We start from the raw sequence: 144,179 nt of genomic DNA on the forward strand, positions 1-144,179 counted from the left end.
GAAGACAAAGCCCAGAGGCTCACCGCCCTAGGCAGCTACTGCCCCAAGGGACCCCAGAGGGCATTGGCAGACATCTGGATGTGTCTAAGCCCTTTCCAAATGACTCTACCTTTGTTATGGTCCTTTAACAATTCTATAACAGGAAGTCTCACTCTGATGCCATTCACAGAGCCCACGTAGTAAGCCTGCTTTCTAGGTGACTGGGCTGCCTAAATGAATTTCTTTGGATGCTTCAAGGCTTAAGATCCCTTCAACAGCAAACCAGCAGCCCACTCTATGCTGGAATTTACTGTCTAAGAAACAGCAAGATTACAGTGCAATTTCAAATGTTTCCAAAAATGTTAACAAATTAATATCTAGATGCTGAGTGTAAAATGCCCCCAGTGTGGCAGATGCTTTGTCATCAGACATCATGGCAAGCCGCCAATCACAGCTTCAGCTGAGACTGCTCAATACTGATGCTCTCTACCACTGCACAGCCTGACTCACCATCATATAGAAGACCCACACTGAAAAATCTGTCCTGAAATGAATGCTGGAACAGTCCTGGGAACCATTCCACCAGCACCATCGTGCATATGCACAGCTGCTGCAAAGCCTAATCGGAATTCAGAATGCTGCAAGAAGGGACCCGCCTAAGAATTCTGTAACCCGAACCTCAGTCCAGGAGCCAAACCATTTAACTCACTGGCAGTAAACAGAAAATGATATAAATTTAGAATGTCCAAGTAAGCACTGAAGTTCTTTCCTTCGTGTTTGGTTCCAAAGAGCTATTCTGGACATCATACCATTAAACGAAGCAATGTAACTGACAAGCAGCAATGGCCAAAGTGAACTCAGTTTTGGAAATGAGTGAGGTTCTCAGCTACTCTGTAGATGAGCCCTGCAGCTGCCACTCTCTGGCAAGGGACAGAATAGGTTGTGTACATGAACACACATTTGAAGGGTAACTTCAAGACTCCCTGCGTTTGGCTACTCTTGTTCACAGACTGTCAGAAATAATCTACTTGGGCCACTTAAAAAAAAAAAAAAGGAACCCACATCAGATTAAAACCTTATTCTCCAATAATTTACTCCAAGCACAAGGTATTTTCAAATAAAAAGCAATTATGTGAAATCTACCATCAGGCCACAGAAAACAGAGTAAACATTTAATGTAATTAGACAATCATGTCTGTATTTTTCTTTTGCAGTTTAAAGCAACTCACCGACTTCAAGTATTTCAGCCCTAACTTTGAGTAGCTGCAAATATGGGAAAAGGGTGTCTGCAGGTGAATTTTAATATTACAGAAAACCTCACAGAAAGAATCTGGTTCCTTAAGATAAGGCTGCAGAGGCTAACTTTCGTATCAAGGGTCTTTGCTTTAGGCTGGAATTATATCATCTTAATGATGTAAACATTCTTTTTTAAATTTCGGCTGATATAAAGTTTTGATAAGTAGTTATCAAAGTCATTGGTTAATTAAAAAATAGTAAACTAAATTTCTCCATACCAAATGTAGTTTGGTAGATTGTATCTTTCAAAACATGTGACCCAATAAAAGGAGTCCTTGAGGGTAAAAATATTGGAAACTACTGAGAAATTATTCTAAGAAAGTAATTAAGGAAAATGTAGCTGTAATACAAATTATTCTAGCTTTGCCTGTGATAAAGAGAAGCTTAAAGCAATAAGAAAGACTAGTAATAGAAGAGTTGTTGATAAATGAAGATGTACCTAAATAACAGGCATATTAATCACTAAAAGGTGCTGCAAATGCTAATTTATTCAAATGGGAAAACATGTTCAAAATATTGTGCTAACCAAAAAATAACAGATTATGAAGCAGTTTAATGAGTGTAACCTCTAACGAGGGTTTTTGTCTAGGTAGTAAGGTTGTGTGTATTTTATCATTTTCATTTTATTATAATTTCTAAATCTTCTATATTACTTTTGTAGTAAGGAAATTTTTTAAAGTTTTACTTTAAGTTCCGGAATACATGTGCAGAATGTGCAGGTTTGTTACATAGGTATACATGTGCCATGGTGGTTTGCTGCACCCATCAACCCGTCATCTAAGTTAAAAATGAATTTAAAAAATAAACATCAAGAGCAGTAGAGGAGGGAAAATAATGATGCTGAAGAACAGGTAGACTTAGGGTCATCAAAATTGCAAATAAAATAGAGTAAAATGTGGTGAAAATATGTAGTAGGTTTGAGAAAATCCAAGAGCATTTATCTGGGTACCCCATGCCTGTGCTCCTCTGATCTAGAATTTCTTCCCCACAGTCCACCTCTACTCCCATATGCTTAAAGCTTCCTCCTACTTCTCTAGCTCTGCTTTTGAAAATTCCTGTAATTTTCAGAATCACATTAAACATTTTATTATAACTTTTTAAAAGCAGCCACATTTTATTTTCCACTCAATGTTGTTCTTTTCTAGTTATTTCCCTTTTTCCCCCTTCTAGTTTGAAAACTCTTTGTACATAGAAAATATCCTTATAGCACTGTTTTTTTCTGTGTACTTTATCCCCATTTGAGTCTTGCCACAATAGGGAACATAATTAGTACAGTACCTTGCATGCAGTAGGCATTCAATAAACACCTGTCACAATTGTCCACATGACCTTTTCCGTCTTTACCAGACTGTCAATTTCTCCCTGTATAAGTCATGTCCTCCCAGTCTTTATACCTCCTCTAGTAACTTATGATAGCTTACATATGCAATCAGAACTCAATAAATGGTTAACAAAACAAGTGTTCCAATTAAGAGGTCTGATTCTGGCTTCTTCTATGTTTGCTGGACAATTCTAAGCCATTTCTGTTTCCCTTTTACTCAGGAGTTCTCAATGGGGGGCCAGCTTGACTGCCCGGGGAACACCTGGCGATGTCTTGAGATGTTTGTTGAAAGTCATGACTGGGGAGTGAGAAAACTACTACTGGCATCCAACTGCTGCTGGATAAAGACCATGGATGATGCTGAACATGCCAGAATGCACAGGGCACCCTCCCATAGCAGGAATCTAGCCCAAAACGTCAGTCGTGCTGAGGTTGAGAAACCCTGCTTTCCCTCCCGCTGTACATCTAAATGCCATCAGCACATCACACGAGTGTTTTTTTTTCTTCTCTTTTCCTGCCCCGTCACACACATACATAGCTTTTAGAGAAAGAATCTCCAGGACTAAGACTAGAAGTGTTCAAATCTATCTGGGCCCAATTTTGTCATCTATTTACTGATAGGTAAGTCCTGGCCCACCTACCTTTGAGGGCGACTGTGAGGATAAAATAGAAGAATAAATCTTCAAATCCTTTTAGAAACAGATGGAATATATTAATAAACTCTGCCAAGATACATACTGAGGGGGAAATGGGATATTTAGTACAACACGAATATCATTCCCTCATCAATAAACACATTTATTTTCTACTCTGAGTCATCCAACAAGCAGTTATTAAGCACCATCCATACAGAATAAAAAATGCTACTAGACTTTTGATGGAAAGAAATCATACAGTTTTAGAACGTGAAGGTGAAATTATAATTATTTCTGGGCTCCAGGCAACTAGAAATGTTTTCATTAAGCTGAAAAGTGCTTTCCTTATTTCTCTATATGAGCATGAACCAGGGTTGCAGAAAGTACACCTGAATTAAACCCAGAACTCATTACCATACTTATGTAATCAGACAGAAATCACTTTTGTTGAAGACTTTGCTGAAGTCTTATTCATATGAACTCTGCTTCCTTTGGTTTGGCTGCCAATATCTAAGGCTCTTGAATTCCTAATCTATACATCACATATGTTGAGAGCTCACATCCAAGGAGCTGCCCAAAGACAACACCAGAGTATTCTGAATGAAGGGGCTTCTCAGAACTTAGGAATTTAGACCTTATACAGAGTGTTTGGACATAGAAAGTCATAAACAATTGTTAGCTTGCTTGTTTGTTTTTGTTTTTTAAGTTTTAAGTTCAGGGATACATGTGCAGGTCTGTTGATAGGTAAACTTGTGTCATGGGGGTTTGTTGTTCAGTGACATTAAGTACATTCACATTGTTGTGCAATCATCTCTACCGTCCTTCTCTAGAACTCTTGTTTATTTCTTTTTTATTTTCCTATTTAACTTTTATTTTAAGTTCAAGGGTACATGTGCATGTTTGTTACATAGGTAAACTTCTGTCACTGTGGTTCGTTGTGCAGATTATTTTGTTACCCAGGTATTAAGCCTAGTACCCACAGTTATTTTTCCTGATCCTCGTCCTCCTCCCATTCTCCACCCTCTAATGGGCCTCAGTATGTACTGTTGCCCTGTGTGTGTCCATGTGTTCTTATCATTTAGCTCCCAGTATAAATGAGAACATGCAGTACTTGGTTTTCTAAGTTAGTTTGCTAAGGATAATGGCCTCCAACTCCATCTGTGTTCCTACAAAGGATATGACTTCATTCCTTTTCATGATTGTATAGTATTCCATGGTGCATATGTACCAGACTTTCTTTATTCATTCTACCATTGATGGGCATTTAGGTTGATTTCATGTCTTTGCTATTGTGAATAGTGCTGCAGCAAACATACATGTTCATGTGTCTTTATAATAGAACAATTTATATTCCTTTAGGTGTATATCCAGTAATGGGATTGTTGGGTGAAATGGTATTTTTATTTTTAGGTCTTTGAGGAATTTTTGGACTGTTTTCTACAATGGCTGAACTAATTTACACTACCACCAACAATGTATAAGCATTTCTTTTTCTCCACAACCTCCCCAGCATCTGTTATTTTTTGACTTTTTAGTAATAGCAATTTGGACTGGTGTGAGATGGTATCTCATTGTGGTTTTGATTTGCATCTATGAGCAATTGTTTTAAGACAAACCAGGTACATTAATTCTTTATTCAGTTTCTAAAGCATTGGTTTGAGATGTCTGGATGATCTAAAATACATATTATTGTGTCTCAAGGAATCTAAAACTCACTAATTCTGCTATGGCAGAACCATAATTGTATGTGCATGCTTAAGAGACTTATTTTTTACATTGTGTTCTCCAGTTTTTTTTCTCAATTTATGGCAATTTTTTTTTTGCAAATTGGGTATTGAAAATAATAGCCAGTGGGGAGCTCTGGAGGAAGAACAGCTGTTTTTAAACATCTATGAGAAAACAAAATGCCAAACACACTTATGACAATTTTGAGTCAAAAGGGTAGCTGAGTGAATTGATAGCTTTGTCATCTGTTCAATGAGTATTCATAGAATGACTTTTATGTAAATATAGCAAAAGGAAGCTAGTGAGTTACAGGGAAGGAAATAAAGAAGAGCTTGTGATGTATCTGGGAAGATACATACATGCATGAAAATGTCATCTGAGAGGCTTCCAAGATGGCCAAATAGGAACAGCTCTGGTCTGCAGCTCCCAGCGTGATTGAGCCAGAAGATGGGTGATTTCTGCATTTCCAACTGAAGTATCTGCTTCATCTCACTGGGACTGGTTGGATAGTGGGTACAGCCCACAGAGGGTGAGCCAAAGCAGAGTGGGGCATCGTCCCTCACTGGGGAAGCACAGGGGTCAGGGGATTTCCCTTTCCTAGCTAAGGGAAGCTGTGACAAACTGTACTTGGAGGAACAGTACACTCCTGCCCAAATACTGCACTTTTCCCACAGTCCTAGCAACTGGCAGACCAGGGGACTCCCTCGCGTGCCTGGCTCGGTGGGTCCCACGCTTACGGAGCCTTGCTCGCTACTAGCACAGCAGTCTGAGATCAACCTGCGAGGCTGCAGCCTGGCGGGTGGAGGGGCATCGGCCATTGCTGAGGCTTAAATAGGTAAACAAAGCGGCCAGAAAGCTCAAACTGGGCAGAGCCCACTGCAGTTCTGCAAGGCCTACTGCTTCACTAGACTCCACCTCTGTGGGCAGGGCATAGCTGAACAAAAGGCAGCAGACAACTTCTACAGACTTAAACGTCCCTGTTTGACAGCTGTGAAGAGAACAGTGGTTCTCCCAGCATGGCGTTCGAGCTCCAGTAACAGACAGACTGCCCGCCTTAAGTGAGTCTCTGACCCCCCTGTAGCCTGACTGGGAGACACCTCCTAGAGACAAGACTAGAGAAAAAAGAGTGAAAAGAAATGAACAAAGCTTCCAAGACATGCGGGAATATGTGAAAAAACCAAATCTATGTTTGATTGGTGTACCTGAAATTGATGGGGAGAATGGAACCAAGTTAGAAAACACTCTTCAAGGTGTCATGCTGTAGAACTTCCCCAACCTAGCAAGGCAGGCCAACATTCAAATTCAGGAAATACAGAGAGCACCACAAAGATGCTCCTCAAAAAGAATAACCCCAAGACACATAATTGTCAGATTCACCAAAGTTGAAGTGAAGGAAAAAATCTTAAGGGGATCCAGAGAGAAAGGTCGGGTTACCCACAAAGGGAAGCCCATCAGACTAACAGCAGATCTCTCGGAGAAACCCTACAAGCCAGAAGAGAGTGGGGACCAATATTCAACATTCTTTAAAAAAAGAATTTTCAACCAAGAATTTCATATCCAGCCAAACTAAGCTTCATAAGTGAAGAAGAAAATGTCATCTGAGATAAATCACCAGAAAATGAATGTGATATGTTTAGTGAACAGCAGAGTCAGTAATGTCTATAGGTGAGAAAAAAGATTACATGAGATTTAGAGCGACAGGAAAAAATACATAGGAAATAAAAAACTTGGCCTCGACTTGGGTGACAGGTAGACTTTGGCCGGGTGAAGAGGAAGGGAAGGAGAAATATTTTTGAGAGGAGCACTAATGAAAAAAAAAAGATGCAGAGGTAGAAATTGTTAATGCATTCAAAATAGTGATCATTAAGTTATTATGATGTCCAAGATGCTGTGATAACTTTCATGGACACAAAATTGAATTAACCATACTCTGTACCTTTATAGAGTGTGCGTCTAGTTAGAGGACACAATTATAACTACCAGTACTACAGTACAGTTTCTCCAAAGTGAGGGGCAGACTTTCCAGGAAATGTGGCAGATGATCTTTTGGTATACAGAAGAAAATAATAGATTTTCCAATTACATTGTTTTTTTAATTTTTATCATTTTAAATTTGTATATGTTTTATGTATAAAATGCAGTACTATAGTAATATGCTTACATACTTTAAAAATAAGAATACATATTTTAGTGATGAGTGCTCAAAAATATTTGCTGATAATAGGGCAAGACCAGAAACTACTGTCATGGACTAGATGTTCAGGTCGTGTCATGACTGGGTCCCTGCTATCATGTTACACATGCCACACTGGTAGTGTAAACAAATCCTCTGAGAACCAGACTCCTGACATGGGGGAACATCCACAGAGTACTGGAGGAGAGGGCGAGGAAGAAGTGATGGAGAGCAATGGATATAGGACAGAGTATGTAGTCCCTTCTAAATGGGACTACATTTAGAAGGTCATGAGTAGCTTAATTGCACAAAAGCCTACAGGTCTGATAGATTATATGTGACTACTAAACCGGGCTGCCTTTCTGACAGTGCAAAGATAAATTGTCATCTGTAGAGGAGTCATACCTCATTCAAAAATGCTGTAGAAATTGTAGCTAGATAATTAGCCTAGAAGAAGGCTGATTTTTTTTTTACAAGTTCTCTGATTCTAAACTAGGTATAAGGGTCCCACTTGTTACAGTAAGCTAAACCTTCATTATTCATATCCTTTTGAAGCTTATATCCACAAACTGTAATATTTTCTATTCAAGAAAGAAGACTTCCATTAAGAAATCCATAAGGCTGAAGTCCTGCAGCCTGTTGCTTCCAAATAAGCTACACTCTGAACAGAAGACACTGCCAAGGTTAAATCATTCCTGGTGTCTACCAAAGTCCCCTTAACTTGTCAGAGAAAAGACTACAGACACATTAATGCTCAATCTTTATACTCAATTTAGCTCTTCTCCAGTAGGAAGTCAAGTTCCTTGTTTCTCTGATTTAGCCCTGATGTGAATGCGGATGAAAATCAATTTACAAAACACTGCATCCAAGCCCAGAGGAAACACTGCTAAATACCTTTATTTTGTTACTCTGGAATATGAGAAGCACTAGAAATAAACCCTAGTGACAGAAGGAGTTCATATAGTTGGAGATGCCATTGTGTGGCAGAACATCATAGGATTACTGTAATTATGTTGCACTGATATACTACTGAATTTTAGGACACAGAAACAAATCCATGTCACTTGTGGCTGCTGTTTTGCATAGTTGCTAATGTATTAAATTTATTCTATTTATTGTGTTTTACTTTTAACCATAACCTACAAGCTCATAAGTACAATTAGAATACAGACTATCACTAAAGATTGTTGTACCAGCTACTATCCAATGAGATTCTATTGGCTGCTAGAGAAGAAAAGAAATTCCTCTTCTAAGAGAGGTAGGCTACTAATCAGCTGTGAGCTCAGTAAGCAAAATGCCAACAGAAAGAGAAAACTTCAAATTATTCTAGAAAGACCCTTTGAATTTCCATGGTCTTCCATGAAAGGACAATATTTCCCCAAATCAGTGAAATGGTAATAAATCTCTGGCCATCACTGTAACATGGCTAAAACTTTTCCACACATAAGTCTGAGAGTTCTGCTAAGACTCTTCACCATTGCACCCAATGAAAAGCACTCTGAATGTCATCAGAGTTTCCTGTAAGAATGGAAATTGTTCCAGTGGACTGATTCCATTTCTCAATGTCAAACTAGAGTGAACTAGCAAAACCACAATGGAGAAAGTGGAGAACAGCACAAGCTAGTGTTCAGAGCTGAATCAGAGATGCTTCAAATTGGTTATGTAAAATGGGACCCCATAATTAGAAAAAACATACAGCTAGAAGGGTTATTTAATGCAAATTAAACAAAGTGAATCATCTTTCAAATTTAGCTAGTTAGCATTCTCTAGACAGGAAAGCTATATACTTAAATTTTTAAAAACTAAGAAAAAAATACACACATCTCTAAATGTTCTTACCGTATTGACCCCAGAAATAAGATCTGGAAAGAGTCATTCATTCTTTCCCTCAATTTAAATATCACTTTTGCTTCATTTATCACCTATCTGAAATTTCTTGAATGTCTTTCGCTAAGTGATAACATAGGAATCCATTACTGCTTCTCAAAGAGAAGCAGACCACCCTAATACTCCACTAGAGGACTCGAAAGTTATATTTAGTCACATGTATGCTCCTCTGGAAAAGTTCTGAGTTCTGCATTAGAGCACATAATAAATAACAGGCTAGAATTTGGCATTTTTCTTAGTGAAGTTTTAATACTGTAAATTCCTTTTTCCTTCTAGCCTCAAAGCAGTTTCTTAGACGATAGGATGACAATCTAGGTTTGCGGGCTACATCTTTCTAAGCTAGTTGCACAATTACTCGCTATTTCAGAAGAGCCATAATTTATATTAACTAGGATGGAGGAACAGATGAATTGATAGATGAGAGTAGAAATGGATGAGTAAATCTGATGAGAAGCAAGACAAGTTGTGCTCTTAACCAGCAGATGAACACCCACAAACTCATTGTGTACATACCGATGATTGTAATTATTAATAATGTGTATTTAACAACAAAGAATCACTCAGTCTTCATTTTTTCTTATTAAGATAAAACTTAACCCCCACTTAAATGGAACATATCAGAATCACAGAGTGGTTTAACATTTCCAAAAATATATCCCTTAAACACCATCGTGTGGGGAATTATATTATAACTAGTTCACGGGAAAATGTAATGTCCTTTCAGCTATGGGATGATAAAAAAATATCCAATGTAGGCTATTAATAGTAAATGTGAACTGTACGTGGAATCCACGAGCTGAAAATATCTGTGGAGATAATCTAGTCTAAAGTCCCACCCAGTGCAGGAATTCCCAGTAAAACATCCTGGACAGATGGTTATCCTGTCTGTCTACACCTACCAGTGGTCAGGAAATATCTTAGAAGGCAGCTCATTCAGGGCAGAACAGTTTCAATTTTTGCAAAATTTTCTTTTTAGTGAGATGTGCTGCTTTGTAACTTGTTGGTTACCTATCAGGGTACTAAATCTGTGAAAATGTTTTTGAAGAGACCCTGGCTCATAAAATCATAGTGATTGTCACTTTCTTTCAAGTGTATTTTACCCATTAGATTATGAGGACAACAACAAAATGGGAGAGTCAAAAAAGATTCTGATATCAAAGTTATGGTGCAAAAACATTTGAAACTTTTGTAAAGCATGTTGCTGTGACATTTAACAGGGACAAATTCAAGGCTCTAACACAATTCAATACACTGATTGCATAAGAAGTGATAGAGCAAATCTGACTTGGCAGAAACATATGTAAAACTCTGCTTCTCTTTCTACTCAAATTTCAAATACTGAGGCTATACCTAATTAAAAATAATTAATGAGAAACTACATGTGAGTCAGTAGTGAGACATGGCTAAAAAAGTCTGAATAATCTTAGCTTAATGTTAATAGAAACATAATTTTCTTGAAGGAACGATGTGAGATTGCCTTTCTTTCTTTCTTTTTTTCTTTTTTTTTTTCGTCATGACCAAAACATGTCTTTGAACTCTGCCTAGAGGTCTGTCTTAGTCCGTTTTCTGTTGCTTGTAACAGAATACTTGAAACTGGGTCGTTTATAAAGGAAATAAATGTGTTTCTTACAGTTATGGAGCCTCAGAAATCCAAGTTTAAGGGGGTACTTGTGGTGAGAACCTTCTTGCTGGAGGGGACTCTAGCATCCTGAGGCAGCACCTGGTGAGGAGGCTGAGTGTGCTAACATGCTAGCTCAGGTCTCTCTTTCTCTTTTTATAAAGCTACCAGATCCCTTCCCATGATATCCCATCAATCTATCAACCCATTAATCCATGAATGAGTTAATCCATTCATGAGGTCAGAGCCCTCAAGACCCAATCACTTCTTAAAGGTCCTACCTCTCAATACTGCCATGTTGGAGATTAAGTTTCAACATGAGTTTTGGAGGAGACATTCAAGACATAGCAAGGTCTTTGGACAAACTGAAGATGTCTAAAAGTGATCAGGATAGCAAAGGATCTGAAAACCATGTCAGAAAAGAAAAGGAAACTGTGGTTAAGGAAGACTAAAGATTGTGCTATGGAAGAAGAGTTAGCCTCAGAAGCAGAGAAACAAGGACACGTGAAAATTACAGGGAGTCAGATTTCAGCTCACTACAAAAGAGGACTTTCTCAGACAGAGACAGGAAGGCTGTTTTATCAAGCATGAAACCTCCAATATTAGTGGTCCTCTATTGGATGTCCTTATGATGGAAACATGATTGAAGAAAAGCAAGCACTAAAAACAGAATCAAATGTTTATTGAATGCCTATACTTACCAGCTTAGGTGTCCAGGATTTACTGAACAGAACAGACATGAGCGCAGTGCTCACAGGTTTACTGTCTAATTAGAAAGGGGTTGAACTAAGAATCTTTAAAATTTCCTGGTAGCTTTGAGATTCTTTGATACTATTAGTCTAAATGTCCTCTATAATATTATACAGAGTTGGGAAAATGTGTCATATATGACTTCATAAAACACTTTTTGGGAGAAAACCTTTTTATTACATTAGATTCCTTTTTTTAACATTGGATTCTTAATGCAACATTTTCTGAGTGCATGTTATGTTCTGGGTACTGAGGCACCCCTGTGAAGAATAACCTACTCTAAAGGAGGTCACTATCTGTCATCTTCACCTCCCTTTCAAGCCTCATTCTCTCCACTATTTTGGTCAGTTCGGAGTCCCAGTGAAAAAGACAACTGCATAATTTATCTTCCAAATCAGGACATGTTTTGAAAGTGATAAGGGTGCTCTTAATAATTGTACCAGGACAACAGGTGTAAAAAGGGACTTTCCAGACAAATGAGGACATCTGGGCACACTATTAATACACCCTCAATCCTCTTTGAAGTTGAGTGTGCAGACTGGGCATCAATTGCTTTGTCAACCCAGCTCTTTCCACCCCCTTTTTTCTGTAGAGTGCTCCTCCCTACTTTGCCCATTCCAGAAATGTGATTCCTGGTTGCTCTTCAGCCACCACAGGTGGTACCAGACCCAATCAAGTCTGTCCCTAAGGTATTTTTAGCACTGGCTCTCCCTAACGGTAAGATATAAACTTGGGTACTGTTGGTGAGGAAGTGGTTTATGTAGAGAGAATGAAGTTAACATGAAGAAAAGAAGAGGTGAGGAGAAATTGAAAAAGAGGATCCTGGCAGGACTTGACTCTAGTTTCCATTTTCCTGATGCTTACCTGCATACCATCATTTCTGTGATTTCATTATTCAATCTTTTAATTATATGAGATATATCATATTCTTCCAATATTGCCCCCTTTTTACTTTAGCTAGTTTGAGTTGGGTTTATGGTACTTTCAATCCAAATTGCACTGACTAACCCAAGATGCAAATAAATGATTTAAGTAGAAAACATGGCTCCCAAAAAGCTTCTGTCATTTGACTGTCACCTGTAAGTTTAGCCCTATTCTAGTAATATATTTAAGTAAGTCTGGGACTTGGTGTTAATTCACCTATGCTTTTCACTGACCCCCAACCTTGAACATCTGTTTGATAAATGTGCTCTCTCCTGGTCTGAGAGCAGCCTCATCTTTGCCACCAACTTGTGTTGTTGGGCATCTTTCTTGGTCCTTGTTCCTGAGTCTCTGTTTTGGTAAGTTGTACCTATCACAGGTCCCTCCTAGGTTAGGGTCCCTCCTTGATTTTATCCATCCACAAGACTGACTCCTTCAGCTATAGATGTGGCCTTGTTACCTGCAGAGGATGCTTCTTGGTCCTTATTGTACCTGTCCTCTGTGCAGCATTAACACTGCTGCCCAGATATTCTTTCTTGTCTTTACTTCTATGACATTAATTTATTCCCATTCTCATCCTACTTTTGTAAGTACTTCTGAGTGTGTTCTCATACCACCTCTACTTTTGTCTGCTGCCAAAACATTAGTGATTTAGGAGAGTCTCCTTATTCCCTCTTTTCCTCTAAATATTCTTCCTAGATGATTTAATTGAATCTTATGACATCAACCACCAACAACAGGCTGATGACTCCCGATCGTGTTTTTCCAAGCCAGTTCTTTCTTGAGCTCTTGATTCACAAATGTCTGTTGGACAGCATCCACTGGGTGGCCATTAAGTGCCTCAAACTGAAAGCATCAAAAACTGAACTTGCCTTTTCCACAAAACTGTTCCATTTCTGATATCCTCATTTTCTTCAAATAGCATTACTATCCACACTAGCAGTTAAAACAGAAACCATTCTAGCTCCTTCCACTTCCTGGAATACAGTTCAGAAGTCACTTTGCCCTCTTAATTCTACCTCCTAATAATTATTGAAGCTGTCCCTGTCAATTCTCACTGCCAATGCCTTACTTCTTCTCCCTTCTCTTAGTTCCTTCTCCCTTTTTTCTTTAATTATTTCAAAGGTATCTTCAATGGTTTTTATTCATCCAGGCCAGCCTTCTTAAATAACTTTTCTTTGTACTACTATCATAGCATTTCTAGAATACTCTGAAATTCAAAATTCTCCAGTGACTATTGTCTACAAAGCAATGTACAAACTTCTCAGTAAGGCCTGAGAAGTAAGGCCTGAGAAGTCACTCTTGATCTGGCCTGGCCATACTCGCTAGACCTTTGTTCTAACACTCTACCAGCCAGCTGTGGAAGGGCAGCCACACTGAACAGTTGGCCTTTTTCTTAATGGCCATGCCATAGTGTCCTTCTATTTAGCTTCTTGAAGAGTATGTTTTATTCATCTTTGTCCAATGAAGATTTGACACGAAGATTTTTCAATACCTGCACTTGATGGAATCTCTGAACTGTCTGTTTGGTTACTCATCACTGTGTCTTAGCCACCCCATGGGACCTTCCACAACTCTATCATTCACAGACTGGAGGAAGGTCCCAATTGCTGTTAGTTGCCCCTGGATCACCTGTGCCCCTCATATGAAGTCCTTCAGCAAGCATTGCTCCAGAACTTTACCCAGTTTCTTGCCTACTGCAGTTGTCAGTCTAGTTTCAACCCAGCTTCTTCCTAGTGAGGTCTATGTAATGGAGAAAGGCTTGATATAGGTCCTAAGAAATGTCATGAATCCATGTCACATGATATAAGGAAAAGCAGGGGAGGGAGACTTATCTGAATGCAACTATGTGTCAGGATTTGTGCTAGAATGTCTGCATATGTTATTTGACCTAATCCTCTCAGAAACCCTGTGGAATAGACATTACAATTTCCATTTTAAAGAGTTTCAGTGAGGTTCCATAATCTACATAAGGTCACTTAGTTGTTAACTGGCAGAACAGACGATCAATCCAAGTCTGCTTGCTCTAAAGCTTATATAATTCCTACATGCCATAATTTCCTCAAGAGGGCTAGTGAATAAAATTTCACAAGTCAAATTATATTTTGATGACTTTAACCACAAAAGAGACTTATCTACTGATAAAATGTAAAACACCTAAAAATAACACAATTAGTATAATTGATCAATAACACTTCAGGATATGTGTGTTTATTTAAGGACAGGTCTGACTAGGGAGGGAGCCAGGGAAGGGACAGGAAGGAAGTGAAAGAGCACAGAAAGTTTGAGAGAGAGGAAGAAGTTGTCTCAAGGTAAGGTCAGAGGGAAACTGCAAAAGGGAAGGCCTGGAACCTAAGACAAAGGGACTTTCCCTGGAGATTTAGGTGGGGTCATCTCCTCAGGAAGATCAGAGGCTCTAAGACATCCTTTTGTATAACACAGACAGGAAGCTGAAAATTTATTTTGCCTCTAGGCAAAGAAGCTTTAAAACTTTGTTAAACCAGACATATATGGGAGGAAATATCCCAGAATGCAACTAGGTAGTTAGGATTCTGTTTTTCAATTTTCATTTATGTTCATTTTTTATCATCTTTTTAATTACACATAAATTGATTTTTTCATGGCTGTCAAGAGACTCACGTACAGCAAAGTTGGGTTCAGTATCAATTTCTATGTCTCTTTTATTAGATCAATATATCTTAGTGAAGGACAATTGATCAATATTTTAGGGGGAAAAAAAGGCTCCATTCCCCTGGCTGATTTATATCTAATGAATTACCAAAGGCCAGTCTCTGTTTTGTCTGTTGAATAAGTCCTGGGATCTTGGATCCAGCTGCCACATTGATGCCACTGGAAAATCAAATGAGTGTATTTTGGCAATCTGTAGTGTGTCTGGCATTCTCTACTTGTACCTTTCTTTCCAGGAAGCATATATGTCTGTGGATCCAGGGAACTAGGAAATAAGATATCGTGTTTGAAATCTGGTTTCTTAAGTAAGAAGTTCAGAGATTGCTCAATAAAAGCTGGTTATACAAAATTAGTTGATTTTCTTCTAAGTGGAGACTCATCTCTCTCTGTATGCCTTTGAGTAGAAGTTATGGTTATGCATCGCCTTTGCTGAAGCTTGTTCTGTCATTGGGTGAAAATCTCATTGGGTAAAATGTCATTATCCACTTATGAAACATACACATATCCACACTAAACCTAGAAGATTTCTGCAGAATTCCTTTAAACACTGTAGAAAGCATGTCAGAAAGCAAAGACTGCAGTGCTCAGCCATCCAGGTGGAGGCATACCAGCTGCCAGGACTCAACTCTGTTCTTTGCTGCACTCCACTGTCGAATGGCTATGGGAATCCAATGGTGACTTGGTCAAAGAAGAGACAATTTTATCTCACCTACTTTGTTCTGTATTTCTCTCACTCAACAAAAATTTATTAAGCTTCTTTTCTGTGGCAGGGACTTTTCCAGGCCTTGGAGATGGGAGTAAGAATAATTAGGTCCCCTGCTCTTATGGAGCTTACATTTTAGTGAGGGAGTCAGACAATAAGGAAAACAAGTAAATGAATTAACAATACAGTTACAGATTGTAATCATTGCTGTGAAGAACATAGGCAGAGTAATGGGATAGAGAGGGGTTGGGGGGAGGCAGATGTTTATTTTAGGAATATTAGTCAGGAAGACATTGCTGGGAAGATAACAAACAAACTGACCCTAATGGAGAAGAAAAAGCCAGCCACAGGAAAAGTCAGAGGTAGAGCATTCTGGTCTGGGACTGGCCAGTGCAAAGGTCCTGAGACAGGGTGCACGATGGCATGCTTTAGATATTGTGAGGAGGAAAGAAATAGTAAAGACTTCAAAACACATAAAGCAAAAAAATCAACAGAATTAAAAGGAGAAATAGGCAAATCCACAATCATAGATGGAGATTTTAGCAAATAGCAAAGTACCACTAAACGTAACCACTTAAAATTACTAGCATGTATTTGATCACAGTTTCTGTAAGGCAGATATTCTGAAACAGTTTAGCCTGGTAGTTTTGGCTCAGGGGCTCTGAATAGGTTGCCATCAAGGTGTCAGCTAGACCTGCTGTCATCTAAAGGCTTGACTGGGGTAGGAGGCTTGACTTGCACTCTCAAAGCCTCAGTTCCTCACAGGCTATGAGCAAGATGGTTACACATGGACTTCTCTTTAGGGCTGCCTGAGTGTCTTTAAGACAGGGCAATTGGTCCCTCAAAGTGAAGGACCTAAAAGACAGAGGAAGCCAAAATGCTTCTTCTACCTAGCCTTCCACTATCACTTCCGTCATAGCCTATTCTTCAGAAGCAAGTGACTAGGTCCAGCCCACACGCAAAGAGAGGAAAACAATATCAAAGAATGTGTGGCCAGTTTTAAAAACCACCCCAAACAAGTTGATTTAAACACATGGTTGTGAAACACCCTCATGGTAAGACCAAGAAAGCACTAGGAAATACTGAAGTGAAGGGAAAGAGGCCTGGAATGGAGATACAAATTTGAAAGTCACCAGCATGAATGGTGTTAAAGACTGGGAGACTGGATGAAATCATTGTATTAGTCAGGGTTCTCTAGAGGGACAGAACCAATAGGAGATATATATAGATATATATATATACACACACACACACATATATATATATATATACATACACACACACACATACATATCCTCTTATATATCTCCTATTATATATCTCCATATATGCACATATGAGCTTATTAAATATTAACTCACACAAATACAAGGTCCCACAATAGGCCATCTGCAAGCTGAGGAGCAAGAAGAACCAGTCTGCATTCCAAAAATGAAGAACTTAGAGTCTGATATTCGAGGGCAGGAAGCATCCATCACAAGAGGAAGATGTGGGCTGGGAAGCTAGGCCAGTCTAGCCCTTTCACATTTTTCTACCTTCTTTATATTCACTGGCAGCTGATTAGGTGGTGCCCACCCAGATGAAGGGTGGGTCTGCCTTCCCCAGCCCACTGACTCAAATGTGAATCTCCTTTGGCAACACCCTCACAGACACACCCAGGATCAATACTTTGTATCCTTCAATCCAATCAAGTTGACACTCAGTATTAACCATCGCAATCATCTAGGGTGAGAGAGCTTTAAAGGAAAGAAGTGCACCCAGCACTGAGCCCTGGGGCCCATTTTAATGTTTAGTGGTCTGATGAGGGAGGAAGAACCAGCAGAGAAGAGGGAGGAGGAATAGCCAATCAGGTAGGAGGAAACTAGAAACATGTGATATCATGGAAGCAGAGGGAAGAGTGCTTTACCAATAATCACTAGTACAACAAGACTCATGATCGATAGCATGTATTGAGCACTCTTTATTGTCCCATTGTTCTAAGTACTTCACATATATTAACATCTACCCTCCTATTTAATGGAGGATAGACACTTTATGATTCTCTGTTCATAGTTGGAAATTGAGACACAAAGGTGTTAACTTTTCCACAGTCTTACCTGTAATAAGTGAGGAACTGGGGAAACGAAGTGGTTGCTGAGCTAAAACAAACCATGATTAAATCTGACTATCTGCCTATTCAGTACCTATGCCTATGCAGCTAAAAGTTTTTAGACCTTCTATGTCCTTATCTTACTCAGTTCTTAACAGCATTTAGCAGAGTTCATTTATGCATCAAGCAAATATCTATTTGGCACCAAGCACTGTTCTAGTGACTGAAGATACTGTGATGAATGAAATATTTTAAAATTCCCATCCTGGCCAGTCATGGTGGCTCAGGTCTGTAATCCCAGCACTTTGGGAAGCTGAGGCAGGTGGATTACGAGGTCAGGAAATCAAGACCATCCTGGCTAACACAGTGAAACCCTGTCTCTACTAAAAATACAAAACATTAGCTGGGCGTGGTGGCATTCATGTGTCTGTAGTCCCAGCTACTTGGGAGGCTGAGGCAGGAGAATCGCTGGAACTTGGGAGGCATAGGTTGCACTGAGCCAAGATTGTGCCACTGCACTCCAGCCTGGGCAACACAGCGAGACTCTGTCTCAAAAAAAAAAAAAATCTGGTTCATCCTATGGAGCTTGCCTTCCAATGGGAGCGGCAAATCATAAGAGAAATAAATAAAAGATAAAGTATGCAAAATAATGGTAAGTGCTGTCATGAAGGGAAAAGCTGAGAGAGGGGAAAGGAAGTATGTCTGGGGGATGGGGGGTCATTTTAGACAGGCTGGTTGGAAAATGCCTAAACAGAAACTTGACATTTCAGTAAAACCTTCAAGCGAGGATGAGCCACACAGATATCTGGCGAAAAGCATTCCAGACAGAAGGAAAAATAATTGAAAAGGCCCTGAGGCAAGTATGTGCTTGGCACATGAAAGAATAGCATGGAGGCCACAGTGGTAGAAGTGGAGGAAGTGAGGAGAGACTATCTAGAGGAAAGATGGGGAACAGGTTCAGCATGGCTAGGGTTTCATAAGCACCATGTGAACTTTATGACTTTTATTCTGAATGATATGGGAAAGACGTTGGAAAGTTGCAAACAGAAGCTTTACGTGATCTGACAGGTTTTAAGTGGGTCGCTCTGGCTACTGTGTTAACAACAGACTATACAGGAAGCAAGAACAGAAGTAGAGAGACTAGTTAGGAAGCTGTTCCTCATAATCTAGGTAATACATGATGATGGTTTGGCCAGGATATTAAAAGGTGAGTTGATAAGAGTAGTTAAACTTGGCCGGGTCCAATGACTCATGCTGGGTCCAACTCCTCATTACTCATGTAATCCCAGCACTTTGCAAGGCCGAGGCGGGCGGATCACTTGAAGTCAGGAGTTCAAGGCCAGCCGGCCAACATGGCGAAACCCCTCTACTAAAAATACAAAAATTAGCTGGGTCTGGTGGCAGGCACCTGTAATCCCAGCTACTCACAAGGGAGGCTGAGTCAGGAGAATCGCTTGAACCCAGGAGGCAGAGGTTGCAGTGAGCCAAGATCATGCCATTGCGCTCCAGCCTGGGCAACAGAATGAGACTCCGTCTCAAAAAAAAAAAAAAAAGAGTGGTTGAACTCTGGAAATATTTTGAAGGTAGAGCCACAGGACTAGCCAATGAATTAGATGGAGGACATGAGAGAGAAAAAGAATGACTTTAAGAGTTTTTGTCTGTGAAACTCAATGAATGGGGTCATTTCTTGAGACAAGGAAGATTGCAGGAGAAGCAGGTTTTAGGGGAGAAAATAAAGAGAGTCGTTTTGGACATACTAAGTTTGAAATGCTTATTAAATATCCCTGTGGATAAGTTAAATAGGCATTTGGACACATAAATGAATCTGGAGTTCAGGGAAGAGGTCCAGGATATGATATGAAATTGGAAGTAATCAGAGCACATAATATGGAATTTAAAGCCATGAAGCTGGATGAGACCACCAAGACAGCAAGAGTGGAATGCAAAAGGACAAATTTCCTGTGCTGACCCCAGGACTTCTCCAGTATCTGAGGTCCGGGCAATAAAGAAGAATCAGAAAGGGAGTCCCATAGGTGCTCCCAGAGAGGTAGGTGGAAAGCTAGACAATCACGAGGTTTTGCTTGGCGGGTGAAGCAAATGTTTCAGGGAGAAGAGCATGATAAAATAAATACTCAGTAATGTCAAGTAAGAACACTGTTTGCATGGAACAACTTAGAGGCCAGTTGTCGACCTCATAAAAACCAGTTTTGGAGTGGTGGCGAGAAAGCCTGATTGGAAAGGATTCAAAAGAGAATGAGAAGAACAAAACGGGAGACATCGAGTGTAGCTTACTCTTTCAAAGCAATTTGGTATAAAGGAAGATGAGAAATGGAGTGGCAACTGGAGGAGAAATGAGGCCAAGACAAGTTTTTTGTTTTTTTTTTTTTTTTTTTTTTTGAGACAGGGTCTCACTCTGTCACCCAGGCTGGAGTGCAGTGGCACGATCTCAGCTCACTGCAACCTCCGCCTTCCTGGTTCAAGCAATTCAGGAGTTTTGTTGTCGTTATCTTTAATGGAAGAAGGGATGCATATTTGAAAGCTGCTGGGAATAATCACACAGAGGGGAAAACATTGATGATAAGAGAGAAAAGGGCAGAATTGCCAGGGCCATGTGATCGACTAGGCAAGAGAAGACGGAATTTAGTGCACAAATAAAGCAGCTGACCTCAGCCAGGCCTGTGGACACCTGAGTTAACAGGACAGAACATTGGACACAGATTCAAATAATGAGTCTATTTGCCTGTGTGCACATGTGGATGTCTCTTAGATTATTTCGGTCTTCTGTAAAACGGAAAAGTAAAATAGGAAGCGAGGTCATCAGCTACAGTAAGAATGGGAAGGTGCTGAAGGTCCAAGGAGAAAAGAGAAAGTATGAAATGGTCACAGGCTTGGAGGGTGAATAAATAAGAGAAATGGAGTCTAAGTCCCGGGCAGCATTAAGGACTTGCTAGTAGTTAACGATAACAAATTTAAAGTGAAGTCAATCAACATGTCTGTTTTTCTCCAAACCCCCTGAGCTCTACCTATACAGGTGCCAAATAGGTCTAAGAACAGTTTTCAGTATAGTAGTAGCAAAAGAAGTCAAATTGGGATGACTTTAAGAGGAAATAGGAGCTGAGGAAGTAGACAGCCCAGATTTAAACAACTGGTTCCGTAAGTTACTATAAATCACAGCTAAGAAGGTTGGGCATGGTGGCTCACACCTGTAATCCCAGCACTTTGGGAGGCCAAGGCGGGCGGACTGCTTGAGGTCAGGAGATCAAGACCTGGTCAACATGGTGAAACCCTGTCTCTACTAAAAATATAAAAATTAGCCAGGTGTGGTGGTGCATGCCGGTAGTCCCAGCTACTCGGGAGTCTGAGGCAGGAGAATCGCTTGACCTGGGGGGCAGAGGGTGCAGTAAGCCGAGACCGTGCCACTGCACTCCTGCTTGGATGACAAAGTGAGACTCCATCTTAAAAAAAAAAAAAAAAATCAGAGCTAAGAAATGACACAATATTTGGAAGGAAATGTGGGATTGGGAAATGGAAGGTATTTTTGTTAAAGATGGAAGACACTGAAGCCTGTTTGTACACTGATAGACTGATCCAGAAAAAAAAGACATTGACAACATAGAAGCAAGAGAGACTCATGGAAGGGATAAAGTCCCTCAGGAGGGGACAGGATATAGAACACAAATGTACAGGAACTGGCCTCTGACGTGCGTAGGTGGAGTAGATTTATACGGAGGATTGGCAGGAAGATCAGGTTATCTGCTCTGAGAGGTTTTTGTTTGTTTTGTTTGTTTGTTTTTGTTTTTTTGAGACGAGTTTCATTCTTGTTGTTCAGGGTGGAGTTCAATGGCGCCATCTAGGCTCACTGCAGCCTCCACTGCCCAGGTTCAAGTGATTCTGCCGCCTCAGCCTCCCAAGTAGCTGGGATTGCATGAGCACGCCTCCAGGCCTAGCTAATTTTTTTGTTTTTAGTAGAGACGGGGTTTCGCTATGTTGGCCAGGCTGGTCTCAAATTCCTGACCTCAAGTGATCTGCCCGACTCGGCCTCCCAAAGTGCTGGGATTACAGAAGGAGCCACCACACCCAGCTGAGAGCTTTTCTTTTCTTTCTTTTTTATGATTTGTTTTTCACTGACAAATTAAAAAATCACATGTATTTATTGTGTGCAACATGTTGTTTTGAAATATGTTTACATCATGAAATGTCTAAATGAAGCTAATTATATGCATTACCTCACATGTTTATGGTGAGAACACTTAAAATCTATTCTCTTAGCAATTTTTAAGAATTCAACACATTGTTATTAACTGTAGTCACCGTGTTGTACAGATCTCTTGAACTTATTTCTCCTAACTAAAATTTTTTGCCCTTTGACCAACATTTCCCCCAGCAATCCCCCATACCCCCATCACCCAGTGATCACCATTCCACTCTCTGCTTCTATGAATTCAACTTTTTTATACTCCACATCTAAGTGCAATCAGGTTGTATTTGTCTTTCTGTGCTTGGCTTATTTCACTTAACATAATGTCCTCCAGGTTTAGCCATGTTGTCCCAAATGACCAAATTTCCTTCTTTTTAAAGGCTGAATCCTATTCCATTATGTAGATATATCACATTTTCCTTAGCCATTCATCTATTGATGGACATTTAGGTGGATTCCATATCTTAGCTATTGTGAATAATGCTACAATGGACATGGGAGTGCAGATATATCTTTGACATACTGATTTCATTTTCTTTAGATATATACCCAGACTGGGATTACTGGATCCTATTTTCTTAATAATAAGACAAAGTATTCATTGAGAAGAAGAGGGGAGATGTGGCCAGTTGGAAGAGAGAGCAGATGGTGTGAAATAACTATCTGAAAGAATAGGCAAGTACACTCACTATGGAAGCACAGTAGAATTCCTGGTCATTGTCAAGTGTTCATTTGAGGTTTATTGTCCAGAATTTAAGGTTAAAGCATCAATTTAAAATTAATCAGTCTGGTTCTGTGATTTTCTTCAACAAGTAGCTACTGAGCAGGTGGAGAGTTGAGTTCACCAGGGAAACCTACAAGCCTACAGGGCTCTACCCATTTACAATATCCTATCTTTAGAACCAAGGGAGGGTGGCAGAAAGGAGAACCAGAGAGTGACACTATGTGGTATTTAGACTGCTGATCCCTTAAATGAGTTTCTATTTTAAGAGGCTGGATGTTAATAGTGCTTAATTTAATCAGCTTCTTACAGGTTAAGAAGGAAATTGAAAATCTTAGTGAGTACTGAGACAAGTTTTCATCAGAAGTTCAGACTAATGAGCTAAGAGTGTTATAGGGCAAAGGAGGATGACTTATCTATTTATTCCAAAAAGCAATTATGACCCTGCAGGACAAATTCTTTGCCCTGGACCCTGTTTACCTGGCTCTTATTAGGGTCTGCTAGTTGCTTGTATTGGGATCTTTTCTTCCCACGAGCTATCATTTCTTAGACTGGCCTGCAGAATCATCCCAGTAGCTCTGAGTTCAGTCCAGACCTTAGGACAAGGAGATTTTAGGAGCTCTTGTTCAGAATTCAGTGGATTCTAATCTCCTTACTCTGGCATACAAGCCTTTTATATAACACAGCTTCAACCTGCATTCTCAGGTTCATTTCCCACCACGACAGGCTGGTTGTAGATCCTTGATGACTTCTACCTTCAGCAATCCCCCCTCTCCACCTGTGACATCCTTCATGGCCTTGTCCACCCAGGGAGCTGTTATTGTTCCCTCCAGGCTCCTCAAATATTCACTCTTCAAGCTTTCTCTGATTCTATCCCTCCTTAGTTTTCCCATCAGCACTTAATATCTGACTCTCCAAGTACTTATCACATCACGTTGTGATTCATGTATTTGTTTACACAATGTTTCTTCAGCGACTATGTCAAACATATCTCTGCAGGCCCAGCACTTAGCACAATGCCTTGCATATAATGAGCACTTATGTTTGATAACTAACAGCATCAGATCCAATTTGCTGTGAGAAAAACAACAACTCTAGAAAAAGAGCTTCTACCTTTTTCTTAAAATAAAACCCCCAACTGATTTTAAGATCTATAGCAGTTTGGCAGTTACTATAGTGAAGCAATTAAGTTTTGGGGTTCTACTCAGAGACCTGAGCTTACATCCCAACTCTACCACTTACGAGTCAAGTACCACTTGAAGCCTCAGTTTCCTCATATGTTTAACAATGAATGTAAGAGAATGGATTTCATAAGCTTGCTATATAAAGTCTTGGAGACAGCGCATGCAACCTGCCCTCTCAGTGTTTGCAGTGCTTAGCATATAATGGGCAATCAACACTAGTTGTCATGATCACTTATTATGAACTGTAGTTCTCTGGAAGTTATATTCTTACTGATTTATCTCCGAATCTTTGTCTTGAAATCTTCACTATTTTAGTTTCTCAATAAATGCATCTCTGCCTTGCATTGCCCCTTTCCCTCCCCAACCCCCAGTTCAAACTACCACCCCAAGATGAGTGTAGGAGCCTAGCACCTGGTTAACCAACCTCACCATCTTCACTGCTGGCCTGGATCTCTCAACACTACCTTCCCAAGTTCCCTAATGTCATACTTTCTTCCTGCCTCTGCAGACACCATCATCTCTGGTGGGGTGTCCTCCTGACTCCAACTTTTCCTGGGCTTCTCTCCCCGGCGATTTGTATTCCTTAGCCTTCCCGGTTGCCTTTCCTTCCCTCCTCCGTTGAATCTACTCCCTCTCCAATATCTGCCCCACCCCCAGCTTTTCCATCTCCCTCTGGGTCTGTACTGAGTGTCAAGGTTAACCCTGTTTCCCATTTGTGGCCACTATGTACATCTTATATTTGCTGTGAACACTTTTGCTGAATCCTATCACTGCCCCCAAGAGAGTATGCTGACCTAGCTAAATTTCTTGAGATTCTTTTCCAACAAGGATCCCCAGATAATCACACATATTAGATTATACTATACTTTGTTACTTTTAACCAGAGCTATCTAAATAATCCAATCATCTCCTCCCAGCTGGAGCTCAGAAGTGAAAGAATTCTGGCTGTAGTAGATGGTAGTGAAAAAAAGCAAGGGTTTTGCCTTTTAGTCAAATGATCTTCCCAGCCAGAGCTTTAGGCCTGTGTGATATTTTGACTAGAACTCTCCACTACCAAATAATCTGGGGAAATTACGTAGATTTACAGCAGATGTAAATATGTGGAAACAAGGAGAACTCCATATTCTAAATGTTTACATGTTTCCCAAACCTCAAAGTTAGAAATGGCCTTAGTCTATTCATTTAAACTAAAGTCTCAGTCAATTGAAATGGCAAATTTAACCGAGACAGACAGACAGAAGAGAGAGAAACAGAAAGAGAGAGAGAGAGGAGAGAGAGAGAGAGGAAAAAGAGAGAGAAAGCAAAAAAAGAGAGAAAGAAAAAAAGAAAAAGAAGCAAAGCAAAGTGAAATGGGCCCAAAAGCTGCCCTGGAACTGACTTCTAGATAAACAAATTACCCTTAAATAGAGCTGCCAAAAGTCAATTAAATAGGCATTTGCTTCCATACCATCAAATGTATTAACCACTTTATCTATAAGACTATTTTTCCTTCATTTTTACTCTCATAGAATTTTGTATAAATTTGCATGGACTTGTAAGAAATCACTTCATACATAATAATTATGTCCTGATTATATAATTACATTCTATAAAGAAGACATTTCTAGACCTAAAGACCTCTATAACCTGAAATAAAATACTTGTGCTACCAAAAATGCATTTCCTGCAAAACAAAAGGGAGTTGATTATTTTTATTTCCTAAGGGGAGAAATCATAGGGCAATAAAATTATTCTATTCATCCTATTAGTAGTTAGTTAACCAGATATGGGAAAGGAGGTGAGTGCTTGGGGAGAAAAATCACTGTTTACAGCATTTTGAGTGATGGTTCCTTCAACAATCACAATTCTCTTCCTCCATGTTAAAAAAGGAGCGGAGCCGAGAGGGACTGCATTATGCTTTCTAGACTTGCAAAGGATGCCATCCAGACAATGTGGAGAAGGTTGGGGGAAAAAGAGCCCGGATCTCTCCTCTAAGGCTTCAGCTTAAAGCTTCCATGGGGATTGGAGTAGAGATTCACTACACATCTGCCTTCCAGCAACCCACTCCCACGTTTAAGCTGCTATTCCCAAGTGCCTGTTACTAAATATAGCTCCTGCCTTTCAGACTGACGGGAGAGCTCCCGCTGTGTACACCCGGAGCTGAATCTTCACACACTCCTAATATGGTTAGCCCTGCAGCCTATCAGCCCTTGAGCACGGAAGGGAAGCAGCGCTGCCTTTACAGGCTTCCTAAGGTTAACCCTTTCGTGGAAGACAGGATGGAAGACTGACCACAGGGAGCTGCAGATTCTCTGGTTACAAATAATAATGCATAAAATCGACATGATCTGGAAACCAGGATCCAGTCTGCTTTCCAAATACAAATACTTACGGATGGTAAGCATTAGATGGAGGAAGCAGGGCAAAAGGAACTGCCTAAACCCCATGGGTCATTGATATGAAACAGGTAAAGAAAAATAAAAGCAGGAAAGAAAACATTCTCAGGTGGGTGGTAAAGGCAATAGAAACAAAGGGACTGACCAGTGTGTGCCACCCCTTCCCCAGAGACTGTTCTGTGGGAGCAGCTGCTGCCCAGGACAAAGAGGAAAACAGGTGTCCCTGCCTACTTTACAGCAGATCCCAAAAGAGAGCACAGAATGGGTTCCATGGGCCACTCAATATGCTTCCCAGTATTTATGAGACCCCACCACCCCAAGGAAAGGGACTGTAACTTCCCAGCAGGGTATACTTGCCTGCTGCCTAGATGGAGCTGATTTATCAAGATAAGGGAATTGCAACAGAGAAAGACTTTAATTCATGCAGAGCCAGCTGTATGGGAGACAGGAGTTTTATTATTCCTCAAATCAGGATAATTTAGTAGGCAGGGGGTCAGAAAGTGGGGATTGCTGATTCGTCAGGTCAGAGATGAAATCACAGGAAGTTGAAGCTGTCCTCTTGCTCTGAGTCAGTTCCTGATTGGAGTCCACAAGACCAGATGAGCTAGTTTATAGATCTAGGTGGTGCCAGCTGATCCATCGAGTGCAGGGTCTGCAAAATATCTCAAGCACTGTTCTTAGGTTTTACAATAGTGATGTTATCCTGAGGAGCAACTGGGGAGGTTTAGAATCTTGCAGCCTCCAGCTGCATGACTCCTAAACCATAACGTCTAATCTTGTAGCTAATTTGTTAGTCCTACAAAGGCAGTCTAGTCCCCAGGCAGGAAAGGGGTTGGTTTTGAGAAAGGGTTGTGATTGTCTTTGTTTCAATGCTCAACTATAAACTAAGCTACTCCCAAAGTTAGTTCAGCCTACGCCCAGGAATGAACAAGGACAGCTTGGCGGTTAGAAGCAAGATGGAGTCGGTTAGGTCAGATCTGTGTCACTGATCTGTGTCACTGTGTAATAATTGTCTCAGTTATAATTTTTGCAAAGGCAGTTTCAGGACCAGTCCATATTTCAGAGCGCTGATCAGAGGCCAAAGGTTCTGGAAGAAATAATAAGAAAGCACCAGCCAGCAGTTAGGCAGTGAATGCCCCTAATAACTTGCTCAAGTGTTAAGGTGAAATACTAAAATCCTCTTCCTGCCTCTGGAAAAAAGAGAAATCCCTGTGCCGGCTTCCCAAGAAGAGGGCTGTTAGAACTGGTGAGTTCCTTTCTGAGAGAGAGTGATGTGTAATAAAATGAGGTGAAGTTTCCAGAGGCTGTTGCTCAGCGCACAGATTTTTGCTGCTGCTTCTCAGCATTTCACGGGTGTCCATAATTTGGTAGAGAGGTTATATGAATGGAAGATGGAAAGGGTAAGGATTTTTGTAAAGAGCATCAAGTATTTATTCCCTCAAGAGTTCAAATGTGGGTGCTCTTGAAGGTGGGTCTGGTCCTGCTCCTCACTGCAGGCCAACGAGGCTGTGATTATTTGCCTTCTGAAGTCCTATGTTAGGAAAATGGTTTTCTACATTTTTATCAAGGCCAGAATCCCAAGGCCAGAAGCACATCAGAGGTAATTCTAAATTAGAAGTGACAGAGGTTGGGCTTATCTGTAACAAAAAGCATGACCTAAACTGCTGGATATCATCCTATTCCTAACGAAAAATGGTTGGGCACATGCAGTGAATTTCTCTGCTGTCCAGCCCCGCCCAGGTTTGTGTCTGTCCTACTTATTACTGCCTCTCTTGGGTGGCCAAGCACCCCACCTTTTGTCCCACTCAAAAGCCAGGGTGGTTTTTTGAGCAAGACAGGTAGATGGGAGCTCAGCGGAGTCTCAAGTTGCAGACAGGTATGTTCTTCTGCTGAGGACTGAACCCCAGGCAGCTGTGGAAGAAAGGCTCCCTCCTGGCACAGGTGACACCTGCCTCAAAGGCTCTTTGCTTGGGTAATGATAAAAGAAAGACAGCCACCTGCAGCTTTGGCTTGGCTTCCATGTGGCTCTTGGCCACTGGCCATGCTCTGTCACCTCTGCAGTCTTTTCTCCCCTCCTGGTAACCCAGATCTGGCCCTTCAAGGGTACCTCCCACCTAAGTCTTTCTGTGTTCCAAGAGGTAGGGTGGGCAAGATCTCCCACCCTACTTCCCCTTCTCAACCCGTCCCCCACAACACACACATGGTTTTCTTCTTCGCCTTTGTTGTTGCATAAACCCGCAAGTGGGACACTGAGTTCCTCTCAAAGTCTTTACTTTTAATCCAAATGAACCCTACAAGTAAATAAGAAGCAAACCTGTAATTAACCATTTATTTCCCTTATGGTTTTAGATACAGCAATCCTAATTCTTCTTGGATCAATGTGGAAGCCTCTAGCAACTACAAAAAGTATCAGGAAATAGGAGGAAGGAAGGAAAGCATAGAAATTAATACATAAGATCTTGTACTATCTAATAGACACTGTTACAAAGGGAATAAATGGCATGCAATTAGCAGAAAACAAACACCAAGAGGAAGTTAAAAGCGTGACTTTGGGCTGGGTGTGGTGGCTCACTCCTATAATCCTAGCACTTTGGGAGGCCGAGGCAGGAGGATCCCTTGAGGCCAGGAGTTCGAGTTTCCAGTGATCTATGATTGCACCATTGCACTCCAGCCTGGGTGACCGTGTGAGACCTTGTCTCTTCAAAAATAAAAAATTTAAAAAAAGACTATTTTCAATAAAGCTTAGATAAAAAATGCTTTGTCAGAACTTCTTTCAATACCCATATTTGTAGCTCAAATGAAAAATTTAAAAAGAGGTTAAGGGATACTTCTCTCAAGTTCTTTCAGTGGTTACAGTTAACCTCACTAAATCATAACCTCAAAGCTACAACCGAACTTTAGCCAGCCTTCCCTACCCCACACAGGGTTGGTGAAGGTATCTATAGCAAAGGTTGGTACTGCTCTGGAGCTTTGCATGTCAGGAGTACCAGGTTGTTTGAAAAATGTGGACCATGAATCTAGCATGTTCATATTTGCAAATGGTTTATATTAGAAATTAATATTAACAAATAAGGTTTCTTTACTTCATTCAACAATTATATTTTGAGTTCTGCTCCATGTTGTTCTTTACGGTTAGCCGATAGAGATAATGTCATGACTGAAGAGTTCCTACTCATTGGAGCTCTTAGTGGAGGAAACAGATAAATAAAAAGTAAAAATAAATACTGATTTTCATCATTACTATGAAGGGAATAAATAGGGTGATATGATGAGTAAAAGAATACCTGCAACAGGGGCATTATTTTAGAAAGTACAGTCTGAAGAGAAAGACCTCTCTGAGAATAGTACATTTTGAGTTAAGACAGGTCTGGAAGTACAAAGGTCCTCTGTACAAGAGCCAGTTTAGGATGAGGACCGGAAGCAGCATCAGTGCATGGTTTGAGTCTTTGGCAAAACGAGGGGAAGGAGGAGAGAGAGAAGGTTGGTCAGTAGGGAGGGACCAGAAAAGGCCACAAAGAAAGCTGACGTTTTAATTCTAATTTCAGTGGGAAGGCATGGAAGAGATTTTAGCAGAGAAGAAATGTGATTTGAATTCCAGGTTTAATGTCAACAATTTCTAAATTGTGCTCTAATTATTAATAACCACAGCTTTATCACCAAAGCGACGACCATGCAGACACCCAGAAAACTGTGCTGCGCTCGCGTATCATCTGATACAAGGAAGGGGCTCTTCCAAGTTTAGCCTCTTAAAGTTTGAAAATTCTGCGTCACGAGGAACTGCGTCATTTTGGAAGTTAACCTGTATCACAGAATCCCAGGTAGAAATGCTCCTTTCTTCTCCCTCTGGGTCAGGAGCTAGTGAGTGTCTTCCTCTCTGATTATATCCAGGAAAATAAACAAGCCCCGTGGCCAACCTACATAGATGAACTGACCCACCAGGTTATACAGAACAGCAGTCACCAAACTTTTTGGCACCAGGGACTGGTGTCATGGAAACAATTTTTCCATAGACTGCTTCAGGGGGTGGGGGTGATAGTTGGGGAGGTGGGGGAAAGTGAGGGTGTAAGGGGAGTAGGGGGAGGGATGGTTTCAGGATGGAACTGTTTCACCTCAGATCATACCAGCCATTAGATTCTCATAAGGAGCACGCGACCTAGATCCCTCACCTGTGCGGTTCACGATAGGGTTTGTGCTCCTGAGAATCTGACGCCCCCGCCGATCTGACAAAAGGTGGAGATCAGGTGGTGATGCCCACTTGCCTGCTGCTCACCTCCTGTTGGGTGACCCGGTTCCTAGCAGGCCAGGGGCCAGTATTTGTCTGTGGCCCAGAGGGTTGGGGACTCCTGATACAGAAGACCTGTTACCTTGATTTTGGTACCATATTCCAGGCCTATGAAACTACACAGGTGAAGACAAGCAAGCTCCCTATTTCAGACATCAGACCTGGGAATGGACTATTTGTAAAAATGGTACATGAATAATATAATGATTTCAGCAGCTGTGCTTTGGGTGAACTTTCTTCCTTCCAATTTTGCCTAATATCTTGATGGCATTTTTATAGCTTCTGATACTACAGCTTGTTAGCACTTAGTGAAAACATCTATACTGAATTCTTACCTTCCTGAGTCTGACTTAACTTCTGGTGACTTGGGGGTGAAGAGAAAGGGGGCTGACAATATTTAATTTGGAATGGGCTGAGATATATTTTTTTGTGGGTAGATATTTTCTCTGCAGAATTGACCACCTAAATGTTCAAGAGCTACAAATGAAGAATGACATGCTTCCCATGCCATTGGCAAGGCCTCGAGGGTCTCCATAAAACATCACTTAATATTCATGAGGTTTCTTTCATGCATGCCCTCCTTAGTCTCAGGCTACAGAGCGGGTTAGGTGGAGGTGCTTATGAAGTACTCTCTGATGAACAGAAGCATAAATCTCGAGTTTAATTAGTAATGCTATTCAGCTCCAAGACGAGCTGACATGCCCTTTGTAAGGCTTTGAGTTGGTAAAGCCAGGGGATCAATATCAGTTTAAAGGTTGTTTCTCTCTGTTCACACGTAGAACACAACAAAGGAAAGAATTCTTGTAAGAAACAGCAGAGAGATCAGTTTCTTCAAAAGTGGGTGAAGACGTAGACAATGACCATTTTTCACAACAAACATCAGCAGAACCATTATGTGTTTGAAACACAGATTTAATGGGTGGGTTTGTGTGAATGTGTGCATTTGGCAAAGTTCTCAAGAGCTGTTCTTTCTTCATGGGGGAAAAAAAAGAAACTCAGCAAAGGCCAAGGAAACTATTTCAGCTAAGAAAGGAACTGCAATGGTTTGTAATGTAACTCATGAAATAATTGTAACCAGAGCCAGAAAATGCAGTCATTGGAAAAGCCTCAGTAAGAGTAAGACTGTGAGGGGCCCCAGACAGCTGTGCTTTCATCTTTGCAGTCTCTACTACAGGAAAATGACATTATGATGACTTTCAAGATCTATATTTCTTTATGAAAGAAAGTATTAGCGAGAATAAGAAAATTATAGACAGGCCTTTAAAATGGAATAGAAGAGGAAGTTCTTTTAGGTTTACTTAGAGAGAAAATAATTAAACTCCTTTGAAATGATCTTTTATCTTAGAGTACAAAAGAGGCCCTTGGGGAGGGAAAAGACCGCGGCCAGGACACATGGTCAGATCAGGCCTTCACAGGCCAATTGCTGAAATACATGAAATTAAAAGCCATCGATTTAATTAGGTCACCTTAGCACTTTGATCAGGGAGACCATTTACCAAGTGTGACATTGCTCGATATTTGGCTATTACAACAGAAAGAAGAAAAGTAGGATCAATGGTTGAAGAAGCGCTCATGGATATGTGTAGAGACAAAGTGTTTAATGAGCAAGTGAGTGTTTCCTGTGGTTGCTGGGGTCTGGATTTGCATTTGCTCTCCTCAGATGCCCTTCTCTGCCTTTCTCTGTCCTGTTCTGTACCGCAGAGACGGCTGACTCCTACACACTGTCTAGGCTACTGGACCATTGGCTTTTGATTGGAATTGAGACTAGAGAGTGGGCTGAAAGACCGATATGGGTATTTTCCTCTGCTCTGCCCTCTACTTTCACTGCTAAGCTCTGACAAGGCAGCATCTTCTTAGGCCACTGTCTCCAGGCCTCTAGTTCTCAGTGGGCTCTGGGAACACCATTCCGCTGCCTTTCAGCTCTGCAGGTGATAATGGTTTTCTGCTCTTGCCAGTCTCTGGTGGCCTTACCATCTGCTTTCACCCTACCCACACCTTTCACAATAGCCCCTCTTAACGTTTGCTTCACTCAGACCTCTGGAGTTGAACTGTTTTTTTCTGCCAGAACACTCATAGAGTCCTAAATACCTTGTCACACACAAGAAAAGACTACAATTGTATTATAAGGCAAATGGCTACAGTATACCATTGGTACCTTACTTAAATGCAATGCCTTCATGTGGAAAATAATGTGACATTAGTACAGAACTTGGATTGGCAGTTTGTTGTTTTTTCATTGTTTTCAGCAGGGGTCCATGTTCTTTCTATAGGCATGACAGAAGTCTGGGCCAGAGCTCCAGATACCCATTATAAAATTTACATTACTAGGAACCCAGAAAGATAAAACAAAACAGCAGAAGTTAGTTGTAGCAAGTTTTCTGGATAGTGTTAATGTTATAGTCTTGCCAATGCACCACAATGTAGCAGTCTCTTGTTGTTTGAGGTATACCAGGGTTCTTTGCCTCGTGACCAAGAAAATTAAGGAACATGGACACAAAGGGTGAGGCTGGAATGAATGTTTAATAAGCAAAAGAAGAAAACTCTCCACCAAGGAGAGAGGGCCCAAAAGAGGGCTGCCAACTATGAGGCTGAGTCCAGGGTAGGAACGGACTGGGAAGGGGAGGAGCGTACTGACTAGTCTGCAGGCTGTTTTGGAGAAAGCACCGCTTAGAAAGGGGTATCATAGTATAAAGAACCAATTGGAGGCAGAGGTGATGGCTTGGCTTGGGACCTTGGCCTGGGACCAATCAGAGGCTGAAGTGATGACTCAACCTATGTAAATGAAGACTTAGCCCACAGCCAATTACAGAAAGGTAGGCATATGTAAAATAGGTGAAAAGTAAGAGACCAATAGGTGAAAATAAGTGACTAAGGCATGCCAAGGAGAGAGAAATGTGTCCAAATAAGGGTAGACTTTGTTCATCTGGGTTCACCGAGTAAGCATCTCCATTCAAGGATGCAGGCTCTTTCTTATCTGGGGCCTGCAGTTTGATTTTCAGGCTGTTCTTTGTTTGATGGAATTTTTACCAGGGACTCACCCTAACTGCCTGCCTGATGGGTTTCTTACTTTCCCTTTTCTCATTAAAAGAGTTTAGGACTCTACAAATATTTCCCAAAGAATCATTTACAAAGGAATAGAGGCATTGTGCATTTGCTTTCTACCAGCTACAAGGAGGTAGTCAAGACAAGAGACTGGTACGTAGACAAAAGAGAGATAGAAGAGGAGAAAGCGGAAGACGAGGAGAGAGGAAAGAAGGAAAGAAAGAGTCGGGGGTGGGGAAAAGAGAGAACTATAAATTCTTAAATTTCAGCTAGGGCTAGTAAATTTTCTTTTTTTGAAAACTGAATAATTTATTTGCAGAATTAATGGCAGGATTTTTGCTTTGTAGAAAGGGCCAGCCTACATAGATACTTAATTTATAACCTGGAACTGAGAGGCCTTTCCTAAACAACTCTATCTAAAATATTTCACCCTCTCCCATCCTTGGTCCTCCACCATAATCCACTGCCCCACGATGTGTTTCATTGTTTTCACCAGGCACTTGGCACCACCTAACATTACATGACAGTGCTTGTGTGTTTGTGGATTGTTGCTCTTGCACCTGGAATACCAGCTCCATGAGGCCAGGTGTCCTGTGTGCTTGTTCACCAGTGCCAGGTAGACAGTGGGCATCAAGGTTCACGTGAACAGTGGAACCCAGCAAGGCTGGAAACCTGCAGTGGTGATTTCTCCTGAAAGGCACGTGGATGGCTGATGTTGACCAAACAGCTGTGATGACGTTTTGTCTCAGGAAGTCTGAATCCAGGACACTTACTTATTCAAAGGCATTTCTCTCCAAAAATTACTTTTTTGTGAAAACCTGTTTCAGGGCTTGATTCACATGTTGTTCGTGGCAGAGAATGAAGTGTCTCTTTTCTCTTCCTTAGTGCTGTGTTTTCTTCCTATGAAAAGAAAAAAGAAAAGACTCCAGATGGAGAGCCTCAAATTGTCGGCAGATTTTTTGAAACTCCCCTGGAATTTGTATTGGTGATACCGAGTTTGGTGCAGACTGACAAGTGAGTAATCTTCTATCTTATCACTTTAATTTCAGGCTTCAGAGATGCCCAGCTCTGTTGTTCAAAGAGTTTTATTAAAAATTTGTGAGGAGGGGAAAGCAGTCTCTCTGGGCCTGTCTGATTTCATTATCTCTGACAGAGCATGCAGATGGAGTGGAGCCAGTGGAAGGCCACAGACAGCTATTCATGGCACTGGGCTAAATCAAAGGCCTCTGGAGCCTCCCTGCACTGATCATACATGTTCTGATCTGTTGGGATCTTAGTCCATGTTCCATTGCTTATAACAGAATGCCTAAAACTGGGTAGTTTATTTTTTTTAAAAATTGACTTCTTACAGTAATGCAGGCTGAGAAGTCCAAGGTCACAGGGACATGTCTGGTGAGATGGGGACTTGTTGGTGGGGCCTCTGCAGCATCCCCAGCAGCACAGGGCAAGGGTGCTCAGCGCGCCGGCTCAGGTTTCACTTCCTCTTACAAAGCCGTTCCACACCTGTGATAATCCATTAATCCTTTAACCCATTCATCCAAGGATCTATGAATAGATTAATCTATTCATGAGGGCAGAGCCCTCATGACCTGAACACCTCTTAAAGGCCCCATCCCTCAATACTGCCACATTGCAGATAAAGTTTCAACATGAGTTTTGGAGGGGACATTCAAACCATAGCAGGATTTCTCACACATGAATTCACATATGAGAAGCATACATGAATCTCAATACATAACCCAGTGTATGCTTCTCAGTTATTAAACTATAGCAGTCTAGTCAAAAGACACAGACCTACTAATCCCCAACCTGCAAATTGCTTTACTTAGTGCAGTTTCTGCTGTTGCTCATCTCACTAGCAAAACTGCATTCTCTGATAATTTTTCCTATAAGTCCAGATTGAGCGACAAGCTGCCAACAGTTCCTCTGCCAGCTTTGATGCATAGTTGGAATCCAGCATTCCATAAAGGCATTCACATTGCATTTGGACACTGTTTGAATCATCCTAAGTATAGGTACAGACCTCACAATACTCTTAAAGGCAAGGATTGGTCTGATAGCACCAACTAAATTGGAGGTCCTGGGGAGGGGGCAGAGTGGCTTGCCTGTCCCATAAGAAGGAGCACTAGGTCATATGAAGGCAATTAGCCCAGCCAAACAATCTGCCCCTTCCCATACATATTGTTCTAGTTGCCAGGAGGGGTCTCCAACTTTAAGAGTGGCCATACTGAAGGATGTCCAATGGAGTTTTGTAAAGAATAGGGAGGAATAAAGTGCTGGAAGGAGTGCACTGGTAATACAGAATGGGCAAGAATGCAGAATGGGCAGGTAGATAGTCAAGAGTCCCAACCTGGCAGTCTGCATTTAAACCCCAGCTCACTCACTGGTTTCATCCCAGCCTTTCTCAACTCTCAAGAAAAGGTAAGCTCTCAATGAAGAGCTTTATAAAAATGTCCATGTCTAGGCACAACCCCAAAACAATTAAAATAGAATCAAATTAGAAGCTCTGCTACTACCTGAAAGTTCTAGCAGAATGCATAAGGTTGCATGATTCAAGATATTAAAAGTGTGGGAAAACCGTAAATGCAGAAAATGCAAAGCAGATGAAGAGGTTGAGTTTCTTTGGTTCCCCTGGCTACACTCACTCTGAGAGATGGCGGTAGCATTGCTAGAACCAAAGGGTTTCCAACCAAAGAGAAAAGTACAGCTAGGGTGACCCAGGACAGGGAAGGTCACCTCCTGCTCAGGCCCCAGTACTCCCTAGCTGCCTTGAGGTCTTTGGATACTCCCCGGCCTACACTCAGGCTATAAAACTACCTCATCCACCTAAGGCCAGGCAGCACTACCTCTGATTCTTTGTTAAAATCCCACTGACCACCAAAGATAAAAACATCACCACTTCCTCAATCGACCCCTTCCATCTTATCTAAGAACTTTGTTCTTGCTTAACCTAACCCATTTCCTTGCACAAGAGAAAGAGGATGGCTTTTTTTTTTCTTTTATGTTAGAGACCGTATTAAACTTGGCAGTGTACAGACTTTCATTCAAGGATTCTCTGCCCTGTAACAGCCGGGTTGTGCAGCGCACTGTCCATGTCCATAGAGCTACAGGTGATAGCCTTGGCCCTAAGGTCCCTGAGGTAGACATAGATTAGACAAGCATGCTACAGAGGCAAAGTGCAAATGAGTGAATTAATAGACACACACGCACACACACACACACACACACACACGCAGGAAGCCATTAGCATGGCAAAGAAAGGAACATCACAGCAATAACAAAACCAGGAGAAAACCCATTTTCTTTTTCTTTTCTTTTTCCTAAGTGAACTCAGCAAAGGTAGAGAATGACCCATTTTAACCTAGACAGTGATCAGATGGTTCATGTAAACTGTGATTTTCACTGCTTCTTCCCCAGCCCAAGAAATAATGGTTTTCTTTGAAGAACTGATGTTGCACTCTAAATGATACATTGGACACTAGAATTCAGTGTTCTGTTTCTCTGTAGGATGATAATGGAAACTGGAAACATATCTAATTCTCAAGTTACATAATTAGTAACTTTACACCATGCAAAATTTAAAAAGAAAAAAAAATGTCCTGCTACAAGATAGCATCTCAGGAGGTAAAGCTGAAGTTGTTCTGTAGATTTAAAATTATTTAGTACGAAGGCTTCTTTAGCCCTGAGTTATTACTGTTTGCTTCTTCTGTTAACATTGCCATGATGATGATGATGATGATGATGATGATGATTATTCCTGTTGATCACTGTGAAGAGGAAATATCACCATAGAAATTTGGAGACTAGAGAGTGGGAGGGAGAAGGGGAATGGCTCTGACACACAGACTCAAAACCACAGCTCTCTGCATCTCCTGAGAAGCCTTTCAGAAAGGTGTTTTCTTCAAAGGGAAGAATTTAGGATTAGGTTTTCTATTTCTAGTTTTCATGAGACCCAGAGAATGACACAATTCACTCTTTGGTGAATAACCCCGTGGAAGGCAGAGCAGACCAAATAAGAAAAGAAATGATATGAAGATAAGCTAGAAGACACTGCATCTGTAATGGGGTAAATGAACCAGTCCCCTTTTCTTCTCCTTTTGCTTCTCCAGGTATATAATTATTATTTCTTATCCACAGACTCGATGTGCCTTTTTCCAGAACATGTAATCTTAAGTTGACTTAATAAAGTTATACTTTTGATCTCAAATCTTCTTAAAAGTTGGGTTTCAGTTCACTGAGCACATCAGGGGATTCACAGAGGTCTATACCACAGTCAGTCATAATTAGGAAATGACTTGAGTAACAACTGGAATCAGGACCTTTTTAAAAAAAAAAAAAAAAAGTATTTCCCCTGAACAAAGAGAAGTTCCTCCTTCGGTGAAATGCATCTTTGTAGACCTAATGGCTAATGTCTTGTTTTCTTAAAGGACATTTTATCTCCTCCCTGGAATCTCGATCAGAGAAGTAGGGTCACTTCCCTACCTCATTCTCCCCTCACCCCAGACACACACGCTTGCTTTCCAACTCTTTGCTGCTGAAGGTGTCCCTTTGGCACACACAGAAGGGCAGAACAGCCTCTCTAAGCATATCTTTTAAAGTGAGAGGAGCAGGGTGGGCAACTGCAACCACAGCAAACAATCTACATCAAGAGTGCACAGTCTTGCCTCATAGGTGAGAATTTAGGCCAATTCAAATATTTCCAAAACACCTCTCAGAGCCAAACGCTCAGCCCTGTGCACTTACGTAGCAAACACTGCAGTCCTCAACTCGGGGAGGCAGTCCTCCCTGTTCGTGTTTGATTAGGTTCACATAAGAATATTGACACTCCCGATTTCAAGTTACTACTAGGTCTAGTCTCTGAGATTTACAGAACTCCATACCATAGCTGTCATTGAATGCAGTCTGTACTAAACTCTTAATCACAATCATTAATGTTTAATAGAACCAAACAACGTACAAGTAGCTTTTACATCCACTGTATCTGGTGCGTAGTAGGAGCTGTGAAGTGAGAAATGGATGAATGCAAAATGACATGATTTGTAAGAGATTAAAATGACCTGCCAATGCTGAGGAAAAGGGAGATGATGAGAACTCTCCCTGGTGTAAGAGTGAGCTTCACTTTCCAGAAGAAAGTTCCAAACATCTATATTTATGACAATGTTCCATCTAGATTTCCAAAACAGTTCCCATTTTGATTAATTTGGCTTCTTGTTGCCATAAATACCCTTGTACTTGCCATATTGGGTACCTTGTATTCTTAGTTTATTGTCAGCATAACTAAGACTTGCTGCAATTTTTGCTGCATACCCAGGCCTCTTAAACATAAAAAGCAGTCCTAGGTCACTCTCAGTTTCTAGGCTGCAAGTATACTACACATATATATGTGTGTGTGTGTATGTGTGTGTGTTGTGTGTGTATGAAGAATGCCAAATCAAGGTTACAAAAGTTGTGAGATGATTTATACATCAGCATTAAATAATTGAATACTTCGAAGCCCCCCAAAATACAGTGTAATTGTGCTATTCATGTGAAATTTATATAATTCTGTGTATGCACACACACACACACACACACACTCACCCTCTTTGAATGGTGTGGTTTGTTACTGGGTCACCAGTTTAATGACATATAAACATCTTTTGGTTGTATCCTTGGATCCCCATATTTCTGGCTGGCTAGAAGTTCATTTGGATATTATGCTAAACACCTAACTGGGAGGTCCTGTATTGATACTAAATGCCCTTCTGGCTGCCAGGTGAAAGGCCTTAGGGTGCATGCTAATAAACCACCCCTGAAGAGTAGTACAGGCTCCGAGTAAACTGTTCTGCCTAAGGGGAGACAGCACATTCCCAGAAACGGACTGGGAGCGTTGTCTGAGCTCTGTCCTTTGCTGTCCTTGCTTTGAGCTCACAGTTTGGGAAGAGCTGGGAAAAGTCCTGTGGCCTGGAAACAATTTCATAGGCTGAATCATTTTGAAAACTAACTGGAGAGTTGTTAGAACCTCTGCTACGGGCTCTCTTTTCCACAGTACCTTCAAAGGGAGTGATGGGTAAAGCGCAAACAGAATCAGCTTTCAAAACCTCCCTGGCTTCCCATCTGCTGCTTCTGTGGGCTTCCTGTGGGAAAAGGGAACCGCTGGCCTGTGGGAGAGGAATCAACTATTTCCCAAAGCCACCGGGAGAGCACTTTTCAAAGGCAAAAGGAAATCTTCCCATGAAGCTGTTAGTTACCAAGTCCGCACTGAGCAAGACAGTGGTGGTGAGTTTTAGGGATGTTTTAAAGCCTAGAAAGGTAGAGTTTTACTTCTATGTCTGTTAGCATTCATAATCTGTATCCTCACAGGCCCTATTCCTGGGACACCAGTACTTACAAGTATTATGATAAAAAGATTTTTAGTCAGGCGCGGTGGCTCATGCCTGTAATCCCAGCACTTTGGGAGGCTGAGGCAGGTAGATCACCTGAGGTCAGGAGTTCGAGACCAGCCTGGCCAACATCTCTACTAAAAATACAAAAATTAACCAGGTGTGGTGGTGCACACCTGTAATCCCAGCTACTCAGGAGACTGAGGCAGGAAAATCGCTTGAACCTGGGAGGTAGAGGTTGCAGTGAGCCAAGATCGTGCCACTGCACTTCAGCCTGGGCAACAGAGCAAGACTCTGTCACAAAAATGGATTTTCTACTAAATTAAGGGACAGAAATATAACATGGCAACAGGTTAAAATAAGACTTAGGAACTCCTGTATGTTCCTTCTCTCCCACCATCCTCCATGAATGCAGGGATTGGTGCTGGCTTCATGAAATATCTTTCCTCTGTTAGGAATGCTGCCCCTCCCCTCTGACTCTATCCTTGTCAATAGCTGTCCAGGGTCTGGGCCACTTCATTTGGTAAAGACTTGGGTCAACTTATTTAATCACTCCATATTCATTTTAGTGATTAAACCATGGAGAGAGTGAAAAGTGAGGGATACTGAGAGTTTAAATATTGTTGCAGCTCCATAGAGGCAGACATCATTGAAAAGTCTGAAAATGTTATATTAGCCATGCAATCTGTGTCTCTCATATGCCTACTCATAGCATTGAGGAGTCAGTAAAACTGCTAGGTAACTAACAATAAGAACAGTTTTTATTGAGCACTCGTATGTGCAAGGCAAGGTATTAAATGCTTTTTATACATTAATTTATTTAACTCAAGTCAACTCCTGAGAAGTTTGTATTATTTCTTCCCTTTTTGCAGATGAAAAACTGAGGCTTAGAAAGGACAAGTGACTTGTCCAAGGCCACACAGGAGTGTTGGTGAACTCAAGATTCAGACTCACACTACTTAACTCTAAAGACAGAGATGAGAGAAAAGGAAATATGTGCCAAAATTCTCACGGCATTTACCACCTATTCCAGTCATCTGAGACTTAACATAGTCTCACATGTGTCAGTTATCATTTCAAGTTTTATAATCACATTAAGATTGCAAATTCCTTGAGGTCAAAGACTGAGTTTTCTACTTCTTTATATTCTTCAGAGTCCCTAACATAGCAATTTGTACAAAACAAGCAATTAATATGTGCATTAATAAATCTAAAAGAGGGGAGTTAAATTATTATCAAGTGAGTTGAAGAAAAAAATGAGCCTACTAAGATAAAAGAGGGTGAAGATGAGGATATGTCTTCCCCATTTTCCAGGATATGGGTCATTCTAAAAAGACAAATTCCGGGCCTCTCTCAAGCTCCAAAGGAGGGAACTATCCTAGGTTCATTAACTTTCGGAAATAGCTACCTTGAAAAGGAAGAGGGCAGTGGACGCTTCCAACAGCCTCCTGAATATGTCAGTGGGAAATGATTCTCGCAAAGCTCCAATGTAAATCAAGCTTGGCTCCCCAAAGCCCCAGATTCGTACAATTTCAGAGGCTCATCCCTTTAATCTTTCTGCTCTCTCCTGAGGGCTAATAACTTCTACAGTGGCTAGAGGGCAGAAGGAGTCACAGAAGCTCAGCTCTGATACAAAAGTAAGCAGAAGAGAGACTGTGAGCCATCAGGAGTGAGCAAGATAAGCAGCAGAATCCTCTAAGCAAAACCCCCAGACAGAAATGCCAAGGACCAAGGTCCCAGAAAGTTTATAGATTCCAATAGGCTTGGAAAGAGAAGCACCCTTACGGCACAGCCTCAAAGTCAAGCAAAAAGGCCGTGCTGCTCTCATCACAAGAGGGCTGTGTTGTCTACACTGTCTGCTTTTGAGAAGTGTGTCTCCCATATGTGCACACGCACTGCATGCACACGGCTGCCCTAACTGTACTCAACTCTCTCTTTCTTGTCTATATCAAAGTACGCAGCTGTGATTCTTTTCAACAACACTGGACTCTAGGTGGCCATCGTGCTTCCTGGGGGCAGCTGCACGCAAGTCAGTATAAAGTGGGAAAAGTAACACCAATAGATTAAGGTGAGTAAACCCCCCGCTTTGGTCTTCTGATAATTCAGCAGTAACTGTTGCCTAGATTTTGGTATCTCTCCTTCATATGTACAAGTAGGATGTGTTACTCTTTAAGACAAAATTCTGGGAACGAGGGGAGGGACATTCTCTTTTCAACATTTGTCTGGTGCCATTTCTGTATATAATCTGTGGCTAAAGCCCAGCCCTATGGCTGGGTAAGTGTCCTAAGGCTGGGACCTCAGGACACCACTTCCCTCCCAGACCTATATCCTAGCCAGCAGGATCTTCGCCAGCAGTGCACATCTGTGATCGTGGCCCAGGGAGGAGAGGCTTGCCCTCCCAAATGCTGCCTTTGTGGACAGCTTGCCACTCCTCTTGTGTGATGCCAAAGCCTACCACTGAGCTCAGGTTTCCCTCACTGCAATGTGATACACTGCCGTTAGGTGCCTGGTGCTGTGTCTGCTGTTTTGAAAATGAAAATATTTGCTTCTAACTCCAGCTACCATCTGTTAGTAACCTTTACTCCTATCCATATGCCAGCTTGAAACTGCCACTGTAGCCTTTGGGTCTCCCTGGATTTTCACAAGAGACTAGACACCATATCCTTTTAGAATGGTTTGGACAGCCAACAGCCATTGTCATGAGCTATTCACCACCACAAGCATAGTCTACTTTTTTTTTTTTTTTTCTTTGAGGCGGAGTCTCGCTCTGTCGCCCAGGCTGGAGTGCAGTGGCCGGATCTCAGCTCACTGCAAGCTCCGCCTCCCGGGTTTACGCCATTCTCCTGCCTCAGCCTCCCGAGTAGCTGGGACTACAGGCGCCCGCCACCTCGCCCGGCTAGTTTTTGTATTTTTTTTTTTTTTGGTAGAGACAGGGTTTCACCGTGTTAGCCAGGATGGTCTCGATCTCCTGACCTCGTGATCCGCCCGTCTCGGCCTCCCAAAGTGCTGGGATTACAGGCTTGAGCCACCGCGCCCGGCCGCATAGTCTACTTTTTTAAAGGACTGCAGTTGTGTGCCACTTCCAAGCTACCATGGGGAGGACCAAGAAAGAGAAACAAAGGATTAGAAAGTAAAATATGAGAACATAACAAACCTATGGAATTCACTACATCTTTCAGAATATAACTGGCTAGACTAAAAAAATGTGCATGCTGTAAAGAAAGTAAATGGAAAAAATAATGTCAAATATGTTTGATATTTCAAGATAACAGTGACACAGCAAAAGAGGAAGACTCTATTTAAGAAGTGGTACAACCCATGGGAATTTAAAAACAGGTGAGGATGTGTAATATTTGACAACACTATCTCCAAGAAGAAACAAGACTCTAAGCAATGCAATAATGATACTGTTTCGGATATGAATAAAGTAGGTCTAGCCCAAAAGCAGGTGTCACAGGCAAATATTCCCTTGTGGGTAGTAGGCATCTTAGCAATGAGAACAATAGGAGACATTTAGTGCTGGCATAGATAGAGGTCCCTGGTTGCCAAGTTAGTTGTTCATGATCATTACTTATCATTACTTGCTTACCAAGAAAATTATCAAAATATGAGTTTGCTCTGTGATTTAGTCAGGGTTTGCCACAGACACAGAACCAATAGAATATGTATATATGTAGAGAGAGAGACAGAGAGGAAAATGAATTTATTAGGGGAATTAGTTCTCTTGATTATGGAGGCTGAGAAGTCCCATGATAGACTGTCGGTGAGCTGAAGAACGAGGGAACCAGCAGCGTGCTCAGTCCAAGTCTGAAGGCCTTAGAAGCAAGGAAGACAATGGTGTAAATCTCAGTTCAAGGCCATAGGTCCAAGAGCCCAAGGGTCCACTGGTGTGAGTGCTGGGGTCCAAAGACGGGAGAATCTGGAGTCTAACCTCCATGGGCAGGAGAAGATGGCATCCTGGCTCTGGAAGAGAGAGCAAGAAGTCATCCTTCCTCTCCCATTTTGTTCCATCTAGGCCCTCAGCAAACTGGAGAGTGCCTACCCACATTGAAGGTGAATATTCTCCACTCAGTCCACTGACTTACATGCCAATCTCTGCAAGCATCCTCACACCTTAGGTAGCCCAATCATTCTCATCAAACTCCAAGTCACCTGGCTTTGCTATCAAAGCAAAGAAGCTTTGTTCCATAAGAGGAACAAGTCTAGTGCCTAGTGAAGTAGTGAGAATAAATAATGTTTTGCCAGCTATTTGGGTGCCTCTTAATCTGGCCAAGTTGATACTCAAAACCAACCATCACACTCTGGCACAAAGCAAGCTGGGACCTCAATACCCTGTGTCACCGAGGAGGACTTAAGAGTTTTAAGTCTAGATTTGATGGGGCAGTACTGAAAGAAAGAAGGGACTAATCCAGTCAACCCTTCCTGAGCAGCTGAACTGTCAGAGGTACAATGTAGAGAGGGCATGAAATGTTCAGATAGAATTCAGCAACCCCGGTACAGAGGAGTCCATGGTAGAAATCAGGAATCGAGTAACAACCAAATATAGCAAGTGGCACCACATTTCTAGGCATATAAAGAAAGAATAACACCTAGAATGTGTAAACAATTTGCTGGGCTCTGGGCTAAGGGTGTCACGAATCTTGTGAAGCTACCCAGTGAGAGAGGTACTATTTTTATCCCCCATTTCTAGATGGATAAATTGCAGTTCAGAAATTGTAACCCCACTGGTACTTGCCAAGTAGGGATATAAACCAAAGCTCAAGCATTTCACCCTGTACAGTCTGATTCTTCAACATTCGCCCCACCCCTTCCACATTAGATACCTGCAATAAACTTAGGACTGGTTTTTACTGGTCTTAGTCAATCATGGTGATTCTTTAACCAGTGGTGGTTCGGGAACTTAGACCAGTCAGCATCCAGCCTTTCCCTACTAAAATTATTGACTCAAGAAGAGCATATGACTTAAATTGGTCCAAGGAAATGAACGGGAAGAACTTGGGCTCCAAAGATCAGTGAGAAATGTTGATTTTCCCTCCAGAAGTGAACAGAGAAGCGCATGATACTGATTGTTACTCAAAGCCACCATACTACTAAGTAGAGCATTTACCTTAGGATGAAGCCTTTCTTGTGGATTGTTGTGTGGAGAGACAGAAGGACCCCTGTTTGTTGATGACATAATTAAACAGGAGGATCAACAAGATTTGTGGCTGTCCTACCTCTGGATTTTGTTTTGTATGAGCCAAGAAATATCCTCTCTGTTTAAATTACTTTGAATTGAGTCATCATTTCCCTGCAACTGAAAACATTCTAACCAATATCTACTTCATGGGACCTCCTCAGAAAAACAAGGAAGGAGTAATAAAAACCCATATAGATGATATCCTTCATGTGAGCCATTCCTTAATATGCCCTTTCATAGATGAGAAGGGTAAAGTCCAGCAAAGTTGAGCAATTTGTCTTAGGTGACACAGACAGTAATTGATAAGGCTGGACTGAGTTCCTCTGAGTATCTGACACCAAAGTCTGTATGATTTCCAATATGCACAATGAAAATCTTGGCCAGTAATGAAAGGTATGCAGATCATATTCCAGTCCTATGCAGAAGTTAGGCAAAGGTTCACTGAAGATAAAATCTAATAAGTAATCTGGTTTTCACAGCAGAATACCAGTCACAGCAAAGAACTTGTGTGCTGGGCAGAGAAAGCCCCTTGTATGGCTGGGTCAACATGGCAGGAGAAGGGAAAGGCTGTGATTCAGAGGCTAATCCCCAGCACATTGGACACTGGGTGGAAGGCCAAAATGTGACCTTCAGACTCTACCAGCTGCTGTGTATGAGGCTACTGATCACCCTTCCTTCCCTGGTCAGGACTGGCTCAGCCACCAATGGAGGAGCATAGCAGTTCGAATGAAACATCTAGAAAAGACAGAAGATGGTAAAAAGAAAAAAGGAAAAAGAAAAAAAGGGAGGAGAGTGAATCCAAAGATATTAGGAACATAATCATTATGAATGTAATAAAAAGTGACTCCAAACTGTTGGTTTATCAGGATGTATCAGTCCTCTCTTGCCATTACTGTACTATGTGCAAGTTTTGATTACCTGTTTCAAGGTGAGTTTTTACATATGTTATTTTCCTAAAACTGGTTACCATTCTGTCCTAATTTCTTGCTCAAAATTTATATTTGCATCTGAAAACTCAAAGTACTATGGCACCTGACTACCTTTCCCAATCTGTTCCTGTTTCAGAGCTGCACATATGGCTGCTGACGTTGAAGACAGCACTTTATTTTAGGGGATACCAGTCACATGGCATCCCCTCGAATGGTGCAGTATACAGTCTGCACAACGATACCCTGTAGTCTTGCCTGGTTCTCTTAATTCCTTATGCAAAATTCATCTAAAACTTTTTAAATATCATGTTTTTGCCAGATGTGGTGGCTCATGCCTGTAATCTCAGTGCTTTGGGAGTTGGAGATGGGAGGATCACTTGAGGCCAGAGTTCAAGACCAGCCTGGGTAACATAGCCAGCTCCACCCTCTGCCTTCCCATCCCCCCAATCTCTACAAAAACTTTTAAAAATTAGCTGGGCATGGTGGGACCAGTTCTGAATGGTGGGACCAGTTCTGAATAACTGTGGTCCCAGTTATTCAGAAGGCTGAGGTGAGAAGATCAGTTGGGCACAGGAGTTCAAGGTTAGAGTGAACTAAAATCGAGCCACTGCACTCTAGCCCGGGCAACAAAGTGAGACTCTATCTCTAAAATAAATAAATTTTAATTTTAAAAAATTATTGTGTTTGTGCCTATTTTTACTGTTACATATGAGATAGGTTCGCTGATGGTTGCCACGGTTGCTCAAGCAGCCAAGTGGAAAGGAAAGTGTTCTGACTTTAGTTTCAAACAAATGTAGGCTGGAATGCTGGGTCTGCCATCTACTTACTAGTTGACCGTGGCTAGGTTAACCAACTGAGCTACGGTTTCACTATCTATAAAATGACAATAATATCAGCCTCATAGTATTAATAGAAGGATATGTACTAAATGAGAAAAATATGTCAATGTATATTTTTGTTGTTATAATTATTCTTATTAATATTATCAAAGTCCCTAGCATAGTGTCTGCAATGGAAGAGATTCTCAATAAATATTAATTCCCTTATTGAATTTCAATGTCAATTTCAGTCCCTTTTCCTGGCAGGGGATAGACTTAGTCCAGCAGATGTCTGTATCCTAAGTGAGGAGGACAAACATTTTGCATTTTGCAAATTGTATCCATTGAGAAGTTCTGGGTTGGGGGAAGAGGGAGAGATATTCTTTGGTCAGACATTTAAAAAGTACTGCATTATATCCCTACTCTTAAAGATTCTCATTGCTCATTCGCCTATTGAAAGCCTTGAAAAATCTCACTTCAAACAATGTGAATGTTTTACAACATATTTCTCTAATTTGATCATTAATTATTTTTTACATTAGACAAATTAATATTCATTAATGTGTTCCACAGAACATACTTTGGGAAGTGTTGGGTTAGGGCTAGAAACTAGGGAAGTTGAGTATCCTCAGGGTAAAGATTGGTGTGACCAAAAGATGACACTAACCAGATGGGTACCAGATGGGCACAAAGTTCTTCTGCAAAGCAGAATCATATAAGGGACTAAGGTTATGACTTAGTAAGTGTATATTATTCCCTCTGAGCAAAACAGGAGGAGTGTGAGGAAGGAGATGGATGAAAGAGGACAAAAAGGGAGAACAAAAGCATCCATCACTATATCAAGCATTTATTGAGCAACTACTATGTGAGGGATGTAGAGATGAATAGCATTGTCCCTGCATTAAGGACATAAAGAAAACAGAGTAAAGAGAAACAGACAGAGAAGGGCCATAGGAAAAGAAAGATAATAGATTAAGAAGAAGGAAAGAAGATATACTTGAGGAAAACTTTGTCAAGATGTACAGGTGGAAAAGATTCCAGTCTGTTCTGCCTCACAAAGGCTGGCTGGGCACCCAATCTTTAAGAACATGACAATGAATTGATTATATCTTTTTTTAAAGTGAATCCTGCCAAAAGATGAAAATTTTGGTTAAGAAAATTAACCATAACTAAGTAATTATATTAGAGAATTTCAGTTATTAAACTGGGTAGCAAATTCTCCAAAAGCAATAATGAAATAGAAAACTATCAATTAATGTTTATGATACATTTCTGAAGCAAATATGTATAGGCCCTAAAACAGCTTACACATGATTCTAAAACTAGAGAGGATCTAAAACTCTTCACGTATGCCATTGGAATATGCATTGCATTCTGTCATCTCATTTGCAAAAAAAATGTGAACAAATTCTCTTCTGTGAAGGAAGATGAAAGAAGGAAAAATAAATGGAAAATTAGAAGCTGTACTCAGAGGCAAGCTCAGCACCTGGGAGGCAAGCTTTAAAAGACTCTGAAACATGAGTGTTCTTGGAATATTGGAGCTTGTCATTGCCCCCTGCCTGCCTGTCCTTCTCCCTCCTCTCCACCAACATGTACCTTTGGTTTATCTCCAGCTCACTGACCTTCTTTATTCTTAGAAAAGGAAGGTCTCAGGTATAGGGTTTGATACAGTTTGGGTATTAGTCATCACTCCCAAATCTCATGTTAAAATGTCATTCCCTCTTGAACCTGGGAGGTGGAGGTTGCAGTGAGCCGACATCGAGCCACTGCACTCCAGTCTGGGCGACAGAGCGAGACTCTGTCTCAAAAAAAAAAAAAAGAAAAAAAATGTAATTCTCAGTGTTGGAGTTGGAGCCTTGTAGAAGGTGTTTGGATTACTGGGGTGGATCCCTCACAGTGTGGTGCTGTCTTTATGATAGTGAGTTCTCATGAGATCTGGTCATTTAAAGGGTGTGGCACTTACCCCTCTATACTCCTCTCTCTCTCTCTCTCCCTCTCTCCTGCTTTTGCCATATGAAGTGCCTGCTCCTGCTTCACCTTCCCCCATGACTGTAGGCTTCCTGAGGCTCCCCTAGAAACCAAGCATATGCTGGCACCATGCTTTCTATGCAGCCTGCAGAACTGTGAGCCACTTAAACCTCTTTTCTTTATAAGTTACTCAATCTCAATCTTTACAGCAATGCAAGAATGGTCTGATACAGGGTTTTACCTCCTAAATATTCTTTTCCCTTATGCTGATTTTTGTATTGGGTTACCCCTCCTTTCTGCTTTCGTACATTCGTTTTTCAGCAAATATTTATTGAGTTCATACCACACACTGTGCTTTGAGTGTGGGGGCACTCAAGGCATCTGCTAATCCCTCCAGCTTTATTGAAATAAGATTTATTTTCTCAGTCATCACAGATTTTACAGGTTTTTATTTTGCATCTTGAAAAATATCTACGGTGTTTGTACTACCTCAGGAAAAGAAAAAGGCACACTGATAAACTGTGTGTCACAATGACTGTGGCCGGTTCCATTGACTACCATGCTTCAGATTCTGCCACTTTTTTGACAGATGTAATGTGTTCCCTGTCTGAGTTGTTGGGATTTTGTTGGTGGGACTATAATAACTTGGTGTGGGGGAGGGTGCCATTTCCCCTCTTTCTTCTGTTTCATTCCAGCATGAGAGTTTGTGCACAGAGGCGATAGATGAATCCATAGATTCAATGATGTGCCCAGAAGGAGCACACAGCAGGGAATGGCGAACTTTTTCTGCAGAGGACCAGGGAGTAAATATTTTTGGGTTTTGTTTTGTTTTGTTTTGTTTTTGTTTTTGTTTTTTGAGACAGAGTCTCGTTCTGTCGCCCAGGCTGGCGTGCAGTGGCGCAATCTCGGCTCACTGCAAGCTCCGCCTCCAGGGTTCACCCCATTCTCCTGCCTCAGCCTCACAAGTAGCTGGGACTACAGGAGCCCGCCACCACGCCCGGCTAATTTTTTTGTATTTTTAGTAGAGACAGGGTTTCACCGTGTTAGCCAGGGTGATCTCGATCTCCTGACCTCGTGATCTGCCCGCCTCGGGCTCTCAAGGTGCTGGAATTACAGGCGTGAGCCACCGCGCCCGGTCATATTTTTGGTTTTGCGAGACAGAATTTCTGTCACATCTAGTCAGTCCTGCCATTGTAGGGCAAGAGCAGCCACAGCCAATACACAAACAAATGAGTGTGACTGTATCCCAGTAAAACTTCTTTAGTGGACACAAATTTGAATTTCGTGTAATTTTCCCATGTCACAAAACATTATTATTTATTATTTGATTCTTTTCTGTAAAAACCCTTATTAGCTCATAGGCTATAGAATAGCAGGTGAGGGGGGCTGATTTGACCCACAGGCAGTAATTTACCCATAGCTGTTCTAGTGGAAAGAGAATAATCTGTGTGTGATCAGTGTGTGAATATTGTCTGTGTCACCTACCAGTCAGGTCCATGGGAACCAATCTAATATATTTGGGCCTTTATTTTCTTATCTGAAAATGGAAATAATAAGTTTTACCTTACCTGATAGTTACATAAAGGTTAAATGAGACTAGCAATACAAGTAAGGTATTTTCTAGGAATAAAAGAGGCTGATGGGCTGGCTGGAGGTGAGCTGAAGGAACACATTGGTGGGAGGAAGGAAAAAGACATCAGGAAACAACCATTCCTTGCCTGAAATGTAATTGTTGCTTACCTAATGACAGCTGTGATTGTTATTACTATTATTCAAAGAATAATAGAGAAAGAGAAGTAACAAGTAACAACAACAGATTCAGAGGAAGGAAAAGAAAGAAGAGCTAGAAAAATAAAGTAAGAAATAGTGACAGAGAGAGGAGGAAACAGCCATGGCAGCCTATTGTTCCAAAATCCTCCCCTTGCTCTGATGTCCCTCCCAAACCTCAGAAATGGGTTTTCCAACGCCCTCGATATATTCACCACTATATCCTGCTGGCATCTCAAATTGAGCATGACCCAGGTGAATTTATCTCCCTCTAATCTTAACTTTGCTTTTCTCCAACAGTTTCCATTTCTATTAATAATACCTCCAAGCTTCAAACAGATAGGTCGTATTTGATTCCTCTTTCATTTTTACTCCTAGTCTTTTTGAGTTTACTTTGAAATGTTTCTAAGGTCCATATTCTCCTAGCCTTGACACTCACAATGTCTCCTTAGACTCCTCTCTCTAATCCACTGTCCATGGCAACTCTGTCATCAAGCTCTCAGTATCCTACTCTCACCTCCAATACATCTTACCCACAGTTTACCCATAGGGGATTGTCCCAATCAGAACTAAGGCACTGTGCTGTGTCTCCATCACTGCAGAACATAACCTCCTTAATCAGAGGATCTGATCCTCCAGGATCTGCCCCAAGAGCCCATCTGATGTGATTTCCAACAAAACTGCTAACTACTCCATGTGTACCTCAATTCCTTGTATCTGCTGTTTCTTCCACCTAGAACACCCTTCTCTTCATTGCATTTCTAAATCCTGGGAATTCCTCAAGGCCTAATGTAAATATTTCCTTATCCAGGAAGCCTTCAGCTGAAAGTGATTATTGCCTCCTGTGAATGTCTATAGTGTTTGTTTATCTGTATTTCTTTCTTGTCAGTCATCATTTGCTGTCTTTGTGTTAAGTGTGCATATGCTTTATCATTTGTAAAAGACCAGTGGTTGTCAAATAGAGACAATTTTGTCCTCCAGGGAATCTTTAGTTGAAGATGGTTTTGGTTGCTATAACTCAAGACAGGGGTACTGGCATCTGGTAGGTAGAGGCAAGGGTTGCTGCTAAAGATCCTACAATGCACAGAAGCCCCCACAACAAAGAAATGACAACAGGGTGAGGTTGAGAAACCCTGGACCAGACTCTAGGTCAGCAGTCCCCAACATTTTGGACCCAGGGACCAGTTTCATCAAGACAATCTTTCCACAGACCAGGAAGCAGGAGATGGTTTGGGGATGATTCAAGTGTATCACATGTATTGTGCATTTTATTTCCATTATTATTACATTGTAATATGTAATGAAATAATTATACAACTCACCACAATGTAGACTCAGTGAGACTCCTGAGCTTGTTTTTCTGCAACGAGATGGTCCCATCTGGGGGTAATGGGAGACGATGGCAGATCATCGGGTGCTCGATTATCATAAGGAGCATGCAATCTAGAACCCCTGTATGCACACTTTACAATAGGGTTCATGCTTCTATGAGAATCTAATGCCACCGCTGATCTGACAGGAGGCAGAGCTCAAGTGGTAATGCAAGCCATAGGGAGCAGCTGTAAATACAGATGAAGCTTTGCTCGCTTGCCCACAGCTCACCTCCTGCTGTGAGCCCCAGTTCCTAACAGGCCACAGACCTGCACCCGTCCACAGCCGAGGGATTGGGGACCCCTGCTCTAAGCTGTTGAAGAAAGGGGTCCATAACCGATTCCCTTGTGTTTCCTACAGTTCCTAACTCAGTCTTACACATGGTCATTGATGAATACATATTTGTTGAATTAATGAAACAATAAGAATTTTTAAAGAAAACATACAGAGCTGAGGGATGACACATCCTATCCATTTCCAGTGGTATATGGGTGTCTGTGTACAGTATATCTTCTTCATTGCAGATGAGGAGCCAGGGCTTTCCAGTATCTGCACATTTTCATCTCTTGGTGCAGAAAGTACAATCGACTGCCACAGAGGGTCTCCTGAGCATTGTTAGTGGATGATTCAGGTTTTGAAGACATCTTTCAAAATGACGATTCTTCTATAAAACATGTAAAATGGTGCTTCATATGCTTCTAGCGTTTTAGCATTCTAGGCAAATAGCTCGATTCTGAGAGAGTTGCATGATTTTAAGCAAAACAAGATCCTGACACCATGCAAAGTTGGCCTCTGTTCTTCAGCAAGGCATGCAGTTCAGACATCCCAGACTCACCTTTTGAAGACTTTCAAAGATTATGTTTCTGAGGTTACCGTCAACTTGCATATTGTTTAAACAACCATTTATGTTTAAAGAAAACAAAAATCCATGCTTGGTTTTTTCCTAACTTACACTCACTGGAGTTTAAGCCTGCTTTTTAAAAATCTGCTCTGAGAAATAGAGACTCATTCATGGTACTATAATACAAATAATAGTAACAAGTAACAAAAAATTCTTTCAGATTTATAAAGTACCTTCTACCATATGCTTGCTTTCCCATGTACTGAATGAACAATGCATCACCCCCGTGGTGCCAGGGCTGCCCCAGACTCATCCATTTTCCTCCCCTCTATTGTTTCTTGGCACGTTCTCCACAGTGGGAACCAGAAAAATAGAAGGAGATCTTTACCAGTCATTTTTGCTAAATCCTGGTTTTAAATAAAGGTTAATTTCAGATGTGTCAGTAACCTAGGGACTGCTTAACTTCTCACCCACTAACTTTAAACACCGCAAGTTGTTGGTAATCCGACTTAAACACAATTATATCTTGAAAGAATCTGAATTTGTTAAAACATTTTTCAGCTCCCAGATCTCATTTATTTCCTATCAAATCATTTCCCAAGTATTTTTTACATTTCACAGGAAGTAACATGTTTACATTGATATTTCTAGTACAGGATATGATATTAAAAAGTAAAATATAGACTGGGCATGGTGGCTTATGCCTATAATCCCAGCACTCTGGGAGGCCGAGGCGGGTGGATCCCGAGGTCAGGAGTTCGAGACCAGCCTGGCCAACATAGTGAAACCCAGTCTCTACTAAAAATACAAAAAATTAGCCGGACGTGGTGGTGGGTGCCTGTAATCCCAGCTACTTGGGAGGCTGAGGCAAGAGATTTGCTTAAAGCTGGGAGGCCGAGGTTGCAGTGAGCCGAGATCACACCATTCATTCCAGCCCAGGCAACAGTGTGAGGTTCCATCTCAAAAAAAAGTAAAATATAAATAATTCCATGATTCACATATTTAAAAAGTTTTTAATGCAAGAAGGATTAACTCTCTGTAAGAATTTCTAACCCATGTCTTCATAAAACTATGAATTGTGTATACCATGATTGCAGTTTGCCTATGAAAATATAAGTAAATTTCATATAAATTAAAGATAATTTTCAGTATCTTGGTGACCTCGATTCCTAAATATGAAAGCTTACTCCCTTTTAAATGAAATTTCTATTCCCAAAGTATCACTTGTGATGACTCTGCCTGTGACTGGGGTCAATGAATTTGAGGCTTTTGCTAAGTAACATTGTGAAGCTGTAGCTCATAAGAGAAAGTGATAACTTAGGGAGAGGCTAGGTGTTTTTTTTATATACAAGTCTGCAAAGCAAACTTTTCTGAATTTGATCTTGATTTGCTTCTCTTAAAGATATATTCTTGCCAACACTACAACAATTTTTTTTTTTTTTTTTTTTGAGATAGAGTCTTGCTCTGTCACCCAGGCTCAATCTTGGCTCACTGCAATCTCCGCCTCCCGTGTTCAAACGATTCTCCCGCCTCAGCCTTCCAAGTAACTGGGACTACAGGCGTGCGCCACTATACCTGGCTAATTTTTGTATTTGTTTTAGTAGAGACAGGGTTTCACCATATTGGTGAGGCTGGTCTGGAACTCCTGATCTCGTAATCCCCTGACCTCGGCCTCCCAAAGTGCTGGGATTACAGGTATGAGCTGCCGCGCTCAGCCTGGTTTTTCACTTTTTATTTCAGAGTTGCTAGCTAAGGTTGCGTATGTTATATGCATACGGTGCCATTTCACAAATATTACCACACACCTTCCAGCACCTTACATGCAGTATTATTTAATCCTCTAAACAACACTATGATATAGATACTGCTATTATTCCCATTTTATAGATGCAGAAACTGAGGCTCAGGGTTAAGAGGCTTGCCCAAGTTCACATAGCTACGTAGTGCCAGGGCCAGACATGTATTCGAGCCAGGTATGTCTAATTCCAGAGCCCATATTCTTCAGGCCTTTCTGGTCCCATGAATCTTGGTACCAGGATAATGTAATTAGAGTCTCCGAGGTCCCTTAAAAATACCTGAAGACAGCCAGGTGCGGTGGTTCATGCCTGTAATCCCCGCACATTGGGAGGCCAAGGTGGGCAGATCACTTGATGTCAGCAGTTTGAGACCAGCCTGGACAATATGGCGAAATCTCATCTCTACTGAAAAGACAAAAATTAGCCAGGCATATTGGTGCATGTCTATGATTACAGCTACTCAGAGGCTGAAACAGGAGAGTTGCTTGAACTGGGAGGCAGAGGTTGCAGTGAGCCAAGATCATACCACTGCACTCCAGCCTGGGCAACAGAGTGAGACTCCATCTCAAAAACAAACAAACAAATAAAAAAACCTGAAGAGGTTGTTTTAACATAACTCTATAAAGACAAAAGAAGTAACAATTGAGATAAACTGAATTATATTTTGGATGAATTGTATACATATTTTGACAGTTTATTAAAATATATATTCATATGTATGTGTGTATATATATAATATATGCAATTATAATTGCATAAAGTTTATATTTTATATACATATATAGTATTCATTATTCATGTTACAAGCCCAGGATTTTGGTTCAAGTCTTAACACTGTCATTTGATGTTTATCAAATTACTTAAAATTTCTAACCATTCGCGTTCTCTTCATAAGTAATGGAGATATTAGTAGGATATACTCCATTGGGTTGTTATTGTGGCAGTAAAAGGAGAGAATTGTTTGAAATGTAGTAAAATTAAAAATAATTTTTCCAGCTGGCACCAGAGTCATACTACCAGACAGAACTATCCGGTGTAGGAAAATGATATGCATCAAGGGACTTGGGGCCAAGGGCTGGAATAATGCAAGAAAAATAACGAAAATGATCAACTTCTCTGCACCATACATAAGCAGGACTCGGAAGAAAACAGTGAAGGGAGGAGACGAAAGAGGGTAAAGGGAGTAGGGAAGAAAGCTGCGTGGCTTGGGAGCCTCAGAAGAAAGGCACCCAGAGAAGACTTTCTCAAGGGTGAGGAGGCCAAATAATTTCACAAAGAATAACAATGTCTACTGTCTGATGTTAGGTTTTCTGTTTCTCTGTGATGTAGACTCCCTCTGTTACTCCAAAGCTTCAGAAAAGTCTAGTGCACACACACACACACATTCATGCAGAGTGGCTTGAGAGGGAAATCAAGGAAAGGGGCCGCGTGCCCCCATCTGGGTGGGTGCAGAGTACACAGAAGGCACCAGCCACGGAGACAAGGTGTGGGTGAGACAGAGATTCAGGCCGAAGGGTCCCACGGAAGGTGAATCCCTAGAAAATCGTAGAAATCTAAGGAGGATCCTGGGTATTTCCTCAAGATGTGAGAGAGGGGCTTCCACCAATTTCTATTAAACCTCAGAGTAACTAGAATCTGGATTATACATTCGTTCAATCAATATTTATTAAGTGCCTACTATGTACCAGGATATTTTACAGGCGCTGGGATTTCTGTGTTGAAGAAGGCAAACTTCCTGCTCTTTTACCTGACTGTCTAGGTGGGGAAGAGAACAGGAGCAGATGAGGGACAGACAGTAAACAAATAAAAAAATAAACTAACCGGATTGTTTCAGGTAGTGGGCGTATTATGAAAAAAGTAACTAAAATGGGGACTGTGTTAGGAGTCCTTCAGTAGAGGGGTAGCATGCCCAGGAGTAGGAATGGGGTGCTTATTTAGATCAGGAGACTAGGTGCTGTTTGACCTGGGACCTGAAGGACAGGAAGGAGCTGGCCATGGGTGAACACTGGGGCTTTTGCTCCAAGCAGAGGGCTTGAAGGCATGTATAGAAGAGAACAGTGAGACTCACCCTAACGGGCTAGGGAGAAAGAGGCTGTAGGGTTTTGCCATGAGAAAATACCACAAACTAGGTGGCTTAAAATAATAGAAATTTATTCTCACAGTGCCGGAGGTTAGAAGTCTGAAACCAAGGCGTCAGAACCAAGGTGGTTCCTTCTGAGGGCAGTGAGGGACAATGTGTTCCCAGCCTCTCTCCTAGATTCTGCTGGCTTGCCTGTCATCTTTGGTGTTTCTCGGATTGTAGATTGATCACTCCAATCCTCTACCCTCACGTGGCCTTCTCCCTGTGTCTTTTCACATAGCCTTCCCTCTGCACATGGCTGCAAATGTTCACATTTCCCTTTGTTATAAGGACACCAGTCATATGGGATTGGATCTACCCTAATTTTAACCTTGTTTGAATGAATTATCTCTTTAAAGACCCTATTTCCAAATAAGATCAACATTCAGAGGTAGAGGAGATTCAAACTTCAACAGATCTTTTTGGAGAGACCCAATTCAACTCCTAACAGAGGATATGGAGAGGAGTTGGATTTTATTCTAAGCATCCATGTGAAATGCCTGGCACAGTGCCTGGCACATGGAAAACAATGAATTTTAGCATCATTATTATGCAGAGATTTATTTTAAAATGCAAAATTTAACAGGAGAGTCGTTAAAAACATGAAATTGGATTATGTCACTGCTCTGGCTAAAATCTCTCCAATGGCCTCCTTTTGTACTCCAAAAAAATTCCAAGTCCTCATAGGGCCTTCAAACCCCCTAGGGTCTGAGCCCTTGGTGATCTCAGACCTTGTCTCCCACCAGCCCCCACCTGCTCTGTCCACTCCATTCACCCTGGTCTCCTTGCTTGTCCTCAATCACCCCAAGTTGCCCCTCCCACCTCAGAGCCTCTTCCTGTTTGTTGCTTCTGCCTGGAATGCTTATCTCCCAGTATTGGCAAGGCTGGCTCTGTAATGTCATACAGGCTTCACCTCAAATACCTCCCAACCTCACCCAGAGAGGCTGTCTCCAAGAACCCTCTTTAAAATAATGCCCACATCACTTTCCATCTCCTTCTCTACTGAACTTTTCCGCATACCTTTTACAACTACTTAAAATTATTCTCTCTCTCTCTCTCTCTACACACACACACACACACACACACAACTACACTATATCTAAAAATATGTAATTAATTAATTGTGTCTGTCCTTGCCACCATAATGTCAGCTCCATGAGGACAGGGAAAGGTAGGCTCGATGGCAGAACCTCAGCCCTTAAGAACAGCTCCTGGCACCTAGGAGATGCTCAATGTATGTTTGTTGAATAAATGAATCAAGGGTGCTGATACAGTCAGGAGTAATGAGGTGGTTGGTGAACCTATTATCATTCAAGTGCAGTCTGCCCTGTGTCTGTACCTGCAACCCATACATTTCCCACTATATTTTTGTTTCGCCAATGATGAGTCTTGGTCCCCTATAAACTTGTCTTTATTCATTGTAGAGCACTCAGAGATGCATATTTAAAAGGCATATTTTTATCTTAGGAACATGGAGTTCAACAGTGTGTTTCTATTTCATTTTGTATTTTTCATCTCACTGTTGCATAAATCTGAGTTATGCAGGGATAGGGGATGAGATGCTTTTAAAATACACCTGAATACCTACAGATGCTCTTTTCTGTATTGCAGTGGTAAAGGGATTCCTGAGCTCCAAAAGAGTAATTAAGTCAGACGATTACTGGGAATCTAAAACATTTCCCTCTATAGCGTAGAAGTAAATTAAACAGCAATCAAATAGGAAGCAGAAATATTTATCGCAATTCGAAAAGTGACTTCAGATGCACTCTGAACCACTCAAGAAAATTAATGAAATAGCTTTAGAATCCCATGTTCTTGTATTGCTTTGTCTATAGTTCCAAAGATTATAACACAAGTTGATCATTTATTTTATAAAACTGATTTAAGAACAAATAAATTTTGACTATTTCCAACATTCAAATCAGTCTTTGATGGAAGAAAATCTGCCATTAACAATATTCAAAAGAACATGCTATAAGTTCTTAATTACAAAGACACAGCCCAAAAGTATTTTGGAAAAGGCAACATTGCTGAAATAAATTAATAGCTTTCCAGTGTGACTGCTCAATTAAATGCAAAATTTTTGCTAAGATTTCTAAAATACACACACATCTCATGATAAACTTACACATACTTAGTTTGTGGTACATTAACTTTTCCAATATACATCTTAGCCAATATAAAATGGTTCATTACAACTTTTACAAATTACAGTAGTTATGACAGAATTATATATTCTCTAGGAAAAAGAAAAAGGAAAGATTATTTAATTTGATAATGCATGGTACTGGTCAAGCATTTTAAACTATGCAAATGGTTATAAAATGTATTTCATTATTATATAACTCCATTAATTCCCTTAAAGTTCTTACTTTTAAAAAGAGGCCTTCCTTAAGGGTATTTACACAAAAGACATCCCTGATTAAATGCCATTATAAGTAATGAAACTATTAAGAGAAAGAAGGATGGCAGGGAGGGAGGGAGGGAGCAAGGAAGAAAAACAAAAGCTTCTGCCTGACTTAAAGATTTCTAAATCTCAGCCAACATACCAGTAATTTCAAATAGTATTCACTACAAACATTTTAGCAAACCAAATCATGAAGCCTTTAGAGTTTCATTCCGAAACTTGATTGGCAGTGAATTCAGATGCTTATCATGCCTTTCTCTTTTGAGCTGTTATTATATTTATCATTTGAATTTAGTACCCAGTTCACCTAGGCTGGCCCATTCCTTCAAGTCAACACTCTGATATTTTTTTGCATGGCTTGGATAAGCAACTTCAAGTAATTTACCAGCCAATTCAGTCCAAAGAGACAAATCAGTAATATACACAAGCTCATTCATTATAATCTCAGAAAAAGTCACACTAGTATATTATAAGTAATTGCAGCCTGGGAGACTACTAAAGAAAGGCAGCCTTAGAAAGTTCTCTGCATCATAGAATGCTCCCGTTTATTGCTTTGCTAAGGCTTGTTTGGGCTTCATTCTATGTGACAAAGATTTTTCATAATGGGCTGGTAAATGCCCCATGGCGTATTTCAAGGGAAAGAAGATAATGATTAATGGTAGGATAGCTTTATGCTAAGGTCAAAACCCCTTTTGTGGAAGCAAATAACACACAAGTTTCTACTTACTGGAGAAGAAATGAGAGGGAGGAGGGGTTCCATTGTAGATACAATAAAACAGAGAGTGTGTCTTACTCCAAATCGTTTCAGAGACGTAGACTGCTCTAGAAACGTAGAGCTAGTTATAGAACACTAGTCTTGAAATGAAACTGTCACTGGGGAAAAATGGAAACAGAAAGGCTTAAATACATTCCCTCAAAGCTCCCCAGGGCTTTTCTTTGTGTCCAAGGCATTTCTGGTGGAAACAGCCTTAAGAGACAAGAGCGTTGTTTTAAAAACTCCCCTTGTTTCTTTGGAACATTGAGAAAAATGCTTACATAATTTGGTTCTTCCACGCCGGCCTGCTTTTTGAGTAAAATTTATTTTTAAAATATTTTATTTATCTCTCAGTTGGCAAAATCATTTAATTTTGCTAGTCTTCTAAAATTTATGTATTTATTCAATATTTCAGCAATTTTAAATCTTCATAGCTAAATGTATTTCTTAATCATTTACACAAGATGTACTTACTGAGCTCCTGCTAGGTTCTAAGGATACAGCAATGAAAAGACTGCCAAGTTCCTTACTCTTCTGAAGGTTACTCTGTAGTTAGGGGAGAGGAAGAACTAAAAATAAATAAATAAATAAACAAACAAACAATAAAATAGCAGGTGGGGCTAATGCTGCGAAGAATCAAAGTAGGGCAGTATGATAGAGAGGGACAGGTGGCTACTGTCCCTCTCTATCTATCATAGAGGACAGGACTGACCGGTCAGGAAAGTCCTCTCTGATGAGGTGAACAGCTGACCTGAGAACTGAATGACAAGAAGGAGCCAGACATACAAAGATCAAGAAGAAAAAGCATTTCAGGCAGGGGGAACAGCCAATGCAAGGCCCAAATGCAGAATAATTGTGGTCTCTTCTGGGGACAGGAAGAAGATCAGGGTGGGAAAGTGGGATGGAATGAGTTCAGAGGAATAGGCATAGACTAAATCCCAGTCCGGACATTACAGGCTATGGCTGGATGCTTGATTGAATTGGGAAACATCAGAGCAACACATTTTCATCTGATTCTAGCCTCTTGCAATTAATACTTCTAATCTGTCCCCTTCCAAAATAGCCTGCACTTCAGTGGCACATGAATTGATTCAACTTCCTTGTTCAAAAATTGTCTTATAGATACCATCTGCTTTATAGAAAATGTTCAAGTTGTTTCACTTGACATTTACAGACCTCCAAAAACTTACCACTAGCTAACCTATCCACCTTTATGTCCCCTGCTCCACTAATGAATACTCTCCTCTAGCCAAACCTTTTCTTCAACACTCCTTTTATTTTAACCTCTTGATTTTTTTCTCATGCCATTTTCTATTATTCAGCAAGAGCTTTTCCTCCTCTCACTGAATTTATATCCACTTTTATTCATTAAAATATTTCTGTAACTGCAAAAGAAAACCCAACACAAAGTGGGTTAAACAAAAAGAAATTTCTTGGCTCAAGTAAACTAAAAGTCCAAAGTAAAACACACTCAGGCACAGTTTGATTCAGAGGTTCATGATGTCGTTTACTTTGAGATGATCTTGGCTCTGTGTGTTGATTTCGTTCTCAGGCTGGCTTCCTTCAGAATAGCAGAAATGGCTGCAAGAGTTCTAGACCCTGCACTCAGTTGAATTGTGTTCCCCTGAGATTCCTGTCCACCTGGGACCTGAGTATGTGACCTTATTTGGAAATAGGGTCTTGGCAGTGTCATTGCATTAAGATGAGGTCATATTGGATCAGGATGGGTCCTAGTCCAGTGGCTGGTGTTCTTATAGGAAGAGAGGAATAATAATAATAATAAGAGAGGATATAGAGACACAGAGGGAGAAGGCCAGGTGAGGACGGTGGCAGATATTTGACTGAGGCAGCCACAAGCCAGGGAACACCAAGGATTGCCATCAACCTCTAGCTTCATTCCGGAAGCTAGGAAGATGGAAGGAAGAGTTCTTCCCTTAAGCCTCAGAGGCACCTCAGAAGGTGCATCACCTGTCAGCTCCTTGATTGATTTTGGACTTCCAGCGCCGAGAACTATGAGAGAATAAACGTCTGTTGTTTGCAGACAGCCGGTTTGTGGTGATTTCTTACAAAAGCCCTAGGAAACTAACACAGGTTCCCGTTGCTCACGGGCCATCCAGGAGAACACAGAACCATGGCAGCTCCCATGCGAAAGAGCAAAAACTTCTTTTCAGAAGACTCGGCAAATTTTCCTTATTTCTCTGTGTCCATATCTGAATAAATCACTGCATCCAGAGAACTGCCACCTGGAGCTGAAAGAACATCTCTCCTGTTCAAATCACACGGCAAAATGGTGGAGGAGGGATCTCCAAAATAAAACCAGGGTTCTGTTGCCAAGAAAAAAGGGAAAGAAATGCCAAGAGGGCAACCGGCTTATGTCCACTCTACTATTGAAGACAGAATGATTTGGGTTGAAAGTTACAGAAAGCCTCTCTCTCACTGGCTTGAGCATTCAGAGAATGTACTAGCTATATTGCAACATAGTGGGAAGGGTAACACCCTAATTTTAAGGATTTAAGTCACGAGATGAGAAATATGTACATAAAAGTGTTATTAAGAATATAAGGTAATTCGAAACAGATGGAGAATAAGAAAAAAAGAATATGAGGTAAATGAGAAATATGAGTATGAGCAGTAAGTGCTGAAAGAATTCAGAGACTAAGAGTTTGCTTCTGGCTCATCTGGAGAGACTTCTTGGAGAAGGTGTTGTTTCACACAATAGGCGATCCCGAGGCAGATCCAACTCCAGGCACCGCAGGAACGGGCTCCACATCTGTATCTCCCCTGTTCTCCAGCCTCAGCCTTCCTGCAGGTGTCAGCTTTGTCTTCATGCCAGCTCTTAATATGGTCACCAGAAGCAACTGGGGCAACTGAGGATATATTTTTTGTGTCCAGTGGGAGAGAGTAGAAATCTGATGCCCAATTATGAAATAAATGTCTTTTCTCTTAGACTGCTTGGACCCAAACTTGGATGGAGTTTGGTTTTCCTGAGACAAGTGTGCTGCACTCCTGTGCCCATTCCTAGATCAATGCCAATTGCTAAGGAACTACCGTTTACTGATTGGCGTAAGCCTAGTTCCCTGAATGCATCATGAGGGAGGGGAGGGAAGAGATGATTGCAACCACTGGCTTGGCATTAGGCTAATTAGGATTCTCCCTTGGGGCGTAAGAGGACGTTTGCTTTCCCTGAAACAAGTGTGCTGTATGTGGGACAGTTTCTAAAATACGAAAAAAAGAGTTAATAGATGCTGGTTAGGCAACTAATTTGGCCACCACACCATCCTTCTAAGTACATATTGGATCCTGCCTCCTCCATGAAGTCTCTCTAGCCAGAAGCAAACTCTTAGTCTCTGAATTTTTTCAGCACTTACTGCTCATACTCATATTTCTCATTTACCTCATATTCTTTTTTTCTTATTCTCCATCTGCTTCGAATTACCTTATATTCTTAATAATACTTTTATGTACATATTTCTCATCTTGTGACTTAAATCCTTAAAACTAGGGTGTTACCCTTCCCACTATGTTGCAATATATCTAGTACATTACCTTGCCCAGAATATTTTATGCTCAATAAAAACCTGTTACTGAATTGACTTTTAACAAGCAAAAAGAACCAGGCAGTCTTTAAACGTAGCAATAGACATATAGATCCAGCTCCCTAGTTCAATTATTTCTTCTTCCTAATAGAAATCTTCCCTTGCTCATTATCTCCCAGGAGTTGTTCATGAAGACATATTGGTAATTCATCTGTACTTAATAAAATGGTTAGACTTTGGACCTAATTAAATAGTAAGAAACAGTGAAAATACATGACTTGGCTAATATTTTGATTAAAAATCTGGACAAGATACAAAAACTAAAGCAGAAATACAAATTTCATTATGGAAGCTGAATATAGTAAGGGAAACAAGACCACTCCAATTGCAAAAAGATGTTTTCGGCACTTTTTCTATTTTTTTTTTTTTGTTGTTGTTGTTGAGACGGGGTCTCGCTGTGTCGCCCAGGCTGGAGTGCAGTGGCCAGATCTCAGCTCACTGCAAGCTCCGCCTCCCGGGTTTACGCCATTCTCCTGCCTCAGCCTCCCGAGTAGCTGGGACTACAGGCGCCCGCCACCTCGCCCGGCTAGTTTTTTTTTTTTTTTCAGTAGAGACGGGGTTTCACCGTGTTAGCCAGGATGGTCTCGATCTCCTGACCTCGTGATCCGCCCGTCTCGGCCTCCCAAAGTGCTGGGATTACAGGCTTGAGCCACCGCGCCCGGCCGTTTTTAATAATAGGAATCACCATTGTGCCTATCCACTCAAACTATAGATTTTTCAACATCTTCTAGGTCTAACCCAGCACTCAGACATGAATGTTATGAGTTCCACTGTTCCACACTATACTATTAAATTTGTATTCTCTCTGAAAAATGATTATACCAGATTTAGTAGCAGAACTTTTAGAATGATTTCTTAACTACAATCTCAGTGATCTAGCACTTTGATTAATAATTTCTTAACAGAATTGTGACCACTTTGAAGATATCTTGAGGACATCTGAAATTTCTCTACAAACAAAGTTCAGTAATTCTGATGGTAATAGGTACCATTAATGAAAAATATAATGTCCTGATTTAGACATTTACTGTGGTTTGAATGTTTTTCCCCTCCAAAATTCAAGCTGAAACTTAATTCCCAGTGTAATCGTATTAATAAATGGGGCCTTTAAGAAGTGATTGGGTCGTGAGGGTTCTGCTCTCATGAATGGACTAATTCATTCATGGATTACTGGATTAATGGGTTAATGGATTAATGGGTTATCATAGGCTTGGGTTAGTTATCAGAGGGTAGGTCTGTTATAAAAGCCAGTTTGTCTCTCTGTGGTGCTTTCTGTCAGTTATGACACAGCACAATGCCCTCACCAGAAGCAACCAGAGGCAGACCCTTGACCTTGGACTTCCCAGCATCCAGAACTGTAAGACATAAATTTCTTTTTTAAATCAATTACCTAGTGTCGTGTGTTCTGTTACAGCAACAGAAAATGGACAAAGACAATAGACAACCAAAAGCGATAGAAGAGGTCAATGTTTTCAAAAAATTCATCTTCCAAAGAATGAGAATAAATAAATTATTTACTAAAAAGTAGAAAGTTGAGGATCAAATGTCTAGATGAAACCACCTTATTTCCCTCAATGGGAGCAGGAAAATTGGATCCACGCTCTCCTGTTAACCTTTCTCTAGGTTAGTGGAGACAATCAAGCCTGACTTCAGTGCTGAAATGCATTACTCCTTATTTACTACTTGAGTAAACTTTGTTCTTATTTTATAAAAGCATTTGAGCCAAGGATGAGTTGGGCTTTAATAGTGATTCAAGTCTCCAGGAACATTTAATGTCCACTGGCCATCTTCAAGTCACTAGACTAAGGCAAGAATACTGCCAGAAGGTTCAAGACCCAAATTTTAGTTCTAAGCATTTCCAGGCCCATCCTTCCCTCTTGTTTACAAATTAGGTAGATATTTAATTTTTGTGTAGACTGGCTTTAAGAACCAGGGGAGGTGGTAAAGGAGACAGGTGAAAGGAGGGTATTTCAAACACAACAGCATAAAAGTGGTCTTGGCTTGACAGTGACTATTTCTAAGGCATCGAATTAGAAAAAAAGGCTCGATTTGAAACTAGAGAATGAGGCCACTGGTGGATTATAAATAATAAGGCCCTTCTTACCTAGCAAGCTTTTAGAAATAATAGAATGTAGTGGTTGAGGATGCCGTAGGCCTGAGTCCAAATGCCAGTCCCACTCCTTGCTGTGTGACCTTGAGAGATTACCTAACTTTCCCAAGCTTCAGTTTTCATATCTATAAAATGACAGTGATAATAGTGCTTACTCTGCAGGATGGCAGTGAAGATTAAATTATATAACCCATGTGAAAAAGCTGGGGAAGGACCTGGAATGTATTAAATGTGCCGTAAATGCGAGCTACTGTGACAATTACTAGGGGAAGCCAGCCTACTTTGGGCCCACTCTACAGCCTCTGGCCGAGAACTGTCAGCCCACCATGCAATTATTTACAGACTGAAAGGGCTGCTTCACTCATTTCTCACTTCCTTGCTTCATTTTGCTTCTAGAATGGTTTATGTCAAGGGTTTCATCCAAAGAGATGAAAATAATAATGTCTATTTACATAACATTATCCTTGTTTTCCTTCTTCCCTCAGAAATGCTCTAGTATTATCAAATTAGTCGCATTTTGAAGATGACATCCACCAAAACTAATCAAACTCAACAAGCTTTGTTCCTTGATATTACCCTGGATCCTCACCCATTAATGTAACAGCTGCAGTATTTTAAAGGAGACTGGGAACACTCCCACTGCAGACTGTCTGCACTTGGTGACTGCAATCATGATTATTTACTGAATACTAATATTCTGTATGTGTTCTGTGCTTTAGCTTTCTAATGCCAGTGCTCATTCATGGCAGAGAATAATAAATTGGCAGGGAGGAGAGTTGTTCCTGCTTAATCCAAAATCTGGTTCTCTCTAGTTGTCTGCTGATCTTTATAACATTAAATTCTTGCTAGATAAAATTTCTGAATAGATGTAGTGAAATATAACCATTTAAATCTTAAACCTCTTGAGATATTGTGGTTTCTAATAAGATATATATCTCTGGTCTTCCTCCCGGTTTCCTGGCACACAACTCCTAGAACCTCTGAGGTCTCCAGAGTGATAATAGTGTCCCTGTGTGCTAATGAGATGACCAGTAGCTGCCAGCCCCTGGGTAACTTCAGGATGGGCCTGCTCACTGAAAAGACCAAAACAGAATAAGAGGGTTAGGACTTTCAGCCCACACCCCAACCTTTGGGGAAGAGAAAGGGGCTGAAGGTTGAGTGGATCTGCAGTGGCCACTGATGGTAATCAATCATCTCTACATATAAAGTCTCCATAAAAACCCCAAAGGACAGGATTCAGAGAGCTTCCAAATAGCTGAACACCTGGAGGTTCCCTAATGGTGGTGCGCATGGGGAAGGCATGGAAGCTCCCACCTCTTCCCCCAAACCTTACCCCACGCATCTCTTCCACCTGGCTGTTCATCTGTGTCCTATATTATATTCTATATCAATAAACCAGTAAACATAAGTAAAGCATTTTTCTTAGTTCTGTGAGCTGCTCTAACAAATTAATCAAACCCAAGGAGGTGCCGTGGGTCAGAAGCACAGGTCACAACTTGTTCATGACTGGCATCTGAAGAGGGGGGTAATCCTGTGGGACTGAGCCATTAACCTCTGGTATCTGATGCTATCTCTAGGTAGATAATGTCATAATTGGATTGAATTAGAACATACACAGCCGGTGTCCACAGGAGAATTCCTTGCAGAATTACTTTGGTTGGTATGTGAGAAAAACACCCACACACCTGGTGTCAGAAGTGTTGAGTGACTGCAAGAGTACAGAGTAGAGAGCAGGAAGCAACAGTTGGTTTTTTCCTATATCCTTGTATCTCTTGAGTATCAAACTGGGATTTGAGCATTGCATAATCTTCTATTTCTAACAATGAAGTGCTGTTTGAATTTTGTCACTAGGTCTGAAACATACATCTGATGATGTTCTGTACATTTAAACATCCTTTGTGTTTGAGATGTTACTGACCCTGTTACTTCTTTTGCTTACAAATGTCTCCAAAAAAACAGGAGTGAAATAAAATGCCCCCACCTCCTTCCCTTCCCTCTGGGTTGTAGCTCGATAATTCTAACAATGTCTGCATGACAAATGAAAACTTCATTATTTATGTACTTTTTGTATGTGATAGAAAACAGATAAACATTTGGTATTATTTAGACTAAGGTTTCAGATGTTTGGCTGAAATTTCATCTTTATATTCTGCTTTTTATCTTAATATCATGGTGGAATTCCATTTAGAGCCTATATTTATACATACCATTCAAGTGGTAGAAAGAAATAATTTAAAACAAGACCACCAAATTGAAGTGCCTTTAAAAATTTTTTATATTCTGTTGAGAAAGGTTTTTACTTTTTCAAGCCAACTGCTGCCACTACTGCTAATGATTATTACCCTGCTTTTTTAAATGCTGTCTAGCTTTATTTCTTTCTTCCAAGTGTAAAATGTGATATATGCTTCATATAAAAATTCAAATAGTGCAGAAAAGCACAAAGAAGACAGTAGAAATCACTTGAATTCCCCTTCTCTGAAGATAGCCACCATTTATTTATATTTTGCTGAAGACAAAGTCTTGTCTTGAAGGTAAGATTTACATTTTGCCTTGGAGACTTCTTTCTATGAACATGCACATGTAAATGTGATTGTACATAATGTCCTAGAACTTGGCTTTTCTAGTCAACAATACTTTTGGACATTTTTCTATGCAAGTACATGTAGCTCTGCATCTGTGATTCTCATTATGTCCTTCTTCCTCTTCTAGATAAGAGTATGATGCTCAAGTGGAATGACATGGAAACATGTATAAAAATGGAGAGACACCAGCATCATAATTCATAATATCATATATCCACTGTACTGATACGCCATAATTTTTTTTACCTTATTCCTTCATGGTTGGTGTTTGTTTTCAATAATTTATAATTAAAAGTTTGTTGGGTCTTTATTTCCTCCAAGTTTTTAATTTTTTTACCTATTTATAGATACTACTTTTATCTTTACCCTGACTCTTATCTATGGTCTGAAATATTTTACACTTGAGAAAGCAAATTCTGATAGTGCTGGATCTGTTCAATTCTAAACCCTTTGTTGGATGCCTTTAACCTATTAGAAAGGGAGTCTGCCATTCCTTGACAACATGTAAAAACTACCTATATGAAGTAAAATCTTTATTAGAATATGAAGATTTGTTCTTAACTGACTTTCCTATCTAGCAAACAATTCAAGCTAATGGAAAATTGTTGGTTGGCATGCCAGTTTTCTTTGGGTAATTCTGATAAATTACACAAGCTTATGCAGTTTCCTTTGTATGTTGGTAAGCTCAAGATCTCTCAGGGCATGTGGTCACTCACCATTATATTCCAGTCCTCAAAAGTTAACACTTGAAATAAGGTTCAGAAATTTACCTAAGTTATAGGATCAATCTGATTAGTTAGATCAAAATTCATTTTCAGAAAGGAAGGCAAAGAGACCTACTCAAAATTAGTATTTCAATTTATGTTTAGAAATATTCATTCTTTTGGACAAACTTCCGTATACTTAGTCTGCCTTCCAGAGACAGAGGCAAGTATATTCACTCATTTATTCAGCCCACTGGGCTGTGATGTGCACATCATTGTCCCAGCAGACACTGTATAATTAATAGCCCCAAAATGCACAGAGGCCTTGGGGCTGGGCTAGCCTCAGTGTTTTTAGTCTTTACCTGGTTGGTTGCTTGACTTGCTCTTGAGCCAAGTCCATTCTCTTTTCACAGCCATGCCTCTTTCCAGATGAGTCCAGAAGTTGAGCAGCGGCTCGAAATATATCTGACTTGAAGTGAGGAGACCTGAGTGGAATCCCTAGGGAACCTTGACATACATCTCAGAGTTGCTATAATATATTCACATCAAAATGGGGGCCATTTCACCAATCTCACAGAGTTTTGTGAGTGCTACATAATGTATATGAAAGACTTGGACACACTGGGGGCCTGTAGGAAGTGTTGTGCAGAGCTACTGTTTTCAGTGTCAAAGCAGAATAATAAAATTCCTTTCTGCTTGCACTATGGGATGGTTCAAGCCACAAGAGAAAAACAATAAGTAAATCCATCCAGATCCATGTAACTCTCACCTAGCAGAGAATTTTAAGACAATTATTTTCTTGAAAGCCAGACTCTCCTTTTTCTATTTGCAACACATTGAAACATAAAAAATACTATGTAGAAAACCAAAAACCAGACACCTTCATTTAGATGCTTCACGGCAGTGGCTAATGTTTAGTTCCTGATTCTTACATCTGCCCTGGTTCTGAATCACATTTCATAGGTCCATGTATGGTGATTGCATGCCCTTTATTTAAGAAGAGAATCTTAAAAATCAGGGATGGAGAATCTGCAATCTTAGACGTGATTGTATCCTTGCCCATGCAGTGATGGTGATTTGGCTGCCTCCACTGATAATCAGAAAATCATTTCTCCTTGTGGGGAGTTGCTGCTGTGACTGTCTCATTCAGAAGAAAGCTTCTTGAGAAACAGATATTAGAGCTGCAAACAACATTGAATCAGCTAATGACTGTGGCAAAATATGTCCCTCATTCCATAGCCCCAAGGAATGGGAGAAGCAATAAGAGGTTATTTTTGACTAAGGTTCCTCTTATTACCTACCTACCTTTCCATATTTCCCATGTTACTCCAAGTATTTCTGACATCTTAAAGTTTTCTATCTCCAGTTCAAGTCCTTTCCTAATCCTGTGTCTCTCTTAACAGAGCACATTGTAGATATAAATCGTTTTAGTCTTTAGGCGCACATAATCTTAGAGGAAAAATCATTATAACCATTTATTCTGACCCTCTCCTTTTCAGATGAAGAGTATCAGAACCAAAATTTATTTTATTTTATTTTATTTTATTTTATTTTTGAGATAGGATCTGGCTCTGTTGACCAGGTTGGAAGTGCAGTGGCACGACCATGGCTCACTGCAACCTCTGCCTCCCGGGCTCAAGTCATCCTCCCACCTCAGCCTCCTAAGTAGCTGGGACTACAGGCATCACCATGCCTGACTAATTTTTGTATTTTTTGTAGAGATGGCGTTTCACCATGTTGCCCAGGCTGATCTTGAACTCCTGAGCTCAAGCAATCCACCCGCCTCAGCCTCCCAAAGTTCTAGGATTACAGGTGTGAGCCATCACTCCTGGCCCAGAACCAAAATTAAAATCAGGTCCTGGGACCTCCAGTCCAAAGCGTTTCAAATTTGCTGTATTTATGAAGTAAATGTTGAAGTTACCCATAGTTAGTTTTAAATTAGGTGAGCTAAACATTTCCTGTTCGTCTAGGGAAGAAAAGAAAAGACAGAAAGGCTTCTCTGCCTACCCTGTGGCGTCATGCCTCATCTAGGACAGTGTATCCAGCCTCCCACAATTCATGTCCACTCCAGCAGTAGGACACTTTTATTGATGGGCTAAATCTACACCTGAATAAAAAGTGGAGAAACTCAACCAAGTGACTGACTGTCCTGAATACCCCTTTTTCCTGTCTAACTTAACAAAATCTAAACCTACTGTCTTCACTGCCCAGGCAAGAAATGTCTGTTTATGATTCCTGCCCTTTAGTGACTGGTAATGAATGATCATATGTGGAAATCAAAGTCTATATTGTAGTGTTTTGACAAGCATCTTTGTCCAATATCTTCTTCTCATAGGATATTAGATTTTATTTGAATTCTCATGCCAATTTTTTGGCCCCTGTTAGAGCGTTGTATACTTAAGAAAGGCATTATTTTAAAATTATGGTTTTTATTAAAAATTACTTAGCTTTTTTCTATATTTGCTATTTTTTTTGCAGTAAATTGTGATATTTTCCTATTCTTATTGTAGGAAGACAAATTCACTTTGGGAAGGTAAATGTTACATTTTAATAAAAGCCAGCTTACAGTTTAGATGAGGATAGTGAACCTCAAAGGGGAACAAACAGGTGTAAACTTTGACATTTCTCAATCTTCTTAACTGCAGCATAAGATTTGCCTTTATTTTTTAATATTGGAGAACTTGCCCTGTAAATCCTAATATGAGGATGAACTAAATACCTGGGGAGTTCATCATCTCTCACAAACTAAATCCAGAGAAAAAACTTCCTGACACAAGAAAAAATTGCAGTTAAATGGAAAATAAAATAAAGCAAATGAAGATTGGAATGTGGAGCATTTTGCATACCAGATAAGAAAGGGGGCCATGTGATCATGGCAGGTGACAAAGGAGAGCCATTGCTCCCATTTGAGGTTGGAGGGGGAAGAGTCCAAGGCTAGAACCATGTGGCTGACCAGGCTCCCGGAACTTCCACATCTGCATAACGGATCATGCAAAAGTGAGCTACATAACTAAATGAAGTTTTTACATATAAATTCACATAGTTCATACAGTGGACATTTATCATCTTTTTAGGTGCTCAGCATCTGCACTTCCTTCCTAGGTTTAGGGATCTTTTTCTATGGTGAGTCATAGTGGGAAGCAGGGCCTACCTTCCACTACAGAAGTGGAAGAGAGCAGATATCAAGCTTCTCCTCTCCAAGGAATAAAGTGCAGGTGTGCTGCCTGTGCTCCCAACCAGGTGCTCTCACTCAGGTCTTAGAGACCGGAACAATTACGGTAATAGGGATTCACTCCAGCTGCACAGACGACAACACCCAGTGACCATGAGTAGCTGTGGAAGCTGTGGGCCTGATTCTCTAGAAGCCCTCACTACTCAAAGTGTGGTCTGGGGACTTGTTAGGAAGGCAGAATCTGGGCCCCAGCCTAGACCTACTAAATCAATATATTATAGTGCCTTGCACGTAGTACGACCCTAATGAATATATACTGATGTATAGAAAAATGAAAATATATTGAAATTTGATCTTGTGGAAGCTATCTGAATTATATTTCTTCAAAATATAATTATGTGAACAGCCCTTAGCCCAATGACTGTACTCTTGAAGACACATTACATGATATTGTGTATAATAAATTGCATTTTACTTGCATTTCATTGATATTTAAAAGACTCTTACAGTGAATCCTTCTGTAAATTCATTATGCCTTTTTAAAGTGAATAATCACTACTTCATTTATCTGTTGTTAATATATGTTCCCTAAAGCAGGGCACACCCACAGTAAAGATTTCTGTAATCACATGAGTTGTCACTGAGATGACCAGTGGAATTCTCTGCATGGCCCTTGTTATTCTGGTCCTTGTCTGTCTGTCTTTCAGTTCCTAAAGTGCCAACTCCACATGATCTTGGTGTGTACTAACACATAGCTAAGCAACCAAAATGGATAAGGAAAACAGTTCCCTTTACAAGGTCAGCCAAGTGCTGTTAATTCCAAAGGGCTGCACTGTATTTGGCTACCTGCAATTCCTGGACATTGAGGGCAACCGGCCCTTCCCTTTGGCATTGTGCCAGTCTCAAGAGACTTCAGTGGCCATCGCAAGCCCAGGTTGGTGGAGCGCCACTAATACAGTGCCTGAGAGAACATAAAGCACTCCCACTCTCACCTGGAAGACGACAGCTCCTGAAAAGCAAACTTATTGTTTAAAAGCATTGTTGAAACAAGCTGGAGAAGCAATAGAGTAAGAATTGGGAGGAGGGACAGGAGCTGTTACAACTTTGCAATCAGACAATCAGCCAGTTACCTTCTTAACTGTGTTCTCAGGGAAGTTCCATTACCCCCTAAGACTTCAGTGTCCTCCTAGATAATCTGCAACTAGTAAGGACGTTTATCCAATAGGTACCATGAGCAGTAAGTGTGAGAATGGATATAAAATACAGTATCAGACACATCACTATTGCTCTAAAATTATTAGCTATTATGATGGTTATATTTCTACTGCAACATGCCAACTCATTGACAATTTATGAAGCCTTTAAAACCAGGCTTGATAACACATATGGCATAGATAACAGGATGATTTTCAGTGACTTAGAATTTGATCCCCATCCTCCTGCTCCCAAAACCACAACTTTTAAAAGCTGTAGCCACCATAGATTTTAAGAAGTGTTGTATTGCAGATAAATAAACACAGACTTTGCCCTCAGACAGATAGGGATTCAAATTTCAGTATCATAGATGTGACTTCCCTTTTCCCTCCCTAAAGATACCCAGATTTTTTATTTAGCCATCAGTCCCTCCTCCCCACAACCCACATGCTTCAGGGGAACTGGCCCAGACAGCAGACTTAATGGGCCTATGGGAAATTCCAGCCCCCTTGCCACGGTGATTGGCTCAAGAATTCAGGCCTCAGCCAATGAGGTCATTAATCCCCTGAGACAAGGACTGATTTAATAATGGACCAATGATATGTGAGGAGGGAAGCAGCAGTCATGAGAATGCACCCAGAACACCTCCTTCTATGGCGGCATATTTGACCAAGGGCCCCAGCTGCTGCACTTTGGAATTCGTCCCTAAGTTTGTGAATCCTAAGGAATCCTAAGACAGACTTATTTCTGGGAGACACAACTCCTTTGTCAGCTGATTTGGGGTGAAGGATTCCCCTAAGATTTGCTTAGACTGCACAGTAAAGGCACTTCCAGTCGGCCTTTCTCTCCCTTTCCTTTAATTGAAGTCAAATTTCCATCAGTGCTTGACGTTCTTGCAGCCTTCCCAGCTCCCTGCCTATTTCCATTTACACATTCATTTTCCCTAGTAAAATCTGAACACATATCAGTCCATCTTAACATCCGCTTCTTGAAAGACCCTGACTAACACCAAAACTTTCCTGGAAGTTTTGAGGAAATAAGTTTCTTTGTTCTTAAGAGGCAGGCACTGGGAAAATGCTCATTTTTGCTCTGGATTTTATGAATATCATGGCAAGTCTGGAATTGCTCCAATCATTTTCCTAACAAGAGTTGTCTTCTCCAAGTTAAACATCCCTAGATTCTTCTACCTTTCTTTATACTAAATGGTTTTCAAACCACTTACTGTCCTGGGGGTACCTAGAAATGAGAATAATTAGAGAAAACAGAAAGTGTAGCGAGACTATTTTCCTTTGCTTCTCATATTGCAGCATTATATGGCTTGAGTTTTTGGAGGAACTATAAATCCTTTTTTTAGGAATTTGGTAGGCATCTCTACATATTTGAAAAACTGATACATACAGTGCACCAATCAAATGTTGATTCGTTGACTTTTTGGTAAATAGAGCAGCAGAGAACCTGGACTCCAGAGCCAGACTAACTGAGTTTTACTCACAGTTCTGCCTCTTACAAGATGCGTGTGCTTGGAAAATTTAATTAACCTCTCCATGACTCAGTATCCTTCCCTGTAAAATGTTCTTCTACCTCATAGTCTTCTGTGCATTACTTGGAAAGTTCTTAGAGTAATTCTGTCATATAGTAAGTGCTAAGTTTGTATTAAATAATTTTTTTTTTTTTTGAGATGGAGTTTTGCTCTGTCACCCAGGCTGGAGTGCAGTGGCACGATTTCGGCTCACTGCAAGCTTCGCCTCCTGGGTTTACTTCCGCCATTCTCCTGCCTCAGCCTCCCAAGTAGCTGGGACTACAGGCACTCGCCACCAGGCCTGGCTAATTTTTTTTTTTTTTTTTTTTTGTACTTTTCATAGAGACGGGGTTTCACTGTGTTAGCCAGGATGGTCTCGATCTCCTGACCTTGTGATCCACCCGCCTTGGCCTCCCAAAGTGCTGGGATTACAGGTGTGAGCCATCGCACATGGCCCTTTTTTTAGTTTTTCTGAGACAGGGTCTTGCTCTGTCACCCAGGCTGGAGTACAGTAGTACAATCACAGTTCACTTCAGCCTTGACCTCCTGGGTTTCAGCGATTCTCCTACCTTAGCCTCTCAAGTAGCTAAGACTACAGGCAAGCACCACCATGCCTAGCTAATTTTTTTATTTTCCTGTAGAGATGGGGGTCTCACTGTGTTGCCCAGGCTAGTCTTGAACTCCCGGCCTTAAGCAATTCTCCCACCTTGGCCTCTCACAGTGCTGGGACTACAGGTGTGAGCCACTGTGCTTGGCAAATAATTAGTTTAAAGCACCTATTATTTGCCAACCCCTGGCCATGCTGAGAGTAGAACTAGGACAAATAAATGAACATCAGAGGATTCCCTTTTAAGTAAGTATTTCTAAGAATAGAACAGCTGTACAAAAAATAAGACTGCTGATTTGGCCAGGTATGTGTCAGGGATGTTGACAAGAGGCATTCTAAATAGTCTTTCAGCTCTCAAATTCCAGAATTCAGCTTCTGAATTCCAAAACTAAGATGTCACATCATGCTAGATCTGAGGTTGGCAAACTTTCTCTGTAAAGTGCTAATAATAACTATTTTAGGCTTTTCAGGCCTTGCAGGTTGTGTTGCAACTATTTAGATTTGCCGTTAGAGTGTGAAGACAGCCATAGACAATGTGTAAATGAACAGGTAAGGCTGTGTTCAAATAAAACTTTATTTATAGACTCTGAAATGTTATAATTTTTGTGTCACAAAATGTTATTCATTTTTAAACTATTTGAACCATTTAAAAATATAAATACCATTCTTATCCCACAGACTGTGATTGGGCCTATGAGCCATAGTTTGCCATCCTCTGTGCTAAATGAAGCAAAGGAAAAAGGAGGGTCCCAGTTAAGGATGGGATGTCACTGTGACTGAGAGTTCCAATGACAAGCAAACAGCTCAGGGGAGGAACTAACGCAGAATCATTCTTACTATCATTGGCATAAAAGAAGTTCTAGGACACAAGAAAAAGCAAAAATTGCAGTGAGCTGGGGTTTTGCCATATTTGCAACAATCTTTGTTGAGTTTGTTTTATCTGAATAGTAGGATATACACTCTTCCTGTCTTCTCTTTTTATAAATTTTGAATAACAATTCTTTGTTTATGAGACAGTCTTGTATTTTTTTCCTGCATTCCCTAACCTCTTTGAAGGATATCTACTTGGAATATCCGTTTAATTCTCAACTCTCTTCTTCACTTCTCAGAAATAACTATCCTAAAAGGCAGAAGGTATTACAAATTCTACCAGCTCTCTTAACTGGCTTCAAACAAAATATATTTAAGGAATTGCTGCCATGTTACCCTTTATTACATTTTTTTTTTTTACTGCTACAAGGAGCAGCCTGGCCCTAAAAGAGACTTGTGAGTGACCCCAGGAGACCCACTGACACGGATCAGGAAACTGCTTTAGAATCCCAGGAACAGGGCTACAACCAAACTCCGTACTCTCCCATTTGCCTATCATGTGTCAGTATCTCCGTATTGTCACTGGTGTATTAAAACTCTTGGCCTGAACAAAACAAAACAAACAAACAAAAACGAAATCCTGCTGTTTACCTAGTTTAGCTGCAAGGACCAGAAGACTCAAAATAACAGTGGCCTAAACAAGATAGACAAGCATTTCTATCTTCCTAAATGAAATCAGTAGGTGTAAGAAGCTGACAATTGCTGTTACAGCAGTCTCAAAAAGTCCTCGAGGGTCTGAACTCAGCCACCCTCTTACCTCTTTGCCATCACTTGAGTGGTGCATGTTCCAGCCCACAAAGTGGGGAAAGAAAAAGAACACGCTGTTCTCTTAGAAAAGGTGTTGAGAAGCTGCGAAACATTTCTGTTTACATCTCATTGGCCAGAATGTGGTCTCAAGATCAAAATCATACCTAGCCATAGGGAGGTTGGAAAAACCTAGTCTCTCAGACAAAGGAGTGTCTTCCAGGGAATGACAAACTATATCGTCTACCATGCTGGAAATGCCAGAGTCCCACCAGCTAGGGCTCATTCTTGGGAACCATTTCAACTTGTCTTCTTCAGAGAAGCACTTCAGTGGTACCAGAGAGAACACTGTGCATCCCAGGATTGCAGCCACTGGACTCCAGCAACTCGAGGAAGAGGCAGCCATTGATACCAGACCTAGAATTCACTAAAGGTCAATGCCTTCAGGAATTTTCATCTGATTTGATGATTGCTTGATGCTCTCCCCCTTAATGAGCCCCAGGAAGACTCCCATGCCGTGTGAGTCTCTCCCCTTCAAACCTCCCACTTATAAATCACAGTGGGATATAGTAGGCGTATATTCTTGTTTTGAAGGGAAATATTTACAATTTCTTGTAGGTAAGCTACATAAGTCCTGTGAATAAATACACATTCTTTTCTCCACTTTCCCAACCTCCAAAATATTTGTAAAATTATTCTAGAATCTCTTGTTTGATGTAAATGTAACATCCATTCATTTTCTTACTATATATTTTGCAAGTGTTTTTCACTTATGGAATCATCAGCTTTGGCTTTAAATAATAAAAAATGAACCATCAGGCCTTATCTTTAATCTGAGTGTAAGGTACAGTGAAACAAGCAAATACCTCCAAGACATCTGGACACCATTAAATTCATATTGCTCTGGCAAGGGAGGGTGAAGAGGTGAGAGGATGATTCGTGTACTCAGATAAATAAACCTGCCAGAGAGACAAAGCTTCTTGTGGTTTAGATTATCTGATGGTTTGTTTATAATGAGTAAACAAAGAGGTTAATTCCCTAGTTTTTCATTGCTATGCTTTTTGTTTGTTTTTGTTTTGTTTTGGTTTTGGTTTTAAGGAGCAGAGAGTTTAATAGGCAAGAGGGAAGAAAGAAAACAGAAGGAAGAAGCTCCACAGTACAGAGACAGAGGGAGGGGGGGCTCCAAAGCCACAAGAGGAGGTCGCAAAGGCAGTGGACACCAGCCAGGTTTAATATGCAGAGGCTGGAGGAGGCTGTGTCTAATTTGCATAGGGCTCAGGGGATTGGTTTGACCAGTCATGTCATTCATAGGGCGCTCGAAAGAGCTGGCCCTCCCACCCTAGCCTTTTAATATGCAAATGCAGGGCACCATGATGTTCTACACATGTGGGTATATGTGGGGGTGGCCATTTTGCCAGGAACATGTGAGGCAAGGGCAAGAAGGCTGCGGGAATCACCATGTTGGGTGGACACAGTTTCTAAGGGTCTGCATAGATTTTCCTTTACTGTAGTAGAGCTGTTAATCCAAAAGCAGCATGTTTCATTTAAAAGTGCATCACTAGACCCAATAAGAAGTCCTAGCGGACTCAGTGATAGTAAAACTTTCACGCTTCCTTTTTGTCCATAACTATTATCCCTGCTATAAAGATAATAATTAAGCAAAATACAATAGCAATGGAAACTTTGTCTAATATTTAAGTTAGAAGGTGCTACCGTGTATAACCTTACTGCAAATAGTAGAGTGAGTATAGCAATTCCCACAAGTGTGGTGTAGTAGATAATTTCCATGTAAAATTTTATTTGCCAGATACAGAATTTCACATTGGTGGTTTATGAAGCCTTGATTTTATTTTCTCAAAGAAACCTCCGAGTTATGGGTACCCTACTTACTTTTATTACCCAGCAGAATTTGCAGGATAATTGCCCAGAACTAGTATGTTGATCCAGATTTTTACATTACCCATCCCTTTTTCTTTCTTCCAAGCTGCAGGAGATTACCACTTGATTCCCAGGAATAATCAGGGTTAATCTAAAAGGTAGGCAAAAAAGCTTAAAAACAATTAATGAGACTAGGATTTAATGACAAATGCATGATAAGCTTTGGAGCAAAATTTTTCTCTCCAGTCCTCATTTTTGATAAAAACTAATTATGAATGACCTTTAGTCTTATACTTGGCCTGATTATTTGCATGAAGTGCAGAAAGAATGGTTATTTCCACATAGGCCTTTTGGATTGACTTTGATGAAACTCTGTTCCACAAGCAATCTTAGATAAGATCTTTAAAGCCAAGCCCATCCTCAAATACCTGTGAGTTGGGTGATCCTCTCCGCTTGAGGTCCCAAGATAAATTCGGAGCTTCCACACCAGTCTGATGATTGAATTTCCTTTCCCAGCCAACACACCAAAATGATATGACTCCGATAAGTGGAAGAACACTAGGGTTCTTGGTCCTCAGGTCAAATTAGAAAAAATGACACGGACACACGTGGAGTGGTTTTAAGGAGTGGAGAGTTTAATAGGCAAGAAGGAAGGGAGAAGACAGAAGGAAGAAGCTCCCTCCTACAGAGACAGAAGGGGGGGCTCCAAAGCCAAAAGAGGAGGTCCCCCCATTGCTATGTTTTTGTTTAAACACAGATTATAGTCCCAGAGAATGTACTATACAAATGACATAAACTAGAGGACTTAAATGCACACTTTTACACTAGGTTAGCTCTGAGATTTCTTTCTTCTTTTTTTGAATTGGTGTTTCACTCTGTCATCCAGGCTGGAGTGCAGTGGTGCGATCTCAGCTCACTGCAACCTCCACCTCCCAGGTTCAAGCAATTCTCTTGCCTTAGCCTCCCAAGTAGTTGGGATTACAAGCACGTGCCACCAAGCATGACTAATTTGTGTGTGTGTGTGTGTGTGTGTGTATTTTTGGTAGAGATGGGGTTTCACTATGTTGGCCAGGCTGGTCTTGAACTCCTCAAGTGATCTGCCCATCTCGGCCTCCCAAAGTGTTGGGATTACAGGCATGAACCACTGCTCCTGGCACTGAGCTTTCTCTTTGCTGTTTTCCTCTAAAATGTCTGCACACTGGGTAGTGTAAGGAATAGCTCTAAACTGGGGGAATTTTGCAGGAAATTATCTTTACCAGACCTACATAATTAGATACTAGAATGGTGATTGCAAAGCTGAAAGCAGTTGATTTAGGCACCTCACTTTAATCATAACCGCAATTCTGCTACATTATAGTTGATAAGCTTAATAAATAAATGCTTAATGTTTATCTGAACCCGTCTTTTGTAACGTCATACACAAATTTTTGTTGATAAAAACAAAATCTACATTAGAGGATAAACTATATATTTTTGCTACCTTTAGTTTAAGCCAAAAGTTCTAAAATACAGAGACAAAACTACAAAGTAGTTTTGAGACTAATTTCCAATCTTTGTTCCCCAATAATCTTGTTTTCTTCATCATCTTTTCTATCTATTCATCTATCATCTATTTTTTTAAAGGTTCTTTCATTCCACATATATAGTGAAAGCCAAGCTATGCAAGATTCCTTTTGGTTGACTGAAACTTCCCCACCAGCATTCCCTCACCCCAAAAGATACTCCTGGTCCCTTCTCCAGAGGCAGGCTTCTTGCAGCTCTCAGGCTCGGATGGCCCTGTCCCCCAAAGCTCTACCTCCTCAACTTTTCTCCTGAGGCTTGAGTCTCTCTCTCCTTTCCCCATGCAAGCTCTCCACTGAGGAAAGTCTTGGTTTCTTTTTGATGACTTGGCCTTCCTATAAAAATCGTAGAGAAGTTGATTAATAACAGCATGAGGGGACTTTAATTAATTCACTTTCTCCCACCAGGCATTAGACATATGCAGGCTGTGCTACATCTAAACTTTAAATAACCATGAAATGTCAAAAGAGAGATGTGGCATCCACATTCCCAAGACGGTATGGTGCAGGAACAAGCATTTGGCTGGGTTTTAGAAATCTTGTGTTCCATCCTCCCTTCTTCTGCCACAAACACACTGATAGCCTGAGGTGGGTCCCACTGATAATGCGCATGGCACATTCTTTACAAAGCATCTTCAGATCCATAAGGACATCCCATCCTCTGCCCGAGCTTTATTTTGTCCCACATCCACTCCCCACACCATCCCACACACCATCATTATCCCAATTCCTCCAGCTTGCCATCACTCTAAGCAGAAGATAATATTTTAAATTAATCTTCCGAGGCAGGCAGGTCACTTGAGGTCAGGAGTTTGAGACCAGCCTGGCCAGCATGGTGAAACCCGGTCTCTACTAAAAATACAAAAAAATAGACGGGCATGGTGGCAGGCACCTATAATCCCAGCTACTCAGAAGGCTGAAGCTGGAGAATCACTTGAACACAGGAGGTGGAGGTTGCAGTCCGCAGAGATCATGCCATTACACTCCAGCCTGCGCAACAAGAGTGAGACTCCGTCTCAAAAAAAAAAAGTAACTACAACTTACATAGCACCTCCTACATACTACCTATAGCAGTATTTAAAGTTATCTCCTTTGGCACAGTGTTCTAGGGAGGTGGACATCATCATCCCCATTTCACAGGTAAGACCTGGAGCTTACATTTGTTGTTCTAAGTCACAAATCCACTTCAAGGTGGAGCCTGAATTTGAGCCTATCTGTCCATGCTGTCTATACTACACTGTCTAAGCAGCAAATGTCACTCTGGTTTTATTTTCCACACTGTGATTTGGTCCTTCCTTTCACATTCTTGCCTACGTAATTATTCTCTCTTCTTTAAACTGCCAATCTCATCTCCAAGAGAAATCACTTTTTAAACTTAAGGTAACAGAGCAAATGCTACCATTTTGAAACAGGAGCACCTCTCCCCGGCTTCCACGGTGTACCCTGAACCTGGTCCATACCGGGTTTGTCTGGAGAACTAGAGGTGGGGCAGATTGTGGACAGCTGTGCCTTTATGAGGGTCAAAGTCTGCCTACTAGAATTGTGAACAGAAAGGAGGAAGTTTACCCATGGCCATATGCTGACTACGCAGTGTCCTCCTTCCCTTCTCTCATTCTGAGTCACCAGGGAGTCCCGTCTGTTTTTCACAGGTTCCAGCTGAGGCACCCAACAGCAATGATGTTTTGTGAAAATAGTGTGTGATTTGGATGCAAATGATCCTGAGTTCAAGACCTGCTTCCTTAAAGAAGAGAATACCACACTCTCCTCTCCCAGTCACGTGGGGAGTTAATCAAAACCCAGGGAAAGTCATTGCATAAGGTGGGTGTCTGATAAATGCCCACGCCTTTGGCTTCTCCTCTACTGATAACTCTTTTTCCCTCGTCTTCCTGATGTAAAAGATGAGTGGGAGCCTTTATGCCTTTCCCTGAAAGTAGAAGCTCTAGCCTCACCCTAGCCTGTGAGGCTGCTGAACCAGCCTCTTGCCCTTCCCTGCATTGCTCAGGGCTTCCACCCTCCCCTCAGGCCCTTTCACCTCTCCCTGTCATCTCTTTATTCAGTTCTCCACCAAGCCTTCCCCTCTACCTTCAGGCAGCTTTGCAAACCGGCATGAAGCCCTAAATTCACAGTATAGAGTCTGGAATGCACTCCCCACTGCTTGGTGATCTATCACACCATACTGTTCTCTGCTTATCTTTCTCTAAGACAACCTGCACCCTCAATCTGGTGCCACTTAACATGGCAATAAGAGTGTAGCAAGTAGGGTCACTTCACATGGTCTCATTTATGTAGATGCTTGTTCTTTCAAGCTTGTCACCCCCAATTCAGTATCTACTACAGATACATTGACAGGGTTTGGAAATTGACCAGAGTATGATCTTCCATGCCTTCAAATTGCTATGTGGGCTTCTAAGAAGACAAACTTTGGAAATTGCCCCTCTTTTGCAGAGGATTCAGCGGAACTCAGGAATATGCTAGTACCCACCCACCCTGTGGTAGCCAGCCTCTAAAATAGTCTCCAGCAATTTCTGACTTCCAATACTTACACTTCTAATATGGTTCCCTCCCACACTGTATCAGGGTTGGTGCGTAACCAGTAGAGTGCAGGAGGAGTGGTAGATAACACTCTGGAGGCAAGATTATGGAGGTCATTTGGCCTTGTCTTGCTTTCTCTTGGATCACTTGCTCTGGTGGAAGCCAGTGGCCAGTCTCATGGACAGTTGGGCAGCCCAGTGGACCATCTAACAATTCGACTGCCACTTCATGGAAGACCCTGAGCCAGAACAAGTTAGTTAAGCTGCTCCCAGATTCCTGACCCTCAGAAACAGTGTGAAAGACAAATACCAGACTGACACATTTTTGGCAAGTTTTCGTGCAACTATAGATAACTAACGCAAACTCTCTATTCCAAATTGCCACTACTGACCTTCCCCTGCAGAGAAACGTCCACCACTTACAAAGGTATAGCTGAAGCCCATCTGAGGTGAGACACCTTTACTTACAATTGAAAACAAATTATATGTACTTTAAAAGTATTTGAGTACCATTTTATTGCCAAACGATACACCCAACAAAGTCAAACAACCTAACTTCCCTTAACAAGAATATCAGGTTTGTCTATATTATGATTGGAAACAAAAAATAAAGTATATTTGTTTTCCTAGACAGCTTACGGTTTCAATGGGATGCTGTAAAAGAATTTGAAGAAAGTTGTACCAACTGGTGTTTTGAAAGTCAAATACCCTTAGTTTAAGCCACAATAAATGAAATAAAACCAATAAATGAAATAAAACCATCACCCTATAAGATTGCTTTTATCATCCAAAGAGAATGTGTCTCACAACAGATTGATGTCATGTACATGATGTAGTTCACTCATTCCACTGTATTCTCTTGACTATTCACAATGTGCTTGGCACTTGTGTTACCAATATAAAGACATATTTCCTTCAGAAATTCAGAATCAAGATCATTTAGAAGGAAAATAGTAGTAATCTCAATCACCAAGTCACTATTTTGCATTCTGCTTTACCTAGAAACTATCATATATTATATACTTTAAAATAGTTTATATATATATAAAGTATTTTAACCAGAAATATTAATTTATAACTATTTGCTCCATAGAGATCCTCAAAGCAAAAGATTAGGAATGAAGCAAATTTCAAGGAATTTAAAATCAGGGATTTTATTCTAAGTTAGAAGGAAATGGCAGGCACCACTGGTTCCCTAATCTGTAAGGCCCAGTGCAAAATGAAAACACAAGCCCCTTGTTCAAAAATTATTAAGAACATTAAGAGGACAGCTAGAGCATTAAACTAAGCACTGGGCCTCTGTGCATGGGAACCTATGAGACTGCACAGGTTATATGCCCATGAAGCTAGCCCTGAGGGCAGGATATATTTTGTAGCTTCTTGAAGAGGTCTCTCCAGAGGTTGGTGCTAGAAGTAAAGGACAGGTAGGACCAGAAGGCATCAGTGTATGGTTATTGAGTGACACAGATAATCCTCTATTTAACAGGAACTAATATTTCTATTGCACTTTATAGTTTACAAAGCTCTTCTGCCAGATCCAGTATCTCATGTATTGAAGCAACAATTCTATGAGATATTCATGTTACCCCTCTTATATGCAAGGTGAAGTTGGGTCCAAAGAGATCAAGTGACTCATTGAAGGCCACTCAGCCAGCATGGGACCTAAATGCAAGTCATCTGACCTCAAATCCAATTTTCATTCCACATGCTCAACACAGCCTGGTGCTAAGAGTTGTGGGTTACAAAGAGGCACAGAACATGAGGTCTGCAGTCTAGCAATTCACTAGTGAAAGGCAGAAGGTACACAGATGGGCATTGACAGTTTGCATTTATGGGTTGTTTTCACATCTGTGGGCATGACACAACTTCACAGCAAACACCAGACCAAATTCCAGGTTCTGATTCCTAATTCCTTCTCACCTAACCAACTACCCTCCCTCCAGCAACAGCGACAGAACTCACTTCTCTCAGAACTCACTCATCCAGCAGTTTCTGGACTGGACAAGTACAATGTCAGCCTAGCAATCTCCAGCCCATACTGGTCCTATTATGTTACAAGATCCAGGACTCTGAATTTTCTCTTTGACCATTGCACAAAGTCTTTTAAAATATAAAGCACACTGCTTTATCTTTAATAGCAGCTTAGGCTGGGCACGGTGGCTCACGCCTGTAATCTCAGCACTTCGGGGAGCCGAGGCAAGTGGACCACCTGAGGTCAGGGGTTCAAGACCAGCCTGGTCAACGTGGTGAAACTCCGTCTTTACTAAAAATATAAAAATTAGCCAGGCGTGGTGGCGGGTGCCTGTAATCCCAGCTACTTGGGAGGCTGAGGCAGGACAATTGCTTGAACCTAGGAGGCGGAGGTTGCAGTGAGCCGAGATCATGCCATTGCACTCCAACCTGGGCAACAAGAGTGAGACTCCGTCAAAAACAGAAACAAAAACATTCTTTATTAGTACTACTCTTAAATGGCATTACTTATGATATGTTAGCTTTTAATTGGTAACTATATGAGCTTGATTAAAATATTTCCTAAATTCTAATTTATACTTTTTCTCATTTTATAATCCTTTCCAGGACAAGAAGTCCAATGTCCAGTGTAAGATATTTCCCTTAAATTCCAGCTTTTTTTCTGACTTGCTCTAAGGCACTGGCTCAAGTTCTTAACTTCTATATTTCAGTTTTTCAATGGTGGGTATTGCTTGCCTGGCTTGCAAGAATGCTTGAGAAATTCAAAGTACAAAGCATCATTATATTTATGATTACAACTTGCTTGACCGTTTCATAGAGCTATAATATAAAAAATATGTATTTCAAAATAATAACAGAAATTGTACAGTTTTGGGAATGGGTATTCTGAGATCCAGCAAGAGTTCGAATGCTTTTAAAAACACCGTGAACCTTCAAGTGCTAAGTTAAAACTCAAATTCAGGGATCGTTCACATCTTACAATAAAACAGAGAAGACTCTCAAGAATGGTATATGCTTCTACTCAACTGTTAAACTAATATTAATATACTGTGCATTAATATATAGAATATAGAATAATGGTATATATTATACAATAAATCATATATCATAATACATGTAATATCTAATAATATATATTATCACCTTTGTTTTTATTACTACAATTCTACTTTCTATGGCTAGTCCTCATAGCAATTGGATGGGAGTAAGAAGTATCAGAAGGGACAAGATGGGAAAGCTTCATAAAAGAATGGAAAAAGCATGGCAAAAATTGAGGGAGAGGATGAGAACTCAAAAGGATGGAGAGAGAAAGACAGAACTCTCTTGAGAGACTGTCTCTCGTTAGGTTTTCTACTCCTATTTGGGGCCTTTCTCTGTTTGGCACGTGGCTGTTTCTGCTATTCTCCGTGAGCCAAAATCCCAAGAGAAATATCCCAAACATTAAATGAAGAAGTCAAGATCCAAGCCTTTGCAGAAGATGCTTTTCCAGTGAATGCTCATGGCCCCACCCCCACCCCAGCAATTACATGTGTTTAGCTTTTTCTAAGCTCCTTTTTTTTTTCTCCACATTTTTCCCTGGCTTGTCCCCAAGTAGCTGCTTCCTCCCAACTCATCCTTTGCTTTATCCCCTCCCTATTTCCCTTCATTTGTTTTTCTTAGAATTCTCCTACACTCTATTTTGTTTATCTTCTGAGCCATCACATCCTCTATTAACTGAGGTTATCTCTGGGTGTTGACTCCCATGTAGACAGCATTCATATTCTTCTGACCCTACTTTGAAAGGGAATTTTAACTAATTATTTATGCATTTTTTTTCTCCCAAAGGGGTGATCACTCAGATTTTCTAAGGTCCCTCTTGCCCTACTCTCTTACAGAATTCCATCAGCTTGAAGACAGCTGGCAGGAAGCCCCGCCCATCTCTGTCCTTATCTAAGGATAGAGATGACTGTCCAGCCTGCCTCCACGCCTGCCCTTCCCTTGGCTCTCTTTTAAAATACTCCTTTCTCAATCACTTGGCATCATCAGTTGCAAATTCAACCATGAGAGAAAAAAAGTAATGCTGAACTCTATGCCTTCCTAGGACACTAAATATTATCAAGTTAAGCTCAGCCTGAATCTTATGGTAGCATTAACTTGTGGCTTTTAATTTTATTTTGTAGAAATAACTTCTTATAAATCCGTGTTCACCCCAGGCTGCTGGAGCAGATGTGGAAGGAACCATAGAAGAAACGGCATGAAAGCAAAGTGACATTTGCGTTAGATATCCTTCCTCAAGGGATTATGTCTCAGTTGCTTTTGGTAGTATGTGGCCCTGTGGGAATTTCTTCTGCCTCCTCATCTTTAAAACAAAACAAACAAACAAACAAACAAAAAGCGATTGTCTTGATTTTTCAAGCATACACACGCCATTTTTTTTTCTTTTTTCCCCCACTTCTACCCCTTCCCCAGCCCCTACACACCACTTTAAATGAGTGAAGGGAACCTCTTTGGTACCTCTTTTTAAATTGGCCAAGTTAGTCAAAGGTTGCCTTTTGTTCCAAGGGTTTAAAGCACTTAAGACAGGATCTTGCCACTAAGATGAAGAATAAATGCCAGAACCAGGGAAACTGGTGCCTAGAGAGGTTAAATTGTTACAAATGAAGGGCTGGTGGGGGAAGTAGAATTAAACCTTTAGCTGCTGACTTCTTTCACTAATTCTGTGTCTATGTGCTGAAGGCTCAGGTATGAGATTGATAAACTACAGTCTTTCTACAGAAGACAGTAAACTTGAGCCAAAGATCCTAATATTCCCTCTTATGACAGCACTATGGGTTTTTTCCTTTATTACTTTACATAATTGTAATTTAAAATGTTTCCATTGTTCCAGGTGATATGGAGTCACTGTGCACTGTTAGATTCACATCACCTGGAACTATAGCAAAACAAGAAAGGCCAAATTCAATGCAGAAATCACCTGTTTGAAGGCAGTGGCGGGCTGTCGAGGCTAAGAGAACTGGAGGGGCTAAGACTTGAGAGAGCAGAGAGGTGAGCTGATGGCAGAGCTGAGAATCTGAGCACAGAGAAGCCAGAGAACTTCTAAAGGAGACCTGAAGGGTTTCAAACACACAGCTGGCTTTCCCTTCAAAGCATGTGCTGAATTGGGGGGATATGAGGAGTAGAGGTTGAAAAACAGAAGTGGAAAGCCTCTGAAAATCATCAGAGTTTCTGGCAGTCTCAGGAGATGAAAATAGGAACTCAGGACCTGCCAAGGAAGGGATCCCAGTGAAGACACCAGGTTCTCCATTGGGCCAAGGATAGACAGTAACCTGGCCTCACTACTGCACTGAAAATTAAATCAAGATGGATCATGACCTAAATGCAAAAGATAAAACAATAAAACTCCTAAAGAAAACAGGAAAAGATCTTCATAATCTTGCAGTGAAATTTCTTTTTTTTTCCCTCCCGGTTTTAAAAACAGCATACTCTACTTTGCTTCAAAAGCATTTCAACATTCTGAGAGAACTCAAATCTATGTACTAAGCATAGGGTGTAGATTGCCTCTGGGGAGAAGGGGCAGCAGGAGCTGTGAGGGGCGTGCATGGGGGCTTGTCATCCTGGGTGGTTGTCACCCAGGTGTGTTCATTTTGTGGAAACTCACAGTGCTCTATGCCTTCTCTATGCATTCTTCTGTGCTATGCTGTGCCTCAATGAAAACATTAATAGGAAAGGGAGTCTTAGCCTTCTAATCATACCAAAAAATAACAGAATGTTGCAAAGTGTGTGCTTAAGGTCAGAAGGCTTATGCACCTTCCTTGAAACTGTACCTATTCAGTTTTCTGACAACAAACACCTCTACAGTTTGTTTTCGAACTACTAGATTTAATTAAAAATAATCAGAACACTTCCCATGACAGCCAATGCCCCTTTTCCACAGCTAAGACTGTCAGCAGAATGTTATGTCACTATCTAGAAAAATAAGACAGCCCGAAGAAGTGTGAAGAGGTTTAGATTCATCTGTGAGCTACAGCCCCTCCAAAAAGTGCCACCTTCTACAGCATTACACCACCAAGCACAGACCATAAAAAGTCATCTAGTTTGTTTTGTTCTTTTTACAAATTACAGCTGATGTACAGTTGATAACTCAAGACTTCTAATCAATAACACTACCTTACAAATAAGTTTTTCTTTTTAATTCCAGAAACATTTTTAATTGCCTTCTCTCATAGATCTCTAAGTTCATGGAGTGAGGATAACAAAAGAGTTTCTTTTCATTTTAAAAATGTTTAGAAATATGGGCAACTTCGATTGAATTTCTGGGTGCTTGTGACACCCATGAACACAACATGCAAACCACTTGCATTTCCTGGAGTGCTTCACAAACTACAGTGTGATTATATTTCAACTGTGGAATGAAAACCAATGCGAACAACAGACTCTCAAATAGGAGGTGGTCAGTTACTGCAGTTGTCCTGTATACACGCACATGGAGACAGACGTGCAGTTTTCCTCATTATTCTCTTTTGCATCCTCTTTTTCCCTTTCTCATACTCCTCACCTTATCTTCCACCTTTTCTTTTGGTGTGTGTTAGATGATCTCTTTATTTCATCTGTATCAGGCAGTTCTCGCACTGCTATAAAGAAATACCTGAGACTGAGTAATTTTAAGAAGAGGTCTAATTAGCTCACTGTTCTGCAGGCTATACAGGAAGCATAGTGTCATCTGCTTCTGGGGGCTTCTCAGGAAGCTTCCAGTCATGGTGGAAGGCAAGAGAGAAGCAGACACTTCACATGGCAAGAATGGGAGCAAGAAAGACCACATGGATTGCGGGGAAACTGTTGCACACTTTTGAGCAACCAGATTTTGTGTGAACTCGAAGCAAGAGCTCACCACCAAGGGGATGGCCCAAGCCATTCATGAGGCATTCGCCCCCATGATCCAAACACCTCCCACCAGGCCTCTCCTCCAGCACTGGGGATTACAATTCCACATGAGATTTGGGTGAGGACAAATAGCCAAACTCTATCACCATCCCTTTGTTTTAGATTATCTTTGGCCACCTACTTCCCATATATCTCCTTCAACTTTGTTATAAAGTAGCTTTTCACCATCACTAAAATTATTCTGCATGTTTTATTTTTCTGTCACTGTATAACAAATTACCACACACTTAACAGCTTTTAACAAAGTCCAGCACGATGTCACCTGGTTCTCCTCTGAGGGAATCACAGGCGGGAACCAAGTCATCCGCCAAACTGGGTCCTCACCTGGAGGCTCTAAGTAGACATCACCTCCAGGTCCATACAGGTTGCTGGAAGAATTCAGTCCCTCGTGGTTGTAGGACTGAGGATCCTCTTTCTTTGATGTCTGTTGGCCAGGGCCTCTATCAGCTCTTTTAAGGTTTCCTGAATTCCTTCTCAGGTGGGCCTTCTGCAACTTCAAGCCATAACCCCTTTACTCTTCAAATCTCTCCGACTTCTCCTTCCACCACCAGCTGGAGAAAGCTCTCTGCTTAAAAGGTCTCATGTGATTAAATTAGGTCCTCCAAGATAATCTCCTGTCTTGAGGAGATTACCTAACCCTGCCATGAAATATGACAACCACACTAGTGGGTGATGTCCCCTCATATTCCCAGGTTCCAGGGATTAGGGGGAAATATCTTTTGGGGGGCATTTTAGGAATTCTACATACATAACATGTCATCCCAGGTTTTTGGCCACAACTCCAGTAGAAATGCCTACATTTGTGAATTCACTATTGGGCAGAGATCTAAGTAGAAGGGGAAGGTGGGACATGAGAGTGGAGTGTTATCATCTTTCTTCTTGCCTCCCTTAGTTGGTCTACAATCCTTTATTTCCTGTTCATAGTATAGCACACCATTTCATCAAATGTGCATTTCTCTTTCACCACACACTGTATTCCATCTCTCTGTGTATTTCCACTTCTTGGAAACTGCAGTTTACAGGGGCCTCTGGATGATTCTTTGCATTTTCCTCCCAGCATTGTCTTCATAAAGAAGGCATGAACAGACATCTTGCCTTTTGGTTTCTTGGGGTCACCTTTAGCTATCCTGACTGTACTGTTTGTCACTCTAGGCAACACAGTATACAACAATTTCTCAGTGTTGCACTAGCTGTTTCCACAAGAACTGTCTCAGGCAAAGATTTCTTAAGACACTAAAAACAATAACTGTGAAGGGGAAAAATACTAATCAATTCGACTACATTAAAATTAAGAGCCTCGGTTCTTCAAAACCATTAAGAGAGTAAAAAACCATACACTGAGAGAGAGATTTTCAATACGTATATTTGACAAAGGACTATTATCTGGAATATTTAAAGCACTCCTTCAAATCAATGAGATACAGGAAAATAACTCAATAGAAAAATGGGCAAAAGTCAAAATAGATACTCTATGAGAGAAGATGTTCAAACAGAAAATAAACATACGAAAAGGCACTCAACTTCGTTAGTCATTAGAAAAGCACAGATTAAAGTTAAAATGCAAAAATCCCAGTGACTCAGGAGAGGTTGAGCTGGGAGGACTGCAGCCCCAGTAACCCAGGAGGCTGAGGTGGCAGGATCGCTTGAACCCAGGAGCTTGAGGCTGCTGTGAGCTATGATCACACCACTGCACTCCAGCCTGGGAAACAGAGCAAGTCTCTGAAAAAAAAAAAGAAAATGTTTTTAATCATAATGCAAAAACTACAACTTACCCTCCAAAATGACTAACATGAAAAAGACAGACAATATAAAGCAACCAGAACTCTCTTATTCTGCTGACCAGAGTGTAAATTGTTACAACTACTTTGGAAAGCTGTTTGACAGTGTCTACTAAAACCGAACATACCCATACCTTATACTCAGCAATCGCACTCCTAAAAATATGCCCAACAGAAATACGTATGTATATCTAACAAAGGGCATGAACAAGAATGTTAACAGCATTAATATTAACATAAGCAGTATTTGTACTATTCCCAAACTGGACACAACTCAAATGTCCATCAACAATAGAATGGATACAAAAATCATGGTAAATTCATACAATACAGGAAAACAATATGCAAGAATGAGAATAAATGAACTGTAGCTACATGCATAAAAAGGATGACTCACAAACATAATGTTGAGTGAAAAAAAAGCCCATTGCAAAAGAGTGTGTCACGATTCCTTTTTTATAAAGTTTTACAACAGGCAAAAGTAATCTGTGGTTGTGTTATTTTGGTGCAAAAGTAATTACTGTTTTTGCCATTACTTTAGAGTTTGAATCCTGGCAGTGAGTACTATACTGACTTTTATTAGGTTGGTGCAAAAATAATGGCAGTTTTTGTCATTAAAGTAATGTGTGAAGGAAAACTGCACATTACTTTAATGGTAAATGCTGCAATGACTTTTGGACAAACCTAATAGAAATCAGTATAGTATTCACCCTTGGAAGTGACTGTGAGTGGAAGGAGGCACAAGAAGGCATCTGGGGTGCCGGTAAGATTCCGATCATTGGACTGGGTGCTAATTATATGTGTGCATTCGTTGCGTGAAAATGAGTTGAGCCATGCACTTATTTGTGTGCTTTCTGTATGCACTTCATACTGCAACAAAATGTTTATATTATGCAGAACAACATACGTATCCAATATCTTTCCTACCCGTGAGTGCAGAACCACACCTGGTTTGTTCACTACAATGTCAGCATCCCCTAAACAGTGTCTAACACACATTGTTGCTTGTTGAATGGCAGATGAATGACTTTTTAAAATAATTTCCTTAATACAGCTGATTTTTTTTTTTTGTCATCGTCAGTGGAGCTACATTGACCTGTTTTATCAAATATCTTTTGATATTGCAAGGCAGTTGTTGCAGGTAGACCAGCTTGCAGAGGGGAGAGCTGAGAGCAAAATGCAGTGAGGGACCTGGAAGTTAAGCTCCCTGAGGTCAAGAACTTTTATACTGCTTGCAAGGTGGTGCTGTTTGGATAACTTTATATGGGTAAGTCATTCATCCTCATAACAACCAATGAAACGCCTCACAGATGAGTGAACTGATGAGAAAACTGAAGCTCAGAGAAGTTTTATAACTCAAGTAGGGAATAACACTGCCAGGATTTAAACTCCAAATCTGAGTTTAACTATGGTACTATCTTCTTACCTCTGCACATAGGATGCACTTGAAAAATATTTGTGTAAGGAGTACAAAATGGACCTCTCCATCATCCCTTATGTTTCTCCTCCCCACTTCCCCACACAGGCATAATTGCGTACTTACGGTCTGGTGTCAGTGGTCGCAGTAGGGGCTGGGGAACTGGGAGAAGGAGGGCAAGGGAGCCTTTTAGCCCAGTCTGCTAGTTTAGATAGGGTCAAAGACATGGACATTTGACATCATCCCCAAGTGAGATTGTATGTGCAGTAACATTCACTCGCCTAACTGGAGGGAGTTGTCCCTCACACAACCTTAAACGTGGGTCCCACTCCCTATAGTATGCCCTATAGAAATGCTTATTTATGTTGTAAATCTTTTGAAAAGCAAAATAATTACATTACACTTACTTAAATGCATGTGTTAAGATCACTCACTTCTTAAACATAAACATTAAAAAGAATACCACAATGTTTGTAAGCCTGTCTTGGCATTTCTTCACTTTCTAACACATCATGAACATCAAAAATTAAAAAGCGGAAGTGGCTTAGGCACTTTTACTTCAGAGAGACCCTGACTAATGCCTAAGAAGTTGGTTTCTGTGTGCACAGCGGGATTTTATCTCATGCCAACCAGGGGTGTAACTACTGCCACATGGGGAGAGACAGAAACGTAGCCCTTGGGCTAATGTGAATCAGTGAAACCCACAGAAAACTGAAAGCCTCATTCAATTTCAACTCTTTACCCTGCAAGACTTGTTCCTAGGGTGGCTTTAAATAGTCACCAAAATGCTTGATTTTACTTTCACTTCCTTCCTTCCCCATCTCAAACCTCTGTAGAGGTTCTTAGGAGGTTTTGATGACTAAAGCAGATGATAACAGCACTATCTTTCACTTAGACGGACTTTACAGAACCTTTCAGTTTGGTCTCCTTTGGTCCTCTCAAAAGCCCAGTCAACAGCAATGACTACTGTTGTTTGATAGTCCTGGTGACTAACAACCCCTTCTCCACCCCCAAAAAATGTGGGAGTGACTTTTCCTTTCATTACAGAACACTAAACAGCCAGGAATGGATCTCGTTCCCCATGATGGGGAGAAGAAACACAATACAGTTCAAAGGCTGAGAACCTTAGTATTGCCTTAAAAGTGCTTTGCTCATTGATGCCTTCATCTTCAATTATATGGAAAATATTTTAACGCAGTTTAACAATTTTACTATTTTCACCTACTGAAAAAAAATCAATCCAATACTTCTTTCAACATGCCCTATAAGCTTGTGAAACTGTCTATGTGAACGAAGTGAAGGAATTAATTTTTATTTATTGAAGAAACCAAAAGTGGGGTAGGGGTCAGAAGGAATACATTTGGCAGAGGATGCAGCCGTGTTATTTCAAAAGGGGAAAAAAGAATATAACATAAAAGGGAAAATATTTCAAATTTGTAAGGAAAAATAGTTTTCACCAGAAAAATTTCCTCCTGCTCTCATTTTTGTTTGGCTTTGTCTACCCATAGCATTCCAAGAAATCTGTCTCTCAGCACCACAGCTGTGAAATATATGCACTTAAGGAGGCTTCCTGCACCGTATTAGCCTCTTCACATTTCACTGGGTTTCATTGTGTGCAATGTCTTGCCACTGACTCTCACACTGGGCTGCATATACTGTTTCATAATCCTACTTTACAGAATAGCATTTTCATCTAATAGACATTTTAATGAGGGAAATGGTGACAGAATAATATATGGTCACCAAACCATATTGTCATTTTGGAACAGTTTATTATGTGCACTATGATCCATGTTATTCTAAAATAATGGGTGCATTTATGGGTAAACATAAGCACAGACTTTATAACAGAAATTTGCCTCTACTAGATTAGGAGTTGGCAAACTTCTTTGTCGAGGGCTAGATAGCAAATATCTTAAGCTTTGTGGGCTATGCTCTCTCTATCTCAACTACTCAACTCTGCCATAGCAGGGAAGGCACGCAGAGACAGTACACAATGTATGTAGACAGTGGACAGTGGATAATATGCAATGAATGACTGTGGTTGTCCTAAACTTTATTTATAAAACACATGGCCATCGGGTTTGTGACACAGAGATGTAGTTTCCTGACCCTTGATCTAGATGATGGGTATGTATGAAACCACAACACAAAGGCCACCCTGAGACTCTAAGCCCTAAACATCTGTTTGGCAATTTACCTGAAAAGTTGTGGTATTTTTTTTAAGTTAAAATTAAAATGACTTTTCTCCTGAGAAAATATTTAAAAGAGTAGGTATTTGACAAGTAAGTTGAAGGACACACTGGTTATTTTTCTACATCACAATAAAATTAATATAAAACAGGTCATTGGCAATAAAAGAATACTTTTTGAAAATATTGATACATTGAATACACTGCCAATGCCTGGCTGAGCCTTGAGCATCACAGATCTTTGGTTTAAAACTTTGCCCATGTCCAGAGTCTCCCTCACAGGAATTTGATTGTAGAAGGTCAAGTTCATGTGTTTCCAGACTCACCTCCTCCTTTAATCTTGGTGCCATTGTTGAGCCGTGTATTGACTATTATTAAGGCAAAGCCAAGACTTGTAGAGATTCAGTATGATTTTTCAAGACATTGATAAATGATTTAATTTCCAATTTGAGGTTGATGGTGATAGTCCTTTCCTTTATTTGGGAGTCTTTCTGAGATTTTAACAGGCATTTCCCAGTCAAAAATTTGTTTGTTTATTTTACTATATCTTCCTTAAGACAGGGTCTTGCTCTGTTGCCCAGGCTGGAGTGCAATGACACAGTCATGGCTCACTGCAGCCTCTATCTCTTGGGCTCAAGTGATCCTCCAATCTCAGCTTCCCAAGTAGCTGAGATCACAGGCATGCACCATCACACCTGGCTAATTTTATTTTATTTATTTATTTTTATTTTTGTAGAGACAAGGTCTCCCTATATTGTCCAGGCTAGTGTCAAACTCCCGGGCTCAAATGATCCTCCCACCTCAGCCCGCAAAAGTGCTGAGATTACAGGCATGAGCCAATGCTGAGCCAGGAGTTGGTTTAAATTACAGACAAATGAACTGAAAAGCATTCCATGTCAGGTGGCACATTGTTGAGCATGAAAGGAAAACAGCGTTATTCACTTGGCTACCTAAATTTCCTCCTGCACTGGGCTGCCGCCTTAGACATAAAACACTGGCAGGCAGTAGAAATGATTCTATTACAATATCAGTCCTTGCATATTAACAGAATTTACTCTAAAATATGCAAGTCAGTTGCACATAAATTGAAAGATTGTCTTGTTAAAGAACAAGGCTGTCCTGCTGAGTCCCAAGATAACAGGAATAGACCTGCCTTCTTAATGCTCAGAAAACAGGAGGCAGCATCTTGGGCTGGGACGGAGGGGAAGGATTCTGTCTCTAGAATTCCTTTCTTATCTTTCCTTGGCTGACCCTGGCTTACAGATCTTTCCTTGTCATAAACTGGGCTTTTCCAATGGCATAGCAATTTTACACTATTTTTTATTACTCAACACCTGATTGCAATATTTATTTTCATATTTGGCATTGGACTTTTATCAGCCTTCCTCCTTGAAGTGTTCAAACAAAGTGGGCAGGAGGACAGGTAGCTCCTGTGTGGTCAATGTCTCTTGAATAAATGAATGAATGAAAATCTGCATTTATTCATTCATCCATTCCATGAATATTTATTGAGTACCTATTGTATACTAGTAAAGAAAACAGGCAAAATTCCTATCCTGATGGAGCAAACATTCTTTAAATTCAGAAAATTTTAAACAATGACATTAATTTAACAAGCGGAAAGTTCTATGGAGAAAAGTAAAACAGGAAAGGGGAAAGGGAATCCTATAGGAACTGGGTAGCCTAGTTATGGTAGCCAAGGAAGCCTTAAATATGGTAGCCAAGGAAGGCCTCACTAAGAAGACATCTGAGCAAAGACTTGAAAGAGGTGAGAGAGAGAGAGAGAGAGTGCCTGGTTGATTTCTGAGGGAGAGAGCTCCAGTTGGAGACAATAGGGGTAGAGCAGAACCATGGGGTAAAGCTTACCTATGTGAGAAACACCCTAGGGCACGGAGGCTGAGAATATAAAAAGGACAAAAAGGAAGAGGATCAGACCATGGAAAGAACCTGGGCATTTATTCTAAATGAAGCACATCAATCACTTGCTTTTTCAGGTTTTCAAGAGTCTATTAGGGCATGACATGTTCAATGGTTTTAACCCCTCATTCCAAAAAAACGAAGAAAGAATACATGTCTGTTATTCTTTCATTGTCTATGTTTAATTTTCTGATGCGTGGAATAGGAATAACACCTAGCTTTCCTTACAGAGGTGGTTGAAGGGATGTAATGACCATCAATATGGAAACATGAATTTAGACTGTTCGATAAATTGGCAACACAACTATTTCAACAACTTTCTATAAGCGCCTATTATGGGGAAGGCAAATTAAACCTTTGTGCAAGAGAGGAAGGAAAAAAGATAAAAGAATTGGAGCGGGTTGGAAAGGAAAGCAAAATCAGTAAGACGGGGGAGGAGGAATAAGAAAAGGCAAAGAAAAGCGATAGTTTCATGTGTTTAACCACAGGGATAAAGAACATGGCATTTGGGATTGGATTGACCTAGTTTCAAATCTCAGATAGTCCACCTACTGGCTGTGTGACCTGGAGTAAGTCCCCACTTTGAGCCTATTTCCCTCTATATAAAATTGGGGTTTGACATCTGCCTCATGGCACATTGTCAGGATTAAAAGAGATATTGCACTAAATACCTAGCACAATGCCAGCACTAATTTACTTAGTAAATATTAACTACTTTCTTATTATAATTGTCATCAGCAGCAGCAGCAGCAGCATCCCAGGAGGACAGGAAACTAGAAGCAGCTCTGCATTTTCTGACAGGGAAAGATAAAAGTAGGAATAGGAAATGCCTCTTGAATGGAAACTCAATTGAGTTTAGAATTCATTTTAAAAGCAGCTGACTGTGAGATTATGCACTGGGACTCAATTTATTACATGAATTGGGATGAGCCTAAAGGGACATCTTTTCAGTAATTCAAATCCCCAGGAAGTTGGCTTAGCTGGGAAACAGGCGTTATCCTGAAGAATATATATCTATAGGAAAGAAGATAGAATTCTGGAAAAACTTGATGATGATTCCAAATTAAAAACAAATATAGAAGACCTTGTGTGACTTGGATAAAGACTGTAATGTATTAGCAGTTCCAGGAAAAGTAAAAGACAGATTTGGAACTGAGCAATATAAAAATGAAATAGTGCTATGCCAAGGAAGAAGGGATTCAGTTAATCAGCCGCCAAGTGCCTTTCCATTTGGGACAGACAAGGATTATAGCTGGCAGCAGGAACAGCCAAAGACTTGATATACATGAATCTCATAAAATTGTCTGAATATATTTTGTTCTGTAATGGGCATCTGCCACTTTTTTGTTTGTCTGGTGTTCCTTACTGCAGAAAACTGCCTCTCCCCAATTCCAAGTGATTCTCTTAAGTCTATGGATCAAAGGGCCCTGCCTCTCCCACTACCCTGGGATCCAGGGTGTCCAATCAGAATACCCCATTTCCTGAGTCACAGTGATTGGTCCAGAGGAATACACATGACCCAAGCATGGACAATCAGTGCTCTCTGGAGTAATTGTCATAGATGCTGATCGTTGAGTCTCTCCTTTTGAGATTGCTAGCTGTCAGTACCATACAACCCTGGAGCTACCTGAAGCCTTCTTGCTACCATGTGGAACAAGACTAAATATTAGGCCCAGACCTAGGCAAAAAGAATCAAAAGTGAGGGGACAGGGGAAATGAGAGAGGGGAGAGGGCAGAGGGGAGATTTTGCTACTTTAACTTGAATTAGATTCTTTTCATTTGATTAAGAAAAGCATGAAAGATAAAGCTGATTAGGGAAGGACCCTGCTCTGGTCTCTGGATTTGACCTTTTCTAAATGACTGTGATCCTGAGGATTTGCATGAATGGAATACTTTGGGTCTAATATGATTTATTGACTTGTGTTTTATTTGTAGTTTCATCAGTAAATATTTCTGAATATATCTCTAAAAGATAAAGACTCTTAAAAATACCCATGATACGATAACATGTTCACACCTAAAAGAATGGTGAACACTAATTCCTTAATGTCATAAAACTCCCAGTTAATGTTCAAATTTTGGATTTGTACATAAGATTTAAAATCGAGCTGAAAAAGTGTGAAAGAAATGAAGAATCTAACCAAATGATAAAGGCAATTTGTGGCAACCTAAATAGGGTACACAATTCTCTACCCAGAAAAGATAATTAACGTTTTAAGGTGTTATAAAAGATTTGGGAAAAAGTATAATGTGGGGTTAAAATGGCCAGGAGACATTGTCTGCCAAATCAATCCCAACAAAAAGACAGGATCTTGGCCCCTCATGGACACAGCATATAGAAAAAGACTCAGTGTGTGGTTTGGGCAGAATCATTCTAGAAGTTTGTAGCCTATGAACCATGTTTATCTTAAACATCTGATAAATAAGTAATTATACACAGCCCCAGGTCTTTCAACCGCGTAACTTCAGCCCAGCTGAGATGGTAAAACTGCTCCCCTTCATAGGGAAATGATTTTACAATTACAGGAATGCTTAAAATTGAATATAAAGATCATGAAGTAAATTGGACCCACCCAAAGCATTAATACTGTTTAATAGGTTTAGAAACAGAAGTTATAATTTTTGTGTTTAAAGTATTAGTAATGTTTAATAAAACCTAACAGGGAATCTGACAAATTGATCTTCATAATTTCTATGTGAAATTTATAATCAATCTTATTCTCATTATCTTAAGTCACAGAGTTGATAATTTGATAATGTTTATAGGTAGTATTTGAATATTTTGACTCATTATAGTTTTAAGGGTGAATTGTTAGATTTACAATTTCTTTGATTTTGCTTTTTGAGGCTTAAGTTGGCCTTATGAGGCAACTCAGTTGCTTGATATAATAAATTAGAAGTGTTTTTAAAAATTCAGGGGAACTTAATTGATGGCTTATTACTATGACTATAGAGGATTTTAATCTGCTAAAATTGAATTAATCAAATAAGTGGAAGGATGATTTCAAATTATGTAAAAATTACTTAGTTTATAAGTAAAATCAAAATCACAAAGTGAACTTAACGTCCTAAGAATATTATAGTTTCAAGTTTGCAACTTAAGTTAATTAAATGTTATTTTAATATTCAAATACCTACACATGGTTCCTTTCTATGCACAAAAGCCTCTACTTCCCAAACACTTTAAAAACACATCAACACACATGGCAAGGAAAATCATTATGCATATAGAAGCCCAGGATGCAACAGCACTTCCTGTATAGTAAGAAATGTGTGGGCTTTGTGGGGCATGAGGTAATGCAAATTACATAAAAATATGCACAACACGCAATGATGACCCAGGCAGGCCAGCTTCCAGGAACTAAAATAAAAGCAAAGAATCAACAACTGAGGCAATATAACCAAACAACCATTTATTCACTTATTGCTTTCTTTTATTCAACAGATATTTACTGAATGTGTACTATATGTCAGGCTCTATTCTAACAGTTTAAGATATAGCTGAAGAAAGGAAAATATAGATTACAGGTTGGATGTGAAAAAGGTAAAAAAGAGTAGATAAAGTAATTGAGAATGAAGGACAGCTGCCAGAAGAAGGCAGCTTTGATAGAGGAAAGACCAGCTTGTCTTGTCACAGATTCTTAGTTTTGCCCGACGTCAGCAAGCATGGAACATAAGAAGCGAGAACAACTCAAGACATCCACTGAAGGAAGAAGAGGAGAAAACAAAATAAGAAGACGAAAACAACAATAACATATTCAGTAATAATAGATGGCAGACACAAAAGAAAGAACACTAGAGGGGAAAAGTAGCAGGGCCTGAAACAAGTGGCAGAGGTGACAGCACAGTCATCACCCAAAACAAAAGCAAGTGGGAGCTGGGGAGTTCAAACACAGTCTTATGGAACTGACTAAAATGACACAAATATGGGTAAAACACAGCATAAAGTAGGAACAGGCAGTATAAAAAATAAGAAGAAAAAAGTAAAAAACCCCAAAGGGCTAAATCTATGGAATTCTGAGAAGAAAATATGGATATGAGTTGAGACACAAGAAAGAACATTGAATACAAGCAAATCTTATTCCAAAGGCCTGTAGTCAGGCTCTTCCTTTTGATCTGGAGTGGAAGGGAGACCCATGGTACAGCTGCAGCTCGAGAGGAGAGGCACACAGTCAAGCCACAGAGGAATGAGATGTGCTTGGTCCTGGGGCTCGACTGCCCACTAAAGTTCAAGCTTTGGGAAGTCCTGATGACCACACCCCAGGCCGGGCCTTCCAGTGGCCCACAGGCTGCCAGCTAGAGAAATGGAATGAGTAATGCGAATGATGATAATTGAGGAACGAAGTTGTGTTCTGATTATTTAAAAACGATTCCGAATATAAAAGCAAAATTTCATTCTAGAAAAATTCTTTGAAAGAAAGATAATCAAATCAATATGAGAAAAAGAAAATTCACAATCCTGAACAGCGATATTTCTGAGGGAGAAAATGCCACTGACATTTCTAATTAGTCATTTGAGGTTTTTGCAGGAACTGCCCTCCCAGTCCCATCCCCCTCTAAAGTTGGCAGTGATGTTCCATATACAGGACAGGTAGTAAACGGGACTGCCAAGTCCAAATCAAGAATAAAGCTTTCAGTCAGTGAATGCAAGATATTCTCTACAGAAAATATGATGGCAAGTTCGGTAAAGGGATCCTCTCAAGTATTCATCAGACTACTGATTATCACATGCATATGAGGAAACAACTGCAGATCAGGAAAAGAACTATCCCAAATGATTAAGGGGAACGGTATCAAGTTCTTACACATGACTGGAAAAGGGCTTATTTTCATCAACCAGACTAGAAAATCTCCTAATGCATGAATCACTTGGCAGAGTACTCAAAGAGATCTTGCCTCAGTAGTGGGGTATAATCAGCCCTAAACTAAACACTTCTCTGGTCCTGCTTAACCAATCGTAAAGGTTTGATCCCCAAAAACAAACTATTTCCAAACAATTCAACTGCTCAAGAATATTTATAGAAATAAAACAATTCAACACCCAATAGGAAAAAAAATACCATGTCTGGCATACAATAAAAAATGACCAGGAAGGCGAAGAAGCAGGAAAACATGACCATAATGAAGGGAAAACAATCAACTGAAACCAAACCAAACCTGAGGCAGATGTTAAAATTAACAAACAAGGATATTAAAACAGCTATTACAGCTGTATATGTTCAAACAGTTAAGTAGAGACACTAAAAGATATTGAAAATATACACATCAAACTTCTAGAAATGAAAAACATATGTTTGAGATTAAATGTATTTTAATGTATCCCCTTATCTCAAAATACAGTCAAATTGGGGGTTAAGCTTTTGCCATATGAATTTTGGAGAGACACAATTCAGTCCATGGTATATCTTTTCCAACCTTTTGCATTTAACACTTTTTTTTTTAGCATGTGAAGTATTTTTCTTTTATAGGAAGAATAGAGTTGAATTTTGTGTTTTTTATGCAACCCTGACTATCTCAACTGGGGGGGAGGCGGTCAAAATAATGTGTGTGTGTGTGTGTGTGTGTGTGTATCCATCAAAGTTGTAGTTAATAAACCAACAGAGAAGATAAAATGAATTCATAAAAATAATCCAAAAGAAGGCAGAAAAAGTACAAAAAGAGAACAAATAATACATGGAGTAAATAAAAAGCAGATAGCAAGGTGATACATTTAAACCTTAGCATATCAATAATCACATTAAATGTTGTTATTATTTTGACCCCCCAACTGAGATTGTCAAGACTGGGTAAAAATGCAAAATTCAACTCTACTCTTCCTATAAGAAAAACACTTCACATACTAAAATAAAATGAGTTATATGTAAAAAGATGGAAAAGATAAACCATGCTGCTGTGGGCTGAATTGTGTCTCTCCAAAATTCATATGATGAAATCTTAACCCCCAATTTGAATGTATTTTGAGATAAGGGCATTAAGGAAGTGATTAAAGTTGAATGAGGCTAGAAGGGTAGGACTCTAATCCAACAGAACTGGTATCTTTATAAGAAAAGAAGGAGACACCACAGCTTGCTCTTTCTCTCTCTCCCCACCCTGCTCTCTGCTTGCACAAAGAGAGAAGGCTGTGTGAGGACACTGCAAGAAGGTAGCCACTTGCAAGTCAAGAAGAGAGACCTCACCAGACACCAATTCTGCTGGCACCTTGATCTTGGACTTCAGTCTTCAGAACTGTGGGAAGATAAATTTCTGTTGTTTAAGTTACCCAGTCTGTGCCGCTTTGTTATGGTAGCCTGAACAGACATGTTCACATGCTAAGACTAATCAAAAGGAAGCTAGCTATATTAATGTCAGAGCAAGAAGATAGCAGAGCAAATAATATTAATGTCACTGGCGACAAAGAAGGTGGTTTCATAATGAATAAGGGGTGAATTCATTGGGAGTACATAACAATCCTAAATGCTTATGTACCTAATAACAGCAATTTAAATTACAGGAAGCAAAAATTCATTTAACTGCAAAGAGAAATAGATGACTCTACAACTATAGACAAAGATATCAATAACCCCCAATAAAAATAGAACAATATCAGTAAAGATACAGAAGACTTGAACCAAACTACCCACCAACATGACAAATTGGCATAGAACACCTCACCAAACAACAGCTGTATAACATATTCATTTTTCAAATGCACATGGAACATTAAAAAGATAGTCCGTATTGTGGACCATAAAACATGTCTCAATATATGTATGAATGAATTCAAGCCCAATTGAATATTTCTTCTAACTATAATGGAATTAAATTGGGAATCAATAACAAAAAGTTTTATGGCAAATTCCCAAATATTTGCCAACAAAATAATACACTTCTAAACACCCCCACTGATAAAAGAAAAAATCAAAAGGGATATTAGAAAGTATGTTGAACTAATTGAAAATTTAAAAAAGAACATATTGAAATTTGTGGATGCCACTAAAGAAGTACTTTAGGGGAAAATTTATAGGACTAAAATTTATAGTACTAGTATTATATCTATAATGTTAAATACCTCCAGTAATGGAGAAGAAATTTCTCAAATCCATGATCTCAGCTTCCCCTTAAGCCAGAAAAAGAAGAAAAAATAAAATGCAAAGTAAGTGGAAGAAAGGAAATAATAAAGATCAGAGTGGAATTCAGTGAAATAGAAGTCTACAAAAACAATAAAGCTTAATGAAGCCAAAAGCTGAATATTAGAGAAGGTCAATAAAAATAATAGGTGTCTAGTCAGACTGATAAGAAAAAAATGGAAAACAGAAATTACTAATATCAGGAATAAAAAAAGTGGCATCACTACAGATGCCATAGATATTAATAGGATAATGAGTATATTGTGAACAACTTTATGCCAAAATCATTATTTTTTAATTTTCACATTATTGGAAGTTCCAATGCCAAAGTTATTGACAACTTTGATGAAATAATTTTTTTAAATTTGGGGTGTATAGTAGGTGTATATATTTATGGAGTATATGAGATGTTTTCATACAGGCATGCAATGTGTGATAATCATATATGGAGAATGGGGAATTGATCCCTTAAAACATTTATCCTTTGAGTTACAACCAATTGAATTATACTCTTTTAGTTATTTTTAAATGTACAATTAAGTTGTTATTGACTATAGTCACACTGTTCTGCGTTCAAACAGTAGTTCTTACTCATTCTTTCTATTTTTCTGTACCCATTAACTATCCCCACCTCCTCCACAGCCCCCCGTTACCCTTCATAGCCTCTGGGAACCATCCTTCTACTTTCTATGTTTATGAGTTCAATCGTTTTAATATTTAGATCTCACAGATAAGTGTGATGTTTGTCTTTCTGTGCCTGGCTTATTTCGCTTAACATAATGATCTCCAGTTTCATCCATTGTTGCAAATGACAGTATCTCGTTCTTTTTTTATGACTGAATAGTATTCCATTGTGTATATGTACCACATTTTCTATATCCATTCATCTGATGATGGTCACTTAGGTTGCTTCAAAATCTTGGCTACTGTGAACAGGGCTGCAACACACGTGGGAGTGCAGATATCTCTTTGATATACTGATTTCTTTTCTTTGGGGTATATACCCAGCAGTGGGATTACTGGATCATATAGTAGCTTTGTTTTTAGCTTTTTGGGGAACCTCCAAACTGTTTTTCACAGTGGATGTACTAATTTACATCCCCACCAAGAGTGTAGAAGGGCTCCCTTTTCTCTACATCTTCAACAGTATTTGTTATTGCTGTCTTTTGGATATAAGCAAATTTAATTGAAATGAGTTGATATCTCATTATACTTTTGATTTGCATTTCTCTGCTGATCAATGATGTTGAGCACTTTTAAATTTTCAAAGGACACAAACCACCAAATCTCATTTAAAAAGAAAAAGATAATGTGAACAACCCAATATCTGTGAAAGAAATTGAATTTGTAGATAGAAACCTTCCTATAAAGGAAACTACAGACTCAGCTTCAGTGGAGAATTATATCAAACATTTAGGGAAGGAAATAATACCAATTCTGTATAAACACTTCCAAAAATTTGAAGACAAGGAAATAGCTAGCCACTCATTCTATGTGGTGAGCTAAATACCCTAAGTACCAAACAAAGACATGAAAAGAAGTAAAACCATAGAGCAATATATCTCATGAACATAGATGTGAACGTTCAAAACAATATTTCAAGGAACCAAACCCAACAACACATAAAAAGGGTAATACATAATGACTAAGAGGGACTCATCCTAAGAATGCAAGATTGGTATAATAAAAAATCAATGTAACTCATTATATTAACATATCAAATAAGAAAAACCATATGATTATATCGGTGCATTAAAAAAATGACAAGATCCAACAGACATTCCTGATGAAACTTTATAGAAAACTAAAATAAATGGGAACTTCCTCAACCTGATAAAGGGCATATACAAAAAAGTATAACTAACACCCTACCTAATGGCAAAAGACTGAATGCTTTCCTTCTAAAATCAGGAAAAAGACAAGGATGCTCACTCTCAAACTTCTGTTCAACACTGTATTGAAGACTGTGGCCAGTGCAGTCATAGAGGAAAAAAGAAATAAAGAGCATCCAGATTGGATAAGAAGTAAGATTATCTTTCTTTGCCAACAATGTGATTGCCTATATAGAAAAACTGAAGAAATCTATTAAAAAAAAAAAACTTGCAGGACTAATAAGTGAGGTTAGCAATTTTACAGAATATGCTATCAATATGCAAAAATAAATTTTATTTCTTATATTCTGTCAACAAATAATTGGAAAATGAAAATTTAAAAATAACAATAGGATGAAAATATGAAATATTTAGGAATAAATCTAGCAAATATAGGCAAGATCTTTTCATTACAAATTACAAAATTGCTGAGAAAAATTAAAGAAGGCCTAAATAAATGGGAGAGATGTACATTGGTCATGGGTGAGAAGACTTCATATTGTCAAGATGTCAATTCCTCCTGAATTGATCTACAGACCTAATGCAATCCCAACAAAAATCTCAAAAAGTTTGTTTGTAGAAATCAACAAGCTGATTCTAAAATTCATATGGAAATGCAAAGGACCTGTAAGAGCCAAAACAGGCCGAGCTCAGTGGTTCACGCCTATAATCCCGGCACTTTGGGAGGCTGAGCCAGGCGGATCACCTGAGGTCAGGAGTTCGTGACTAGCCTGGCCAACATGGTGAAACTCCATCTCTACTAAAAATACATATACACACACACACACACACACACATTAGCAGGGCACGGTGGCTCATGCCTGTAATCCCAGCTACTAGGGAGGCTGAGGCAGGAGAATTGCTGGAACCCAGGAGGTGGAAGCTGCAGTGAGCTGAGATTGCACCACTGCATTCCAGCCTGGGCAACAGAGCAAGACTCCATCTCAAAAAAAAAAAAGAGTCAAAACAATTTTGACAAAGAACAAAGTTGGAGAACTATGTAGTTTCAAGGCTTATTATACGACTAATCAATATAGTCTGATATTACAATTAAGATAAATACATCAATGGAACAAAATAGAGTCCACAAATAGACCAGCACATATTTCAGCAACTGATGTTTGGCAAAAGTACAAAGGCAATTTGGTGAAGAAAGGAGAGACTCAACAAATGGCGTTGGTACAATTGAATACATGTATGCAAAAAAATTGAATTTTGTTTCATACCATATACAAGGATTAACTTAAAACTGATCACAGACTTCAATATAAAACCTAACACTAAGCCCATTAGAAAATCTTTGTGATCATAGGTTATGCAAATATTTTGTAAACATAACATCCAAGCACAATCCATAAAAGGAAAAAAGGTAAAGACTGAGTCTCACCAAAATAAAAAATTTATATTATTCAGAAGGCATGAAAGAATAAAGGCATGAAAGATGAAAGAATAAAAAGTCAAACTACAGATTGGAAGAAAATATTTGTAAATCATACCTTTAATGAAAGCTTTGTATCCAAAATATATAAAGAAAACTGAAATCTCAATAAAAAGAAAAAAACAATTTTTTTAAACGACCAAAATATCTGAACAGATACTTTTCCATAAAGATATACAGATGACAAACAAAAACATGAGAGGAGAGTCAATATAAATAGTCACCAAGGAAATGTAAAATAAGACTGCAATAAGATACCACAACATAGCTGTCAGAATGGCTGATAGAGTTGACTGCCAAGATAAGGATGTGGAGAAACTGGAATTCTCATATACCGTAAAACACTTTGGAAAACAGTTTGACAGTTTCTTAAAAATTTAAACATATGCCTATCATATAATCCAGCCATTCCACTTCTATTTATCCAAAAGAAATGAAATCCTATGCCCACACCAAGACTTGTACATGAACAATCACAGCAGTTCTATTTGTAATAGTCAAAAACTGGAGGAAAAAACAAAACAAAACAAAAACCAGATTTCCATCAACAAGTAAATTTGTTAATTGTGGTGTATCCACAGAATGAATGTATTGTTACACAGTATAGTGTGAATAATCTCAAAATAATTATGCAGAATGAAAGAAGCCAGATGTCAGAGTACACACTATATGATTTCATTGATATAAAATTCTAGAAAATGCAAGCCAATTTATTGTCACAGAAGCAGAACGGTGGTTGCCTGAGATTGGGGGAGTGGGAAGAGGTAGAAAGAAGAGATTATCAAGGGGCATGAAGAAACTTTAGAGCATGACGGTTGATGGTTATGTTCATCATCTTGATTACTGTGATAGTTTCAGGGGTGTATATCTAAGTCCAAAATGTATCAAATTGTTCACTTTAAATATGTGCAGTTTATCGTACATCAATTACACCTCAGTAAAATTGGTAAAAACTAAATAGAAGTAGTGCTTGTATGAATTTTTAAAAACCCTTAAAATAGGACAAAATAGAAATTTCTCTGAAGATTGCTTCCATAACTCTTAATATGGTTATGCCTCTGTTTATTTGTCAAGTTTAAAAATTCATTAATCCCTCATTTTTAAAAATATTGAAAAAATAAATTTTCTTAAGCTACTATCTCCCTTTTCCGATTTCTGCCCATTAAATTTTTATTTTTTAATTTTTAAATGTTTTGTGTTGTATTTTCGTTTAATTTTGTACCTGACAAAGAATTGTATATATTTATCATGTCAATATGTTGTTTTAAAATATGTATACATTGTGAAATAGCTAAACTGAGCGAATTAACATATGCGTTAGCTCACATGCTTAACGTTTTTATGGTGACAGCACTTAAAAAGTATTCTCTTAGAGCAACTTTCAAGAATACAATATATTGTTATTAACTATAGCCACCATGTTGTACAATAATCTCCTGAATGTATTTCTCCTGTCTAACTGAAACCTTGTATCCTTTGACCAACATCTCCCTAATCCCCCTCCCCACATTTTCTTTATCCATTCATCCAGTGATGGACACTTAACATTGATTTCATTTCTTGGGTACTGTAAATAATGCTGCAGTGAACATGGGAGTGCAGATATCTCTTTGGCATACTTATCTCAACTTCTTTGCATATATACCCAGAAGTGGGATTTCTGGGTAATATGTAGATTTATTTTTAATTTTCTGAGGAACTTCTAGACTGTTTTCCATAATCAATGTACTAATTTACTTTCCCACCAGCAGTGTACAATGGTTCCCTTTTCTCCAGATGTTTAGCTGTTTTCCATCATCATTATCATCATAGGTAACATATGATGATATAGAATAATTTTTACGTGCCAAAGACTGTTCTAAGCACTTTATATATATCAACTCTTTTTATTTTCAAATGACTTTGTGAAATATTAACTATCTTCATTTTTTGCTGAGAAAACCAAGGCACAGATAAGCAATTTGACCAAGTTGAAGTGTGGGGCAAAAATTCAAATGCAGGTGTTCTGGCTCCAGGATCCATGCTCTTAACGACTATGTTATACTGCCTTAGTGTGATATCACTGTAATTAACAAATTTATACAAGATGCTCAATACCCTATTTTGACTTCTCAAATGTAGATGCAATGTCTCTTAATTCTTCTTATTTCTAATGAAAATAATCCAACATCATTATATCTTTCTTCCTTTGCTCCTTCCCTCTCTCCTAACCTCCATTCCAGTGTACATTGTTTTCACACTTGTCATATAACTACAATTAATTTTTGATACATTGTCTATAAAGTGATTTTTTAAACTGAAAAGTAGCATTCACAATATTTGTAGGGAGATCATTGTTCACTGCAGAACCAAGTACAGCAGTGCCCTTGAGCCTATAGAGGAGATGTAACTCTTGTCAATAAACCTTTGCTATTAGAAGAAGAAAATTACTTCACAGTTTGGAGAGTGTTCGGATGATACCTTATCACAGTGACCTACCATGCCTTTGCCTTGTCACAAGACCACTCAGCTTCTCAGTCATTCAATTTATAGAAGAAATCCATGTCCTCCTGAAAGAGATTCTTCACAGAGCATCTGACTTCTGGTTCTAATTTAGACTGATGGCTTTCTAGGCCTGCCTCAAGGTTGTTGTGGGGAAAAGAAAGAGAGATCAGACTGTTACTGTGTCTATATAGAAAGAAGTAGACATAAGAGACTCCATTTTGTTCTGTGGTTGAGATGCTGTTAATCTGTGACCCTACCCCCAACCTTGTCCTTGTAAGAGACATGTGCTGTGGTGACTCAAGGTTTAACAGATTTTGGGCTGTGCAGGGTGTGCTTTGTTAAACAAGTGCCTGAAGGCAGCCTGCTGGTTAAAAGTCATCAACATTCTCTTAATCTCAAGTACCCAGGGACACGTACACTGCCAAAGGTCGCAGGGAGCTCTGCCTAGGAAAGCTAGGTATTGTCCAAGGTTTCTCCCCATGTGATGGTCTGAAATACGGCCTCGTGGGAAGGGAAAGACCTGATCGTCCCCCAGCCTGACACCCGTGAAGGGTCTGTGCTGAGGAGGACTGGTGTAAGAGGGAAGAAGGCCTCTTGGCGGTTGTTGGCAGTTGAGATAGAGAAAAGCATCTGTCTCCTGCCCGTCCCTGGGCAATGGAACATCTCGGTGTAAAACCCGATTGTATGTTCTGTTTACTGAGAAAGGAGAAAACCGCCTTAGAGTGAAAGGTGGGACTTGCTAGCGCAATGCTGCTCTTTATGCACTAAAAAGGTTTATGAAGATGTTTGCATATGCATGTCAAGGCACAGCACTTTTCCTTAAACTTATTCATGTCACAGAGATCTTTATTCATATGTCTTACTGCTGACCTTCTCCCTACGATGAACCTATTATCCTGTCACTTCCCTTTTTCTAAGATGGTAAAGATAATTATCAATAAATACTAAGGGAACTCAGAGACCGGCGCCGGCGTGGGTCCTCTGTATGCTGAGCGCCGGTCCCTGGGCCCACATTTTCTTTCTCTATACTTTGTCTCTGTGTCTCATTTCTTTTCTCAAGTCTCTCGTTCCACCTAACGAGAAATGCCCACAGGTGTGGAGGGGCAGGCCACCCCTTCGGTTGTCATCTGGAATTATATTTCATTACAATCTTGGGTAAGATCCACTGTTCCTTAGAGGCCATGGCTTCCTCCTACTTGGATTCTTTTTTGTTTTGCTTCAGTAATTCTTTCAGAAATAGTCTGTGGGTGGTAAATGGTCTGAGTTCTTGCATGTTTCAAAATGCCTCACTCTTGATTGATAGTTTAGCTAAGTAGAGAATTTTAGGTTCAAAAAACATTTATTTTGCACATTTTGAAGGCATGCTTCTTGTTTTGTTTTTCTTAGCATTTACAGTTGCTGATGATCTGTCTCATTCCAATTGGATTCTCATTGAGTAATCTATTCTTTTGGCTTTTAGACTCTCCCCTTTATTCTCAATATCTAAAATTTCACAAGAAATGTGCCTTGGGCTAAGTTTGTTCATTCATCCTATTTTGCATTCTCTAGGGCTCTTACAATCTCAATCCTATTTCCTCACTTACGGAAAATTCTCTCCTATTCTTTGTTTTGTCGCTTTCCGAACATCCCTTTGGATGCTAAAATTTTGGACCACTTTTCTCAAATCTCTTCACTTTTCTCCCACATTTTCCACCCTTTATATTTTTGCACTACGTTTAGAGCAATTTCTTCAACGTTTTCTCTCAGGTCTTCCCTTGAACTGGTAACTTTAGCAGTTACTTTTTCATTTTAACAAATTTTTTTTTGTTTTAGTTGTTCTTTCTTAGCAATCTAATTTTGCACTAAAAAATGCTTTCTCTTGACTTTTGTTTCCATGAGGATACTAAATAGAATAACTTTAAAGATATTTTCTATGTCCTGCATTATCTATTTCCTCCAGAGTCAGTGTATTTTTTTCTCTCAACCTGTTCTTTTGTCCTCATTTTTCTTCATATTTTCATAATCCTTGGCTATAGATTCATACCTACAACTGAGGTAGGTCAGCTCATTCAATGCAGATAGCTCTGCCTTGTGCAGCTCTCTCTTGTCTACACAAGTGGCTGTCACTGGCAGCCTTTGCTTTAGACCTTGTAGTGAAAGAAGAGAAAGTTGGATGTCCCCCTCCCTGCTTCTCCCACTTCCCAGCAAAAATGGGAAGAAGTTTACTCAGATGGGGCATCACCCCAACTAGGGCTCCTTCTCACCAAGACTATTCAATTATTTTAAATATTAGTCCTTTGGTTTTAGCCTAAGCATGTGATGCAGGGAAGGAGAACGTGGACTATGACTCACGCAGTTATTCCACAGTTGATTTCTTTCCAACTCTCCTTTCATACTCCAAGTGTTGAGCTTCTCTTTGGGTCTGCTGCCAGGAAAAACAGCTCTAGCCTCTACTGCAGCCTTCTCCTGTGAATGCGATTTAACCTGTTAATACAATTCCAAGTGTTTCCACTTTCAAGAAACTTGTCTATATCCCTAGTTTCTGATGCTCTTTCTTCTGTACCCAGTAGTCCTTAGTTTATTACTCTTACTTCTTCTTTGTTGACATTTCTATGAGATTTGAAGTAGAAAGGAGATACGTGCTGTCTGCCATCTTGAATGAGAACTTACTTTGCCTCTTTGGACATCTTTGTGCTCATTTTGAGGCAAAAGACTCCATATAGCTTCTGCTTAAGGCCATAGGACAATACAAACAATTCCTTAATTTCTCTTCTACTTGTCAGCTCTACAAATACTTGAAACTAGTTTTATATCCTCCTATGCTGTCCAGGATAAATATTTCCAATTCCACTAATCATACCTCACCGAAGTTTTAGTACTATCATTCCAATCATTTTCTTCTGAACTTTCCCCACCTTCTTAAATAATTCAATGCAATACCTAGGGTATTAATGCTGGAAACTACTTCAGAGTAACCTAGTCTTCCCTACTATATCACATATCCACAACGGCCAGTTACTTCCTTCCCTTCCCTAGGCAAATAAAATTAATGTTACATCTCTACCAGCTGCTGTGAAAACTCTACGCAATGGTGACATATTTAAAAGCCATGAAATTATGAGAAAATAGAATTTCTCTCTGAGAATTTCCAGGCCCCCAGCACAACTTCTAACTTGTACATAATTACTTTATCACATAAATAAACGTTATTCGAAAATTCTTTTAGTCATTTTGGAAAGAATAATACTATCTGTTAAGAAAGAAATTTGGGATAATTGTTCCTAAGCTGATTAAAGTATGCAGTTGGAGCCACTATATACATATATACATATATTTTTTCTTCAGTTTTTTGAAATGGAACTCCAAAACTCCAGCACATTTCCCATTTCTCATGAGCAAAAATGAACACTTTTCTAAGAGCCTCACGCTATTGTAAAATTGCCGCTAATTAAAATATGTATAATATTTAAAAATCAATAAAAAAGGATAAAGGCAAGTATTATATCCACCTAAAACAGTATCACTATAGTGACATCCCTTTATAACAAAGTTTAAGAAAATTAAATAAAATATTGCCTTACAAAGTTACATGGTACAGTTCTCAACGAACACAAAGATTTTTCTAATAGGTGTAGTTTCCTTGGAATTTTCTTTGCCCCTGTTTCTTGGAGAGCCTATTTGTAAACCCCAAAAGAAAAAGGTTTTTTAATATGTGTAGGGAAAGATTTATTTCAGATGTATGTTTAAAACAAGATATTTAACAGGAATTTAAAAGATGTTTTCAAAATCTACTTATTTGCTTATCTATTGAAAAGAATTAAGAAACGATTACGTGCTAAGCACTAGTGATTTATTAATATAATGAAAAAACTTTCAGTCTCTAGTCTCAGATCTTGCACATGTGAAAGATCCATTGATTCAAATTTGTTAAAGCACTTCTTTTTCTACACTTTGCTTAAGGGAGATTTAAATGCACACCAATTGTGTGCCAGCCTCGAGAAAGCCAAAAGCCTAGCAGCGGCCGGACGCCTGTAATCTCAGCACTTTGGGAGGCCGAGGCAGGTGGATCACGAGGTCAGGAGATGGCGACCATCCTGGCTAACACGGTGAAATCCCGTCTCTACTAAAACAATACAAAAAATTAGCCGGGCATGGTGGCAGCACCTGTAGTCCCAGCTACTCCCTAAAGGCTGAGGCAGGAGAATGGCGTGAATCTAGCATCTTCTCTATTCTCTGGGTCCAATGGACTGTGTCAATAACACTTGTGCAGTGTTGGCTATGAGGATTCAGCAGTGAAAATTTAGTTGGAAGTTAAGAACACACCTCAAGAAAAAATGATTTCATTACCACATTCTTATTTTCTCTGATTAATGAGAATTTGGAGATCAGGCATTCCCATTTCTACAGTTGTATGGCGAGCAGGTCCAGTATTGGTGGTCCTTTGGAATCTCCTACTTGTAATACTGGGTCTCCTGCCAGCCTCATAAAATGCATGCTTTTTGCCCTGACAGTCATTGTTCACACTTGCTTGTTCACAGTGCACACCTACTTGTTAACACTTCCTTTCCTTTGCCTGAAATGCACTTGCTATTCTCATTTACCTGGAGTCTTCTTACTTCTGTTTCAAGGCTCAGCTCAAACACTGCTTCCTCGGGGAAGCCTTCACTGACTCCTGGGGTGGTGAGTCAGCTCGGTGGCGTTGTTGCAACAACTGTGAGAAAAGACAGAGCAGGAAATGGATCTCGGCTCTAGCCCTTACCAGATGTGTAGTTATGTAAACTTTCTGAATCTCAGTTTTTCCCATCTATAAAATACAGATGCTTACCTTGCAGGGCTGTTTTGAAGATGAAATGCAATGGTGAAGATAATGTCCCTACACGGAGAGCTTGGCATGAGGGTACACAGTGTTTTCTATCCTCCTCCTTTTTAGCCACACCTTTGAAAGGCAGGAACTTAAAATCTCATGCTTAGATCCACCATGTTCTCTATTATGGAAATCATTTGGAAAACAATAATATGAAGTTCAAATTAAAGCCAGCATCATTAATCAAAGCTTATTAAAGATTTTCCAATTATGTACAAAGATCTTTCATGTAAAGTATGACTATGAAATAATTAGAATGATCTTTTACTTGAAGGGTATGCAAGCAATACTTTCAAAGATGCTGATCAAAAGCCTCAGCACTCTGTGTGAGAACCTATAAATTTTACATAGAGGTCAATGCTATATTCTTAGCAATCACATCTGTTCTTTTACCTACTTTACAAACTCAGAGGTAGGCAGGAAGTACACAGTACACTGATAGCAAAGATTCCAAGGGACAATAACAATATGAAAGCAATAATTTTTTTTTTTTTTTTTTTGAGAGAGAGTCTCGCTCTGTCCCCCAGGCTGGAAAGCAGTGGTACAATCTCGGTTCACTGCAACCTCCGCCGCCCAGGTTCAAGTGATTCTCCTGCCTCAGTCTCCCAAGTAGCTAGGATTACAAGCATGTGACACCATGTTTGGCTAATTTTTGAACTTTTAATAGAGACAAGGTTTCACCATGTTGGCCAGGCTGGTCTCAAACTCCTGACCCCGTGATCCACCCGCCTCAGCCTCCCAAAGTGTTGGGATTACAGGTGTGAGCCACCACACCCAGCCAGCAATAACTTTTGTATTTTATAAGAATTTGCATTACTTCAAAGTCTTTCACTCATGTCTTAAACATTCTACAAAGATTCATTACCCTTCACAACATCCCTGTGGCAGGTCAGTAGTGCTCAGTTGTCCCAGTTTCCAGAACTGTATGCAAAAGTCCTTCAACATCAGTATAACAGAGTAACAGAGTGATGCTGGGTATGGTTTTTTTGTTTGTTTACACAGGAGGTCAGGAAGATGAGATACTCTTCAACAGGTGAGAAGCTGTTATGCCTTTCCAAGTAGTATTTGTTTCCCACAGGCTATATGTTTTTCGCCAAATTTTTACTCTGTTTCAAGAAATTTGGGAAACATGAGTGCCTCACTCACTCACTCATTGTGGTTAAAAACAGACTTTCAAGTGTGAATCCTTGGTTCAATTCCAACTCTACCACCTTTTAGCTATGAGGCCTTGGATGAGTTACTTCCTCTGTGTTATGGACTGAACATATGTATCCCTCCAAAATTCACATGTTAAAGCCCCGTCCCCACTGAGATGGTATTAGGAGGTGGGACTTTTGGGAGGTAATTCTGTTTAGATGAGGTCATGAGGGTGGGAACCCAATGATGGGATTAATGTCCTTACAAGAAGAGCAAGAAACCAGACTCCCTCTATCTCCATCGTGCGAAAACACAGCAAGAAGGCAGCTGTCTGAAAGCCAGGAGTAGGGCCCTCACCAGAACCGAATTTGCCAGCACCTTGATCTTGGAGTTCCCTGCTTTCAGACCTGTGAGAAATAAATGTTTGTTGTTTAAGCCACCCAGTGTATGATATTTTACTATAGCAGTCCTACCTAAGACACTCTGCCTATGGTTTAGCTTCCCCATCTGTAAAATGGGGATAACAATAGTGCCTACATCAGAGGGCTATAGGGAGCAGTGCCTGGCACATAATTAGTGATCCTAATTATTAGGAACTATTCTTGTTAGCTCTTCTTCCTATTCTAGGTACTGAGATGCAATGGTGAACAATGGTACTGAAAAGATATTTAGTAGATGAATAATGCAAAACCATAATAGAGTGGAGACATAAATATAGATTTTGGAACGCAGGTGGTTTTGATGAATGACTGATGTCAGAGAAGAAAAATTTAAACATTCATATGAGTAAGCCTCAACAACAGGCTCATTTGCCCAACAGCAGAAATTTTAAAAAATGAAATTATTTGCCTAATAACACAAAAGACCAAACCAATGAAAGTAAGCCAAGTAGCTTTGTGCCCAAATGTTACTTTTTCAACTTGGCTGTAGTATGCAACCCTTTTTGTAAGCTTATAAACTTTATTTAACTGTTAGCCAAACACGCTGACTCTCCAATGAGGTCATATTTGGAAATATACGTATCAACATTTAAACAACTCAAAACCATAAGAAAATCTTAAATACTTCAGCCAAATTCTGTCTCAGAATTGAAAAGTGTGATATAAAAATTAGGGGAAGACATATTATGAATTGGATCATTGTGTTATGCTACCTTTTATATATAATGAGTACAGAGCACAGGCATTTAGGATACCATCACTAAAACTGTTTGCAGCACAAACCAGTTGTAACCACTGCTGAGAGTTCTAACACTACTAAAAAAAATACTCAAGAGAGTATAACTACAACGTTTACATCTGCCTACAAGAACATGATCATCTTAAGTCTCAATTTTAAATACTAGTATTTTCTTTTAAAGTTCTTCAAAGCATGTGTACTATGAAAAGGGGAATTTAAAAAGAATTACTATCTAGGCCGGGCGCGGTGGCTCAAGCCTGTAATCCCAGCACTTTGGGAGGCCGAGACGGGCGGATCACGAGGTCAGGAGATCGAGACCATCCTGGCTAACACGGTGACACCCCGTCTCTACTAAAAAAAACTACAAAAAACTAGCCGGGCGAGGTGGCGGCGCTTGTAGTCCCAGCTACTCGGGAGGCTGAGGCAGGAGAATGGCGTGAACCCGGGAGGCGGAGCTTGCAGTGAGCTGAGATCCGGCCACAGCACTCCAGCCTGGGTGACAGAGCGAGACTCCGTCTCAAAAAATAAATAAATAAATAAATAAAAATAAAAAGAATTACTATCTAAAGCTGCAGAGGAGTTGGAGCAAATTAAGGAAGGTGTTTAAAGAGTAAATGTAAGTAATTGATACAAAGTTAAGATAGCACAGAGGGCTAAGGAACAAAGAGAGGCTGGAGGGAGAAAATCACTTCCAATTGAGAAAAGGAGAATGTGTGCATTTGACTATGTGCTCTCTTCCTTTTTATTTTTCCAGAGATGATAAAATAATAGGAACTGTGAGTACTTCGAAAGTTAATTGGTATTAAGACAGGCCTTTTCAGAGATCAGCACAGGTAATACTGTATTTACTGTGAAGGAAATTAAGGGTTGGTTTCTTTAACAACTAATAAAAATGGATTATTGACAAGAGAGAACAGAAAATCCAGAGAGAATACTGAAGTCTTTTTTCAAAGTATGGTAATGGAAAGCTGCCTTCAATGGCTGTGAGTCCTGAAACCACAAATGGTTTCTCAAAATCTCTGAACAAGCCACACACACAATATAATACAATACAATAAACACACACACACACACACACACACAGCCTCTTTCTCTCTCTCTCTCAAAAGTAATGATTATAAAGGTGACAATTAGCTATTACTCCAAAGTACCTTTGCAGGCAGGTATTACGTTACCCTCAATTTTGCTTTATTTAAATCGTGAATTAAATTTAAATACAGAGTTCTTTAATCTTTTTGCTTCTGATGGGTTTTGGTTTTGGCAAAGAAAAATAAGGTGAAAGGGCAAATTTGTGCTCTTTTTTATTCCATTTACTCGGTGTTCTCATAGTGGCAACTTATAGGGGTTATAAATAGAATAAAATTTGTCATTTTACTGTTCCCTATAGCAATGTTTCTTTCCGGAGGAAATGAATCCCAAATATGTGTGTATATCCAAAATATTCATTAAAGTGTTATTAAACAGATAATACGCCCTAACATGTTTATACTGATTTTCTCTTGATATTGTAATAAATTACCAAAAATGTAGTTGTTTAAAATAATGTGAATGGATTATCTTACAGTGTTTTAGGTTAAAGATTCAATACAGCTCTCACTAGGTTACAACCAAGGTGTCAATAGGACCTCATTACCTTTGCCTCCTTCCACGTGTAAGGATTACATTGGATCCACCTGGATAATCCAAGCGTCTCTCCACATCTCAGTGTCAGCTGATTAGCAACCTTAATTCCATCTGCAACTTTAATTCCTCTCTGTTACGCGGCTTCAGTACTCAGGCTGCCATAACAAAATACCGCAGGCTGGTGGCTTAAACAACAGACCTTGATTTTCTCACAATTCCAGAGGCTGGAAGTCCAAGATCAAAGTGCCAGCAGGATCTGTTTCTGATGAGGCCTCTCCTTGGTTTGTAGATGTCTGCATTCTTCCTGTGTCCTCACATGGTTTTTCCTCTCTGCACACGTAGAGATAACGTGAGCTCTGATGCCTCTTCCTCCTCTTATAAGGACACCAGTCCTATTGGATTAGGACACTGATGAGGTTTGGCTGTGTCCACACCCAAATCTCATCTTTTATTTCCACCTGTTGGGGGAGGGACCCGGTAGAAGGTAACTGAATTATGTGGGCAAGTCTTTCTTGTGCTGTTCTTGTGATAGTGAATAAGTCTGATGAGATCTGACACACTCTCTCTCTTTGCCTGCCGCCATCCACGTAAGATGTGACTTGCTCCTGCTTGCCTTCCTCCATGATTGTGAGGCCTCCCCAGCCATGTGGAACTGTAAGTCCTTTAAACCTCTTTTCTTCCCAGTCTCAGGTATGTCTTTATCAGCAGTGTGAAAATGGACTAACACAGTACATTGGCATTGGTAGAGTGGGGCGCTGCTGAAAAGGTGCCCGAAAATGCAGAAACGACTTCAGAACTGAGTAATAGGCAGAGGTTGGAACAGTCTGGAGGGCTTGGAAGAAGACAGAAAAATGTGGGAAAGTCTGGAACTTCCTAGAGACTTGTTGGACGGCTTTATGCTGATAGCAATATGGATAATAAAGTCCAGGCTGAGGTGGTCTCAGATAGAAATGAGGAACTTGTTGGGAACTGGAACAAAGGTAACTCTTGTTATGCTTTAGCAAGGAGACTGGTGGCATTTTGCCCCTGCCCTAGAGAGTTGTAGAACTTTGAACTTGAGAGAGATGATTTAGGGTATCTGGTGGAAGAAATTTCTAAGCAGCAAAGCATTCAAGATTTGACCTGGGTGCTGTTAAAGGCATTCAGTTTTACAAGCGAGGCAGAGCATAACAATTCGGAAAATTTGCAGCCTGACAATGAGATAGAAAAGAAAATCCCATTTACAGAGGAGAAATTCAAGCTGGCTGCAGACATTTGCATAAGCAACGAGGAGCCATATATTAATCATCAAGACAATGGGGAAAATGCCTCCAGGACATGTCAGAGGTCTTCACAGCAGCCCCTCCCATCACAGGCCCGGAAGCCTAGGAGGAAAAAGTGGTTTCGTGGACTGGTCCCAGGGTCCCCAAGCTGTGTGCAGCCTAGGGATTTGGTGCCCTGTGTCCCAGCCACCCCAGCTGTGGCCGAAAGGGGCCAATGTAGAGCTCAGGCTGTGGCTTCAGAGGGTGCAAGTCTCAAATCTTTGTGGCTTCCACATGGTGTTCAGCCTGCGAGTACACAAAAGTCAAGAATTGAGGTTTGGGAACCTCTGTCTAGATTTCAGAAGATGTATGGAAATGCATGGATGCCCAGGCAGAAGTTTGCTGCAGGGGCAGGGCCCTCATGGAGAACCTCTGCTAGGGCATGTGAAAGCAAGACGTAGGGTGGGAGCCCCCACACAGAGTCTGTACTGTGGCACCGCCTAGTGGAGCTGTGAGAAGAGGGTCACTGTCCTCCAGCCCCTGGAATGGTAGATCCACTGACAGCTTGCACTGTGTGCCTGAAAAAGTCACAGACACTCAATGCCAGCCCATGAAGGCAGCCAGGAGGGAGGCTGTACCCTGCAAAGCCACAGGGGCAGAACTGCCCAAGACCATGGGAACCCACCTATTGCCTCAGCATGACCTGGATGTGAGACATGGAGTCAAAGGAGATCATTTTGGAGCTTTAAGATTTGACTTCCCTGCTGGATTTCGAACTTGCATGGGGCCTGTAGCCCCTTTGTTTTGGCCAATTTCTCCCATTTGGAATGGCTCTATTTACCCAATGTCTGTACTCCCATTGTATCTAGGAAGTAACTAACTTGCTTTCAGTTTTACAGGCTCATAGGCAGAAGTGACTTGACTTGTCTCAGATGAGACTTTGGACTGTTGACTTTTGAGTTAATGCTGAAATGAGGTAAGGCTTTGGGTGACTGTTGGGAAGGCATGATTGTTTTGAAATGTGAAGACATGAAATTTGGGAGGGGTCAGGGGTGAGATTATATGGTTTGGCTGTGTCTCCACCCAAACCTCATCTTGAATTCCCATGAGTTGTGGGAGGGACCTGGTGGGAGGTAGTTGAATCATGGGGGCAAGTCTTTCTCATGCTGTTCTCATGATAGTGAATAAGCCTCATGAGATCTGATGGTTTTAAAAAGAGGAGTTCCCCTGCACAAGCTCCCTCTCTCTGCCTGCCACCATCCACATAAGATGTGACTTGCTCCTCCTTGTCTTCCTCCATGATTGTGAAGCCTCCCCAGCCATGTGCATCTGTAAGTCCATTAAACCTCTTTTCTTCCCAGTCTTGGGTATGTCTTTATCAGGAGTGTGAAAATGGACTAATAGAGACAGCATCCTTACAACCTCATTTAACCTTAATTACTTCCCTAAAGGCCCTATCTCTAAATACAGACACATTGGGGGTTAGGCTTCAACATACGAATTCTGGGAAAACACAACGCAGTCAAAACCTCATGCAACCTAACCCGTTCACATGTTCTGAGGATAAGGACACGGACATCTTTGGCCAAGCCATTGTTCTGTCTGCTGTGATGCTGTACTTTGAATTGCACACCCCTGATGGTGATATGCTCGGGGTCAAATGAGGTGAGTCTGGGCTCAGACTGGATGAGCCGGAGGAGGAGAAAGACACTGTGTAGGACAGCTGCTCTTTCGTCTTTTTTCCCAAAGTGGTTATAATAGAAGCTTGGGCCACTTCCAGAGAACCAACCTTCCTCTCTGGCACTGGTTCAGGGAATAGCAACATGAGCACTTAGTCAGAGTAAAAGGTGGAAGTGGCCATGGTGTCAGGGCCTCTAAACCATGGGTTTATCAAAATAGCAGCACTGTGGTGGCTCGCAGGTGCCCAGAAGTTAATCTGGGCACTATTAAACAGTGTGTGCTGAACAGATCCTGGACAGGGGCCTGGGGGTCAAGTACTCCATCTTTGGTTTTAAAATTCTCATTTCAAAATAGCAGAATGCATGGATCAGACAAGAAATAAGCACAATGTACTATTTGTTATAAGGGAGCATGTCTTGAAAAAAGACCAGAGAGAAGCTGATTCCCAGAGTGGGGAAAACCTCTCATCTTTATGCTCCCTTTCTATCATTCATGAAGGTCGCTGGGTTAATCAGCCCATTACTCATCATTTGTGCGTCAAGACACACAAGAATGTAGCCATCTTGATAAAAGGCCTCATTGCTCTCAAAAGGAAATAATTAGCCTAGAGGGTAAAAGACTTGCAGATTCCAAACCTAAAAAGAGATAGGGAGTAGCTGAAATAGGAAAACAATTCAACTGCAGCTCCCTTCTACCTTGTCATCTCAGGGAGGTCACCTCTTACTGCTGGCCAGAGGCTTGTTAATGAATGTTTACCCAGAAGTAGCTACCATTCTGATATCACCCAAAAGACCAAGCACTGAAAGTATAAAAGAAAGGAGACTAAGATGATTAATAAATACTTGATGTCCTTTTCCCATCCCATTGAAGGCATACACACATATGGACAAATATTACATTAAAGAACAAATTAGTAAATTATACTACCACCAGGTGCGGTAGCTCATGCCAATAATCCCAGTACTTTGGGAGGCTGAGGCAGGTGGATCACTTGAGGTCAAGAGTTTGAGACCAATCTGGCCAACATGGTGAAACTCCATCTCTACTAAAAACACAAAAATTAGCTGGATATGGTGCCACATGCCTATATTCCAAGCTACCTGGGAGGCTGAGCCAGGAGAATAGCTTAAACTCGGGAGGTGGAGGTTGCAGTGAGCCGAGGTCTTGCCACTGCACTCTAGAATGTGTGACAGAGCGAGACTCCATCTCAATAATAATAATAATAATAATAATAATATGATATAAAAGCATGTGTGCTCTTCATGTTATATAGGTTTGTAAAGGAAAAACCCAACCACCTATACATTAACTGAGATCTAGTCTCAGCCATATCCTGAACACAATGTCCATGTGTCAAGACAAGAATTGAAGCAATGCACACTGAAGTAGAAGTCTATTATTCAACCACTAAACTGCCCCTTCCTATGCCTATGGAATTTGCTAATTAGTAATAAGACATTGTTAATCAATTATAGCACTGTTTTCTGCTGAACCCTGAGGAAACTGCATAATCCTAAGACAGGGTTCTAGGCAGCCACTACCAAGCATTCAAGGTTAGCACTAGAAATGATACCTATTTGCCTTCCTGGCATGTAACATTCCTAATTTTCCCCTCTCTACCGGCTTCTTCTTTACTTCCTCCAACACACATAAAACTTTATATTCAATAATAAATAGTTGTGGAACACCTGCTGCACACCAGTGCTGTTTAAGGCAATAGGAAACACAGAGGTAACAAGAACTAGCATAATGTAACTTACACTTAATGAGGGAGACAGACAATAACAATCATTAAACAGATAAACAAGTTTTTTCCAGACACTGATCAGTGTCTTTTTTAAGACACTTTAAAAAAATTAAATCAGGTAACGTGACAAAGAAGGACTAGGGGTAGGGGAAATAGGCACTGGTAGAGAGGCCAAGGAAGTGCTATCTAAGCAGATAGTGTCAGATCGAAGTGATAAACAGTAAGACATCAACCACACAAGGAGAGAGGGCAGAGGGGTTTCAGCAGAGGGAGCAGGAAGTACTAATGTCCTGAGGCAGGAATGAGACAGATATTCACGAAACACACAGAAAACAGATGTGGCTGGAATGCACTGAGCCGGGGAAGAATGGAACCAAATGACGCTGGAAAGAAGCAGAAGCCCAATCACAAAGGGCTTTGAAGGACATGTCAAGGAAATTACACATGTTATCCTTAGTGAGATGAGAGGTCAGTGGGGAATTTAAGCAGAAGAAAGTACTAGACGATTACTTTTGCCTACCCGGAAAAAATACTCACCTGCTCCCCTTTGCTCGTCGTCTTTCTCTCCATCTCCCCACATTCACAGCCGACATTCATGAGTGGGCCTGTACCCACCACACCATTTCCTCACCACCAGCCTCCAGGAACTGGGTAATGTGTTCCATTTCCTGCACTGTCTCCAAAACTCCTTCTTAAAGGGTTCTGATGGCTTCCTTTGTACACATCTCTCTTGAACTCCCCCTCCCCAAGCACTTCACTCACTCACAAACTTTTACTGAGGCCCTGTTTTGTCCCAAACTTTACATCAGTCCCTGGGGATCGTCCTTTTGTCAGCAAGAAAGATAGTCCCTGGCCCTCAAGGAACCCAAACTGTGACAATTAAACCAGCCTGACCACTGAATTCTAAGGTCTATGAAAGTAGGCACTGAGATGAACATGGGAGACTGCAGGAGCCTCTCAGTTCATCTGATGAAGGCTGAGTGAGGGGGACAGGCAGGGCAGAGGGAGGAAGCACTGCTACTTGAGACATGGGGGACAGCAGGAGTGAGCCAGGCTAAGGAGAGCACCATATTCCAGATGGTGGAAACCAGAAGTGAGAAAGTACCTGGCAAATGTAAGAACTGAAATGGTTCACATGGTTCAATAGGCCAGGAAGCAAATTTCCTCCCCATTATTAAGGTGTTCTTCCATAGCAGTTTTCTTCTGTTGATTTTATTCATTCCCTTACAAATGCTTTTCTTTATAATAATGTATTGATAATTTTAAAATATGAATGGTCATTGTGAAAACTGATGAAAAACAGATAAGAAAATTAAAATGAATATCAGCTACCTGTTAATACATTGCTGTATTTCTTCCTAATTCTTTTCCCAATGCCATCTCTGCCTCTGCCTTTGCCTGTTTTGGTAGAGAGGACATTCACTTGTGTGCCTCCCTTTTTTTTTTTGTTTAATATTATACTGTAAACATGTTGTTCATAATTCATATACTTATAATTTATTAAGAAATCCTGTTAATAGATACAATTTTTTTTCTAAGTTTGTCCTAGTAGATACGATTATTCTTGTACATAACTCTTTGTTTACATCATAGATTCTGATACCAATTTCTGGAAGTAGAATCAACAAGTAAAAATGAACGAGCATTTCTAAAGCTCTTGGTACAGATTACCAAGTGCCCTCCAGAAAGGCTCTGCTAATTATGCCCCAGCAGCATCAAACGAGTGCTTTACGCTACTCCACACCCTTGCTAGGAAGAAACATGGTTGTTTAATTAATTGTTGATATTTTGTGGGTTAGAAATAAACTCATAGCTTTAATTTTTATTACTGTGATTTACAATTTAAAATTTTTTGGTCCATTTATGTTGCTCATGTAAATTTTTTGAAGGTGTTATTGTCTCTTTTTTCCACTGGCAAATTAGCATTTTTGTTACTGATTTTAAATGCCCTTTATAAATTACATTGCATCTGTAATTTTTATATAGTCACACTGTAAAAACACTTTTTTTCAGCCTATGTTATTTCAATTACAAAAACAGCAACACAAATGGTATCCTCAGAACCCTTCGTAGCCTTATCCCCACCTCACCTCACTTCCTAAACAGAACTTCTGGTGGAAGACCATTCTTCTATCAAATGATCTCTCTCAACTCCTCCCAGATGGTTAGAAGTCCTCTGTCTCATGGAGTGGCACCATTTCCATATGGCTTCCCTCCAGTTTTTCTCCACAGGAAACCAGAATGATTTTTGTGTGTGTGTGTTTGGTTGTTGTTGTTTGTTTTTAATTTATTGTAAATGCATCAATGGCTTCCTGGTGTAATCAGAATAAATTCCCAGCTCCTCCAAATGGTCTGCGTGGCCTTCTCCAAGGTCCGGCATTGCATTTCTCTCCCTCCTTATCTTGCACGTGCTTTCTCCTGGCTCACGAAACTCCAGACTTGCAAGCCTCCATCCCATGCTCTGGCTTGCTCTTGAGCTCCTTCCTCCTTCAGAACACCACATCCACGCCACTATGCCAGAGCGGCCCTTACTGACCTCCCAGTCTGTTATTGTTTCTCACAAATCTAGCTGCTTCTCATGCTGGGCACTGCTTACAAACTAAACATTTTATGATTGTCTGGTTAACAAGTACCTCTCTTACTAAAATGGCATCTTCAGACACCACTTGTTTTTTTTCTTTTCTTTTTTTTGTTTGTTTGTTTTTGCCAGTGTGTGCCCAGTGGGAAGGATGGAGGGAAACAAGGGGGAGGATTCCACTGCCTTCTCAACTCACTTCTACTCACCTTGCGGTTAGCAGAGAGATTGCCAGTGTCAGCTTTTGATAAGGGTGATCTTGCCCAACCTCAGTTGTAAGGGCAGTGACATCTGGCCCGGGCTGAGTCTCACAGGATGAGGCAGAGATTGGCAAATGCACTCTAGACAGAGACAGCACATATGTCGTGGCTACAACAACATGGCACATTTGAGAAAACCACAGGACAAGGCCTGCCTTCTGAAGAAATTATTCTCCCTTCTTCACCCTGCCATCAGCCTGCCACAAACCCAGTCTCTTTGCCCATCCTTTGCATTATGCCAAAAATTATACACATAGGTGCTCAGTAAATACCGGATGACATACGAATGAATGATTCATGACATCCCTCAGTTACAGCAATTTGCTTCTCCTAGAATATCCTTTTTCTCTCTCTCAATCTGAATTCCATCAAGACCTGGCTGGAGACCCACCTTCTTAAAGCTATTATTATCCGAGAGCAACGCAACGCAAATGAGCTGCACTTATTCTGAATTTCATCTTTCAATGTTCTAGACTTGTTTAATATTTTCTGTCTAATCTTGTCTTCCTAATTAAACATAATGTCCTCAGAGGCAGGGATTGATCTCCTCCTTCTCCTCTTTCACGTCTTTTATAATTTTTTGTTTTGTTTTGGTAAACTCAAATATGCCAAATCCATATATACCATCTTACAGAGTAAAAGTTTAACTTCTATGAAAGGCAGGGAAGAAGAAAGGGAGGGAGGGAGAGAGGGAGTCTGCCTTGCTTGCTCTTGAGCTCCTTCCTCCTTCAGAACACCACATTCAGCCACTAGGCCAGAGTGGCCTTTGCTGACCTCCTAGTCTGTTATTCTTTCTCACCAATCTAGTTGCCTCCTTCCCTTCTTTCCTGCATTCATTTTAGTCTTAATATAAAAACTTAATATGTAAAATCCCCCCCACCCCATTTTTACAATCTTTTTAAAATTTAAAATTTCCTGAAATGAATTTGAATTAATAAACAAGATTTTACTCAAAGGCTTCAAATCTTCAGCAAAAGATAGTATACCAGTGCTTCATACTTTGTAACCAATGGCATTACTTTGCAACCTTTTCTTTTCTTAAACAAATAAGATACTGTGACTCCTTTTGATGCAATGTAGCAAACTAGACACAAATAGCAACAACTACTTTCCAGACACAAAGAGACATTGTTAATTCTACCTTAATGCAGATGGGCCTGGACTTAGGAAAGGGCTACTTCCTGATAAACCCATCACAAACTCAAAAAATTTTAAGTCGACCTATTGTAAATCAGAGAGCATCTGTTTTTCTGTATCCTAATGAGCCCATTTTCTTTAAATGTCCATCCCCACCCTGTGGGCCAGTCTGCCATCTCTTGCAAACACTTTCAGCTGGACTTCCTTCATCTACTCTTACCCTTCTCAGTACTTTCCTACAAAGCAGCCAGAAAGAGCCAATCTGCTCATGGCATTTCCTCCTTAAAAACCTCCTGGTGGCTGCCTTGCTTATAGGGTAAGGACCAAAATCCTTAATAGCACCTACCTTGGCATGTTCCAGTTCCCAACTACCTCACCAGCTTCATTTCACACCAAGTTCTCTCATTCTCTGGGCTCTGGCCACATAGCCCTGACTTCAATTGGTCACCTTATTTCCTCTAGCTACTGGGTCTCTTATTCATGCTCTTTGTTCCTCAGCTCAAAAGCTATTTGTTTCCTAGGGAAGCCATCTTTGATCCATACAACATAACATTGCACAGACTCAGCACAACATGCTTTTTCTTCATAGCATTTATTACTTTGCAACTATGTATTTGTTCATATAATTATCCATATAATGTTTGCCTTTCCAACCAGTCTAAAAACTCCCTTAAAAAGGCACTGTGTGTTTTGTTCAGCATTATACATCCCTAGTGCCTACAAGATTCTGGGCTATAGGAGGCTTATTTAATACATATTTGACAAACAAATGCCATCTGCATTTTTTACATATATATTTAAAGCTACCCTAGCCAAAATTCTGATAAACTGAATTTTACGGACAAGGGAAATTAAGTAGGGTGTTCCTCTTCAGATAAAAAGATGACAAATTAGCCCAAATTTACTCATACATTTATTTGCTGCAGGTCTACATAAATTGCTTATAATTAGTTACATTTTTCCCAAAACAATTGAAAACAATTCAATGAGATTTACTTAAATGATTTGGGGCTTTTCATGGGCTTTTGCTTTGCAAATAGCATACTTCATTTTTACAAATGAAGAAAGAGCCTTAATATATAAAACTCCTCAAACTTAGGAGGGGAGATAAATTGGGATAAAAAGCAAGGAAAGACACAATATTTTAGTTTGTAAAATTGGTTTATTTACAAGTTGGTATTTTAAAATTGTATTTGAGATTTTTATTTTTATATATTTCCCTGGCAGGCATTCTATATTTTCTTAAATATGGAGGCAAAGGATAGGAAACCTGAATAAATTTAAGAGATTTACCTGCTGCTACAGTCAGTAAAACTTAACTTTTAATCCCTGAGAAACAATCAAGTGTCAAAAATAGTATTTTCATACTTTCAAATGTAAAAAAAAAAATCTAGCAACACAGAAAATCAAGAAGCTACTATAATTAGCCTCTCCACAAGTAACAATGAGAAGTCACTCTTACAAATTAACTGAGGGTGTGTGCACATGCATTAAGTTATGAGGTGCACTTAAGAGACTACGATGCTCTAGTCCTCAACTTTTTAGTTTGTCCCATTTGAAAAATATTCCTGGAAACTGGTATGTAACTTAAATAATAGAAATGTCCATTGCTAGCTCAACTTCCCCGCTTTCTAAACTTTTGTGTGTTATGTATGGTTATGGATTTTCCCTTACTGTACAAGATCAAAATTATCTGATTACAACTTAAGCCTCAAACTGCAATGTTTCTGTAAAGTCACTTTGGAGCAAGTCACTTCAGTTTCCTCAAATATCAAATGAGGATAATTATAGCTCACAGGGTTAAGTATAAGGGATAAACTGATGTTCATGCAAGACCATGAAATCTCCAAGGAGCTTTCTATGTAAGGGGTAATGCTCTCTGGAACATGTGATAAAATCACAATATACTCCTGCTGCTCCTTATTATAGATGACTTAATACTCCTAAAATGTCAGCTTTCTTCAGAAGAGTAAATATTAACTCATTAGTTTCCTCATTAAGCTTCCTTGAGACACATGGGAAAGGCAATTATGCCCCCACCCCTTATATATATGAAATGTACCACAGATATTAAGGATGTGACCATAGCAAAATAGTAAGTCAAAGTCAAACCAAGTAAGGAAACAAACCAAAGACTTTGCAGTAAGATGCAATCTTCTCATGTATGTGCAACACACTGGCAGTCATTTTTCATTTTGGACAGTGTTAGCATTACTAATGACAAGTGTTTATTTGCCTAATAACCCAAAGGAAATGAAGTGTACTTCAAACTTAAGAAAAAAAGGAAAGTCACAAATACCTTCCTCAAATCCCTCTTAATGCTCTTTTCAAAACAGAAAGTAGTCAAATCAATTTCCCCTTCTAACAGATCGATACCAATGTCAGCTAGGGACATTTTCTAGAGCTACTTTGAAGGCAACTTTGAAGTTCCAAGAATATTTCTTTGTGTAGCTGTTGATTCCAAAAGGGATAGGATTGTAGAGACTCAAACGGAACAGCACATTGATCAATTTTAAAAAGAGCTTTTGAAAGATGTGCTAAAAGGAAAGGGAATGAGTAGGAATTATAATCTCCTGAGTCAGTCAGTCAGTCAGATCTGGACAAGAAATTTTAAATTTACATTGCCACTTTAGCACCAATTTTCAATTTTGTACACAATGCACATCTCTTAACACATTTCTAAATATATTGGATTTTGGGATTCGTTTGCTGGTTGGATTTTTTGCACTGGGTGTGAACTTTAAGAAGCAAGATTAGCAGTAACGAAAATCTATGGCCCAGGCTGTGACGAGACAATTGGGAACTCTTACAGCATTCCCTTGTTTAAGTATATCCCAGTATTGATGCAGGAAGCCACACTAAGTTAATTCCTTGGCTGTTGGTAACAGAAGGAAAATAAATAAAAATGTGAGGTAGTTCTTTCCACAAGAGGGAAATATTTGACTACACAATATCCCTGCAATGTCTGACAAATTACTAGAGCATCTGCTTGCTGTCATCTGTAAGTAAACTCTTAGCTTGGTATTAACTGAACCTGACAAATCATGAGATAGTTGCAGTTCCTAGGCCTTATTTTCTGAGCCAACCAAGGCAGGAGACACTACAATACAAAAAAAATATGAACCACAGAGACCACCAAGTACAAAAACTGCAAACTCGTAAGCATTAAAAAACATTGGGTGGAGCTGGTTAGAACACATTAGAATAATTTACCAGAACTTGTGCACAGAAAAGAATGAAGACTAGTGGGGAATAATTGACAGGCTCTGCTCTCCCAGCTTAACTATCATCGTGAAGTTTAAAAGATATGAAGCTCTAGCATAATAACACAGCAGAGGCTATATATAAAAAAGTTAATATAAAAATCTTAAAGGTAAAGGAATAGAATATCCTAGGAAAAGCAAGAGCTACTTACTAAAACCTTTGTCTTTCCACTTGGAATCTGCATACTTATATTGAACTAATAAAGTACTGCTATGAACAAACTAGTAGAATGAATTATTTTAACTTCTCAAGACACTGATATAGAGCTATCCATTTTGCATTCTAAACCCTCTCCAGGCTAACTGACAAAGGATAATACCAGAAATAGATCAGGAGTTAAATTATAGTTAGAAAGGGGAGAAAAGTAAGGTAGGACATTAAAATTTTATTCTGAAATTATCTCTGGCCACAACAATAAAATTTAACAAATATTCACTAAACAGTCTTACTCCTGTCATCAGCTGTACAATACATACAGTATCATAGAACTGGCCACTAGGATTAAAATCCACTAGAACATATTTAATGTTAAGTGGCGACAGCAGCATCTCACAGAAATTTTTACATACATATATACACAGTCCACATTCAACCATTTTCACATATTTTCAGTACACACAGTTGCAGCATATTACAGTCACATGTCTAAGTTGTTGCTCGATAAAAACCAAAGCCACTGCCTAGACATAACTGTAGCAGTTGAGCTGAGTATAATTACAATTAATTTTATGTATGTCCATAGCAGAGAGATGTACAAGCCCCTAAGAAACAGAGTTCACAAATACTTTTTTTTAATGCTATTACAGCATTATGTTGGGCAATATTAAAACCTTTACCGAGACCAGATCAGTTTTTTTAAAAAGTCTTCTGCTTACCAGAAATATTTTTGATGAAAAAAATTACAAAAATGAATGCTCTCCTTAAAATAATTCACACTTTAGGATTCCAATATGGCCCAATGCTACTGATGCCTAAAGTGTTTTCTAACATTCTGATGGAGTCATTTAACATGACCCCAAACCACCCATTAAGTTTAAAAGTGGCTTAAGTGCCTTGCACCCAAATTGTAAAAATCCCTGGCCATCCTTACTAGAGCCAGGCACATATAAAAGGAATGCACTTTGGTTCATACCAAATGCCCTGGGATTAATCACACTATAAAATTAAATGGTTTGAGGTAAATTTTTACAAATACAGTTGATTTTTGTCTAGTGTTAGCATAACAAAAAAAAAAAATGTAAAAATCAGTCTGATGTTAAGATACAACAAAGACCATCTTTAACCCCTTAAACATAGGAAGTCCCTGTGTAACGCTACCTGATGGTTATCTTTTTTCAGTGTCTGAAGATGTCATGCCTTATGGTTTTTATTAAGGCCTGTAACTAGATATTTAAGACAGATGTATTTTTGCAGAGATGGGTTCCATCCTTACTGACTAGTATTCAAAGAGTTAAAGAGGCCAAAAAATGCATGCCCTACAATATGGCATTCAGAACAAAAGGCACATTGTTAACACTAAGGGCACAATTTCTCCTCTACTGTTAATCTACAATGTCTTGCACCACTGTTGTTCCACTGCTGAAGCAATATATTTAAGTGGTAATGAACACAGTGGCGGTGCAAGAAACAGAGCCAAATGAGACTGCCAAAGACAAGACAACACTGTGCTATTCCTAAAACTGAAAACAGTGCCGACATCCCTAGACAATGGTAACCTGTGAGACCAAAAACTGTTTCCAAGCCAACTCTTAATAGCCTATCAGAGCCCTTCATTAGTTTGTTTTAAAATCACAAAGATGCAACATTTTTCTTTTTTTGACATGACAATCAAACTAGAATTTTATTAAAGCAGCTCTATCACTAAATGCTGAAATGTGGCAGCTCTTGTGAATAAAAAAATTTCACTGTATTTGGAAAAAAAAAAGAAAGCCCCACAGTGCTGCATATTATAGTTTGGTATAAAAGTTTCCGGTTTCCATTGAGAAATAAAGATAGTCCCAAATTCATTGTTGGCATCTTAAGAACCAGTTTTGTGCGGTGGGGGAAAGACAAGCAGTATTAGTCCATTTATAAATTTTCACATGTATCATCATTTTATAGGGAAATTAATAACGGCAGACTCAGGTTTGTATATTTAAACATAAATGTGAAGATAACTGGAAATGGAAGAGGAGCATTAGAAGAGGAAAACAGCATTATGTTTTTATTGATTTAATGTCCTAAAGAAGCTAACCATCATTAAGAGGCTGGTGGTCTTATAAAGCCACCAAACCAAGTCTTATACTTCTTATGCCTTTAAGCCAAAACCTAATACACAGATCCTTAAATTCTATACACCGCTGACTGGGAGTATTGTCACGTAAGCATTATTTAAAATGTAACTAACATATTATTGCACTTCCACAGATTACACAGAAATGTGTATAATATGCTGAGAATTTGACTAAGGGAAAAGAAGCTATAATTTCTAAACACAGAAGTACAAATTAATTTATCAGTGACACCTTAAATAGTAAAGCAAATATCTATCACTATTTTAATAAGCTAACCTTATTACTGGTTTTTTGGCAAATATCTGAAATATTTCCTGAGCATTTTTGTCCACCATCAACCAACGAAGCCTAAAGTGTTTTTTCAAAACTTTTTTTTTTTTTTAAGATAAACTGTAGGATTATTACTAAAGAACTTAACCGGAAACTTTCTTGGCCTCACTGGGGACCATGCTTTTAAGTACTTGTAAGTCAATTTACAGGTAATACAATAATCTCTGTGCATATATAAGCTTACTTATCCTAATTTGTACAACCCAAAACCTATCGTCCAAACAGGCAGAAATCTTTCTATATTAAATTGCACATACTAAAAAATTTGTTTCACGTGCCTTGAAATTCATATACATCATTGCTCATACATTAGTGATAAAATACTGAAATTTTCACTGCGAAAATAATTATTATTCAGAGAAGAAAATATTCTTTTACCAAACTCTCAGTTACTTTGCCAGATAAAGTGTCATTCCCACAAAAATAATCAGTGCAATCCAAAAGAAAGTAAAATAAAATAGAGGAATGCTATCTCTGGGGTTCTTCTAATGATATGAAGAATAAGTCAAACCATTTAACTTGAGGTTGAACTTTTCCTCCTCTACACATGTTGTTAACATTGGCCTTACTGAACAGCCAAAGTGACTTCTGTTCGTCAAGAGGATTTTCAACCCTCTTTCTTTTTAAAGAAAAAGTTGATAGTTTCCCAGGCTAAGAGAACCTTACAGTGGCACCTGAAAAGTGTGAACTCACTCTAATCTGCTAAACCTTCTTTGGAACTATGGAAATCCCCACCTTAAGTAGCTAGGCTGCTGTTCTTTTTTTAATTGGAATATCAAACAATGGTCATAATCACAGCTGAAATGTTTCTTTTCTGTGTTAACAGTCTGGGATACACAGTTGAAGGAAGAAGACAAACTAAATGCAAGCAACAGATGTGTGGTATTAAAAGAGGAACAGAGAGGAAAAATGCAGAGAAAAGGGAGGAAGAGTTCACGGAATACAATTCTAAATTTAGGTGCAAAAGCAACTCTGTAATATGAGGCTTCTTTACAAAACAGCTTGCCGATCATACTAGAAAATTTGGAGGAACACACACGTTTCCATTTCCATTTATCCACTAAAAGCTGCTTTGCCAGTTTTTAGAATGTCAGAATGCTAACTGGGCAGTTTAAACCTTGGGGATCTTATTTTGTTATTTGTTTCAGCACTAGAGAAAAATCTCTAAGGTACAGTTTTACTTAGGATATCACTTTCATTCTGACCGTTCTCCTCCCACTACCCCACCACCCAAATTTATGAAAAACGGAAGCAGGACATGCTACACCTGTGCACGGACCTGGAGCATGGAGGGAAAAGGAGGGCCTTAAGGGGCTGTCACCCTGGGGAGGATATAACATGAACCATAAAAACATAGTGAATGTCTTTGACACCAATCTGTAAATGCGTGGCAGTCATGAAGTAATCAATGGCCTGCCACTGATGTTATTATTCTGCCACACTAAATACAGTAAGGCTCATTGTACTTTTAGAACACAAAAAGTTTCCGAAAGTATAAAAACTTAAAGCATTGTCCTCATGTATTTTATAAAAACAAAATGAACAACTTTCTTACATTAAAATTAAGTGCTGAAAAGATACAAATGAGTAGAGTTATTGAGCAAATAAAAACAGGTCTGAGCTACCCCTTTTCAACCCAATAAGGCTCAGCAAAGTTGTATCTTTCAGATTACCAGCATCAGGGGACATGAGCTCAGCTAACGAGTTTTGGCAACACTGTCCTCTGCTGAATATTCCCGTTGGCATCTGTCATCTGCGCCAAATTAGTCCTCAGTTTGGAAGCTGAGCTGGAAGGTGGAGGTAACTTGGATATAGATGTGATAGCACCGGTGCTCTCAGTTATCCTTTTCACTGACGTTTTCTCCCCGGTGGGAGGCTTTGGCAATCGCCTCCTCAGCCAGGGGTGCCGCAAAGCCTGGCCTGGGGTCATGCGCACTGCAGGATCCCACTCTAAACACTGTTTCAAGAAGTCAAGGAAAAGGGGATCGTCACACCCCTTCAGCGCGTTCCCCCACTCTCTGCTCTCCGGTGGGCCCCTCAGTTTCCCCCTCCGGGAACGGCCTCCGTTGAGGACCACAGAGCCATCTGAGAGAGTCGTGACAGTGCAGTAACGGGGGTAACCCTTGGAGCTCACAAAATTTTTGGCTCGTTTGGACGCATCCAGCAGTTTCTGCGAGGGCATGCCCAACAGTTCAATCATACAGGCCAGCTGGTCCCCTTCATCCTCCCCAGGCAAGAGGGGGTAACCTGTCAGGAGCTCTGCTAAAATGCAGCCCAGGCTCCACATGTCAATGGGCATGCCATACCTGGCCCCAAGGATCACTTCTGGAGCCCGGTAAAAACGCGACTGGATGTACGTGTAGACACGCTGATGCTCGTAACAACTGGAGCCAAAATCAATCACTTTAATACCGCTTCTACCCTGCTGCTTTAACAAAATGTTCTCGGGCTTAAGGTCACAGTGAATTATTCTGTTTTTGTGCAAAGCATCCAAGCACTGCAGAATCGAGTGGGCAAACTTGCGAACCAAAGGCAGGCTGAAGCCCTGGAATTTATTCTTCTTGATGAGTTCATAGAGGTTCATGCTCAGCAGCTCAAACGTCATGCAGATGTGGTTGCGGAAGGTGAAATTCTCCAGCATATGGATGACATTCATTGTGTTATCCTTGTCCTGCTTCCGCAGGTGTTCCAGGATTCGGATCTCCTCTGCTGCTTGCCTGTGGAAGCGCTTCTCATTCCGCACCATCTTTAGGGCCACGTGCTGGTGGACTTTGTGATCGTAGGCCTTGACCACCTGCCCAAAGCTCCCCTTCCCAATGACCTTGAGGACCTCGTACCTGTAAGCCACATGATCATGGGGCACCTGCACATATGATCCCTGGTCATCATCATAGCCACCATTGTTGGGCCCACCTGTCATGCCCTGGCGCTTCTTAGCATTTAGACCCAAGAAATATATTTCAGGGTAGCTGAAAATCTCATGGTGTTCAAAGGCTGTGAGTTTTTGCATGTATTGCTTCATTGCTTGTTCAGGTGTCATGGGGGTGGCTTTCACCTTCCCCATGCCTTCCATGGACTTCAGAGAGGTGGAGCTCCCCTGCCGTCTGTGAATGCTGTCCAGCTGCCGCTCTGGCACCACTGGCAAGCCCGTTTTTCCCACTGTTGTAAGCCCATTTGGTTGTGTCGTAAGCACTGTCCGCTTGTTACTGTTATCCTCAAACAGCTGTTGAACCTGGATCTGTCCGTGAGGGTGGCTGCCGACATGCAGGTGATCATTCATTGTGTGCTTACTGCCGCCAATCTGGAATTCAGATAGGAAAGATAAATAGAAAAGAAGAGGTGTCTGTTCAAATGGGGTATAATTAACCCCCATCAACAACTACCCTGCTCCACCCCACCTTTACAAAATCCCATTTGGATTGAGTAAAGGCCACAAAACATGTGATCCTGAAAAATGGACCTCATAAATGCCATGCCTAACAGACAAGATGGTTTGCTGTACATATTCAGGGTTCCCCCACGGAGGCAGAGACCATAACTTTATCATTCTATATCTAACACTTAGTGCAGGGCCTGGCACATCATAGATGTTCCACTCAATCCACACTTGATATAAAAATGAAACAGGATACAGAAAAAACATGCACACATAAGACTCTATGTTGGCTCCTCCACCCCCAGATTACAGTACCTGTCATATTTCATCTAGTAGTTTATTAACATGAGGACAGGGACCATGTCTGTCTTGTTCACTACTCTTTCCCTAATACCTAGAGCTCTATCCTGAAAATACTTCATCACCAGTACTTCCCCTTTCCTTGAAAATCTGATGAAACCTAAGTGCACACATGATCCAGTGACAAAAACAAAAACCCTGTGTTTTAGGCTTGAAAGATTCCCATGTAGATATGCACCACAGTGTCTTATAAACCCTGAACCTATTTTTAAAAGTTTCCAGGCTTTACTAACTGTAATAACCATTTAAGGCATTCAGCCCAACAAACCAAGCAACGACCACACTGTTTGGCCTTCCTCCGGAGGGGTCAGGGGCTCAGCTCTCTGAAGATGTCCATTTCTACGAGCTGCTGGGATACTCAGGTTTCCAAATAGGAATCCAAAGCAGCAACCTCTTGTTTCAGGTACGCATGCCATCCCTGAGCATTCCTGTCTACCAATGGTGTGAGCCAAGGGGCCCCAGCCCTCTACTGACAATCTTCTTGGGATTTCCTTTAAGCATTATGACTGCTGAGAGGTAAGGGGTAGGAGAGGACTGGCAGCCAGGATCCTCTCCCAGTTAGGAATTCCTGCCTTGGACAACCCCAAGTCTTAAAGCAGCCTGGGAGGTGATTTTTGTATGAAATCTTACATCAACTTGTCATAGCAATCCACCTCATTCATTCAACCGGTGTTAACAGAAGGCTGGCTGCCAAAGTGACAGAGTCCCTGCCCTCCAGGAGCTTACAATTAACTAGATGAAGTCTGTTGCCATCAGTATTTTTTCTATTATCTCCTTTTAAATCCTACTTTTAGGGATTTACATACTACTGAAAGAGCAGAAGGGCTGTGTGTATGTAACACAGTAATTCAAAAAATGATTTGGGAACACCTGGATTATAAAATGAAATTCCAACTCCTTCTTACTAACAGACTAAGATGTTCACATTTTCTTTATTGGATACATAATACTTTATTGGATACATAATAGGCACAATGACTGTGTGGAGAGTGAGCTTCCTCTCTGCCCACTTCTAACTAAAACAAAACAGAAGACAATACTTGGGGCCTGTCTGACTGTGACTTCATATAGGCTCAGGGATATCATTTCTCAGACTTATAACTGAGCTTTTTTATTAAACTCATAGATGATACTCCATGCTAGCTGATCTTATATTCAGTAAGAGTAGCTAGAAAGGTTATTTTACCCTTGTTCTATGCCAAAAGCAGGGCAGTCCATAAAAATGAATCAGGCAAGTCTTGGGCGTATATACAAGAGGTACAGACTTGTCCAATGCTTTTCTTCCCCAGCCTCGCTCTCTACATCCTCTCCTGTCCACTGCGGTCTTTCAAACACTAGGGAATAAAGGGGCCTGAATCAAAATATTTCTCTCCTAAAGAACCATTATCTTCAGAGTGGAGTGGTGATATTTCAGAAGAAAAATCCACATTACCTGTATACATGCTGTATAAAAAGCATAAATCTGCTTCATTAGGACAAAATTAACCTTGGGGCTTTAGAGATTTCTAAAAGCACAGCAAAAAGCCTCCGAAATTTACTTTAAGCAATTTTTGTGTTTCACATAATTTAATACATGCTCACAAATGTTTTAGTAACTAAAACTAACAAGACTGCCAAGAAACGACCATCCTCTGTATCTCCAAATGCCTTCTCTTGGTCTCCTTTGCAGCATCAACTACTGGTTCACCTAACCTTAGGTGGGTTCAAGAGTTCCCCAGGGTTCAAGCCTCGATTCTCTTGGCTTCTTACTCCCATAAGCCCCTGCAACTGATCCTGAACACAGCCAGGGCTTCAGCAACTGCCTATGGCCTGAGGTTTGCACATTTGTTCCTTGAGCTCAGACCTGCCAAGGTGCTATCTCCTGAGTGCAAGACCCACATATCCAACTATCAATCAGCTCCCTCTCCCATAAGCAACTCAAACTTAACTCATTATTTTTCTACCAAACTGGTTTCCCACTCCCATAATCCTCCATTTTTGATCAACAGAAGGCTTCCCCTCCATGTAGTCACTCAGGCTATCCACCTGCAAATGAATCCTCAGCACTGTGCACCTGGAAAACCTCTCAACACTTCCCTCACCTAGCATGCATCATTACTATCCCATGCCCTTTCCATCAGCGCTGCCTCATCTCATTCTCCTGATGTCTTTCACTGGGACAACTGAGGCAGCATCATAACATGCCCCCTTGCTTCTAAGTCTAGAATTCCTCAAATCTCTTCTCCATAGTGCTTCTAGAGTTAACCATTTAAAAGTCTCAACCTGAGACCACTCTTGCTTTTAAGCCCAAGGCCCATGGCTGTAACCTATTTCCATAGCTAATGCAAGAACTTACCAGTAAGAACACAAGGCTCTAAAATGTACTGTCACTCTTCTCTCCAAGAGGAACAAAGCTAGATAGCCCAGGACCCAAAAAACACCACGTACTTTTACACTCCTCTGCTTTTAGTGAGGTCATGTTTCATAATGGTAGATTTTCAGTTAGACACACATTAAATGATCCAGCTCCACCATTTACTAAATGTGTGACCCAGGGCAATTTATTTCATCTCTGTTAACCTCAGTGCCCTTGTCTGCAAAAAGAAGGGAACAAAGTTACCTCATTAGGGCTATTAGGGGGATTAAATAAGGTAGTATGTGTAAAGCGCTTAGCAGTCAGTCAATGAGAGCATTATTATTCCCCTTTCCAGATGTTTCTTAGAATTTCCTTTCTCATACCTAGGTGATTCACCCTTCAATGCATGGTTCAACTCTCACCGCCTGTGTAAACCTTCCCTGACCTACTAAACAGCTACTTCTCTACTCGGAGAGTATTAATCTAACACTTACTTCTCTTTACTGCAATTGTTTTAACATCAGACGTACTCATTTGGCTGTGAGCAATTCCAGGGCTGGGTCCCCTCTTATGTTTCTAAGTCCTCATTAACATAAACCCAGGCCTATAGTAAGCCCTCAATAGGTATCTTTGGGATGGAAGAACACACGTCAATAGATCCTCCTTATTATAACACTCTTGCCTCTCTTGGAGTTGTTCCTGAGAACTACATTGTGTACCTTCATAAGGAAACATGAAGTCAATGCCCAGGGAATTGAGAAATGTCCCTGGTGACCTAAGTCACAAGACGTTAGGCTTGCAGTGCATCAGTACAGACTTGGAGGCAAAAGACCTCCAAGCATAAAGTACCTGTAGCAGACACATCAATCACACCATGTATAAACACTTGTAGCAAACACATCAACCAAACACCTAAAAGCAACACATGCAATCTTAAAAGTTTCCCAGATGTTAGAGATTCATTTCAGAAGCTTTAGCAAAAGAAGACTTTGAATCTCAAATATTGCAGGACTCTAAAATCACAATCAAGCTCGAAAGCACAATTAACTGACTTATAAAAAGTGGGGCAGAGAGCAGGGCTGGGGTGCTGAGGGACTACAAACACCAGAAGGTTTCCAGAATACATGTCAAGACTACATCATAAACTTAAGGATATTAAAAACCTCTCCCTCCAGCTCAGCCTCTTGAAGTCTGAGATCATGGCTTATTCCTATATGTCCATGTATTGTACAGTGTGTGTCACATTTAAAAATACATACTGAGGCCGAGTGCAGTGGCTCACACCCATATCCCAGCACTTTGGGAGGCTGAGGCGGGTGGATCATTTCAGGTCAGGAGTTCATAACCAACCTGGCCAACATGGTGAAACCCCATCTCTACTAAAAACACAAAAATTAGCCGGGCATGGTGGCGGGCGCCTGTAATCCCACCTACTTGGGTGGCTAAGGCAAGAGAATCGCTGGAACCCTGGAGGCAGAGGTTGCAGGGAGCCGAGATGGAGCCACTGCACTCCAGCCTGGGCAATAGAGTGAGACTCCGTCTCAAAAAAACAAAACAAAACAAAAAACAAAAAAAACATAATGAAAGCAATTGTTAAAACAGCTACAATTTATGGGTTCAAATCGAGAGACCTGCAAAGGCTTCTTTGATCATGAAGTACTTTGGTATTAAATACTATATAAAAACAATAACCAGTTTGGTAGTTTTCATTTCTTCCAATAAGAAAATGGCAAAGAGCAGGTATTTCACTGTGATAATAGTTTTGGGCGTTTAAAAACTTTTCTGAAGTCATCTCAGAAATGCTATATAGTATTATGGTAATAGAATTGAGTCCAAAAAGACTGGAATTTTAGCTCCTCCTCAAACATTCTGATAGTCTGTGTGGCCCTAAGTAAAGTGTCTACTTTTTCTTCAAAATACTGCCATTTTTTAAATGTGTATTTTAATTCGAATTATTTCATAAAACTGATAACTGGAGAGCGTTTTACACAGTAAAACAGTTATAAAAGTTACACATATTTTAATATTTTTGAATTTAAAATACTTCTATTAACAACTGCCAATTAACAATAGAAAAATAATAGGAAGTAACAGGCACACTTCTATCTCTCACACAAACAGAAATAAATAACTAAAGTGCAAAACAACTTATGTGGGAGATATAAAACAAGAGGGTAACGGACTAGATAAATTCCAAAGCTTATAATCTTTATAATCATATATTTGACCTGCCTACTATATCACCTGTAAGAGAAAATGTGGGCAAGCTCCTATGACAAGATCATTTTTATCTCCTTAATGCCCTCCCCACCCCCCATTCATTCTAGAAGTTCTTCCTAGGTGTAATTACTCTGGAAATAATAACTAAAAATTTATAAAAATCTGACAGACATATGAGAATATGGATCTACAAAGGTTCTTGCATTTACAATGAGGCTAGTACAATTTCCTAGAATTAGCAGTCTCCATCCGTATATTAAAACTAGATGCAGGAGGGTGTAGGCTTTCACTCTGGCCTTGATATGAACTGGCTGGGGAATCTTGATGAAACCGGTTACCTTGTCTGAGTCTGTTTCCTCATCTATAAATTGAAAGAGTAGAACCAGATAAACTCTGTGGTCCTTTTAACCCTTCCTGTACAATGAAATCTGCGATGTTATAGAAATAAAATCAAAACTAAACCACCATTGAAACCCAAATTCACACCTTCAAAGTCAAGCATCTAATAATTAACAGCATACCGAAGTTTACACACACGTTAAAAACAAGTAAATCTGGCACATGCCACAGCAAAATACAGGCCTCCATTATGAGGAGTACTGAGAAGACATTCACATCCTTCTTTTTCTGGTGCACCACAGGCTCTCCCTCCAGTGGAGACTTGTCGTTTTATCTACTTTCATTACATGTATTTCAATGGCAAAGAGGCTTTGATCAAGCAAAGCCCATCCTTACAAAATTGGAATCCACATGCAAACCAAATAGCTCTTTTTCCAGCTCACACCATGTCATGTGATTACATCAACACATAGAAAAAAAAAAACTGGATATTACATTTTCCAAATTGTCAGATGATCCCAAACAAAAAAATCTAAACCCCTAAAATGGCAGTAAAATATCACTGCAACAAGAACACTTAACAGTAATATACAGCATCATCCATCCTACTACCATCCACAGTCCAACACAGATGAGTTAACTCCTGTGCAATGAATTCCCAGCCCCTGGGACCAGATATGTCAGGACAGAGAGACAGACAGAGGGAGGGGGAAGATAGTAACAGCAACAAAACATTTTCCTACGAAACTTGCACACATCTCTTCAGGTCTAACAGGTGCAACTACAGTCTAGACATCCCCTCACAGTTCTCTGACAAACAAGTTTCCCCATATGTCCCCAGAGCTACTCTGCTGTAGGCCGGGGGACGGCCTTTTTTTCAAGAACTCAACTTTCACTTGGCAAATAAAACCAATTCCTGGCAAGCATCCCTCACACAGAACCATCTTAGGCTGTTCCTGTGGAAAATCCAATTGGGAAAAAAAGACCTCCAAACCATCACCTCCTCCAAGTGCAGATCTCCTCCAGGCTGGCCATTACCATCCAAGGGTGATCCCTGGGAGGTGAGAAAAGGTACACGCTGAAGTCGAATCCAGCTTGCCAGTCTCCACAGCCACGAGCAACCAGTACCACACTGGCCTCTCCCCTCCCTCTGGGCCCTGAGAGACCACAGCACCTGTTAGGTGCTTTTTCCTTCCCACCTCCAAAGCAACGCTTGCCCTTTCCTTTTGAATAACGTCCAACTGCAGAATTCTACAGGGGTGGCTTGTTTTGACTGCTGCGGCGGCTCTTATTTTTGTTAATGTTAATTACAATTTCTGCTGTGCTCAAACCTGTAGCACTCATAAAACATGCTTACACACGCGGGGGACAATTGGCGATGCTCCCTGCTGGCTGGAGCCAGGCCTGGGAGGCTCTTTAGGGGATCGATTTTCCAGGCAGGCCAGGCCGGTCTGGCTGTCCCCTAACACATATCTGTTTCTATAAATACCCACTACCCACGGGGAGGTGGGGGAAGGACAGAGATGTTTACCGGGTCAGGGAAAGGGAGCTCTGGGATGCAAGGACGAAAAATGAGGAAAGAAGGAAAGCAGCAAGGAGGAAGTTCCTAGGAAGAGAAGATCACGGGTGGGCGGGCTCCGGAGGGGAAGTAAGGGGCCCACGCCACGAATCTTCCTTTGTGGCTGCAGCTTTGGGCTCGCCCAAGTTAACGAGGGCGGCGTCGAGGAGAGGCCACCGGCCCGGGGCGTGGGGCTTCTTGTATCTCGACCCCTCTTCTCCCGGGGTCAGAACTCTCCAAGACCGGGTGCTTCTGCCTGGGGCCCCACCCGCCCCCAAAGCCCGGGCCGCCCGCGGGCTGGGTCTCACCGTGTGGGCTGCGGCGGCAGCGTTGCTGGCCCGGAGAGGCGGCAGGGCGATGGGGGAGGGCGGGCCGGTCCCCACTCCGCTCCGGGTGGCCCCCGCACTGAGCCCCGGGGAAGCCTGAAGCTGGCGAGCGGCGCTGTCCCCACCTCGACCTGGAAGCCACGTGCGGGAGGAGACAAAAGAGGGTCAGGGGGGAGAAAGTCACCCAGACCACCCCCCACCCCACTGGGCAGCGACACCCCTCTCCCAGGGAAAGACAGAGGAAGACACCGGGGCAGTACAAACGGGCGGTCGGGTCACGGCTCCCCAGCGCACACCCACGGGCGGGGCGCGGGCAGC

The 144,179-nt window shown here is 40.3% G+C and overlaps 1 protein-coding gene and 1 long non-coding RNA gene across 3 annotated transcripts in view; both read right to left on the minus strand.

Moving 5' to 3' along the window:
- Positions 1–42,995: 42,995 nt before the first annotated feature.
- Positions 42,996–115,417, minus strand: LOC117089789. The gene is made up of 6 exons (XR_004439754.1): positions 114,863–115,417; positions 114,639–114,748; positions 112,390–112,503; positions 59,872–60,017; positions 52,428–52,645; positions 42,996–43,912 (listed from the first exon to the last, which is right to left on the minus strand). It is a non-coding gene; the product is annotated as an uncharacterized LOC117089789 (long non-coding RNA).
- Positions 115,418–126,197: 10,780 nt separating this feature from the next.
- The window catches only part of DYRK2 (dual specificity tyrosine phosphorylation regulated kinase 2), an 18,868-nt gene continuing 886 nt past the window's right edge, over positions 126,198–144,179 (minus strand). Inside the window, exons 2-3 of one of the 2 annotated variants that reach the window (XM_033221357.1) lie at positions 143,844–143,992; positions 126,198–136,648 (exon numbers count right to left, since the gene is read on the minus strand). In XM_033221357.1, the coding sequence (XP_033077248.1) occupies positions 135,041–136,648; positions 143,844–143,992 (1,757 nt within the window). In that variant the 3' untranslated portion in view covers positions 126,198–135,040. The remainder of the gene's footprint in view (positions 136,649–143,843; positions 143,993–144,179) is intronic. The other variant, XM_033221358.1, reaches the window with a different exon arrangement.

This window comes from Trachypithecus francoisi, unplaced genomic scaffold (genome assembly GCF_009764315.1).
Source record: "Trachypithecus francoisi isolate TF-2019V2 unplaced genomic scaffold, Tfra_2.0 Lachesis_group11, whole genome shotgun sequence".
In the NCBI taxonomy this organism is placed as follows: Eukaryota; Metazoa; Chordata; class Mammalia; order Primates; family Cercopithecidae; genus Trachypithecus; species Trachypithecus francoisi.